Below are 144179 nucleotides of genomic sequence, written 5' to 3'. Positions count from 1 at the left end.
AATTTCAGAGCATTCTGATGTACGGTTTTAAAATTAAGGCCTTAAACCAGGCTATATTGACACTTTTTCAGGCTCGTAAAGGCATAATCTTCTTCTTTTTCAGGCTACTCTAAATAGGAATCCTGACGTTATTCCAGCGTAATTCCAAGTCTGGAAGAGACATCACCTATCCAGTGTGTACCTCAGGTAATTTCAGAGCATTCTGATGTACAATTTAAAATAAAGGCCTTAAACCCAAGGCTATATTGACACTTTTTCAGGCTCGTAAAGGCATAATCTTCTCTTTTTCAGGCTACTCTAAATAGGAATCCTGACGTTATTCCAGCGTAATTCCAAGTCTGAAAGAGACAACACCTATCCAGTGTGTCCCTCAGGTAATTTCAGAGCATTCTGATGTACAATTTTAAAATTAAGGCCTTAAAACCAAGGTTATATTAACACTTTTTCAGGCTAGTAAAGGCATATTCTTCTCTTTTTCAGACTACTCTAAATAGGAATCCTGACGTTATTCCAGCATCATTCCGAGTCTGGAGGAGACATCACCTATCCAGTGTGTGTCTCACATAGTTTCATTCCATTCTGATGTACGGTTTCAAAATTAAGGCCTTAAAACCAAGGCTATATTGACACTTTTTCAGGCTAGTAAAGGCATATTCTTCTCTTTTTCAGACTACTCTAAATAGGAATCCTGACGTTATTCCATTTTCATTCCGAGTCTGGAGGAGACATCACCTATCCAGTGTGTGTCTCACATAGTTTCATTGCATTCTGATGTACGGTTTCAAAATTAAGGCCTTAAAACCAAGGCTATATTGAAACTTTTTCAGGCTCGTAAAGGCATATTCTTCTCTTTTTCAGGCTACTCTAAAAAGGAATCCTGACAATATTCCAGCTTCATTCCAAGTCTGGAGGAGACATCACCTATCCAGTGTGTCCCTCAGGTAATTTCAAAGCATTCTGATGTACGGTTTCAAGATAAAGGCCTTAAACCCAAGGTTATATTGACACTTTTTCAGGCTAGTAAAGGCATAATCTTCTCTTTTTCAGGCTACTCTAAATAGGAATCCTGACGTTATTTCAGCGTAATTCCAAGTCTGGAAGAGACAGCACCTATCCAGTGTGTCCCTCAGGTAATTTCAGAGCATTCTGATGTACGGTTTCAAGATAAAGGCCTTAAACCCAAGGCTATATTGACACTTTTTCAGGCTCGTAAAGGCATAATCTTCTCTTTTTCAGGCTACTCTAAATAGGAATCCTGATGTTATTCCAGCGTAATTCAAAGTCTGGAGGAGACATCACCTATCCAGTGTGTCCCTCAGGTAATTTCAGAGCATTCTGATGTACAATTTTAAAATTAAGGCCTTAAAACCAAGGCTATATTGACACTCTTTCATGCTAGTAAAGGCATATTCTTCTCTTTTTCAGACTACTCTAAATAGGAATCCTGACGTTATTCCAGCGTAATTCCAAGTCTGAAAGAGACAACACCTATCCAGTGTGTCACTCAGGTAATTTCAGAGCATTCTGATGTACGGTTTCAAAATTAAGGCCTTAAAACCAAGGCTATACTGACACTTTTTCAGGCTATTAAAGGCATATTCTTCTCTTTTTCAGGCTACTCTAAAAAGGAATCCTGACGTTATTCCAGCTTCATTCCAAGTCTGGAGGAGACCTCTACCACCTAGTGTGTCTCTCACATAATTTCAGAGCATTCTGATGTACGGTTTTAAAATTAAGGCCTTAAACCCAAGGCTATATTGACACTTTTTCAGGCTCGTAAAGGCATAATCTTCTCTTTTTCAGGCTACTCTAAATAGGAATCCTGTCGTTATTCCAGCGTAATTCCAAGTCTGGAAGAGAGACATCACCTAGCCAGTGTGTACGTCAGGTAATTTCAGAGCATTCTGATGTACAATTTAAAATTAAGGCCTAAAACCCAAGGCTATATTGACACTTTTTCAGGCTCGTAAAGGCATAATCTTCTCTTTTTCAGGCTACTCTAAATAGGAATCCTGACGTTATTCCAGCGTAATTCCAAGTCTGGAAGAGACATCACCTATCCAGTGTGTACCTCAGGTAATTTCAGAGCATTCTGGTGTACAATTTTAAAATTAAGGCCTTAAACCCAAGGCTATATTGACACTTTTTCAGGTCGTAAAGCATAATCTTCTCTTTTTCAGGCTACTCTAAATAGGAATCCTGACGTTATTCCAGCTTCATTCCAAGTCTGGAGGAGACATCACCTATCCAGTGTGTCTCTCACATAATTTCAGAGCATTCTGATGTACGGTTTTAAAATTAAGGCCTTAAACCCAAGGCTATATTGACACTTTTTCAGGCTCGTAAAGGCATAATCTTCTCTTTTTCAGGCTACTCTAAATAGGAATCCTGACGTTATTCCAGCGTAATTCCAAGTCTGGAAGAGACATCACCTAGCCAGTGTGTACGTCAGGTAATTTCAGAGCATTCTGATGTACAATTTTAAAATTAAGGCCTTAAACCCAAGGCTATATTGACACTTTTTCAGGCTCGTAAAGGCATAATCTTCTCTTTTTCAGGCTACTCTAAATAGGGATCCTGACGTTATTCCAGCTTCATTCCAAGTCTGGAAGAGACATCACCTATCCAGTGTGTACCTCAGGTAATTTCAGAGCATTCTGATGAACAATTTTAAAATTAAGGCCTTAAACCCAAGGCTATATTGACACTTTTTCAGGCTCGTAAAGGCATAATCTTCTCTTTTTCAGGCTACTCTAAATCGGAATCCTGACGTTATTCCAGCGTAATTCCAAGTCTGGAGGAGACATCACCTATCCAGTGTGTCCCTCAGGTAATTTCAGAGCATTCTGATGTACGGTTTCAAAATTAAGGCCTTAAAACCAAGGCTATACTGACACTTTTTCAGGCTATTAAAGGCATATTCTTCTCTTTTTCAGGCTACTCTAAAAAGGAATCCTGACGTTATTCCAGCTTCATTCCAAGTCTGGAGGAGACATCACCTATCCAGTGTGTCCCTCAGGTAATTTCAGAGCATTCTAATGTACTATTTTAAAATTAAGGCCTTAAAACCAAGGCTATATTGACACTCTTTCATGCTAGTAAAGGCATATTCTTCTCTTTTTCAGACTACTCTAAATAGGAATCCTGACGTTATTCAAGCTTCATTCCGAGTCTGGAGGAGACATCACCTATCCAGTGTGTGTCTCACATAGTTTCATTGCATTCTGATGTACGGTTTCAAAATTAAGGCCTTAAAACCAAGGCTATATTGAAACTTTTTCAGGCTCGTAAAGGCATATTCTTCTCTTTTTCAGGCTACTCTAAAAAGGAATCCTGACGTTATTCCAGCGTAATTCCAAGTCTGGAAGAGACATCACCTATCCAGTGTGTACCTCAGGTAATTTCAGAGCATTCTGGTGTACAATTTTAAAATTAAGGCCTTAAACCCAAGGCTATATTGACACTTTTTCAGGCTCGTAAAGGCATAATCTTCTCTTTTTCAGGCTACTCTAAATAGGGATCCTGACGTTATTCCAGCTTCATTCCAAGTCTGGAAGAGACATCACCTATCCAGTGTGTACCTCAGGTAATTTCAGAGCATTCTGATGAACAATTTTAAAATTAAGGCCTTAAACCCAAGGCTATATTGACACTTTTTCAGGCTCGTAAAGGCATAATCTTCTCTTTTTCAGGCTACTCTAAATCGGAATCCTGACGTTATTCCAGCGTAATTCCAAGTCTGGAAGAGACATCACCTATCCAGTGTGTACCTCAGGTAATTTCAGAGCATTCTGATGTACACTTTTAACATTAAGGCCTTAATTCCAAGGCTATATTGACACTTTTTCAGGCTCGTAAAGGCATAATCTTCTCTTTTTCAGGCTACTCTAAATAGGAATCCTGACGTTATTCCAGCGTAATTCCAAGTTTGAAAGAGACAACACCTATCCAGTGTGTCCCTCAGGTAATTTCAGAGCATTCTGATGTACGGTTTCAAAATTAAGGCCTTAAAACCAAGGCTATACTGACACTTTTTCAGGCTATTAAAGGCATATTCTTCTCTTTTTCAGGCTACTCTAAAAAGGAATCCTGACGTTATTCCAGCTTCATTCCAAGTCTGGAGGAGACATCACCTATCCAGTGTGTCCCTCAGGTAATTTCAGAGCATTCTAATGTACTATTTTAAAATTAAGGCCTTAAAACCAAGGCTATATTGACACTCTTTCATGCTAGTAAAGGCATATTCTTCTCTTTTTCAGACTACTCTAAATAGGAATCCTGACGTTATTCAAGCTCATTCCGAGTCTGGAGGAGACATCACCTATCCAGTGTGTGTCTCACATAGTTTCATTGCATTCTGATGTACGGTTTCAAAATTAAGGCCTTAAAACCAAGGCTATATTGAAACTTTTTCAGGCTCGTAAAGGCATATTCTTCTCTTTTTCAGGCTACTCTAAAAAGGAATCCTGACGTTATTCCAGCGTAATTCCAAGTCTGGAAGAGACATCACCTATCCAGTGTGTACCTCAGGTAATTTCAGAGCATTCTGGTGTACAATTTTAAAATTAAGGCCTTAAACCCAAGGCTATATTGACACTTTTTCAGGCTCGTAAAGGCATAATCTTCTCTTTTTCAGGCTACTCTAAATAGGAATCCTGACGTTATTCCAGCGTAATTCCAAGTCTGAAAGAGACAACACCTATCCAGTGTGTCCCTCAGGTAATTTCAGAGCATTCTGGTGTACAATTTTAAAATTAAGGCCTTAAACCCAAGGCTATATTGACACTTTTTCAGGCTCGTAAAGGCATAATCTTCTCTTTTTCAGGCTACTCTAAATAGGAATCCTGACGTTATTCCAGCTTCATTCCAAGTCTGGAGGAGACATCACCTATCCAGTGTGTCTCTCACATAATTTCAGAGCATTCTGATGTACGGTTTTAAAATTAAGGCCTTAAACCCAAGGCTATATTGACACTTTTTCAGGCTCGTAAAGGCATAATCTTCTCTTTTTCAGGCTACTCTAAATAGGAATCCTGTCGTTATTCCAGCGTAATTCCAAGTCTGGAAGAGACATCACCTAGCCAGTGTGTACGTCAGGTAATTTCAGAGCATTCTGATGTACAATTTTAAAATTAAGGCCTTAAACCCAAGGCTATATTGACACTTTTTCAGGCTCGTAAAGGCATAATCTTCTCTTTTTCAGGCTACTCTAAATCGGAATCCTGACGTTATTCCAGCGTAATTCCAAGTCTGGAAGAGACATCACCTATCCAGTGTGAACCTCAGGTAATTTCAGAGCATTCTGATGTACACTTTTAAAATTAAGGCCTTAATTCCAAGGCTATATTGACACTTTTTCAGGCTCGTAAAGGCATAATCTTCTCTTTTTCAGGCTACTCTAAATAGGAATCCTGACGTTATTCCAGCGTAATTCCAAGTTTGAAAGAGACAACACCTATCCAGTGTGTCCCTCAGGTAATTTCAGAGCATTCTGATGTACGGTTTCAAAATTAAGGCCTTAATACCAAGGCTATACTGACACTTTTTCAGGCTAGTAAAGGCATATTCTTCTCTTTTTCAGACTACTCTAAATAGGAATCCTGACGTTATTCCAGCTTCATTCCGAGTCTGGAGGAGACATCACCTATCCAGTGTGTGTCTCACATAGTTTCATTGCATTCTGATGTACGGTTTCAAAATTAAGGCCTTAAAACCAAGGCTATATTGAAACTTTTTCAGGCTCGTAAAGGCATATTCTTCTCTTTTTCAGGCTACTCTAAAAAGGAATCCTGACGTTATTCCAGCGTAATTCCAAGTCTGGAAGAGACATCACCTATCCAGTGTGTACCTCAGGTAATTTCAGAGCATTCTGGTGTACAATTTTAAAATTAAGGCCTTAAACCCAAGGCTAAATTGACACTTTTTCAGGCTCGTAAAGGCATAATCTTCTCTTTTTCAGGCTACTCTAAATAGGAATCCTGACGTTATTCCAGCTTCATTCCAAGTCTGGAGGAGACATCACCTATCCAGTGTGTCTCTCACATAATTTCAGAGCATTCTGATGTACGGTTTTAAAATTAAGGCCTTAAACCCAAGGCTATATTGACACTTTTTCAGGCTCGTAAAGGCATAATCTTCTCTTTTTCAGGCTACTCTAAATAGGAATCCTGACGTTATTCCAGCTTCATTCCAAGTCTGGAAGAGACATCACCTATCCAGTGTGTACCTCAGGTAATTTCAGAGCATTCTGATGAACAATTTTAAAATTAAGGCCTTAAAACCAAGGCTATATTGACACTTTTTCAGGCTCGTAAAGGCATAATCTTCTCTTTTTCAGGCTACTCTAAATCGGAATCCTGACGTTATTCCAGCGTAATTCCAAGTCTGGAGGAGACATCACCTATCCAGTGTGTCTCTCAGGTAATTTTAGAGCATTCTGATTTACAGTTTTAAAATTAAGGCCTTAAAGCCAAGGCTATATTGACACTTTTTCAGGCTAGTAAAGGCATATTCTTCTCTTTTTCAGGCCACTCTTAATTGGAATCCTGATGTTTTTCCAGCTTAATTGCGGGGACAACATCTATCCAGTGTTTCTCTCATGAAATTTCAGAGCATTCTGATGCACGGTTTTAAAATTAAGGCCTTAAACCCAAGGCTATATTGACACTTTTTCAGGCTCGTAAAGGCATATTCTTCTCTTTTTCAGGCTACTCTAAAAAGGAATCCTGACGTTATTCCAGCTTCATTCCAAGTCTGGAGGAGACATCACCTATCCAGTGTGTCTCTCAGGTAATTTTAGAGCATTCTGATTTACGGTTTAAAAATTAAGGCCTTAAAGCCAAGGTTATATTAACACTTTTCAGGCTAGTAAAGGCATATTTTTCTCTTTTTCAGAAGGCACATTTTTCTCTTATTCAGGGTACTCTAAAAAAGAATCCTGATGTTATGCCAGCTTCATTCCAAGACAGGTGGGGACAACACCTATCCAGTGTTTCTCTCAGGTAATTTCAGAGCATTCTGATGCACGGTTTTAAAATTAAGGCCTTAAAACCAAGGCTATATTGAATTTTTTTTAGGCTTTTAAAGCCGTATTTAACTCTCCTTCATGCCACTCTAAAATGGATTCCTACTGTTATGCCAGGTTCATTACAACTGTTGGTTAGAAACTACATATCCATTGGGTCACTCAGGTAATTTGGGCCCATTCTGATGTAGGATTTTAAAATTAAAGCCTAGAATGTCTAAGAGATGGTATAGATTAAATCTTTTTCAGGCTGTTAAAGGCATATTTTTCTCTTTTTCAGGCCACTCTAAAAAGGAAACCCGACGTTTTTCCAGCTTCATTCCAGGTCTGAGGGAGACATGACCTATACAGTCTGTCTCTCAGGTAATTTCAGAACATTCTGATGTACAGTTTTAAAATTAAGGGCTTAAAAGTAGAGCTATATTGACGTTTTTTTAGGCTGTTAAAGCCATATTTAAATCTCCTTCATGCCACTCTAAAATGGATTCCTACTGTTATGCCAGGTTCATTCCAACTGTGGGTTAGAAACTACATATCCATTGGGTCACTCAGGTAATTTGGGCCCATTCTGATGTAGGATTTTAAAATTAAAGCCTAGAATGTCTAAGAGATGGTATAGTTTCAATCTTTTTCAGGCTGTTAAAGGTATGTTTTTCTCTTTTTCAGGCCACTCTAAAAAGGAATCCTGACGTTTTTCCAGCTTCATTCTAAGTGTGAGGGAGACATCACATATACAGTGTGTCTCTCAGGTAATTTCAGAGCATTCTGATGTACGGTTTTAAAATTAAGGGCTTAAACGTAGAGCTATATTGAGGTTTTTTGAGGCTGTTAAAGCCATGTCTAACTCTCCTTCATGCCACTCTAAAATGGATTCCTACTGTTATGCCAGGTTCATTCCAACTGTGGGTTAGAAAGTACATATCCATTGGGTCACTAAGGTAATTTGGGCCCATTTTGATGTAGGATTTTAAAATTAAAGCCTAGAATGTCTAAGAGATGGTATAGTTTAAATCTTTTTCAGGCTGTTAAAGGCATGTTTTTCTTTTTTTCAGGCCACTCTAAAAAGGAAACCTGACATTATTCCTGCTTCATTCCAAGTCTGAAGGAGACATCTTCTATACAGTGTGTCTCTCAGGTAATTTCAGAACATTATGATGTACGGTTTTAAAATTAAGGTTTTAAAAGTAAAGCTATATTGAATTGTTTTTAGGCTTTTAAAGCCGTATTTAACTCTCCTTCATGCCACTCTAAAATGGATTCCTACTGTTATGCCAGGTTCATTCCAACTGTGGGTTAGACAATACATATCCATTGGGTCTCCCAGGTAATTTGGGCCCATTCTGATGTAGGATTTTAAAATTAAAGCCTAGAATATCTAAGAGATGGTATAGATTAAATCTTTTTTAGGCTGTTAAAGGCATATTTTCTCTTTTTCTGGCCACTCTAAAAAGGAAACCCGACGTTTTTCCAGCTTCATTCCAATTGTGAGGGAGACATCACATATACAGTGTGTCTCTCAGGTAATTTCAGTGCATTCTGATCTACGGTTTTAAAATTAAGGGCTTAAAAGTAGAGCTATATTGAATTGTTTTTAGGCTGTTAAAGCCGTATTTAACTCTCCTTCATGCCACTCTAAAATGGATTCCTACAGTTATGCCAGGTTCATTCCAACTGTTGTTTAGAAACTACATATCCATTGGGTCACTCAGGTAATTTGGGCCCATTCTGATGTAGGATTTTAAAATTAAAGCCTAGAATGTCTAAGAGAAGGTATAGTTTAAATCTTTTTCAGGCTGTTAAAGGCTTATTTTTCTCTTTTTCAGGCCACTCTAAAAAGGAAACCTGACGTTATTCCAGCTTCATTCCGAGTCTGAGGGAGGAATCACCTATACAGTGTGTCTCTCGGGTAATTTCAAAGCATTCTGATTTACGGTTTTAAAATTAAGGGCTTAAACGTAGAGCTATATTGAGGTTTTTTGAGGCTGTTAAAGCCATATCTAACTCTCCTTCATGCCACTCTAAAATGGATTCCTACTGTTATGCCAGGTTCATTCCAACTGTTGTTTAGAAACTACATATCCATTGGGTCACTCAGGTAATTTGGGCCCATTCTGATGTAGGATTTTAAAATTAAAGCCTAGAATGTCTAAGAGATGGTATAGATTAAATCTTTTTCAGGCTGTTAAAGGCATATTTTTCTCTTTTTCAGGCCACTCTAAAAAGGAAACCTGACGTTATTCCAGCTTCATTCCAAGTCTGAGGGAGACATGACCTATACAGTGTGTCTCTCAGGTAATTTCAGAACATTATGATGTACGGTTTTAAAATTAAGGTTTTAAAAGTAAAGCTATATTGAATTGTTTTTAGGCTTTTAAAGCCGTATTTAACTCTCCTTCATGCCACTCTAAAATGGATTCCTACTGTTATGCCAGGTTCATTCCAACTGTGGGTTAGACAATACATATCCATTGGGTCTCCCAGGTAATTTGGGCCCATTCTGATGTAGGATTTTAAAATTAAAGCCTAGAATATCTAAGAGATGGTATAGATTAAATCTTTTTCAGGCTGTTAAAGGCATATTTTTCTCTTTTTCAGGCCACTCTAAAAAGGAATCCTGACGTTATTCCAGCTTCATTCCGAGTCTGAGGGAGGAATCACCTATACAGTGTGTCTCTCGGGTAATTTCAGAGCATTCTGATTTACGGTTTTAAAATTAAGGGCTTAAACGTAGAGCTATATTGAGGTTTTTTGAGGCTGTTAAAGCCATATCTAACTCTCCTTCATGCCACTCTAAAATGGATTCCTACTGTTATGCCAGGTTCATTCCAACTGTTGTTTAGAAACTACATATCCATTGGGTCACTCAGGTAATTTGGGCCCATTCTGATGTAGGATTTTAAAATTAAAGCCTAGAATGTCTAAGAGAAGGTATAGTTTAAATCTTTTTCAGGCTGTTAAAGGCTTATTTTTCTCTTTTTCAGGCCACTCTAAAAAGGAAACCTGACGTTATTCCAGCTTCATTCCGAGTCTGAGGGAGGAATCACCTATACAGTGTGTCTCTCGGGTAATTTCAAAGCATTCTGATTTACGGTTTTAAAATTAAGGGCTTAAACGTAGAGCTATATTGAGGTTTTTTGAGGCTGTTAAAGCCATATCTAACTCTCCTTCATGCCACTCTAAAATGGATTCCTACTGTTATGCCAGGTTCATTCCAACTGTTGTTTAGAAACTACATATCCATTGGGTCACTCAGGTAATTTGGGCCCATTCTGATGTAGGATTTAAAATTAAAGCCTAGAATGTCTAAGAGATGGTATAGATTAAATCTTTTCAGGCTGTTAAAGGCATATTTTTCTCTTTTTCAGGCCACTCTAAAAAGGAAACCTGACGTTATTCCAGCTTCATTCCAAGTCTGAGGGAGACATGACCTATACAGTGTGTCTCTCAGGTAATTTCAGAACATTATGATGTACGGTTTTAAATTAAGGTTTTAAAAGTAAAGCTATATTGAATTGTTTTTAGGCTTTTAAAGCCGTATTTAACTCTCCTTCATGCCACTCTAAAATGGATTCCTACTGTTATGCCAGGTTCATTCCAACTGTGGGTTAGACAATACATATCCATTGGGTCTCCCAGGTAATTTGGGCCCATTCTGATGTAGGATTTTAAAATTAAAGCCTAGAATATCTAAGAGATGGTATAGATTAAATCTTTTTCAGGCTGTTAAAGGCATATTTTTCTCTTTTTCAGGCCACTCTAAAAAGGAATCCTGACGTTATTCCAGCTTCATTCCAAGTCTGAGGGAGACATCACATATACTGTGTGTCTCTCAGGCAATTTCAGAGAATTCTGATTTACAGTTTTAAAATTAAGGGCTTAAAAGTAGAGCTATATTGACGTTTTTTTAGGCTGTTAAAGACATTTAACTCTCCTTCATGCCACTCTAAAATGGATTCCTGACGTTATTCCAGGTACTCTAAAAAGGAATCCTGACGTTATTCCAGCTCCATTCCAAGTCTGAGGGAGACATCACATATACTCTGTGTCTCGCAGGTAATTTCAGAGCATTCTGATGTACAGTTTTAAAATTAAGGGCTTAAAAGTAGAGCTATGTTGATGTTTTTTTAGGCCGTTAAAGACGTATTTAACTCTCCTTCATGCCACTCTAAAATGGATTCCTACTGTTATGCCAGGTTCATTCCAACTGTGGGTTAGAAACTACATATCCATTGGGTCACTCAGGTAATTTTGGCCCATTCTGATGTAGGATTTTAAAATTAAAGCCTAGAATGTCTAAGAGATGGTATGCATTAAATCTTTTTCAGGCTGTTAAAGGCATATTTTTCTCTTTTTCAGGCCACTCTAAAAAGGAAACCCGACGTTTTTCCAGCTTCATTCCAATTGTGAGGGAGACATCACATATACAGTGTGTCTCTCAGGTAATTTCAGAGCATTCTGATGTACAGTTTTAAAATTAAGGGCTTAAAAGTAGAGCTATATTGACGTTTTTTGAGGCTTTGTAAAGCCATATTTAAATCTCCTTCATGCCACTCTAAAATGGATTCCTACTGTTATGCCAGGTTCATTCCAACTGTTGTTTAGAAACTACATATCCATTGGGTCACTCAGGTAATTTGGGCCCATTCTGATGTAGGATTTTAAAATTAAAGCCTAGAATGTCTAAGAGATGGTATAGATTAAATCTTTTTCAGGCTGTTAAAGGCATATTTTTCTCTTTTTCAGGCCACTCTAAAAAGGAAACCCGAAGTTTTTCCAGCTTCATTCCAATTGTGAGGGAGACATCACATATACAGTGTGTCTCTCAGGTAATTTCAGAGCATTCTGATGTACAGTTTTAAAATTAAGGGCTTAAAAGTAGAGCTATATTGACGTTTTTTGAGGCTTTGTAAAGCCATATTTAAATCTCCTTCATGCCACTCTAAAATGGATTCCTACTGTTATGCCAGGTTCATTCCAACTGTTGTTTAGAAACTACATATCCATTGGGTCACTCAGGTAATTTGGGCCCATTCTGATGTAGGATTTTAAAATTAAAGCCTAGAATGTCTAAGAGATGGTATAGATTAAATCTTTTTCAGGCTGTTAAAGGCATATTTTTCTCTTTTTCAGGCCACTCTAAAAAGGAAACCCGAAGTTTTTCCAGCTTCATTCCAATTGTGAGGGAGACATCACATATACAGTGTGTCTCTCAGGTAATTTCAGTGCATTATGATGTACGGTTTTAAAATTAAGGGCTTAAAAGTAGAGCTATATTGAATTGTTTTTAGGCTGTTAAAGCCGTATTTAACTCTCCTTCATGCCACTCTAAAATGGATTCCTACAGTTATGCCAGGTTCATTCCAACTGTTGTTTAGAAACTACATATCCATGGGGTCACTCAGGTAATTTGGGCCCATTCTGATGTAGGATTTTAAAATTAAAGCCTAGAATGTCTAAGAGATGGTATAGTTTAAATCTTTTTCAGGCTGTTAAAGGCTTATTTTTCTCTTTTTCAGGCCACTCTAAAAAGGAAACCTGACGTTATTCCAGCTTCATTCCGAGTCTGAGGGAGGAATCACCTATACAGTGTGTCTCTCGGGTAATTTCAGAGCATTCTGATTTACGGTTTTAAAATTAAGGGCTTAAACGTAGAGCTATATTGAGGTTTTTTGAGGCTGTTAAAGCCATATCTAACTCTCCTTCATGCCACTCTAAAATGGATTCCTACTGTTATGCCAGGTTCATTCCAACTGTGGGTTAGAAAGTACATATCCATTGGGCCACTAAGGTAATTTGGGCCCATTTTGATGTAGGATTTTAAAATTAAAGCCTAGAATGTCTAAGAGATGGTATAGTTTAAATCTTTTTCAGGCTGTTAAAGGCATGTTTGTCTTTTTTTCAGGCCACTCTAAAAAGGAAACCTGACATTATTCCTGCTTCATTCCAAGTCTGAAGGAGACATCTTCTATACAGTGTGTCTCTCAGGTAATTTCAGAGCATTCTGATATACGGTTTTAAAATTAAGAGCTTACAAGTAGAGCTATATTGACGTTTTTTTAGGCTGTTAAAGACATATTTAACTCTCCTTCATGCCACTCTAAAATGGATTCCTACTGTTATGCCAGGTTCATTCCAACTGTGGGTTAGAAAGTACATATCCATTGGGACACTAAGGTAATTTGGGCCCATTTTGATGTAGGATTTTAAAATTAAAGCCTAGAATGTCTAAGAGATGGTATAGTTTAAATCTTTTTCAGGCTGTTAAAGGTATGTTTTTCTCTTTTTCAGGCCACTCCAAAAAGGAATCCTGACGTTTTTCCAGCTTTATTCTAAGTGTAAGGGAGACATCACATATACAGTGTGTCTCTCAGGTAATTTCAGAGCATTCTGATGTACGGTTTTAAAATTAAGGGCTTAAACGTAGAGCTATATTGAGGTTTTTTGAGGCTGTTAAAGCCATATCTAACTCTCCTTCATGCCACTCTAAAATGGATTCCTACTGTTATGCCAGGTTCATTCCAACTGTGGGTTAGAAAGTACATATCCATTGGGTCACTCAGGTAATTTGGGCCCATTCTGATGTAGGATTTTAAAATTAAAGCCTAGAATGTCTAAGAGATGGTATAGTTTAAATCTTTTTCAGGCTGTTAAAGGCATATTTTTCTCTTTTTCAGGCCACTCTAAAAAGGAAACCTGACGTTATTCCAGCTTCATTCCAAGTCTGAGGGAGACATGACCTATACGTGTGGGCTCTCAGGTAATTTCAGAACATTATGGTTTAAAATTTTTTTAAAAAAAAGGGTTTTAAAAATAAAGCTATATTTTAATTGGGGGTTTTGGCTTTTAAAGCCGTATTTTTTCCCCCTTATGCCACCTAAAATGGATTCCTTTCTGGTTTTTGCCAGGTTCATCCCAAATGTGGGTTTGACAATACCTTTTCCATTTTGGGGGGCCCCAGGTAATTTGGGCCCTTTGATGTAAAGGGTTTTAAAATTTTTAAGCCTGAAATCTAAAAATGGGATAGTTTAAAATTTTTTCAGGCTGTTAAAGGCCTTTTTCCCCTTTTTCGGGCACTCTAAAAAGGAAACCCAAATTTTTTTTTGCTTTCAAATTTTTTTTCCCAAATTTTGGGGGGACACACCTATACAGTGTGTCCTCAGGTAATTTCAGTTTATTTTGATCCCACGGTTTTTAAAAATTTAAGGGGTTAAACGTAAGCATTTGAATTTTTTTTAGGCTGTTTTAAAAACCCCCTATTTTAAATCTCCTTCAGCCCCCTTAAAAAGGGTTTCCCACAGTTTCCAGGTTCATCCAACTGTTTTTTTAGAAAACCCCAAAATATCCCTTGGGTCACCAAAGGTTTAATTTTTTGGGGGATTTGGGTGTAGGATTTTAAAAATTTAAAAACCCAGAATGTCTAAGAGTGGTTTTAGGGTTTTAAAAGTTTTTTAGGCTGTTTTAAAATTTCTTTTTTCTTTTTCAGGCCACCTAAAAAGGAATCCGACTTTTTTCCCGCTTCATTTTGAGTCTGGGGGGAGGAAAACCCCCATACAGTGTGGGCCCCCTCGGGTAATTTCAGATCATTAATATGTACGGTTTTATAATTAAGGGCTTAAAAGTAGAGCTACATTGAAGTTTTTGAGAATGTTAAAGCCATATTTAACTCTCCTTCATGCCACTCTAAAATGGATTCCTACTGTTATGCTAGGTTCATTCCAACTTTGCGTTAGAAACTAAATATCCATTGGGTCACTCAGGTAATTTGGGCCTATTCTGATGTAGGATTTTAAAATTAAAGTCCATAATGTCTAAGAGATGGTATAGTTTAAATCTTTTTGAGGCTGTTAAAGCCATATTTAACTCTCCTTCTTGCCACTCTAAAATGGATTCCTGCTGTTATGCCAGGTTCATTTCAACTGTGGGTTAGAAACTACATATCCATTGGGTCACTCAGGTAATTTGGGCCCATTTTGATGTAGGATTTTAAAATAAAGCCTAGAATGTCTAAGAGATGGTATAGTTTAAATCTTTTTCAGGCTGTTAAAGGCATATTTTTCTCTTTTTCAGGCCACTCTAAAAAGGAATCCTGACGTTATTCCAGCTTCATTCTGAGTCTGAGGGAGGAATCACCTATACAGTGTGTCTCTCGGGTAATTTCAGATCATTACTATGTACGGTTTTATAATTAAGGGCTTAAAAGTAGAGCTACATTGAAGTTTTTTGAGAATGTTAAAGCCATATTTAACTCTCCTTCATGCCACTCTAAAATGGATTCCTACTGTTATGCTAGGTTCATTCCAACTTTGCGTTAGAAACTAAATATCCATTGGGTCACTCAGGTAATTTGGGCCTATTCTGATGTAGGATTTTAATATTAAAGTCTAGAATGTCTAAGAGATGGTATAGTTTAAATCTTTTTGAGGCTGTTAAAGCCATATTTATCTCTCCTTCATGCCACTCTAAAATGGATTCCTACTGTTATGCCAGGTTCATTTCAACTGTGGGTTAGAAACTACATATCCATTGGGTCACTCAGGTAATTTGGGCCCATTTTGATGTAGGATTTTAAAATTAAAGCCAAGAATGTCTAAGAGATGGTATAGTTTAAATCTTTTTCAGGCTGTTAAAGGCATATTTTTCTCTTTTTCAGGCCACTCTAAAAAGGAATCCTGACGTTATTCCAGCTTCATTCCGAGTCTGAGGGAGGAATCACCTATACAGTGTGTCTCTCGGGTAATTTCAGATCATTACGATGTACGGTTTTAAAATTAAGGGCTTAAAAGTAGAGCTATATTGAAATGTTTTCAGGCTGGTGTAAAACAAACTCCTGTTAAGGCACCCTTATTCCAATCCTGGGTGAGACATCACACATCCAATGTATCTCTCAGGTAATATCGGAGCATTCTGTTGTAGGATTTTAAAATTAAGGGCTTAAAAGTAAAGCTATAATGACACTTTGTCAGGCTGTTGAAACCATATTTTACACTTTTTCAGGCTATTCTAAAAAGGAATACTACTCTTAAGAAATCTTAATTCTAAGTCTGGCCGAGACAACACATATCCAGTGTGTCACTCAGGTAATATTGGACCATTCTGATACAGAATTATGGAAATTAAAGGCCTAAATGTCTAATTAAAGTTATATTTGAAATCTTTTACAGTCTGTTAAAGCAGTATTTTACTCTCTTTCAGGCTACTGTAAAACGGAATCCTCCTGTTAAACCAGCTTTATTCCAAGTCTGGGTGAGACACCATCCATCCGGTGTGTCTCTCAGGTAATTTCAAAACATTCTTATGCACTGTTTTAAAATTAAGGGCTTAAAAGTAAAGCTATATTGCCGTTTGTTCACGCTGTTAAAGGCACATTTAACTCTCCTTCATGCCTCTCTAAAATGGATTCCTACTGTTAAGCCAGGTTCATTCCAAATGTGGGTTAGACACTACATATCCATTGGGTTACGCAGGTAATTTAGAACCATTCTGATGTAGGATTTTAAAATTAAAGCCTAGAATGTCTAATAAATGGTATAATTTAAATCTTTTTCAGTCAGTTAAAGTCACATATTTATCTTTTTCAGGCTACTCTTAAAAGGAATCCTGTCGTTATGCCAGCTTCACTCCAAGACTGGGGAAGACATCAACTGTCCAGTGTGTCTCTCATTTAAAAACAGAATATTCTGATGTACGGTTTTAAAATTAAGGGCCTAAAAGTAGAGCTATATTGATGTTTTTTCAGGCTGTTAAAGGCATATTTAACTCTCCTTCCTGCAAATCTAAAATGGACTCCTACTGTTAGGCCAGGTTCATTCCAACTCTGGGTTAGACACTACATATCCATTGGGTCACTCAGTTAATTTAGGACCATTCTGATGTATGACTTTAAAATTAAAGCCTCTAATGTCTTATAAGTGGTATATTTTAAATCTTTTTCAGGCTGTTAAAGGCATATTTTTCTCTGAATCAGGCTACTCTAAAAGGAATCCTGACATTATGCCAGCTTCATCCCAAGTCTGGGGGAGACATCACCTATCCATTTTGTCTCTCAGGTAATTCAAAGCATTCTTATGTATCCATCCATCTTCATCCGCTTATCCGGTATCGGGTCGCGGGGGCAGCAGCTCCAGTAGGGGACCCCAAACTTCCCTTTCCCGAGCCACATCAACCAGCTCCGACCGGGGGATCCCGAGGCATTCCCAGGCCAGGTTGGAGATATAATCTCTCCACCTAGTCCTGGGTCTTCCCCGAGGCCTCCTCCCAGCTGGACGTGCCTGGAACACCTCCCTAGGGAGGCGCCCAGGAGGCATCCTTACCAGATGCCCGAACCACCTCAACTGGCTCCTTTCGACGCAAAGGAGCAGCGGCTCTACTCCGAGCTCCTCTCGGATGACTGAGCTTCTCACCCTATCTCTAAGGGAGACGCAAGCCACCCTCCTGAGGAAACCCATTTCGTCCGCTTGTACCCTGGATCTCGTTCTTTCGGTCATGACCCAGCCTTCATGACCATAGGTGAGGGTAGGAACGAAAATTGCCCGGTAGATCGAGAGCTTTGCCTTCTGGCTCAGCTCTCTTTTCGTCACAACGGTGCGATAAACGGAATGTAATACCGCACCGGCTGCTCCGATTCTCCGACCAATCTCACGCTCCATGGTCCCCTCACTCGTGAACAAGACCCCAAGGTACTTAAACTCATTCACTTGGGGTAAGGACTCACTCCCCACCCGAAGAAAGCACTCCATCGGTTTCCTGCTGAGAACCATGGCCTCAGATTTAGAGGTGCTGATCCTCATCCCAGCCGCTTCACACTCGGCTGCGAACCGATCCAGTGAGTGCTGAAGGTCACTGACCGAAGATGCCATCAGGACCACATCATCCGCAAAAAGCAGCGATGAGATCCCGAGCCCACCGAACTGCAACCCCTCCCCGCCCCGACTACGCCTCGATATCCTGTCCATAAATATTACAAACAGGATTGGTGACAAAGCGCAGCCCTGGCGTAGGCCAACCCTCACCTGGAACGAGTCTGACTTACTGCCGAGAACCCGGACACAGCTCTCGCTTTGGTCATACAGAGATTGGATGGCCCTAAGAAGGGACCCCTCACCCCATATTCCCGCAGCACCTCCCACAATTTCTCCCGGGGGACCCGGTCATACGCCTTCTCCAGATCCACAAAACACATGTAGACTGGTTGGGCATACTCCCAGGCCCCCTCCAAGATCCTTGCGAGAGTAAAGATTGATCCGTTGTTCCACGACCAGGACGGAATCCGCATTGTTCCTCTTCAATCCGAGGTTCAACTATCGGCCAAACCCTCCTTTCCAGCACCTTGGAGTAGACTTTACCAGGGAGGCTGAGAAGTGTGATACCCCTGTAATTGGCACACACCCTCTGGTCCCCTTTGTGAAGAGGGGAAACCACCACCCGGTCTGCCATCCTTAGGCACTGTCCCAGACTTCCACGCAATGTTGAAGAGGCGTGTAAAACCAAGACAGCCCTCCACACCCAGAGCCTTCAGCATTCTGGACGGATTCATCAATCCCTGGGGCTTTGCCGCTGTGGAGTTGTTGACTACCTCAGCGACTTCCACCAGGGAAATTGACGACAATCCCCCATCATCCTCCAGCTCTGCCTCCACCAAAGAGGGCGTGTCAGCTGGATTTAGGAGTTCCTCAAAGTGCTCCTACCCACCCTATTACCTCCTCAGTTGAGGTCAACAAGGTCCCACCCTTACTGTATACAGCTTGGATGATTCCTCGCTTCCCTCTCCTGAGGTGGTGAACGGTTTTCCAGAAGCACCTTGGTGCCGACCGAAAGTCCTTCTCCATATCTTCTCCGAACTTCTCCCACACCCGCTGCTTTGCCTCTGTCACAGCAGAGGCTGCAGCCCTTCGGGCCCGTCGGTACCCTGCAACTGCCTCCGGATTCTTATTCTTATGTATGATTCTTAAATTAAGTGCTTAAAAGTAAAGCTAAATTGACGTTTTTTTCAGGCTTTTAAAGGCACATTTTACTCTTTTTCAGGCAACTTAAAGAAGGAATCCTGCTGTTAAGCCAGCTTCATTCTAAGTTTTACTGAGACAAGGCTACTCTAAAATGGTACCCTACGTTTAAGCCAGCTTCATTCCAAGTCTGGATGAGACATCACATATCCAGTGCGTCACTCAGGTGATATCGAAACATTCTGAAGTAGGATTTTGAAATTAAGGGCTTAAAGGTAAAGCTTTGTTGTAATTTTTTCAGGCTGTTAAAGCTTAATTTTACTCTTTTTCAGGCTACTCTAAAATGGAATCCTCCTGTTAAGCCAGCTTCATTCTAAGTTTTGCCAAGACACCACATATCCAGTGTGTCACTCAGGTAATATAAAGACCATTCTGATGTAGAATTTTAAAATTAAAGGCTTAAATGTCTAATTAAAGCCATATTTGAAATCTTTAACAGGCTGGTAAAGCCATATTTTACTCTTTTTGAGGCTACTGTAAAACAGAATCCTCCTGTTAAGCTAGCCTTATTCCAAGTCCGGGTGAGACATCCCACATCCAGTTTGTCTCTCAGGTAATATTGGAGTATTCTGTTGTAGGATTTTAAAATTAAGGGCTTAAAAGTAAAGCTATATTGACATTTTTTCTGGCTGTTGAAACCATATTTTACACTTTTTTAGGCTACTCTAAAAAGGAATCCTACTCTTAAACCAGCTTAATTCTAAGTCTGTCCAAAACAACACATATCCAGTGTGTCATTTAGGTAATATTGGACCATTCTGACATAGGATTATGGAAATTAAAGGCCTAAATGTCTAATTAAAGCTATATTTGAAATCTTTTACAGGCTGTTAAAGCATTATTTTACTCTCTTTCAGGCTACTCTAAAATGGAATCCTCCTGTTAAGCCAGCTTCATTCTAAGTTTTGCCAAGACAACACATATCCAGTGTGTCACTCAGGTAATATAAGGACCATTCTGATGTAGGATTTTAAAATTAAAGGCATAAATGTCTAATTAAAGCCATATTTGAAATCTTTAACAGGCTGGTTAAGCCATATTTTACTCTTTTTCAGGCTACTGTAAAACGGGATCCTCCTGTTAAGCTGGCTTCATTTCAAGTCTGTCTGAGACATCACCTATCCAGTATGTATCTCAAGTAATATTGGAGCATTCTAATGAAGGATTTTAAAATTAAAGGCTTAAATGTTTAATTAAAGCTATATTTTAAATATTTTAAAGGCTGTTAAGCCAATTTTTACTCTCTTTCAGGCTGATGTAAAACAAACTCCTCATGTTAAGCCAGTCTTATCCCAAGTCTGGGTGACATTTCACATATCCAGTGTGTCTCTCAGGTAATATCGGAGCATTCTGATGTAGGATTTTAAAATTATGGGCTTTAAAGTAAAGCTATATTGACATTTTTTCAGGCTGTTAAAACCATGTTTAACTCTTTTTAGGCTACTCTAAAAAGGAATCCCACTGTTAAGCCAGCTTCATTCTAATTCTGCCCGAGACAAAATATATCCAGTGTGTCACTCAGGTAATATTGGACATTTCTGATCTAGGATTTTAAAATTAAAGGCTTAAATGTCTAAGTAAAGCCATATTTGAAATCTTTAACAGGCTGGTAAAGCAGTATTTTACTCTTTTTCAGGTTACTGCAAAACGGAATCCTCCTGTTAAGCCAGCTTCATTCCAAGTCTGGGTGAGACATCACATATCCAGTGTTTAACTCAGGTAATATCGGACCGTTCTGATGTAGGATTATAAAATTAAAGGCTTGAATGTCTAATTACAGCTAAATTTAAAATCTTTTTTCAGGCTTTAAAAGCCATATTTTACTCATATTTTACTCTTTTGTAGGATTTTAAAATTAAGGGCTTAAATGTTTATTTATCCATCCAACCATCTTCATCCGCTTATCCGGTATTGGGTCGTGGGGGCAGCAGCTCCAGCAGACGACCCCAACTTGCCTTTCCCGAGCCACATCAACCAGCTCCGTCTGGGGGATCCCGAGGCATTCCCAGGCCAGGTTGGAGATACAATCCCTCCACCTAGTCTTGGGTCTTCCCCGGGGCCTCCTCCCAGCTGGACGTGCCTGGAACACCTCCCTAGGGAGGCGCCCCGGTTGAATGAGCTTCTCACCCTAGCTCTAAGGGGGCCAACTTCCTGAGGAAATTCATTTTGGCCGCTTGTACCCTGGATCTTGTTCTTTTGGTCATAACCCAACCTTCATGACCATAGGTGAGGGTAGGTAGCGATAAATAGAATGTAATACCGCACTTGCTGTTCCAATGCTCCGACCAATTTCACGCTCCATAGTTCCCTTACTCGTGAACAAGACCGCAAGGTACTTAAACTCCTTCACTTGGGGTAAGGACTCACTCCCTACCTGAAGAAAGCACTCCATCGGTTTCCTGCTGAGAACCATGGCCTCAGATTTAGAGGTGCTGATCCTCATCCCAGCCGCTTCACACTCGGCTGCTAACCGATCCAGTGAGTGCTGAAGGTCACAGACCGATGATGCCATCAGGACCACATCATCTGCAAAAAGTAGCGATGAGATCCTGAGCCCACCGAACTGCAACCCCTCCCCACCCCGACTACGCCTCGATATCCTGTCCACAAATATTACAAACAGGATTGGTGACAAAGCGCAGCCCTGGCGGAGGCCAACCCTCACCTGGAACGAGTCCGACTTACTGCCTAGAACCCGGACACAACTCTCGCTTTGATCATACAGAGATTGGATGGCACCCCATACTCCCGGAGCACCTTCCACAGTTTCTCCTGGGGGACCCGGTCATACGTCTTCTCCAGATCCACAAAACACATAGACTGGTTGGCCATACTCCCAGGCCCCCTCCAAGAGCCTTGCAAGAGTGAAGATTTGATCCGTTGTTCCACGACCATGATGAAATCTGCATTGTTCCTCTTCAGTCCAAGGTTCGACTATCGGCCGAACCCTCCTTTCCAGCACCTTGGAGTAGACTTTACCAGGGAGGCTGAGAAGTGTGATACCCCTGTAATTGGCACACACCCTCTGGTCCCCCTTTTTGAAGAAACCACCACCCCAGACTTCCACGCAATGTTAAAGAGGCGTGTCAACCAAGACAGCCCCTCCACACCCAGAGCTTTAAGCCAGGGGTCTTCAACAGGGGGTCCGCGACCCCTAGGGGGTCCGCGGAGGTACTGCATGGGGGTCGCGAAAGTTTTGGTTGATTAGACTTTTTTTTATATTCCCCCCCCCCGCAATTTTTTCCACTAATTGAAATTTCTTTAAATACACATTAACATGAATTCAACACACTGTAGTAAACAGATAAATGGAGGCAGAAGATGTCTTTCAGTCATCAATGCATGAATATATGAACCTGTGTATTATTTGAGTATCTTAGTATTGAATGCACAATAACAAGGTACATTTACACATGGCACTATAGGACCAGTTTGATTTAACAACATTTTATACAATATATATAATTAGGGGGTCCCCGCTCCATCTCGCCATCAGTTTGGGGGTCCTTGGCCTGGAAAACGTTAAAGACCCCTGCTTTAAGCATTTCTGGATGGATCTCATCAGTCCCTGGGACTTTCCCGCTGTGGAGTTGTTCAATTACCTCAGCGACCTCCACCAGGGAGATTGACGACAATCCCCCATCATCCTCCAGCTCTGCATCTACCACAGAGGGCGTGTAAGCTGGATTTAGGAGTTCCCCAAAGTGCTCCTTCCACCGCCCTATTACCTCCTCAGTTGAGGTCAACAACGTCCCATCCTTACTGTACACAGCTTGGATGATTCTTCGCTTCCCCGTGATCCGTTGACAGCTCCCCCCCTCTCTTCACCCGAGTGTCCAAAACAGATGGCCTCAGATCAGATGAAACATAACATATCCAGTGTGTCTCTAAAGTAATTTTGGAGCATTCTGATGTAAGATTTTAAAATTAAAGGCTTAAATGTCTAATTACAGCTATTTTTAAAATCTTTTTTCAGGCTTTAAAAGCCATATTTTACTCTTTTTCAGGCTACTGTTAAACGCATTCCTCCTGTTAAGCCAGCTTTATTTCAAGTCTGTGTGAGACATCACGTATCCAGTGTGTCTCTTGGGTAATATCGGAGCATTCTGATGTAGGATTTTGAAATTAAGGGCTTAAAAGTAAAGCTTTATTGACAATTTTCAGGCTGTTAAAGCTATATTTTACTCTATTTGAGGCTACTCTAAAATGGAATCCTACTTTTAAACCAGCTTCTTTCCAAGTCTGGGTGAGACATCACATATCCAGTGGGTCTCTCAAGTAATATCGGAGCATTCTGATGTAGGATTTTAAAATCAGAGTCTTAAATGTCTAATTAAAGCTATTTTTGAAATCTTTTTTCAGGCTGTTAAAGCCATATTTTATTCTTTTTCAGGCTACTGTAAACGGATTCCTCCTGTTAAGCCAGCTTCGTTTTTGTTTACTTTATTTTCATGCTCTCCATGTGTTTTTATTTTTTAGCACTTACCTGTTTTATCATGTAGCACTTTGGGATTTGTGTAAATATAAAGTGCATTACAAATTAAATGTATTATTATTATAATCTTTATACAGCAAAGCTATATGAAGTCACACATTTACAAGTGTTGTGGTTTCACAATCCCTAGAGAACAGGGGCCTGTTGCACGAAAGTAGAATAAAGATATCCAGGATAAGTGAAAAAGCGCAGCTTGACTTAGTGAGATCTGCTCAACGCGGCTTAATCGGTTGCACGTTTGCCGAGCCAGGATGAACAGGTGAAGCTATGTCAAGCCAGGTGTAGATAGCTGGGATAAGTGCACGTTCACGGCTTTCTCAAATATCAATCACAGATTTACTGATGCAGAATTGAGAAGACGCATGTGCCACATGTTTCACCCAATGAGCAGCAGCAGCTTCTAATGGAAGGTAACGAGGAGGGGAAGAATATGCAAAAAGGGAATTACGGCTCTTATCAAATGGAGAGAAACAGCCCAACATAGCGGACCCGATTGAATGTGTGGGTGTAAAAATATAGCCTTTGCCTTAAAAGTGAGCAGAGGGAACTAATGTTCCTCAGGAAATGGACCCTAAGGAATTTAGGCTTAATTTCAAACCCTTATTCACAACGTGTTTTACAACCACGCACAAATCTCTATAAGCTATGTCCAATTCTGTGTACAATTAATGTTCATACAGAACAATCAGAAAGGGACAACAACTAGAAAAATAAGTAAGTGACTTCAATACACGCTGTGAGCATAGGTAAAACAATATTCATGTTTTTTTAGTCTTCTGGCAAGTGACCGCACCAAAATAAAAAGATTAAAAGCATTGTGGTGTTCCCGGTGTGATGAATGTAAACTACACTATATACATATAAAGGCCACATTATCGGTCCAGGGATGTGAGACTAATTGAGAAGGTAATGAAACCAATGTAAGCTATAATAAAAAACATTAGGCCTACTTATTAAGGAGTAACACAAACTAGCCTTTATTAGAGATGGCGAGCAACAAGAAAATGAAATCATGAATGTAATGGTCTCTGACCAGTCTGCCATTCTTATCATCTGGAAACGTTGCTACATTAATATCGTCACACTTAATCTTGGGAGCGCGTCCTGCATAAACCTGAAGCTGCACAGACCACGGACGCTGCGCTGCTCATCTCTACTTTTACAGAGAGAGCGGACGCTGATGCGCTGCACAGGTCTGCCGGCAGGCAGCGGCCACTGGGCAGCGGCCGCACGCCAGACAGCCTCGACACACTACCGTACCACCGGAAAAAAAAGTCCCACTTCGCATCTGGATGCCAGTGCAACCTTTTCTAACCATCTAAACAACTGTTGTCGGGTTTAAATCCAACTCGCGACAACAATAGTGACAAAGTAGGCTAATGCATGTTAATAAAAATAAATCAGAACACATGCAGAAGACAACGGAATAACTGCTAAACACGTTTATTTCGGATCAGACTGATTTAACACGAGACTCCAGGGTTAATCTTAGCCTGGCTGTTAGCCTGCTCTGCACCAGGCTAGCCGCAAAGAATAAATCTCCATGGTTACTTGGCTGGGTTTAATTCAATCTGGTTTTGTTCAATCGAGTCAAAGCTAAATTCATCCAGGATAACTTGAATATCCCGGCTTAATCCCTTATCCTAGTTTCGTGCAACAGGCCCCAGCTCAGGTTCTAACCAGGACTAACCAGGCGTAACCAGGACTAACCAAGCCCAGAGCCTCTTACACACGAAATGACGACACCATGTGACTGTTACACATTTAGTGACCCATGCTGAAGTAGGAATTATACTCTTCTTTTTTCAGCCATATCAGTGTGAAAGCAGCTCCTCAATGTGATCCCCAACAAAAAACCCGAAGACACGTAACCCTCACAACCCTTCCCAAAATTTTAAAAACAGATATTTTAAAAAATGAGCTTCCTTTTTTTTACGCGATATCCAAAGAGGGGCCCCATGAGAAAAAACTTGGGGTAAAAATAAAACATACAACAAAACTATAAAATCCCGGGTTATATATTATTATAATTTTAAAATACCCTTAATTACATTTCAAAAGCTCTGTGTTTTATTAAAAATATTTAAAACCCAAAAATAGTGGAAGAAAAGGCTTTCCCGCCCCGTTAAACCAAAATTTCGTAATGAAAATCCCTCTTTTGCATCAGTTACATTCAGGTTTTTTGCCCCGGGGTTTTTTTTTGTTGGGTTTAAAAAATAAAAGCAAGATAAGTAAAATGACCAAAAAAAAATACAAATGAATTACCTGTGCCAAAAGGGCCATTGTTTTTAGCAAATAACACAGCATGAGGCCACAGTTCTTCCTCACAAAAACTAGAAAGGAATTCCCCGGGTAGCTTATCACATTGCAATGGGATGGGGCCCATAGTTTAACACATTTTAATTTTTGTATGCCAAATGTTTCCCTTTTTTTGCAACTTTCTTTAAATTTCCTAACCCTCCTAAACCCTTTGGGTTTAAAATGTAACAAGCAAACTGTCCACTTGAGAGAAAAATCCGCCGACGGGGAATTTTTTACAGTGTGGGATGTTTTGGCAAATTGTGTCCATTTTTTACAGCTATTTATGACCGTATAGTTTCACGGTAATTTATAAAAAATTTAATTTTAAACCACGGTAACAGAGGGACAAAACCCTGGCTAGGAAAACCGGGACACTTTTAAAAAATGATGATTTCCCAAAAGGAGTTTCATAACGGCGTCCCCAAGTTTTTTTTAATCTCAATACATTGTCACGTTTGAGTTTTTTTCCTGTTTCTGTTTTCGGGTCGAAAGATAGACGTGGACCCCTTGGGGGGGGACAGGGGGAGGACGGGTTTTCGGAGGGGCCGTTTTTTCCCCTTTTTCCGGCAGGATGTCACAGCCGGGGGTTTTGGGAGGCAAAATTGTAAGAAATTTGGTTTGAAGGGGCTCCCCCAATAGGATAACGGGTTCTTGGGGAAGAGTTTTCTATGTAGGATCCCAAACCCCGGGCACCGAAAAAGTTAAAAAAAAACAGGTTTTTTATCACTGAAAAAAAAAAAATTTTTAAAAAAATTTAAATAATGGTTTCCAAATTAAAACTTAGGCATAAAAAATTTCTAAAATAAAAATTTAAAAAAGGGGGGCTCTAAAAAGGGGTTATCGGCTTCACAAAACCTCTTAAACCTAAATTTTTTTTTTTTTTTTAAAACCGAAGGGCCCTCCTTGATCACGGAGAACTGAGTGGAGGGGGGGTGGAGGTGAAGCACGATACTCATGTGGTGCCCTGACAAAATTTGTTCTTTTTTTAAAACCCCCCAGGGGGGAAACACAAAAATTATGCAAAATTTTTTTAATGTAAAAGGGTATTCCCATTTAGGGGTTTTTTCTATTAAAAAACCCCGGGGAATTGCTAGGTGGGATAGCTTTTTTTCCGCACAGCCCCAGGGGTATTAAATTTGCTGTTTTTCCTTCTTTTAAAACTTTTGGAACCTTGGTGTGGTTGTAGACCCTCCCCACAGGTTTCGTTTTTAATGTTTTTGGTCCCGATAATCCACAGTGCCTCTGCAGGTCCAGCTGGAAAAATTTGGTGCAGAAAAAAGCGGGAAAAAAAAATTAAAAAACCCGTTAGGGATTCTATCCAGCAAAACCTAAAATGTGAACTGCAATTCCCTAGGTGCCCCTTAAGAAAGGGCAAGGGAAGCTGTAATAAAAAAACCAACCTAAAATTTTTTCAGTTTTTCCCGGATGTGCAGAGCTTCTGCCCCCTCCCCCGTAAAGAAAATGAATCCCCGGGGGGGAAAAGAGAAGAAAACATTTTGGCAGTTACAACAAGGTAAATTTAATTTAGAGTATAAATTTGGTTTTTTCCAGCATAATTCAAAAGTGCCCCTCATTTACATTACCTGAAAGATGTGATATTTGACATTGCTGATTTCAATGCACGTGTTTTCTCCGCAAGGTCTGTTTGCTAGTAGAGATTTAAACCTTGACAGAAAGAAAACGAGGAAACAAAAACTGAAAGGATAAGCGTTGGTGTAACCCAAACTTTGGTGTTTCTTTCACACTCTGTGAATGGTAATACATCTTAATAATATACAGTAGCTTAAAGCAAATAGTTTTAATAAGTTTTCTCTGAGGACATTATGTCAACAACATATTTGAGTGATGTGTCATTGATGATCGGTTATCATTAATGTAACATTACAATCTATAATGGATCAGAAGGAAGAAATGTACAGTTCTGATGTCAGATCTCAACAGCATGTCAAATGTTGTCATTGCTGTATGTATAAATATTAGAATATACTGAATTTACACAATTCAGAGAGTTCATGGAGTCACCATATAATGTATAGCAGAATGCAATGTTTAAGTATTTAAAATGACTATAGATACATATTACTGTACTGTGCATTTCAAAGCATTTAAATGGTAAAGTGAGTGTACCTGCTGGAAGCTGTGAAGAGCAGGACTTTGTGGGCGTAAAAAGGCTTCCCTTCCACCAAAAAGGTCACATCTGACATCTCTTTATTGTTCAGGAAGTGAGGATCTGAAAATGTTAGAACATTTTGATGTTTTTCTGATTATCAAAAAAATATATATCACACACATGGGATGTGCCTATTACAACATTTTTCCCCATGTTAGACAGTGTGTGGGAAAGTATTTTTCTGTAATGAAAAACTGTCAAAAAACTAAATATAATTTGGTGTGTCCCCTGCAGTAACTCTGAGGACCCCTAGGGGCCCTGGACCCCCTGTTGAAGATCTCTATTCTAGAAACATTTCAGCTACTTTTTTTCTATTCCAGTCTTTGAACACTAGATGGTGTTATGTACAGTTGGCATTTTACCGCATTGTGCATTTCCATGTATGTAACAGCTGACTGAAAGTGCTGGGTGCTTGTGCTGCCATAATGCTGTATTTAAATTGTTTTTTAGATATTGCATTGACAATAATTAAATAGACCGGCCCTCACCCAGTCGTGCCGTCTGCTTCCTTTTGATCTCTGCCAGTTTGGGGATTGGGTAAGGACCATAACACTGTGTGAAGATCGCAGCCAGCTGCTGGCTAATCACCTCATTCTGACAAAACACAGACAAGAGGAACAAAACATCAGAGTTTAAGGAGAGCTGCTTGGGCAGGCAGTGCTCAGCCAACATCCAAGAGTTCATGTTACGTAATAACTCAGGTACTTATTTTAGGGCTCCTCTCCTACACAAACATTCCCTACACAATTATCAGTGAGCGGTTTAACTTCTGCAGCCTTGTATCTGTGTAAGCCTTGCATTTTCGTGGCTATCTCACACCTTTGAAAGGAGATCAGATAAATATCAGGGTTATTTCTTACACCCTCAGTCCTTCAGAGATTACTGTAATGGTAAACACCATGACAGGCCGAGCTACTGTAGGAGTGTGAGAAAGAGAGAGACAGGAGAGTGAGATCCTCTTAAGTTTACACCTAATGTTCCTCTAGAGTGTGTGTGCGGTGCTAAAACTCAGGGAGAAGGAGGGGGCAGCGCCATTCACCTGCAGCAGCCGTGCGCGACGCTACAAGCCCCACTTGTGCTGTCAGGATGCTTGTTCTTACTGAAGCATGACGCCAACAAACAGCCAACTTGGACAAATGTGCATTTCTGCAATTTCCCCCACATTCACTCGCTAGACACAATGTGTGAAAACATGAGATAGATAGATAGCTTAAACTTAACTGTTTAAGTACAGTAAATTGTTGAAGGTAAGGTTCAGTGGGCTGAGGACAGCAGACAATAAAAGATGAGCGGCCCCTTCCCCTGATGTCTCAGGCCCTCATAGTGGAGCACACAGTGCCAGGGGTCCCTGAGGCCCTCATAGAGATGGGGGTCATTGTTTCCACCATGCATCATCAAAGACAGAGACAAGGACTGACACTGCAGCAATCCTCTGAAGGCTAGGATGGGCGTGTGTGCGTGTGTGCGTGTTTGTGTGTGTGTGTGTGTGCGCATGCACGATATGTGTGTGTTTGAGAGAGACAGAGAAATACTGTTGGCATCAAATTGCACATGTATACTAGTCTGCAGTTCTGCTTGTGTATTTGATTATAAAAGTGTGAGTGTGAGTGTGTGTGTGTGTGTATTTGTGTGTGCACACACTGCAGTATTTTTTGTGATTTCGGCAATGACAGCACAACTCAGCACGCTGGCAGGGCAGTACAGTACTACGTAAAGGCTAGGAAGGCAAAACAAACAGAAGTGACAGACAGGACTATGATGTGATGTTTTAAATCTAATATGGCCTACCATGAAGATCATGAGCTTAAGTAATGAGACAGGGTCCTGATCTAATGAGCAGCAACAGAGAGGAGCAAGGAGGCCTGTCATAAGTCATTATCATCTTAAGTTATTGATACTGATTAGGCCTCTTGCTCTTTCAAATTCTGGGAAGCTGATGACTACATGAGAATCATACAAAAAGAGAGGAGATCAGTGAGCAGAGCAGATATGTTTGAAAGCCTTGGCGGAACAATGACATATTGTATATAAAGTGGCACCTCACACAACTGAATCCACAGGGCTTTAACAGGGGACACAGACAGTCCAGTACCTTGCTGGCTCTAAGGATCTGGAACATGAGAGGCAGGCCAAGCGTGATGAGCTCCTCGGTGTACTCCTCTTCCTCGATGCAGCTGAACTCTTTCAGAAGACCCTGGATCAGAGGTCGGCGGTGCTGATGGAAACATGTGCGCAAAGACTCCATCCAAGTGTGCAAAGTCCATGGAACCCCTGGGAAATCATTACACAGATATACACGCATGAATCATTTAATACACACATGCATACACAGAATGTACACATGTTACATACAGAATGTGATTCTGTAGAACATGCATAGGCATGTTTTAGAGAGTGTTCACAGAAACTAACCGAGGCTCCGTATATCTATGGTGATGTCCACGTGCCCATGTTCTGCACTGTGGTACATGGCTTCTTTCAGGGCTTTAAGTTTGGCCTTCCCAGTTCGGATCAAGTCAATCTGAGACGGACTTCTACATTCCAGCTCCGAACCCTCTGCCAAAATCTCTTCCAGGGATAAGACGTCCCCTTTCCCTTTCTCTGTATGGGACAGCAGCTTCCGAAACACATTTCTAGAAAACAAAATCACAAAAAACAAAAAAAATGAAATTTGATTGTTGGGTACATATTAAAGGCTCTATTTAATTGCTTGTTATTGCATGAGTCTCCCAGCCACTATCAACACATGTGGCAAACAGGTGCATTTGGATTATTATACATATTAATAAGGAAAAGTGATATGACTGTCACTGAGTTCTGATAGACCATGGCAATCTGAAAGTAATTGTTTCACAGCTTTAATTGCTATTGCTGCATATAGCTCAGTTTTAATTAACAAGTAAGGTTTGATAAAAAAAAGCTTAGTGCACATAAACAAAAGAAATCCTAAATCCTTAGGGTGAAAGTTTAGAATTTTATGCAAATAGGCACATATACGTATACATACAGACAAACATATATATATATATATATATATATATATATATATATATATATATATATATTTGAAAGGCTTACAAAGAATTGTTGGTTTGTAGGCAACACATTCTATTTTAATTGGTGTTAAACAGGTTTAAGGGACTTGGGAATGGTCTTCCATTGCACCAAAATAAAAAATAAAAACACCTATTAGGTTCAGATTATGTTTTTTTATTTCTATAGTGCAATTATAGACACATTTTCAATTAGTTTGGTCCTGAAGGTGGACCAACTTGAACATATCTCATTAGGAAAGCTGTTGTCACCATATCTGTGTCCTTTTGTAAAAATCGGATAAAAGGTCAGTGAATGACCCAATGTAGCTGGTGTATATTTGCCAAATAGAGTTAGATACAATGGTGTCATGTACCAGGTGTGGTGGAAAATGCCCAACAAACAAAAAATCATAGGGAAATATTAGACAATGCCTCGTTTTACAGCAGCATTTAAAATAAACTCATCATAAATGGTAAGACGTTTAAAGGAAAGAGCAATGCAATTTGTCACTCATTTTAGGGAAAACATGCACAGTATTATTGGCACACTTTCAATTAATTACAAAGAAATGCTAGCATAACATAGAGTCTTTTAGTAAGTACAAAGAAGGTCAGCATACCATGCAAAGGCTCTGTAAAATGTATTACCAAAAAATACTCTGCATACATGCTTATGAATCATTAACACAAGAAGAAAACTAACATGTTGAACTGTTTTACCTGCAACACACTGAATGTGAATAAGACTTAGGTTAAGGAAGTTAATGAAAATGGTGAAATATTGTTGTCAAAGTGCTGTAATGTGCAGCCCATTGAGACCCAACTGTATTTTATGAAGTCTTAATTTTCATACATTCAAGATGGTTGTGTTTAGTCTCAATGTTGTGTCATCTCAAACAAAAAGTTTAGAAAACACACAATAAGTGCAATTAGTCCAACAGTATTTAACATCTATCTTGAATCTAACAGTTCAACAGATTCAAAATCATGGACATTCTCTGTTGAGATTGTGTTACTCAGTTCAAACAGAGCGTACTTGTGTATCCTTTGTTTATTCACTTCGGAGGGTGTAATCATGATGGAACATGAACGTGTGTGTTTGTAGGTGTGTGTGTGTGTGTGTGTGTGTGTGTGTGTGTGTAACTCACCTGTGTCCGTGAGCTGCTGCCAGACTGTAGGAGTTCATGTCTCCCTGCGGCGCGGTGGAGATGCCATTGCGATACATGGTTCCCACCATTGGGTCCGCCCCCCGCTCCAGCAGCAAACTCACTAGCTCAAAGTTACCTGTGCACACACACACACACACATGCACACACACAAACACACACAATAGGATTAAGGCAGAAAAATGAGGGTGATGCAAAAATTCAATCATCATTCTGCATGCATGTCTATATTTGTCTTTATTTTTCCAGCCCCCAGGATAAAAATGCCACTGAAGTCATAACTCAGCCCATGATCATGTTAATAGTCAGGTGATATTATCAGCTGGTTATAGATGGCCAGCTGGTGTTGTCAGCTTCCTATAACACAGTTGGACAGGAGGCAGAGGATGGGAGTCACGCTGTGTCTCTGTATACCTGCTGCAGAAGCCAGCTGCAACGGGGTCTCTGTGTAGTTCTCCATCCCGTCCTGCAGGGACCCCTCCACATTTGCTTTGGCATCCAGCAGCAGCTGCAGGGGTCGGGTGGGGACACGGAGGGGCACGATGGGATAGAGAGAGAGAGAGACAGGGAGAGACAGAGAGAGGGTGAGGAGAAGCGAAAGAGTCGGTTGGCTAGTGAAGTCAGCCTAGAATTCAGCTTCTCTCATCTCTTTACTGTTTCATGCAACAAAATCTGTATAGGGAATAGTTAATATTTAACTTTTACACTGCTTGTACAGCTAACTTTTACTTTCACAAATCCTTTAAACTTTAGATTCAAATTAAATTTTTTATGTTTACATAATTTTAAGGAAAAGATCTGGGAAATACACTTCACACATTTGCTTGCAGAGAGTTGGATGAAAAGACTGATACTCCCTGAAAAATGTATATAAGCCTTTTACCCAAATTGTCAAGTTAATATTTTGATGTTTGCGGATATTTTTAAATGCAAATGCAGCAGTAATAACTATGAGCCAAATTTGACAGTAGGTTAAATAGACTCACAAATCAGTTTATCATACATACATGTAGCATGTCATTTTGTTTATATTGTATTTATAATGATCTTGTTGTGTAACACTGCTCATACACTGGCTGAAAGACTGACAGATTTATCTGGGGAACAATTTGTAACTGAGAGAATAACCTATAGGTCACTGAATCTCATAACTTTATGTCATCTAACACAATGAACATCTAAAATTAAAGTTCCAATATGTAATATTATTGTCTGTAATAAATTCAATCAAAAATGCACCCAATGCTAAGTTGAAAAACTATCTTTTCTGACAACAATGCTAATGCCAGTATTTTCCGTGATGGAATTTCTGTGTAGTTATCAACTGCCCAGTTTGACGGCCAAGCCGGGTTGCCAGATGTACTGTAAAAACGTAACGCTGTAACGTTAGAACAGCCATGAAAGCAGCTAACAAACGAACAGGCCATCTGAACGACCCTAAAAAAGTTTCTAACAGTAGTGTGACAGGAGACGTTACAAACCCCGGATAAACATTGGAGCTATATTTAAAAGATGAAGACTGCTTAGCGTCCAAAAGGACGCAGAGTTGGCAAATTGAAGATCGTCTGATTTACGCCCCGCTGCGTCGAGGCGTAAACCTCTGTACATGTGCGCCCGCTCTACCCAGTGAGCTAACCCGGCTACACCTACAGTAACTATTTTAAACACTAACTGTCAGTATTACATATTGCACCTTTAATATCTTGTAAAATTGAGTTGGAAATTATGACATATTTAATTGCAATGCACTTAATGGTTTTAATCAACATTTAATCTTATTAACTTTATTCTTTTTTTAAGCTGATGTTCTGAGAGATAAAATTGTGGCGTCACATGGCTTTAACATTTTCCATTACAATTGAATGATTTCAAACGGATCATTTAGAGGACACACTGAATTAGTTAGAGACGGGTTCGATAACAATTAGACCGCTGTGTTTCCACTTTCCACTTGCTAAATGCTTCATGATCCATTTGTTCAAAAATGGAAAACGTCAGGAGGCGATGTTTGACACAATTGTTTAGACCTAAAGGTTGACTGGATAAACACCCTCTTTAAAGATACAAAACACAATGTGTACATCACACAAACAGCATCAAATGAAAAAAAGAGAGACAGGAGAACACTCGTAATGGAGAACCATTATCATCATCACCACCAAGAAGCTTTGATGACAAAAATGACAATGACAACCAACCATGAGTTGAAGCACAACAAGAGGCCATGATGAGAGAATCACAGGTGAGAGAGGATGTCACTACCTGCACCACAGGCACATGTCCGTGTAACACCGCGAAAGTGAGGGGCGTCGCCTGCCGCATTTCGGGAAAGACTGAGGGGTGCTTGTGCACTGAGTTTGGCACCTGGGGAAGGGACACAGGTAGGTGGGTTGGGTAGGTAGGAGTGAGAAGGGTGAGGGAGAGAGATAACGAAGCCATTAAAACTACTACATGGCCTAAGGAGCACAAGACAATCAGCTGCAGGGAGGAGAGGGAGGGAAGGAAGCTCTACAGGAGAAACTAGAGTAATTAACCAGGAACCCTGGGGCTGCACAGGGCATCCTGTCACTTTGTTTGCCTTCTAATGAACACCATGGATTGATCTGTCTAGTTAGGACGTATCCTAATGGTTCGTCTGTGATCTTTTTTTTTTTCTGACAGGGATCTGACCTGACCTCTCTAAGGCTCATCTCTCTGGTCAGGCTGCAATGAATAACTAAGCCCAATGAAAGCGTGACATACATAAAACACATGACCAAAGCACAAAAGCACATCATCTCCTCAGGCTGCTTTGGTAACAAGGGGGCTTGCTGGCTGGCAGGCAGGAGAGAGACATGCAGGTACAGGTACTGGGAGGCCAACTGAAGTTTGGGTGAAATGGTTTAATAAGACTGATGTTCTGCAGAACTCCACACTAATGTTTGTCAATGAATGAAACTAAAAAGTGTATTTTGTGTTTTTTAAGAATATAGGCAGTATTTTGCTAATGCAATAACGTTTGAGGGGGATAACACACCAACCCGACGGCCGACCTTTTGACAGAAACATTTTTTGGTCAACTCAACTTGGAGTTGACCAAAAAAGTGCCTCGGAACACACACTAGCAATGCCAACTGCCGACGGCAGCTGATTGGACGAACGTGTCCCGTGGGTTTGGGTTTTCCTGAAATTCAAAGCCAGACTGTCATGGCGGCTTGTTCAGAATACAATCTCATATTTTACTAAAAATAGTTCACCGAAACGTGATTCTGGTAACATTTTAAGGGAGAAATAGGCCGTGCACTTGCTGAATCTGTCTTCATTTCAGAGCGACAAAGGTCACTTTAAAAGATTTTTCTCCGTTTTTGAGAGACTCTAGTCACGCTCATCCCACTCGTCATTTCCTTGTTAGCACTCCACCAATCAGATTGGTCATTTGAGTCCGACTAACGGCAGTGCCCGCCTTCCGACCTAGCATGTCATGTCGGCCAAAATGAAAGCCGCCGGCCCCTCTGATGGACAACGGCTTGGAACACACCAAACAGACTCGAGTCACTGACCTCGCCAGACTGTCTGACGGACGATTATCTGGTTGGTGTGTCAGGGCCTTAACCTGCTAAGTATGCTGTACGTACGTCGCTGTGTTTTGTAAAGTCGTTATTCAAAGATAGATTCCCCTTTCCTTTGAGCTTGGTACCCTAAAACTTCATTGCTGTACCCCAGCAACCATAAGTACTCCTGCCTGCATTCTGGGAACATAACCCCTATATCTTATGTTCTTCAATAACCCCTCCATCTGAGTTCAGGTTTCTACAGAATATCATATGTTGTTAACACCATTTTCCCAAATTAATCTTTTAATATTGTACCCTGTAGATACCCTGTATTTACAAAAACATTAATATGTATTTCTCCTCCTCCTAGTCTACTCCGTTGTTCCATCTTGTTTTCTTCCACAATTTAGTACCAGTAGGAACACGTCAGCATTTTGTTGGTACCTGATTTATACAACAAAATTACATTGTTAATAGCCGGCTGAATTATAAAGTGTTACCTATGACTCTAACTTTGAGAGGATTTAAATAACATGAATCATTTTAAAGCTGCCCAGCTGGTGAAAGGAACATCAGAGCCTAACAAAGATTGTCTTTAACTTTTCAAATTCTAACCGGGTTCAAAACCAGATGCATAAAAAGAATATGAAAGTGGGTGTTTTTATTTCAGAGAGTGTTTTATGCTTTGGCCAGGGGTCATGAATGCAGTGGACTGCAAATAAAACTCTGGCACAATGGCGGATGGGACATGCTGTTGGTGCCTAATGAAGACCAGAATCATGAGGCTTTAACTGAACTATCACTCTGAAGTCTGCACAGAGTCAAAAAAAAAGGACGCTATCTCAGTTCTCTGCAGGCTCTGTGACGAATTCAGTTTGCATTAAGTCAGGCAATCTTTATAACTTTTTTTCCCTGACAGAGAAATAATGACTCAGCAACATACATCTGAGTCATGTTTTACACTTGAAATTCTCAAATGCAAGTGAGTTTCGTTGCACGTGTAATTTTTTTAATCTGTTTGCAAGCTGCTACATATCCTGGGATGTGGCGGAGCAGTCAGTGCCTCATGAGCTCCAGCTCTTATACATTTAGCACCACAACACATGGGAGAGGACAAAGAAGGGGACATGAGAGACAACATGATTGGTTTTATCCAATTCAACACCACACACATAGTTTAGGGTACTTAAAGCAAAAAAATTATTTTAACCCTTGTGTTGTCTTCCCGTCAAAATTGAAAATGAACACTTTTGTTGACGCGATGTAGGAAAACGGGTCCATTTGACCAGAGGGCAACATGAGGCTTAAGACTAACATATGTAACACTGTTTATACTGAAGAACACAGAAGTTGTAAGGTCACCCCTCCTTAAAATACTCAATGCCGATGTCTCCCATTAATGTGTAATATTAAATTTTTTATTTTTTTTAATTTAAGCTATTTCTATTGAACTGACAAGAGCAATGTGTCCTTCTATCTGCCCTTTGTGATGCCCCGTGTTACTTAACCCTCATGTTGTCCTCGGCTCAAATTTGAGTAGTTTTCAGTTTTTATCACAAAAAAATGGGCCTGAAAATGCCAACGTTAGAAATATCAAATAACTTTAAAAAAACTTCAAATATAAGAACTCACAACATTGAAAAAGTGACAAAAATGTCGGAAAAAAACTACCTTTTTTTCCATGGTCGACGGGAAGACAACACAAGGGTTAACAATAATCCTGCCTTCGTTTGACTTTGATCTTGCCAATGTGTAAACCAGAATAACAGCGAAAACTTAATCAGCACTGACCTCACTGTTAATAAAAGCTCCCGCATCCAGCAGCATCTGTACCATGGCCTCGTCTCCACGGACACAGGCGTACATCAGCGGGGTCATCCCCTAGCACAGGCACAGAGAACAAGGGCAGACGTTAATGAGACACTTCTTCATTTTATTAAATCATCATAATCAAATAGCATAATCAAATCCCAGATTATGCCACTTAGTTATTTAGTTATCAAAAACACTGCATCTTTCAGCGAACTTTCAGAGGCTGTAGTGGGTAATTAGTTACAAAACAGGATGCAGGCTCTAGAGGATTTTTTTTCTTGGCAACTATTACGTGTTTCCCAAATGATGTACATAGTTGTAGGCATTTCCTTATCAAATGCCTAAAAAAATAGTGTAAATAGCTGAAATAAAATCTCCACAGGGCACAAGGCCCCCCGACCCCCCTAGGTTTGGGCTTAGCCCTGAATACAACATCTGGCTCCGCATCTGGTTCTATATATGTTTTTCTCTAAACTATTACAAAGTAGAACAAAGCAAGCGTGTATCCTTGACAGTTCCACTCCTGGCGCCTTGAGTCTAATGAGAGTAATATTCTGGAATTGATCCTTTAAATACCATATGAATCAATATTGTCTCTGGGCAAAAACGTACAGTACACACTAGACTGGGATATTTGAAAGTTGGGTAACACCTTACAATAAGGTACACAAACAAGTGGGTAGTTAATGATTAATGAATGTGCATTCGGAATGCTTAACTAATCATTTGTTAATGATTAACCACCACTCAGTACCAGTGCTTAACTAATCATTTGTTACTCATTCATTTAACAGTAACTACCAGTCTGTTTAACAGTAACTAATAACTAGTGCTTGAATCACAGTCAATCAGTAACTACTCATTAACTAACCATTTGGTCATCATTTGGTCCTCATTTGTTAATCATTGACTACCTACTTTTGCTGTACCTTATTGCCAGGTGTTACTGTAAGTTTCTGCTGAGATCAGCCCCAAACTAAAGTTGATTTTCTCATTACACTTGTAGTATTCCCCTGATGATTTACTGTACTGGAGCTGGTAGTTGTAAAATAATGCAGAGGAAGGCTGCGGGAAAACAATATGTCAGAATAAGGATTGATAGTCATAACATAAGTCTGAAAATCTTGTGGTTCCACTGGCTGGATAAATGCGTGTGTGTGTGTGTGTGTGTGTGTGTTTTCATTATTTAAAACATTTCTTGTGTTTCTAACCTGCTCACTCAAGCTGTTGATACCATCGGGCCCCAGCAGGTTGACAGCTTGCTTCACCAGGTCTGTGCGTCCACAGCTGAGCATACGGAAGCCCAGGTCCTGCAGGAACTTTGCTTCAGTAGAGGCGGCGTCCAGTTTCCTCGAGGCACAGAAGCAATCATCCGTTCTGAAGGGCGAAGCACACAAAGTGATTCAGAGTGCAAGCTTAATGTTTTGACTCATCATAGTTCCCCTGAACACTGGGACAACCTTATTCTTTTTAACACTACAGGGAGGATGCTCATATTATTGATGTGTGAGTTTGCGTGCAAGTTAAGATATGTGCCTGCTGGTGCTTTTTATGTGCACATGAAGAGGCTGAGCACCACGCTCTGTAGCCCACAGGCAAGCACATAGCCTACAGTCGTACCGGAGCTGACGCGGCTCACAGTCCACTCCGGGCAGCAGCAGCCGGGCAGCCTGCCGAACATCATCGCTGTCCACAGAGAAGCTGCGTCGGTGTTCGGTGTGAACCACAGACACGCGCACCCACTCCATCAGAGGCGGCAGAACCATGAACGGCCTGTAGGGGGAGATAGAGGCACATGTTCTGGCCACCAGAGACTCGCACTGAACTTCAGTCACACTCAGTAGCCTACTTCAGTGTGCCCAGGCACTTCCAAGGAAAACCCACCTAAAACAGAATTTGCATATGTTATTTTAGAGTTCTTGCCAGCTCTTGTGGATGCTTGAGAACAGGATGATCTCTGTCAAGAAGATGAAATCAAAGACCAAAAAACTAGTGTGACACAGAGAGACACTTTGATATCAGAAAACCTACACTGAGCAAGATCATAGATTATAGACCACAACCATCAAAAATAGAGTAGTGTTATAATACTCGGCTGAAGCCCAAATCTATAATGTAAACCTAAATAATGCATTGCAATATATGTGCGATATAATTTCTATATGACTTAAAATGCATTGCAATGTTATAGCATTCACAAGGCCTTACATGTATTGTCACAATACAGGGAATGTAATTGCTCTGCTTCTAATGTGTTTTGCTCATGATCATAATGATGCCCACCATAGGGCTTAGACAGACAGGCAGGAAATGACCATCATGCAGTTGATCCTGACACTAGAGCCGACGGTGAACAGCTGGTCGCACAAAGAAAACACAATTACAGTCTCATTGAGAGAAAATCTCTTAAGCGAGAAGGAAGCCCAGACCAATTGTTGTTGGAATAACTCTTTTCCCTGTCTACCTCTCCGCCTCCACTCATCTTGCGTCAGTGTGATTTACATAGTATGTATCGTTCTAATCGTATAAACCAGACTTCAGACTTAACAATCAGTTTGGTTTCTTTGACACAGTTTGCTTGAATGCTGTTGAAGAGAAGCTGCTCGTGTGTTTTGCATGAGCTATCATATCTAGGCTGTGTATGTGATGAAACTTGAGATCGTCCGCCGGTATTTAATGTCCAGCACATCACTTTACAAAGGATGTCTTGATGCTTGGACTGTCTTTGACACATGATCGGCCCACATATGTCACTCAGTGTTAATTATTTACTCATCAATGCTACTCCCACTTGATGAGAGGGCATTTTAAGGGTTGTTTGATCGGCTAAGAAAATGCAAAACACTTTTGTGTTACTTGCTTCAAAGGAGACTGACCTAACAGCCCACCTGACGTCATTGGCTCCACAGAATTCATTTAAGCTGCACACAAGGCCTAATCAAGAGGCAAGGGACGTAGAATGGCAATGCATTCCCTCACAAGGACACATTAGAAACACTGAACAAGCTTTTCAAGGTCTTGCTCCTTCCAGTATATTCCAATTCCACATCCCTAATGTTGCCTCTGGCAATGTGCTTAAATGTGACTAAAACGAACCTACATTCATGTGATTTTCATTACTGATAGAAATAGGGATTTGAGAGAAAGCAGACGTGAGACCTGGGACACACATTAACTGACAACTTGGTCCACTGCAGGCAAAAAAGTCCGGAGCCCCAGCTAGAGAAAGGAATGCTCTAGCTAAACTGCAAGCACATTTGCCACCTCTGCCGCATGCTGACAGGGGTTTCCACCAAACTGCAGGAAACAGCTTGAGGTATACGGTCAACAGTGGAACTTGATGAGGTAAAAAAAAGTAAGGAAAAGTAATAGCTCATAAAAAGTGTTTCATGAGTAGAAATTGTAAAGATTGTGAGTGCTGTTCTGTGCTTTCCTGACATGTGGGGGAAACTACAAAGTGTTCAAAAAACTACATGATGAAGAATCAGGGGAATTAACAGCATGGAAACTTTGCCTTAGCTTTATGTCATTCATGCATAAGTCACCAACATGGTCCCACAGCTGCCGGCTGATTATGTCCCATTATGTCAGTGGCGGAAATTATCTTTCTGCAGCGCTGCTCAGGTCAGCCAGAGGGCTCACTCAAATAGCCAATAAGATACCAATTCTCTTGTGTAAAACCATACTTCCTTTTCCAGAGTAAAAAGATCTGGTGGGCCATTTCAGGGGTGAGCCCAGAGAGCCAGACATATAATAAAAGTCTGCAAAAGTGTACAGTTACAGCAGAATTATCTCTGCGCTTCTCTAGAGAAAGAGCATTACCACAAACTGGGGAGAACTACAGGGAGTTTCCTCACTGTGGTGTCATGGCGTTGTTTTATTATGTCCCAGCAGACATCAGAGGTGCAATAATGGCACTGTCCCACAGTAAAAAAGGAGATGAAGGGGTCTGATGGATGAATCCATACCAGATTATTCTATTACTTTGCATTGTTTTAAAAAACCTCCCGGCTCAAAAATGCCTCTAGATGATGCAACTGATATTTTACAGCTAAAAAAATTATTTTTACAACTGCACTGTGCATTATTACCTCTTTATTAGATGTTCCTGTTACATTTCACCTCGATTTGATTGTGAAAAGTTTTATATTTCAGTCAGTTACTACACAGTTAGTTGAGATTTTTTTGTGATTCACTCAATGTTTCATTCCTTTTGATTTTACTATATATTATGTTATGGTTTACTGTTGTTACTTTTGTAAAGCACTTTGGATACGTGCTGGTTGCTGTATAGTGCTACATGAAGAAATGTTAAGGAAAAATTAAGGAATTTGTGCAGTCTAATATTACTTTCAGCGTTTCATTCTCAGCGACCGTAGAGTCAAATGCAAGGGTGTGAAGGCTTGAGTAATTGTGTTTTTTTTTTCAACAAGACCGACAAGGCATTAGACTCAACACTAGGGCTGCATGATATTAGGAAAATTTCTATTTGCAATTATTTTGACTGATATTGCAATTGCGGTACGATTCATGATATGGGAGGGAATGATCATTATTGTATCATTATTCTCATTTTCATTGAAAAAAACATATATATGCGATTAATTGTGCAGCCCTACTCAACACTTGTCCTTACAGCTTGGCACTTTATGTTTTTAGAAAACACTGTAACAGTAAGTAGGACTATTTTCAGGCTTGGATTCAGTGTTGAGGAATTTGGAGCCCCTCCTCTTTATATTTTATCTACATGTTTGCTTCTCACCTCTCTGTTTGCAAGGTAACCTTGGAGGGCTCAACATTGGGGTTCTCCCACTCCATCTGAGGACAGTGCATGAAGTAACACAGCGTGTAGATCGCTTCAGGCGCCCAGTGGATCACGCTGCTCTTCTGGTGGATCGGCGTGCCATTGTTGTGGTTCTTCATATACATCGGCTGTAGGTGGTGCATGGCCCGGGACACCAGGTCACCTGACACACACACACACACACACACACGGAAATACAAAAGGAACATGAGCAATGAGAAACAACTTTATGTGCAGGCATGATGTTGAAAAGTCAGGAACATTTGGAGCCCACTGCCTTTAAAAGAATCACCCTAATTCCTTCCAGCCCCCTTAGAGCTCGCTCTGTCAGGGGAAATTGAGAATTTCCCTGCACCCCAGTCAGGAAAAAGACAGTGTTCATGCAAGTCCTGTCTGTGCAGCTCAAGGGGGAGAGCAAGAGAATAAGCATGCTCAGGACTGCACTGTGTGGAGAATGAATATTTATGGTCAAACTTTAGCTACTCCAAGCTTTTTCCTCTGTATAATTCGTCAGTGCTTTAAGGTCATTCAGTTGGGCTTAAACAATCCAAGCTTGAGAGGACTCTGCTAATTAAATGTCCAGGCAGGTTTAAAAGAAAGTTAACAGTTCTTGGAAAAGCATGTTGTAGCCCCTTTTTATACTTAAGGGACAAAATTGATCTGAGCAGCAAACTCAGTTACAGGTAGAGCTGGGCGATATGGAGAAAATCAAATATTACGATATTTTTGATAAAATACCTCAATATATATATACCTTAATACTGCAAGGATTTTGTAGTGTTGACTATTGGTGCTTTCACAAAATATTTACACAGTGAGGTTTTTGACAAATAAAATAATAGAACAATAATAATAGAACAGTTACAACAGTCTAGTAAGTTCAGAAAATTACATAATTTTACAGTAATGCAGCAGTTAAAACTAGAAAAAGACACCACAGACATCCAAATTCAATGACAATATCTAGTCTCATATCACGATATCAATATAATATCGATTTATTGCCCAGCTCTAGTTACAGGTAATCAAAAATCAAGAAATTAATTTCAAGTTTCCCTCAGAGCCAAACAGATAGTCAAGAACCTTAGTTATTGAGTCAAAGAGTATGAGCACGCTGTGTTATTAAAGCCTGGACTCAAATCCCATTTCACTGACTGCTTGTCGCTTCTCCTTCCTGTCTAGACCCACTGCACTATGAGAAAATGTAATGAAATTCTAAAGTGGGGTAGATACAAAAAAACAACACTTGTATTGTTCGGGTCAATTTGATACTATTCAAGGCGAAAAAGTAATAGAGCACGATGGCACTTGGTTACCCGTTCTAAATGAACTATACTGTATGTGTTCATATACAATACACTGCAGGAACAAACAGTCATTTCAGTGGACAAAAGGGTTTGTTTAGCATCAAAATTACTCTATTTGGCGCCTGCCAAGATTCCATTAAGCCTTGACAATGTGAGAGGCGAGTGTGAAAATGAATGAGGGAAGAGCATTCAAGCAAAAAAAACAGTCAATCTCCCAACTGTCCTATGGGAACAGTGGAGCTGTGCTGATAGAGAAATGTGCCGGACAACATCTACTGATGCAATGAAATATCAACACTGGAATAATTGTACCTCTCCAAACTTTAAGCTAAGTATCTCGGTATCTGTTACTCCCCCTGCGTCTTCCTCTTAATTGTACCAATGGGAATACAGATAAGCTTGTAACAGTGCCCTCTAAAGCTTGGTAAGGGGAGCTGAGGTGGGCAGCAACAGCCAGTTCTCATGTCTTATTTATGCTGGCCTGTGACATTTCCTATGCTTGCAGAGGAAGCTGCCATGGCTGAGCAGGGAGATTATTTCTAACACAGAGAGAGTGCAACAGTAGCGAAGAAGCAGCAGCTTAACACATGAAGCGATATAACCGCCGCTTTTTCAGCAGGTGTACCCAGAAATAAAAATAAGGGTTAACTCCTTGTTTTCAGTGACCATGTATCAGCACTGAGACGTGAGCAGTCTTTCTGTCTTGCCAAGAAACAGAGGGAGGACGGACGGAAGTACAGCAGTTTAATAAGCTAAAACGTCAATAGCCTTTTCATTATAAGAGAAGAGCCTTTAATCAATAGCTCATCCTGGGTAATTAATTCTTTATGCTAACAAGAAGAGGAGACGTAGAGGACGCACACAGCAGATCCTGCTCCTCAGGTTTGTCAGTGATTACCTTTAAGCAGCGGGGCAATGCTTTCCTTGTTTTCAAAGCTTTAAAATCCCCTTGGAAAGGTCTCCAGCATATAAAGGCCGTGCTTTGATTTAAGAGGGATTTTTATGAGAGTTGACACCTTTAAGGTCCGTAGCCAACAATGCAGCACCCACATAACAACCAAACTGCTCATTACTTAAGAGACTTGTGAAGGCTGTTTAATGGTGAGAGAGAAAGTATACTCTTCGGAAATGTAGAGATTAACTCTAATTTCTGACGGAGCAATTATATTCAAGCCTTTATGAATATGTAGTAACCAGCTTTCCTTAGGGTATTGATGAATGGGTGCTTGCTGCACACTGCACCTGCTGCCATCATCACTGTTTTCTGTTTGAATTATTTGCTGCTATGCAGCCGTGATTACATTTAACGGTCGCCCGTGGCAATCCTGACGCAACAAGATGCTTAGCTGTTCTTCTGCTATTAGTTGTGTCCATTCCAAAGCAGCCAGAGCTTTTAGCCACCAACTAAAACCCATTTCAGATTACAAGGGGGGCACAAACACTGTCTTTGTGGAGCTGTTCCATCTGAATCAAACACAGTTAATGAGAAAAGACTCACTGAGATAGAAAAAAAGACAGGAGCAGCAACAGTTGGAAATCTCACTAAGATGGTATTTTTTCTAGCCCGGATGCCAGTAAACCTGTTTGAGACGTGATTTACTCGTATCTTTAACCCAAGTCTTTATAGTGACTCATTAATCGCGAGCCTCTAGTATCATTGACTTGGATCAGTTGAGTCCTACTAAAATTCAATCTAAAATGATAACAGGGCCACGATATGACAATATCCAAAATCTAAGACGATATCTAGTCTCATATCACAATATTGATATAATAATTGATATAATATCAATGTATTGCCCAGCTTTAGTTACAAGTAATCCAAGTGACTCGCACAACTCGGATCAATTTAGAGAGTAACTCAGACTAACCCAAATCCTTAAAAGGAATCAAGTATGCCAGCCCTAGATGTCAGCCGAATTTAGCCCCGCCCACAACATGTGAGGTTTGGGAAGTTCGGTCTGGACTTGATCCGTTGTGGAGCAACTATGTTACAACCAATTCGGACCAATCAGGTCGTCAGGGTAGGCTTTAAACACTCTATATTGTTTCTGTTTAGCGTATGTATATATAAGTGTGTATATATTGTTGGTTGTTTTGTATGTGGAAGTGCATTGGGAGCAACGATGTTCCAAAGTAAAATTCCTCGTATGTGCCCTCATACCTGGCAAACACAGCTGATTCTGCTTCTGATTCTGATGGACAGATGATCAACATACGTCACATACTCCGTTGCTCTGATTGGTTGAAGGTCTATTCAACTGAGTTCAAAGGTATTTTCTTTCCTGGTTTGGTTGAAACACGTCCCATAACCACAGCCCAATGGAGCAGTATCAGACTCATAGTCTGTTTAAAATCTGAATATGACGACGTCAGACTATATTTCCTCATCATCTCTACTTTAACTTTCAGAATGTCTTCACATGATGTGGACTGAGGAGTCACACATTATAATCTGTGATAGGGACAAACACACACCGTCCCTGCAGTAATCAGGGTAGGCTGGTTTGTCTAGTAGTCTGGTGATAGCTCTCACTCTCAGGTCTCTGGAATCTTTATTATCTTTATTAGAAGAGAAATGGTATGTATGATTGGGAGTGAGGACGGGAGATGTGATGCACATCCTTGTCATGTTGATTCCACACATCCTTATTGATTACAGACTAGGCCTGCATGAGTTGGGGAAAAAATCACGATTCTCTGCCACGAAATGTGATGTTTTTTGCACACGAACATGAACCATGAAAAAACAAAACAAATTGGCAGTACCAAATATAGTTTTTTGGCACCTATAGCACGTTGGGCATCACCACAAGCCTGTAAACATAAAGGCTTCACTGAAGAAAGTATACATTATTATTATAAGAGAAGGGAGAGCATTGCAACGCTATTTTATACAGTCTGTTTAAAACTCACAGAAGAAAGTAGTAGCGTTTGAGATGCAGTCGGCCTGTAAAATTAAATGAGACTCCAAAGTCATTAAAAATATGTATTTAAAAAGAAAAAATTATATCGTGAACAGGGTGAATTGAGATCGCGATTTTACTACGATTAATAACGCAGACCTGTTACAGACATTGTAATGCTCCTCATTGATTGCATGTGGCTTTTGTTACCCCTTTTGGTAACTCTGGCAAATTTCATGTTTTAACCTCAGTTGATTCCATTTAACGTCAAGGTTTAATGACATGATGCCACCTTTGAGCCCATAAATCAAAACCACTGAGCAAAACCTATTTTAACCCATGCAACACTACATGGAACAGCGTTCCATTGTTCAATTTGCAAAAAGATTCTTCATTTGCGATCAAATTTTATATCGCAAAACATTGCTCTATAAGTCAACATACAGAAAAGAACACTACACATATTGAAAAAGGCACAGGGCACTTCCTTGCATTTGCTAAAAGATTCTTATACTTTTAGTAGATACCCATCTGTAGTATTCAAAGTAGAAGGACTATCTTCAGCCCAATATATAGATATTGTATATATTATATATAAAGCCATTAGCACCCTCTTACACGCAACAAAATGATATTTGAAAGTTATTACTGGTATTGACAGTACTGATGGCTAAAGCAGCATCTTTAGTCTTGCTTCCATCATACTAGACTCGAGAATAAAGCAAAAAATATTAAAAAGGTTCAGATGAGGTGAAAAGAGAAAGAAAGATCAAAATTCCTCACCAGCTGTAGAAGCCTTTTATTTTTTCCTGTGGTAAAATGTGCTCTGTGCTCCGAGCCCTATAATAATGAATAATGATATTCCAGTGCTTTTAAAAACAGCATTAATAACTAATAATGTATGATAAAGAACCTACTGTGGAATGTAAGGGGTAATTACTATATAATTACTATATAATAATTGTTGGGTCTTTGTCAATTATAAAAGTGTGGTCTACCCCTACTCTATCCGTAAAGTGTCTTGAGATAACTTGTTATGATTTGATACTATCAATAAAATTGATTTGAATTGGTCTAGCAAGGCTCAGTAGGCTTTTACTTAGTTGAGGTCTGTTTTTGTTTTCTATGCAGAGCAATATTTGTTAGCGTCATCTGACAACTCCAACAGCTTGCTGCATGGTCAGGCTGCCAGAGTCACAGCGGAGGATTTCAAGATAAATACCTTGCAGCAGAAAGTTTTACTGACCTCGGAAAGGTTATGGATGTGAAATTATGGGGGGGATTTAGGCTCTTGAAAACCTTGAAACATTGAATTATGGAATCTGACCTCTACTGTTTTATGGAAGTTATGTTTTCTTCTACCTGTTTAACATTCTGGGAAATGTACCTTCTTGCCTACAATAAGTTGGGAAGATTGATACTATTCTCATGTCTGATATTTATATTGACCTTCTCATCTAACTCTCGCCAAGAAAGAGATTATTTCCCAAAATGTCAAACAGGAGGGAGGTCCAGCTCATGGTGCTGCCGGTGGTTGTATGGTTTGATGCCAATGGACACATCAACCTGCACGGAGAAGTCACTTTGTGGTTGGGATGTTTGCCAGCTGTATGGATTTACATATGGAATAAGCCTATGGCCCCTAATTTTAACAATATAATGATATGTCATGGAGCTTCAGAGAATGTCGGACCAAGATGGCAGCACACACGTAAGTTCAGGGATTTATTATAATGAAATTCAACAAATAAAAAGGTGTCCTGGAACAGCAGGCAAAATCTAAAAACAGGAACAGGCAGAAACATCAGGAACACCGAGACCAACCGGGTAGCCGACACACAGACACTCCAATACACACTCCATCCATTAATCCAACTAGAGACAAAGACAGAACAGAGGCTAAATACACAGGGTGAGGAACAAAATAAGGAACAGGTGACACTAGGCTGGGAAAACAATCACAAGGGCGGGAAAACCAAAGACAGGAAGTAATACTAGACAAGACTAGACAGATTTCAAAATAAAACAGGGAACAAAACCGTGACACAATTTCATCACGGAAAAAAAGGTCAGTTCACCGGGCACATGGTTCAAAAGGGTTTTACTTAGTATCTTTATTAATTCATAGGTGTATTTTGGGTGTAACATGCCATAAACCAATCAGAGTGTCATCTCCCATTCCCTTTAAAAGCCAGGTGCGTTTGTACCTCGGCGCATTGCTAATATGATGGACCGTAATATTTTTATTTGTAATCTTTTGCATGTCTGTGTGCTGTCGCATTTCCCTGTGTGTAACAAGCATTGTGTGGACAACAAGCCTAGATGCAATTTACTAATGCACTGTTAAAATAACAATGAAATGCTGCACCATTGACTTAAGACTGGGTGTTTGTGGGTCAAAGGAGCAATCACTTCCAATTGCCTCAAGATAGCAATACTCCAATAGTTCACCTGAGCAAAAACACTTGCGTTGGGCTTAGCGCCACGCGGCGCAAGGTGCAAGATAAGCGCCCTATCTGTATTTTGCATCCTCCACCCATCACACCTTTAAGAGTAGATTTGGCTGAGTTCCATACATACAGATACACAAACAACGCTGTGTGGAACATACTAGTGACTGAGTGATGATGACACACCAAGGGTCCCAATCATTGCACTAGTTTCATGACTGTCATTTCACATATGCTAATTTGGCCTTTTGCAGAAGAGAAAATGAGAAATTACAAAGAGGTCTATCAGTAGCAAACCTCTAAAATCCAGTCTAAATGCCAGCTCTACAGACGGTATGTTGCTGCAAAGGAGCGGCCAATGTTATTTTATTCCATGAAATGTATTTTCGAATATTAAACTCATGTTTTTTTCTTTCTTCTAGTTTATTTTATTCATTTGTATTTACATTATTATAAATACTAGAGAGCAAGAGATATAAGAGAGCCACCATGTCGCTCTCTTTCAGATACACTTTATGACAAGCCGCTCTCCTGCTTTTTTCAATTGTTATTTTATTTTTGGTTTGAGCAGCGTCTATTTGCAAATCCCATAGTTATTTACAGAATTCCCCTCCAGAGTCCAGAGCTGATGACATTACCGCCGGACTATGCTCCTCTATTATCCATCGGCCGCTCTGTTGTCTCAGAGTGTGTTTGCGGAGTCAACATAACAGAATAAGTCCTTGCTTGACCTCATCAATACAACATGAACAGAGGGTAAACACTGTGGAGAATTAGCTTGCTGTTTATTCTGATGATAAATGTTTACACAAGATATACAGAAATTGTTTTGCCAGCCTTGTCTTGACATCCCGATGCCATGACAACAGAAACTGACTCTACGACCCTTTCGCCATTGTTTGTCTTGGGGATTTTTTGTGTCAAAAATATTTTTCATGCACATTAGGAGATCCTTTGTTGTGTGTCAGAGGACACTGCAGCGCTCTGATGCATTTTCTGGAATGAGTTTGCTGCAGAATTGCACGCAACCAAGAAGCAAAACTTGATGCTATGATTATATCTAAAGAGTAAACACAAAGTTGTCAGTGGTTTGCAGCACAGCTTGTCACTCCAGATATGCTGAGGCCACATGGAAGTCTGTCAGCAAGTTTCCTCCAAAACAAAGGTGGAAACTTTAATGAAAGCCTTGTGCTGAACTTTGCTTTGTCGAATTGTTGTGTATAATAACTCATTTTGTGTGTAACGACAAGAGGGTAAAACATAATCAGTGTGTCCTTTTGCAAATAATGCAGGAAACCTCTTATTACATTAATCTGACTCCTAAAGCCTATGTAAATCACATTGTACTGTATAAATGTATTTAGAAAGCATCCAGATGCCCATTATTCCTTGCATAATGAGTCCATTGTGAGTGTGTAGACAATTAACTTTTGGACTGCTTGTCAAACTTATAAGCTTGAAAAAATGCTCTGGTTCATTAGAGTTGTTCCCGCTGACAGATTTACATTCACTTAAATATGCACATATGCCTGGACAGCAGAATTATGATACAGAAGTTTACTGTTAGAGCGGGATAATATTTGTGCCTTATTAAAATGTTATTGGTATCAGCCAATGTCATCCAACTCAAGTGTGAGGAGGAGCAGTTTACCAGAGCTACACACCCTCAATAAAACTTGCATCAAAATGTCTTGTAATGAAGGAATTCATACTTTTTAATTAGACCTATCAAAATCTAGGGTGCCTGGATAGCTCAGTTGGTAAAGTGGGTACCTATATTTAGAGGTTTACTACTTAAGGCAGTGGCTGTGGGTTTGACTCCGACCTGTGACCCTTTGCTGCATGTCACCCCCCCCCCCCTCTCTCCCTTTTCATTTCTTCAGCTGTGCTGTCAAATAAAGGCCTAAAAATGCCCCCAAAAAATAAAATAAAATAAAAAGGACAGTAACCAGCCATGCTAGCAGCTCTGTTAGGCTGTACTGAGTCATATGCAAGGGTTAGCATGCTAACTATCTTAGTTAATGTCCGCATGCTAACATGTAGCTCTAAGCACAAAGTGAAGCTGAGGCTGAGCTGATGGGACGTCATTAGCTTTGCAGGTATTTGGTTATAAACCAAAATATTGGACAAATGCAAATTTTGGCCAGATGATTGGGCTATAAATTAAGAGTTGGGGGGGCGAGTCACAAAAGTTATCAAGAATGTCCACACAAAATGTTCTTTTCCATCTAGTAGATGTTGAATTATTTTACCAGATAAGTAAAACATTTAGCCTGCTAGTGGCACTACAGTGGCACACTGACGTCATTAGGATTTATCTTCTGAACCATGTGAAGGTGTGTACAATATACTGCTGAGGTATTTTAAGTCTAAAAGGTGTAGGCCAATAGCCCAACATAGTTAGCCCTTAAGCCATGCTTCTATCATGGCTAAAAAGCACTACCGCTTTTCCCACTGGGGGATCAATAAACCCAAAAAACAATTTTATTTTCAACACAAAGTAATTGAATACCAGCTCACAACAACAGGTGTCAACTATGTAAGCAATAAACCACAGCTGATAGCTTTCAGTCATATTGATCACAATGCACACGCAGTTTTCAAGTGGTGGATACCTTGAACTTACGTGCTCTTTTTCAGCAGTGTCACAGTCACACAAACACGGTAGATAAAACAAAGTGAACAATACCCTTATGTGACATTTTTCAACCATGGACATTAATAAGCCTGGTTAAAAAGCCTGAGTTTACTTCCTTAAAGGGAGTTTTTCATCGCCACTGTCACATCATGCTTGCTCTTGGGGGAATAACTAGAACTGTTGGGGCTTTGTAAATTATAGAGTATGGTCTAAACCTAATCTGTTAAATATCTTGAGATAACCTTTGTTATGATTTGATACTATAAATAAAATTGAATTGAAGTGAATTAATATGCAGCTATAACAGCATCCACTCGTCTGGGAAGGCTTCCTCTGTATTGTGGAACCTAGATATGGGGCTTTGTTCCAATCAGCCACAAGAGAATGTACATTGCAGACCTTTTTCACAGAAGATATTATGACTTGTCACAGTCGGATAAGCGCAGGTGTGAATAATTAATGATGTCTGAATTCCAATTAGCTGTTTCAGTTTCATGGTCCTGCTATTGTGCATGCCGGCTCCATGTCATGACTCACGTTGACACTTGAATATAACAGAGCCATTGTTAATGGTGTAAGTAACACCTGTGCTTTGAAGAAGCCTATTAATAAGTTTGGGTACTGGTGTTGGGTGATCGGCAGTCGGGGCTTAAGTTCAGCCCATTGGTGCATGATGAGTATAAGATCGGGGCTCTGTACAGGAAAGTTCCTTCACACCAAACTTGGCTAACCATTTTTCTATGTACATCTGTAATGCACATGGGCATTGTCAACTTGAAACAGGAAATCGTCCTAAAAACTGTTGCCACAAAGTTGGACGCACAGCATTGTCTTAATGATCTCACTGATGTCCACTCAGGCAGTTAATTGCATTGCTCAAGGGCACATTGACGATAGAGCGTATTGAAGGAGGGGTCAATGTGGTCGTTCATATCTCCATCACACACACACGCACACACACACACACACACACATGACTCACTGAGTTCAGAGACGCTGCCCACTCGTGTAGCCAGTAAACACTGCTCAATTGAGCGCAGCTCAGACTGACTGTAGGCGTTGCCCTCTCCGCTCTTCCCCGCTCGCTGCTGCTGCTGTTGGTCCCTGTGAAGAGTCAGGCCCTCAGGTAGGCTGAGCACACCTAAAAAGGGGGGGGGGGGAGAGAAAGAGAGATAGGGGGGAGGGGGGCCATTACATTAATGTCATGGTAGCGCATAAGGCTACAGTCTGAAAGTGACAATTTGACTGATTTTTATATTTGCAAAATATGCAGTTAGCGTTAACTAAAGTAGTATTTTTCTTACAGGACAAAGGGGGCATACAAAACACAGTTCACTTTTTTAAATGTTAATTTAATGTTAATGTTTTTTCGTTATGTGTAATCTTAATTGTATTTGTGTAAAAAGTGAGAAAAAATTGGAGGCCACTATTGTAGTAATTAGGCCTTCTACTTGCACCTGTCAGAGAATTCTCCCAAAAGTGATAATGTGTAATATTCCAAGTGCATTTTCAATAGTCATACCTCTGTGTGCTAGTTAGTCTTCCTTGCTCTGAGGGTGACAAGGCATACTGCTCTCTATTTCCCTTTGCTGACAATTTCTTATTCCTCTGCACCTTCGTGCGACACCCTTCTTATCGTTTGCAGGGTGTCAACTTATAAAATGGCTGAAAGCAGCGACCCTTTAATCACTATGGAAAAGTAGCTTTGGATTTAATGGCTCCTTACTCATAATATGCTGCTAATTTAAAGCACATGCTGCTTGCGGCGACGGTGACATTCTATCATTTTGTGGGAGCACACAGTTGCTTTTAGGGCGATAAAGACAGAAGTTAAAAAATGCAAGAGACTGTTGGAAAATTAGTAAGGGTGGGTGGGGAGAGGGTTCGGGGAAGGTTTATGTATTCTTTCTTTCAAATGTGTCATGGAAAGTGACAGTGATAGCTTTTGGTAGCTGCTAAACATAATGTATCACTTTGTTATGTTTGCCATAATTCTCTTTCTGATGGGCAGGGAAAAAAAGATCAAAACCAATGCAGCAGAACCAGTGATATTGTCTTTTTAACTCCACAAATCATCCCCCTTGTTAAAACCTGGCACCTTTATTACCCACAATACAACTAGACCTTCAACCTGAATTATGGAGAGGATTTGGCTGTGATGCCAGACGGATGCAGGGGCTGTGGCTCAGTGGTAGGGTGGTTACCTGCCACTTGGATGGTTGGTGGTTCAATCCCTGGACCTACAGTCCCATATCACAGTGTCCTTGGGCAAGACACTGAACCCTGAATGCTGTACTTCGGAGTGTGTGAATGGTTCCTGTACTATGTATAAGTGCTTTGAGTAGTTGTTAAGACAAAAAAAAGCAGCGTTCCAGTTTGAGTTGGAGTACCACTATCTGTACATTACATCAACTTAAAGGTGCACCATGGTTTCAGCCCAATTTCGTTTTTTGTCTTAAATTGTAGGCATCTCTCCTTGATCTGCTAGCTGCCTGCCCCCTGAATACACTGTGAAAAAAGCCCCGTCTTGGGAGACAACACACAAGTCAAAAACCTCAAATAAGTGCTAGGGGCACAGGCTGTGCACCAAAATACAACAAACCATGTTCATACAGATACAACTCACGCTACTCAATCAACTCTGCTCACTGCCCCCCATATGTGCATGAGCACTAACCCCACCCCCTCCCCCAACCATCTGGTGATTGGCTGGAACGTGGTTTGTTCTATTTTGGTGCCTTTTGTCATGATGCCATCATGGCAGCCGCTTCCTCTTCCTGTTTGTGTGCGTTTTTTGTTTTCCTGGTTGTGTTCCCTCATGTTTCTCCCTCCTGCTTTGCCTGTGTGTTGTGGGCGTGGCTTATTTTGCATATTATTTTTGTCATTCCTTAATCGCCATAAACTAAAGACACAGATTCACTGCACCCACCACTCACCACTGGACACAACACCCTCTTGCCTGTTGCACTATTAACTGTATTTAATGTATTTCCTGTGTGTCACGTCTGCTTTTGGGTCCAACCTCGAGTGCCATTGCATAACACTTACTGTTTGTCATAATGTTTGATGTTTTTGACCCTTGTGTTGTCTCCCAAGAACAAGCTTTTTCACAGTGTTTTCAGGGGCAGGTAGCTAGCGGATCAAGGAGTGAGGCTTACGATTTGAGACAAAAATTAAATTGCACTAAAACCATGTAGGAACTCATAGTGCACCTTAAATCCACACTTCCTTAAATGTGACTTTGGAAGGCTCTGATTAAACTCTACTTTTGAGCTTGCTATTCTAGCATTATACAAGTTATAAAAACCGTTGTGGTAAATACATCTGGAAAAATTTCTTGGTAATAGGTCGCAGTTATTCAACTTATAAACTTAGAGAGCAAGTGCTTGCAGAGCAGCAGCTGCTGTGGCTCCATCTCATCTGCATATTTGTTACTTTGTTGTACTGACAACCCGCACAACTGGAACAAAGAACAGGAGACAGCGCCATCTGTTGCACCAGTGTCAGGTGTCTTACACAACTACAGTTTTCAGCCAGAGCACACACGCCAACAAAATCAAATATGAAGAAAAGTAAATTTCTCTTTGCTTCTACAAGGATTACTCTGAAATGCCTACTTTATTGCTTTTATTGCTCAGATTTTTCCCACTTTGGCGAGCAGTTGTGCACACTCCAGGAAATCCATCTTAAACCATTTAAAGCAGCAGGAGCTACCCTGGCACCTTCCTCACACCCCCTTTCTTCTCAAACTATTATATATAGTAAATACCCTACTCAGAGCATGACCACAACACTCATGACCCACCTCTTTTGATGTGCAACTAAATGCCCCCAGGTGGGATTAGGCTCAACATTGCACTACAGATGCCATTATTTTCAGGAGAATGAAAACAGTCTCTTTCACTATAGTCTATATCCACGGCATTCCACTTCTGGGATTTCTCCGTTGCCATCGGAAATTCCGCTGGATTTCACTCTTTTGTCTGTAACCTTCCTATGAACCTTTTCCGGTTTATAATTGTATTTTGATGTTGTACCATGATGTACCACATGATGTACCATGATGTACCAGAATAAGTTTACAGGGTTTCATTTTCAAAAAACACCATATTTTTGTTGTACTGCCCATTGATGCAGATCCTGTTTTCACTCTGTGTGTTTAGGTCTCTGTTTTAGCTCCAGAGTGAGACATCTCACTTCTATACTATCTCTGTTGGGAGTTGCACATGCACAGTAGCTAGGTAAGATCTCATCAGCTAGATGACTCTTTTTCCATCTTTGGTCAGTTCAAGGCAGGATTAGCAGGGAGACTTCTTCTTGTGGAATACCTGCAGAACAGGGACACGAAGTAGTTCTTTTGGAGATTATGGTGAACAGGTGGGTGTTGTAGCAGTGTTTTGCCATTGAGAACGAGCTAGCATGCTAGCGCTAGCATGTGCTATTGTTGGCCACCTTGTCTCAGCTAGTGACGTAGTAAGTTGTGCAGATTTTGAATAGCTCACTCGGAGACTGAAGGCAGAGGACATTCAGAAACCTGATCTCACTCAAAACAGCATGATTAGTTTTTTTCTGAGTTTCTATGTGTGTGGAAGCACCAGAGACACAAAATAACACCCCAAATCCCAGAAAAAAAGTGATTTTTTTTCATAATATGGGCACTTTAAAGAAATGCCAATAAACCGGAGCAGACTTTATATCCCATTCAGGAACGTTGTGGGGACTAGTTCCTCTGCAGCACTGTGGAGGAAGATCTGGCAAAGCAAGACTTTCACTTTAACACTGTTATCAATGCTGTTTAATGTATTTGTTTTTCTCGATTTCACTGTTTGTTGCTGTAGTAGCAATTACAGTGGCTTGAGAAAGTTTACACACCCATGCTAAAGTTGATTAAAAAGAGGAATAAAATGTTTTATTTATTTTTGAAGGCCAGTTATATCATTGATCCAGGATACTATGCATCCTGATAAAGTTCCCTTAGCCTTTGGAATTAAAATACACCCCCCCCCCACATCATTACATACCCTTCACCATACCTAGAGATAGGCAAACTTTCCATAAGATCTTCTCTCAATGCAAATCAAACCAGCTATTAAGCTAAATGAAATAAAACCATGCCAATCTCTATGTATGGTGAAGGGTATGTGATGACATGGAGCTATTTTAATTCCAAAGGCCAAGAGAACTTTATAAGGATGCATAGTATCCTGGATCCATGACATAACTGGTCTATAAAAATAAAAATGTACAATTCCCAAAATCCTCTTTTTAATCAACTTTAGCATGGGTGTGTAAACTTTCTCAAGCCACTGTATACAGGGCTGCCAGCATGTATTGCAGGGCTGCGTGAGTAGACTCTGGACCGAATACTGACTCTGAAAAACATGAACAAAAACACCTTACTGTTACACTTAAGTTATCCTTAACCTCAATTCAAGGAAATTAAAGGACCAGCTGACAGTGAAGTGCAGAATGCTTTCAGGATGGACTGAGGCAAGGTGACTCATTGGCTCCCTGCTTGTTAATGCAAGGCACTGTCTACCCTCAGGGAGGAACTGATGGAGCTCTTACATGCCACTGACTGTAGCGGCTCTCTCCATGCGTGCGCTTGCGGGATGATAGTCACTATGTTCCTCGTGATTGTCACTGCACCACAAATCTCCCTGGACATGTCAGGTCCTCGGGTCTCAAACTACAGAATAACTACTTTAGTGGCCATGATCGTAATGATATAACAGTTGGTTGTTGTTTTAGGATGTATAGTAGCGAGAGATTATATAAGGCACCTGCCACTCTTTACGTGCACCAGTGGTGTCTGCCATATGGCCGCTACATAGCCTCAATGATGCTCCAGGCACAACACTGTCACTAGAGAAGAAGTAATGTGTGCAAGACTTCCCATTAAGATGTCACTGAATGCACCTTAGTCATATTCTGTGATAGGGAGCCTCCACAGAAGGGTTTCAGTGCTTGGTCAAACACATATTCCACATTCACTGCCAGAAACAAAGCTTGTTAATAAAATTTCAATGCATTTCAGTTACTACATAAAGTATTTTTGCTGGATATCTAAAGGAATAGCTTCGGGAACACTAATAAGTGTATTTTCCAAAATGTGGAACTTTTGCTTCAATTAAATTCCTGGCAGGGAGTGGAACATGAGTTCCAATGTTATCCTTTTCACTTTATGTTAAGACTTTTCCATGCATGTTTTTAATGAATGAAATCCTGTGCAAAAATTGCTTAAAGCTGTAGTGCGTAGTTTCTGCCACCTCCATAAGTAATTCTAAGTAATTACAACAACACTGTCAGAGTGTCCACATGATACAAGCCTTTCATGACCGCTCTTTGACACTAATGCTGTAAATAATTAACATAATTCTCTATTTTAATTCTATTTATTTTTTTCTCTGGATCCGTCTGTCAAAGGGCAGACTACTGTAGTTAGGATCAACTGTGACTTGTCTCAGGGTTGACTAGAGCAGTGGGACAGGAACTCTGACCTTGATGCTGCTCCTACCCTGCACTTAAATCTATTTTGAAATGGGGACACACGAAGAAGTGCACTTCCCTAAACATGCTGCAGCTCTACGGGAACACTGGCTTTGGTTTTCACAGACAGATAAGATACAGAGACAGTAGATCTGGCAAAACAAAAATGTACTGTACAAAGAGGTACACTAAAGCAGTACTTGACTGTAGTATTAGAAAAGTAGACAGCGTAAGCAGTTGTAAGACAAATATAGACAGCATGATGCAAACACAGTTATAGAGATTGCTAGAAAGCATCAGCTAAAGACAGTTTTTAGCGCAGCATTATGGCTCTAAAGGGTTAATCATGTTGTTACTGTACATGGATCTCAGCAGTGCTGCCCCACTCTGTTCTGCCAGGCCAGATGGCTACCATATGTATACCGTGCGAATGATCATAGCAAGATGGAAACAGAGTAGTGACGTGTGTTAAGATGTGTTAGAATGCCTCTCCTCTAAATGACTGCTTTATTTATTCTGAATAATCGTCACCGTGTGTGCACTTGTAGGAATAGAAGTGTGAATATGGATCTGTTTTGTTTTGAAGGAGTGTTGTTATGCCAGAATTCGCAGTAAATCTCCAGAGGTATGGTCTCCATTTGGGCTCTCAGGTGACCACAGTATGGTCTGATGTAGCCACAAGTCTTTAATGGGTTATGTACTGGGCCCTGTGCCAGTCATATAAAGGAGGACTCAACAATCATGAAAAAATGCTTGTAAAATTGCAAATGTCTGTTAAAATTAGAAAAATGGAAAAGGGACAGGGCATGTGAACACTGCATGGACACACACAAACGCTAATACATAGTCAAGTTAATAGCGAGCCAGATTGCATACAAGTCTGATGTGCGGGCAGACACACAGATAATTGTTAGTAATTAAAAACTCTAAATCCCAGGCACTTCATGTCTAGTTGAAGTAGTATGTGCTCTACAGAGAGAACAATGTGTTCAGCTAATTCCAAACTGAATGTTTCCTCTTGCTGAACAATCGCATCCCAGATACAGTCTGTTGAAGATCCTCTTGCTGTCCCTAATGCAGGATTGAAAAAGCTCTTGAGCTCTGTGTCACTCTGAAAGAAAAAAAAAGCCTCCTGATGTGTTCTTACACAAGTATGAGTAACATGCCAAAGGAAATACATTCAGACAGAATGTTTTGGTATCTCTGTGTTCAGATCATCAGTAGGAAGAGCCCGAAGTATGCATATCAAAGCTCTTCTTTTGAATATTGCAAAGATGAAAATTATACTGTTATCGTCCTTTACTGACACGCCTCCTGATAGCAGAAGTCAGAGGTTGGGCTCAGATACCGAACAATGTGTCTTGGAACTTCACACGCATTTCATGTGTGAAGGACGAAAATTGTTCACGCACAAAAAGGATGAGCTACAAATACACACGGAACTCCTGTTTTATGATTTTCACAAAAGCCTGGCTGAACACATTCATCAATAGCAGCTAGCAGCTAGCTCTAGCAGCTAACCCGACAAAAACAAGAAAGGGTAGGTGAATTAAAACAAGGTCTGACTTGAAAACGCATCTTGATATTACGTAAGGGCTCTGTTCATGTTGTGCAGACATTTTAATTGCATTGTGTGTCTGTTAAGAGGCACAAAGGCTCTCTAAAACTTGCCCCATTAATTGCGTTTTAGCTCAGTGGAAGCTTGTACACGTAACTTCCGCTGCTCCGTGTTGCCTGCACCGATTCAGGTCGGAGTTTTTTCAATGGAAAGTACTCGCATATTTATAGCAATCAAGATTAACATAAAAATTGGCCGGAATTATCCTTTAAGTACAATTTTGTTAAGGGGGTATCTATTTAATTAGTGAAATAGATTCTTAAAGCTGCATTATTAATATTCCATTAACTGAATGCTACTTGCCCATCATCAAACATACAAAATGAGTGCATTGCTAGTGAACACAGTGGAGCATTTAGCAACAACCGGGGACAGATATTACCCTCTGGAGTTGACAGAGAGCAAAAAACGATTGTGAAATAGAGTAAATATTGGACTTAAAATCATAAAGTGGACAAAACCGCTCTTAAATTTGTGTTCAAAGGCCTGTCACTCTGTTTGGGAATCACAGCAGTTTCCAATTTGTGTTTGATTATTGGATTTGCTTTTGTTTACAGTTTAATCACAGATATGATGCAGAATTAATAAGATAGCCGCCATTAGCTAATGCTAAAAGAAAGTAAAGCTAATAGACAGATGGGCAACAAAGAGACGAGAGGTCACTGAATCAGTGCAAGCTGCTTCAGACGTGAATAAGAAGAAAAAAAAACATACTCTCAAACACACACAAGGGAGGACTTGTGACGGGTGACCGACGCACAACAAGGGCACAACTACAATTACGCAATCTTCTCCAGTCAGAGGAATACCAGCCTTCCCGCAGGCTGTGTGTTATTCCACCCCGAGGTAGCAGCTCTTTCGCTATTATTTCTCTCTTTTCATCTCATTTCTTCTGTCGAGGGTAATAAGTCTGTGTGTAATATCCATGAGTCAAACGCCTCCCGCAGGATGCTTTCCAGACAATACTGGCAATCAGCAGCAGCAGGGAAAGATCTGAAGTCACTGAGCCGTAATCTCTCCGCTCACTCTGCACTAACTCTCTACCATCTTTTGGGAAAGTCTTAAAAAGCTGTGCTATGGTATTTTCTTCCTTACAATTACCTCATATCATTTGATATGGGAAGGCATGGGAAAAAAAGTGGGTTTTTTGTGTTTCTTTGTCGCATGACAGTGAAATCAAGGATGGAGACGCTGTCGATTGTGATGAAAAATATAAAAAAGCCTCTGAACTTTTGACAAACAGATGCAGCAAAATGCAACAACGTTGCAGAAGTAATGGCTCATTTAGCACTGAGGGCACCGGAGTAATTAAAGGATACGACTAATGTCATCAAATGAGATTTGCTGCATGGGGATGTTTTCCTTGAGGTCATTTTAAAGGGATGACATCACATGGAGCTGCTTATGAACACTGAGAGCTCTCAAGTGAAGACGCTCCCTCGGACATGAATCCTCAGCGCCATGAGTATGAGGCAATGTGGAAAATAGAAAAGGCAGTAAATCCTTAAGGAAGCAAAGGTACAGTCACTGCCTGAGTGCAATGTGTGCACGTTTTAACGTTTGTTTGCGTCTGTGTGTGTCTTTATGTCTGTGACAAACCCTCTATTAATGGTGTTTACCAATATTTCTACAGTAGCTTATGTGTAATGATTTCTGCACTGCACATTATTCTAACTGTTCAGAGTCCTGCTGCAGCAGCTACACTTCCCATTTTTGGCATTTGCATTGATACTTGAGTAAGTGACCAAGTGTCAAAAAGAAAATGTCGCTTTTAAAAGCAAAAGAAAAGAACAAGACCTTTGCAATTAAGGAAGAGCAAAATATTCTGGGCAAAACATCCCACACAAAGTTCTGGACGTAAGGAGTGATGACAAATGATGGATCCAGCGGAGGATGCATAGCGTGAAAATGTCTTTCTGCTCTCAGATAACTCTGGTGATATTCTATTTTCCCTTATTTTCAAGAAATCCCTCAAGAAGACCAAAACTATGAAATGTAGGGCTGCACGATATGAGGAAATGATCTAATTGCGATCATTTTGACTGATATTGCGATATGATTCAAGATATTTGAGGTTATGATGGCATTTTCATTGAAAAATATTAAAATCTAAAAATTGAAATTTATTTATAGTGTAATTTTCTGTACAAAACAAAGTCTGTAGGATACAATTTGTAGGCTGGGATGTCTTTGCAGCGCCACAGTACTTCATTCAGAATATTTTGACATAGATTTTGCCTTTAACAAAAGCGAAAAAGTTACGTGAAGCAGAGTGAAATTTGCGCTTGCAACATTTCTTGCAAAAGTCGGGATTTATTAAGAATGTCAATGCGTAAAAATGTGCCCAGTACTCCGCATCCTTTTGACCATGCGTGTGATGGTGCATAACGCTCCCCGGACTTTGTAGTGACCTCCGATGATAACACAAAATATCACATGGATAAAATACTCTGGATGCAGAGCGCATAGCCTGCATCCCAAACACCTGCGCCACTTAACCCATGTGTGGCCTTGTTCATATTTTTGTTACACAGCCAATGTTCCCGGGTCTGGTGGACCCGCCACATTATTAGGCTTTTAAATCAATACAGACATAACAATTTATGTAAAAATAGTTAACAGAAATTTACTTTAGCTCAAATACCAATGATATATACATCATTTATGGTTCATATTTGCCATTTACCTATGTGAGATCACATTTATGATCAGATGATCAGTTTCGTTTTTTTGTGAAAACAAGGAAATTAAATTCTAAAAAACTAAAAAAAAATGATGGACAAGATTTGTGATCATTATTGGTGTTATTTCTTAGAACTTACTAAGAACAGGTGAAAGTGCTAGAAATGTAACAATTGTGTAACTCTGTGTGGTAATAATAGCTTAATAGCAGGTGCAGAAAGACAACAGTCCCGCACACAGACACGCACACTCAGACACGCACACATACTGTACAGACGCACAGACACACACAGCAGGCAGAGTTAGGGTGAGGACACAGTTAAGTTTCATAGCACCTACAATTATATTATGGGGGGGGGGTGTACCGTGTGCAGTCATTAAAAATGAGTTACTTTTTATGTTCTTCACAGAAAATGAGCTGAGGACAATGAGTTTGAGTTAAGGGAAATTATAAATAGCATAATATTTCTTGTAGCAAACATTGAAAAGGGGTCCCACGGTTCCCGATGACATGTGTACAGTACTGCAACCAATCAACAGCATGGCAGATTTGGCACTGCTCGAAGATTTAGCAAGAGCACCTCGATCTCACAATCTCTGAATCGTGTTTTTTTTCCCCCATTTTTCCGTTTCCTGATTGGTCATCGATGGTTCCTTTACAAGGCTGGAATATTCATTGACTGATTGATCTGGACCTTATTAGGACAAATATGGGACGGCCTTGGGAGGAGCATGAGGCGCGTACACGACCGCATAAGGTAACGCACGTCCGTATTTACAACCAGAAGAGTCTGTGCTGATTTATAAAACCGCATGGTTTTATAAATCAGACTGTTGTTTTTGCGTTTAAAAACTAAATTTTTAAACGCAAAAACAACAGAGAGTTTTAACGCCTTTAACACTCACTACAGCAACAAATGAGTATTTAAACTCATCTGAAAAATGCAATATATGCACTGTTTGCTAAAACTATTTACAGTCATTTGCTAAAAACTACAGTGCCCACCTGTTTAACCCTTGTGTTGTCTTCCCGTTAACTATGAACTTGTCCTTCCACGTCAAAATTCTGAAGTTTTTGACGCTTTTTCTGATTTAATTGTCACTTTTTCCATGCTTTTGGTGCTTCTTTTTTTTTTAAACCCGAGCTGGTTTAATAATAGGTTTTACACTTATTCTTGGAATTCATTTACAACAAACCTTATTTATATCAGATTATACGTAAGTTTTTAGTTAAAAACGGAGACATTATTAATTATTTTGACTAACAGTTAAGATCTCAGGATGTTGAGTGGATCTCAGATGGGTATATGTCAAAGTTTAGTCTGTATACTGTTTTGAAACCATTTTTTGAAACCAAAAAAAAGAATTCAAACGCTCGCAATTCAATAAAACACCCGAAAAATTCAATAAAAATAATCATTAATTTTACCTGAAGAATGTATGGAATCATCTATGTTATTTTTGGGTAATTTGGTTGAAAGAAATCCATATTTCAGATATAGAACACTTTGAAACGGACAACACAAGGGTTAAGGAAATCACTAAACCTTTATTTAAAATATGAAGCTATTAATTTGTGTCCCTTTTACAATGTACAGTATGTCTTCAGTAGTACCAAATGGGTGACTAAAAGCATTAAGAGACATACTAATACATTGGTTTTGGTCCTTTCAGGGGCTCTGTCGATGGTAAGAAATATATATAGACTAACACCATCCTGGTCATGCTTTAGGTCCATCTATGTTTCATTCCAGTGGCTCCTGTGGTGCACAATAACCACTCACACAGACCTACAGTACTATAAAAATAGAACTTTTCTGTTTTCCCAACAGGCCACTTCCTCATCTACAACTGTTTGTTATTCTTTTTCCTCCTTTGAGCTTATTATGTTGCAAAGGGTACACACACACACACACATTCACGCCTATACTGTAGGCCACTCTAAACCTTATTTTAGTATTGACACCTGACTGCCAGCCACAAAATGTATCCCCACCTTCCGCCTGCTCCTCCCTCCTCCCAGGAGTCTCAGGTCTGCAAACAGGCGGAAATGATCTGATAACTGCTGCCATCCCGGCAAACAGGCCAGCCCCACGGCGTCTTGTGCGTCACTATGGAGTCACGTCGAGCGCATGCCCTATTCTCTCGTTTCTCATTTGCTTTCTAAATGCGGGTTTGTTGTATTCACAGTGGGCAGCAGACGATACAGTTATCAGTCGCCTGCATGATAACACCATGCACAGTGTAGAGCTATGAAGCTGCCTGTTCATATGAGGATAAAAACACAATGTCACAGTGTTGTGTGAGTTTGTAAATCTAGTTGCGTGTTTTTCTTACACCTGTATGTTTGACTTTATCTAGGGTTCATGCTTTTGCAAGCCTTTTTTTTTAACAAAAACAGTAGATAAAGTAAAACAGAGTCTTTGACAGTGAAAAAAACAGCACTATTTCCCCTAATATTGTTTATTATTAACATCAAAGAATGGCTTGAGAGGTTCATCCGACTTTTGTTTCCGAATGTTGATTTATTACTCTTCCCTGAGATATTTCAGTATGGGAGACCAACAATTTATGAGGCATGGAGCCCCAAATTGCCCCGTAATTGTTTAACTCACCTAGCGTAATCTATCATTCTGACTTTGCAAAGTGGCTGCCTGTAGCACAGACACTGACTGGAAGTGGGCCATGCCTGGCAGAGAGTGATGAGGCCTGGGGCTGTGTGCCGCCTCCCCCCTCTGGGGGATGACCCTCACTGTTCGGGGCCGCTGTTAGCAAATATCCCTGTCACTTTGATAATGTGAGAACACTTGTATTGGAAATGCGATCATGACTCAAATTTAAACAATGCTCAAAAGCTCAGGGGAAGAGCCCTGGTTCACCTCAACTGTACTGCTTATTATTAAAAAAAAGGGGGGTAATTTGACAGAAAACAATGCCTTCTTTGTTAAGTTCTGAAAATGAGCGTTTGCTCTCATTGGCCAAGCTGTAAGTGAGCAATTTGGAATATCACTCACTAAATCAGTCATGCATGCTCATCTTTCAAAAAAAGCAAAACATGTCCTCTTACACATACTCTTCTAACCAGTAAAATTCAAGAGGCAGAAACTACCTCATGCATCACAAACAGAACTTAGCAAAAAGAGGTGCAACATACGAGATTTCAAACAAGGATGTGTTCCCAAAGCAGGATTGTTATTGCAGGTTAAAAATGTCCCAGCCCTTGCCAACAGTACATCCTTTAATGGAACACACAGACTGAGCCAAAGCAAATATTGAAAGTATCGTATTTTGGGGGCCTGCCCTGCACCAACCGAGTCCAGTCAGCTGCAGGCTGCAGGTAGGCTCGGTCGTCCTCCAACTCCTCCGGGCTCTCCCCCACAGGCACACTGGCTTTGCTTTGAGAAGCTCAAAGGGCGGAGGAGGCTGGCTGGCAGGGAGCAGCCGCTCAAAATCCAAACACACAGGCATGGAGCTGAAATGGAACAGTTTCCCTCTTTTCCTCTGTTTGAGTTGTGAGAGTCATTCACACTGCACACCAGGAATATTAGTGCAAAAAGGGAGTCATTGTTGAAACGGGCAAGTTCAGTGTTCAACTCTCTGCTCAGTTCCTGAGGTGGGGTTCACTACAAAGTTTAAAACAGCAAAACATGGATACTGTAGGCTTTCAAAGACACAAATTGTGCTCTTACTTCAGAGATTTCTGACCTCAAACTCATGGTTTTCTCTCAAAATTAAAAAAGTATGTTGAGAAAATCTTCAGAACGACTTAATCCCCCAGCACGATAAATCATGGAACTAGCACTTCTCTCTTCATTATATTTATCCACTTCTTCCCTCAGTGATTACTCATCTTTACCATCAAAATGCAATCTTTGCTGCTATACCCCTCCAACCAGCATAGCCACATTTCCCACAAGTCCCCTGTGAGTGTTGTATCCCATAACCAATGAACGGGATGTTCAGTCTATCAACATCAGGCTTCTCATGCGCAACTCATTAGTGGTAATTAATGGTGGGCAAGTCATAGTGGACCCCAGGCACTATGGAGTTCAAACCGAACCCGGGCCAGCCCCACCCTGACCAGTCCAGGCAGGCACAAGTTGTTTTTCTGCTTGGTTGGCTGGGGCACTTCATCTAAGCACCTAATGCACTTGGCTGCATAAGCAGAGCTGGAAATTAGCCAACCAGGGAAAGCTTTGATTTTTTTTTTTTATTATTAAAGACTGACTTTTTAAAAAGTGAAATCAAATCTTCTGTATATGTTTGAGGGTTTTTCCATGGAGAATAATGGTCTAACTTTGACGTGAAGCAGGCTTTGGGATGTTTTGTATGACTGCTCTCGTGAGATTCAGTGAAGTGTCCACATGCATTAACACCTCAACTGTATCAACAGAAAGTACTCTGCACTGCACATTAATAACAATATCATTTATCCATCTCAAGGTGCTTTGGAGAAACTCTGAATGAAGATCCCAAAGGGGGTGTTGTGTTGACTTGTTTTGCCTCAATTCCTGCAGCCTCAGCGAGGCATTAATGTGAGTCAAGTACAGAGAGTTTCAGTAAAAATGTGCACAATCGTGCCAATGGCCAGCATTATTGAATGCATGACTGGCTGACTGTTATTGCACAGAAACTCTTATTAGGCTTTTAATTGCACTGGGTGCGAAAATGACATGAGAATTCTTCCAATGAGTCCTGTGTCTTGTTCCGCAAAATGAAAGCAGTAACACCCAGAGGCCTGTCATAGTTTAATATCATCCTGTCAACAGTGTTGTGGTTAAAAGGTCTCCACACTGGTATTACTGTAATAAGCTTTTTATATTTGCTCAAACTGCCATCCATTCTTCATTTACTTCTTGTTGTTGCTCTGCTTGCAAGTAATGATTTATGTAATTGATTTTCTGTTTGCGTCACTTAGGGCCCTTAAGCCTCTAAGAGCAGTCTACTTCTGTTTTCACAATAGACACTCTCATATGCATTATATAATGCTGACTTGGCTGCCAGGGGTATTACAGCCAAGGTCTTGATGGAGCGTTTGAGTATGAATAGAGGGCCTACGCCTCAAACTGAAGTCTGCCTGCAAGAGTTTTCTAAAACGCTCAGCTGCCTGTTCCAATCAGAGAGGAGATCAAAGTTAGAGGTCTGGCTTGGCCATTAAACTGGTGGTCTTTGTCACTGCCCGATGTAAGTAGAGTGCAGCTGTGAGTTGCGCATGCTCAGATTTAAACGGTTTACGGCCTAACGGGTCATACTGAAATTTGTGAAATCCATGAAATAATAAACTTTTCTCATTACAAACAATAACAGAATAGGGAATCATTTTAAAAACATTGTAGCTATCTATGATTGTTTGATTGCTAACGTTAGCTCAAAACGACATTCAAGTGACAGCCTTTGTTTTGTTTGATTGCTAGCTTGTAGCTATGCTAGCAGTCATTTCAAAAACGTTTTAGCTCTCTATGACTGTTTGGTTGCTAGTGTTAGCTCAAAATGCCATTCAAGTGACAGCCTTTGTTGTGTTTGATTGCTAGCTTGTAGCTAAGTTAGCAGTCATTTCAAAAACAGTTTAGCTCTCTATGACTGTTTCATTGCTAGTGTTAGCTCAAAATGCCATTCAAGTGACAGCCTTTGTTGTGTTTGACTGCCAACGTTAGCTCAAAACAACATTAAACTGACAGCCTTTGTTGCGTTTTATTGCTAACGTTAGCACAAATGCCATTCAACTGACAGCCTTTGTTGTGTTTTATTGCTAACGTTGGCTCAAAACGCCATTCAACTGACAGCCTTTGTTTTACATTACATTACAGAAGTCTCGTTAGCATCTTGTAGGCTACTTGTTGCAAAGTGACGCATGTGGAACTCAAATCTGCACTCTACGGGCAGTGACAGTCTTCCCTGTTTTCTTTTCATTTTCACCAACCATGCCCCCTCTTGGACTGGTCCCATGAGTGAACCTTGTATGCTTGGTATTAGTGCATGTTTGAGAGTAGAGCGTGCTGTGAAGATAAAGTGCCTCAGAGCTTGTGAGCTGAAGCACAGATGTGTTTTCTGATTTCCTCTAGATCAGCCTGCACACAAGGTCGCTAATCGTCCTTTGACTCTGTTCACATAAGAGGATTTGAAAGTGTGGTAGTAGTCTATATGAATCACTTTATGCCACGTCACATTAGCTACCTTTATGTTATCACCGCAGGGTTGCACGGCCCTCTCACTACTCCCTGCCATGTCAAAGTGACAGATGAATGACAGTGACATAGCCATTGAATTTGTCAGGGGCCATCAACCAGATGTTTCCACCATATACTATATGGACGGCATCAAATCATATCAGCTATTTAAAAAGGCATGGGTCTTTTATTCTGAGCGTGAGTTGCCGCAACTTTCACAAAGCAACCAACAGTGGTGAGCTGGAACCAAAGCCTTGAAATGATCTGACAGTGTGATCAGATGGCCACGGGAAAGCTGAAAAAAAAGTATCTGGAGGTTGAGTATTTCATAATAAAATATAAAAAATGACTTATCTATAAAGGCCTCTGTTTAGCATTCATGCCTTGCAGGTGACTAACCAAATTTAGCCAACATGGAACACATTTAGGCCAACTGTTAAGACTGTTCTATCAATTAATCAGGGGATTGTAGGATTTCAGCTTGAAGTGCAAAACAAATCAGTTTTCATTGTGTCCATTACACCTGATAACAACCTTTGTATTAGTAACTGTGCCCTCCATAACCATTAAGTGACTTCAACCCACTCACATAAATTCCGATTTTTGTGCTATTAAGGTAAAAGTCTTCCTACATACTGCTGCTCTGCTACATTTCTTCAACCACTTATTTTTCTTTCTATTTCTTCTCATTCTTTTTTTTCATCCTGAACTTTAGCAGGGACCCATCGAGCCCAAATTGATTGATGTGAAAACAAAACACAGAAGACACAGGGGAAAATGTGTCTTCAACAGCATGGGGTCTAAATTAGAGTGCAGATCGGGCCGCATTTTTCTGTCCGGCCCACGTCCTACAGAGCAGTAACCAACCCCGACCCAAGCCCGACAGGCATTAAGATTTTTATGTCCGAGCCCGACCCGAGCCCACAGTTCAAATCTAATTTATTTCTCATACTAACAACATTAGTAAGTTTGTCTGTGTGGAAAGCCCCCATTTATTAAGCAACTGTAGGAAGGCATTCGGAAATGTCAACAGATAAGTGCATCAGCGCACATGTTAATAAGCTGTTTATTGTTATTGTTTTTTGCTGTTATTGAAAAATGCTGCTACTGTAACAACAAAATTTCCCTGTCGTGGGATGAATAAAGTATAATCTAATCTAATTAATTTAAAATGTTCAATGTGTCAACCTTTCCTGATTGCTTGGTTTCCGACCGTGGTGGTCAGGAAACCAGTGGATGACTCGTTACCTCCAGGGCCCACGTTCTAAAATGAATAAAGTCAGGGTTAAAATCCCATTTCTGGTGAGCAAATGAACGAACTTGGCTTCAGTCTAGGATTTATTTCGGACACTGCACGCACTGTGTACAAAACGTAAACTTATTCCACCAACTCCGCTCCGGTCGCATCTACACGTCTGCTTCTTCTTTCTTTCTTTATCTCTCTTTCTGCCCACTTTCCACACACACAGACCCATACGCATTGAGCTCTCTTAAAGAAGCCGCAGCACAATTTTACAAAAATTGCCTTATCGCGCTGATGTGACCGAGCCCAACCCCAACCTAAACATCATTTCTGAATATCTGTCCAAACCCGTTGGGTCATGTTGGGTCCTGTTGGGTCACGTTGGGTCCCATTGGGTCCCATTGGGTCATGTTGTGTCACATTGGGTCCTTTTGGGTCACGTTGGGCTCGGTTCGGTTCTCCATCCTCTAGTCTAAATCCAGTGATAGAGCTGCCTTGAAAACAAACAACAAAATTGCATTGACTGCTGCAGACGGACATTTTGACAAATATCACACTGCAATTTCTCAAAGTTTAGAGTCCCAGCTTTGAGGGCATTATGGGAGCTGCTGTTTGGCAGCCATCTTGGTTTGAATGTCTTGGTAGCAGTGACAAACTGTCTATAAACACACACAAAAGTCAAGGAGCTATCTTATTGATAGAGGTTCTTTATGGGAATAGCACACACCTTTAAAAAGGCATTGAATGTTAGGCCTGCTGCTCCTAGGTAGCTTCTCTGTCTCTCCTCTCCCCCTCTCCTCTGTCTGTCTCTAATTACAGGAGTTTAGTCTGGTGTGTGGGAGTCAGGGTTCCAGCTGCAGCTCATCTACCACAATCAACCTCTGCTTCAAATACCCGATCATTCCTCCACTCTGTGTCAATTGAACACTTACACTTTTTATGATGGGAAAACCTCAAACTGGACATTGCAGTCTTTGTGAATAAATGGAGACAGTAGAGCATGTCCTGATATCGTGCAGGAAATTCATTCGAGAAATAGGGGTCATGTTTGCGGGATTACGTAAATTACGTAAAAGATGTTCTTGAAAGTGGGGTTTCCATAACTGGACGGAATTGTATATTTGCATTTTGAAGGGCAGTGGTCTACTTAGAAAATTATAGTTAAATTAAACAAATAGATGACGATTAATTATCAGTAGGAGGCAGTAATGCAGCGAATAGGACGCCAACTGCCGTAAAACCCTAAAGAAGAAGAAGAACACTCTGTGTCAGATCAAAATCAAGACATTCACCGTTAGTCTCGCTCATGACCAAACTTGCTACCTGTTTGCTACTTATGTGCAGTGTTGGGGAGTAACGGAATGCATGTACCGGTGTTACGTATTCAGAATACAAATTATGAGTAACTGTATTCTATGAATTAAATAGGTGATATTTTAAATGCAGTTACATTGTTGAAATCAATGAATTACATGACGATACTTTCACTGCTTCACAACTTTTTTACTATCTAAATAAACTACTCCAACTCCATGCATTTCCCAGAAGCCTCAATATGAAAACAAAAAAATTAGCTTTTTGCGTGATGTAGGTAGAGATGGGCACAACAGAGCCAGGGCAAGAATGCGTTTCTATTTTGGAAATTCAAACAGCATTTCACATTAAAGAAAAGGGAGAAATAAATATAACTGTGCAGTGCAAGGGTAGTCATCTTCTGTAGTTTTACTGGTCCCAATGGTATTTTATAGTTGTATCAGGTAGCTACCTGATTAATCGAAGTGCAACTTTACATTCTCCTATGTGCTGATTTACTAGCCCCAGAGCCGTTGAAAGACTGACTAGCCCCGTTTGACATGCTAAAATTAGCTTGTTTTAGCAAGACTGCGGTTAGATTTTTGTAGTAGGCTAGGCAGTTCGGGACTACATATACAAAAATCTATCTGCTTGTTCGTGTTCACATTCAGCTAGTTGGAACAGAAGAACACACCAGAATAGGCATGTTTATTAAGCAGTATTTGATGGCCGCATTCCTACAAAAAATGCAATTCAATGTAGAAGTAATCTACGTATTCATAATACGTTATTCAGATTCAGTAATGTAAAACATTACATTACAAATGACATTTTTGGGCATGTATTCTCTATTCTGTGACAAAATATAGTTTGAAAGTATCCTTCCTAACATTGCTTATGTGTTTGCCTGTCCCGATCCGCTTTTCCCTGTGATTCAGTTTCTTTTGGAACCTGACTCCTGCCATCCACCAGACCAGACATCCACCACTGGACCTCACCACTAGCTTGTTCACCAGACAACTCTGACGGTACCACTCCTAATTGGAACCCCTCAGAACTGTTTGCCTCTCTGAAAACCTGGACTTGCTTTTCCCCTCTCTGGAAACCTGGACTTACTTTTTTCCCTCTCTGGAAACCTGGACTGTACTTGGACCTGTTAACTTTCACTATGGCTCTGTGTGGCTGTCTGCTGTTGGGTTTGGCTCCTGTTTCCAACATAGCATTGAGTTGTTGGATGAAAGGATCTATACCTCCCCCCAAGGGGAAAGGGGAAAGCTAGCCTTGCTCTGTCTTAAGGTAACTTTCTGAAATCTTGTTGTCAGGGCAAGGTTACCAGGCAACCAGAAAAGACTCAGGAACTTTAGTGGTGCTGATTGTCAGGATGTGTTGCCTTTGGACGGAGCCAGGCTATCTTTTCCTCTTATTTCCAGCCTTGATACAATGCTAAGCTAACAGGCTGCTGGCTATAGCTCAATTGAGCATATTGATACAGCATTTTAGTTACCTAGTCCTATTTAAATGGCAGTTAGGTACAGTAGCCTTCATGGATGGACAAAGATGGCGAAAGGCAGAGAATCCGATGTGCTACCTTCTTACACTAACCCCCAAAATCCCAATAAAAAGACATAGTGGAGATATATTGGGAGAAAATGGGTAAAAAAATCATTTGTTAGCTCACAGAAAGAAAAATATTAGTTTTCGTAATGAAAGTGAAAAGAGGCAGTGAATTAGGTACCCATGGAAACGGGAATCTGTTTGTGGAAAGAGCTGCAAGTCCTGGAGAAAATTGTTCCTTAAAGTCAGATTCTGTGTTATGGCAGAGAAAGTTGTGTATTCTGAAGATCTCACAGTGTGATGGGAGAATGCAGCAGAAGAGGCGTATGAAAGGAAAATGCTTAGGTGTACTGATTTGGCAGCAGTGCTTAAAAGCTTGGGTGGAAGTTCAATGGCAACAGCTTGTTGCAAAGTCAACCTAAACAGCAGTCAAGAACTTAGAAACTCCTGAGTGGAGGTCAAAGCAGATGTGTGTGAGGCAGCAGCAGGGGACTTTGTTGCTGGAGGAAAAAAGCCACTAGATCAAGATCATTCTATCGCTTCCTGCAGGTGTTTCTGGCTCTGGAGCTGTGGAGTCTGGATCTGTGGTTGGAGTCACCTGCTGCCTCCATGTTCCTGCTTGACACCCTCTGCTACAATTCTCCATGTCTCTCTTGTCTCTTCTCTGTCTGTCTGTATGTCTGTCTGACTCTCTTTCTCTCACCCCCAACCGGTCGAGGCAGATGACCGCCCACCCTGAGCCGTGGTTCTGCTCGAGGTTTCTGCCTCTTAAAAGTTTTTCCTTGCCTCAGTGGCCTAGTGCTTGCTCTTGGTGGGAATTGTTGGGTTTCTGTAAATAACATCACAGAGTATGGTCTAGACCTGCTCTTCAATGAAAAGCGCAATGAGATAACTGTTGTTTTGATTTAGCGGTATATAAATAAAATTGAATTAAATTCAATCAACTTCACTTCACATATTATAGAGCAGGCTTGTTTATGCACTGTTTGCATGGAAAATATGTAGTACAGTATGTTTTCTAATAAGACATGTCAGGTAGTAAGCATTGGATTGCTTGTTGCTTGCAGAATGGAGCACTTGGAGAGGATCTACCTGAGAAACGTGCCCACTCAAAACTGGGGTTCCTCAGGGGTCAGTCCTGGGTCCCCTCCTTTTCTCTCTGTACACCAACTCTCTCGGGTCTGTCATTCACTCACACTGCTTTTCTTATCGCAGTCTGAAACTCAAGTAGCAGCATGTATCTCAGCCTGTCTGACTGACATTTCTTAATGGATCCCCACACACCATCTGAAGCTCAACCTTGACAAGACTGAGCTCCTTTTCCTTCCAGGGAAGCACTTTCCTACTCAAGACCTGACTATAACAATTGAAAACTCTGTTGTAGCCCCCACCCAGACTGCTAGAAACCTGTGTGTTACACGTGGCGACCAACTCTCCTTCACTTCCAACATTTCTGCAACTACCCGATCAGGTAGATGCATGCTATATAACGTCAGAAGGATATGTCCTCTTCTAACGCATAAGGCGGTTCTGGTTCAAGCTTCAGTCATCTCACGTCTAGACTACCTGCATGTGCCATCCGGCCCCTGCAGCTCATTCAGAACACAGCAGCTCGACTTGTCTTCAACCTCCCCGAGTTCTCTCTCACTACACCCCTACTCCGCTCTCTTCGCTGGTTACCAATTGCTGCCTGCATCCGCTTCAAGACACTAGTACCTGCATACAGAGCCACAAATGGATCAGCCCCAGCTTACATCCAGGACATGGTCAACCCCCATACCCCAACCCTGTAACCCTCTGTATCAGCCAACCTGCTAATATCTAATACAGAAAACTGATTTGTTTATGTGTTGCAGATGAAATAAAAGCCAGCCTAGAGTGAATTATCTGGTAATGTGGACAGTAGGAATAATGGTACATGTTCTACCTAGGCAGCTGGTAAATTATGCTTTCTGTTGGGTGGTTTATGATTAGAACCTCTTCTCCTTTATTCTTTTACATCTGAATCCTGCATTTTATGAATACTAACAAAGATTTATGGCACAAGTGAAGGGATCACTACAACCTGCGCTTTTGGTAAATACAACATTATCGCCCAACCATCGTGTAGTGCTTGCCTGATTTCTTTTTTTTTTTTTTTTTTTTTTGGCCAGTGACTAATACCTCAGCTCATCAAAAACAAAGAGCTGTTATTTGTGAGAATTAATTCATTTATTGATAGTTTCTTTCCATCCTCTTTTTTCCACCCACTTCCTATAAAAAAACTGATTATGCTGCCATACAATGATGACACACAGGCACACAGCATTACAAAGATAACAAATGAAAACCTATTTATTTACAGCATACAGTCCCATTTCAGACAAGAAGGAGCACCAGAATTAAAGGTGACTGTTCAAATGCATTGCTGGTGGAAGTTTCCTTGCCACCGTATTGCCTTTTTTAATAAAAATCAAATACATGTGATGTAAATGTTGACTTACTTTACTTGAAACATTGAGTCTTTTTGCCCGGAATTCTCCTTTTAAGTAAGATAACAAAGTATTTGTACTTTGTTACTTGACACCTCTGAATGCTTGGACAGGGACAAACGTTTGTTTAAATTATAAATAACACAAGTCATATTTAAAAAATGGCATACATGCTCATTAATTCTTTAATTCTTAAGCTAAAACTTAAGATTTTAAAATTAATTTCCGTGCACATTAAAAGGCTTATAAGTTATATTCAGCATGTAATGAGAATGGAGTTGCCTGACATTAGGATGTACACTTTCAACTATTATAAAGAAACTGCATTGTAATGATAAGTCTTTCTCTCTCATACCACTCTTATATAGCTCCGGTCATCACTATTTAAGATTTATAGCGTCCTGCAAATGGTCTATTAATGCTTTCGGTAATCAAGGAGAAAAACTTTGAGCCACTTTGTTTTTAATTAACTTTCGATTTTGGTGAAATACAACAAGCCTACACCGGAAACAAATCTTCGCGAGGAAAAGATACTACAACAAAATCCACAAGAAATACACTGGTAATCGTCCAGCTTTGTGACTGAAATGGCAAAAAAGCAGTGGTGATGTGCAAGGATGTCTGACTACATCTCTCTGATTGCTGTGTGGCTCAATTGATCAACAAAGTTCAGTTAGATGGAGTGAGACTTGAATTTGTACCTTAAATTAATGAGACAACAATATGCCAGTGTCTGGTCTTCAAAGCCTATGTTTTAATTACCTGTATATTGTGAGTGTCTTGTGAGTTAAAGAGAAGTCAGTGAATTAATTAAAGGCTGATGGTTTATTAAATGTGTCAAGAAGGAAGAGGAGCTTCAGTGGGGCACCACCATCAGCTCGTGAATGGAAAGGAAGTCAGTGAAAAATAGCAGCTTGTGCCACACCGGTGCCACTCGGCCCCTGCAGGGAATGAATATTTGCCAAAGAATCTCTTATTTGCCAATGACTGGCAAGCCATTCATAGCCTCCCTGACGGGGGTTTGGGGTATTGGCAATCCATGTATTTACTCTAGGTCAAAACATAAGTAAATCACTGATAAACTCAACATGAAACTGTTAAACAGGGGAGATGAGGGGATTTTTCGTTGCCTTATCTGTCACATGCAAGAAAACACCCTGGGTCCATAAATAACACTCATCATCTCATCAGACATGGCAACCTCGTGAATGACAGGTAATTCGACACGGCAGAAGTCGTCTCTGCACCAGACGGCAACCGAGCTCCGTGAGGGGTTTCATGTGTGTGAGCGTGCACACATGCACAAATAAAAAAAAAAAAGAGGTCTGTGTGTGTTTTTCTTTCTTGTAGCCCTGGTGTAACTCCAGTTGTGAATAATTCACTCTGACTGGATAAAAGTGACTCTATGGTTCAAAGATATCCAGTGCTGCTAACTATTATATTGTGCATACCGTTGGTATTTACACTTCAAACATTTACATACACTTTTTGTATATGCTTAACCCACATATATCGTCATATCCTTTGGGGTTGGGCGAGCATGGCATAAAAGTCTTGGCAGGGTCAGAGGTTTACCTCACATATAAAACATGTAAGGGACTGTGGAAACATTGGAGGGGGAGAGGGGGTCAGCGAAGGGTGAGGGTCATGGATTTTGTTTTCTTTTCGCTGAAGGGAGAGTAGTGAGTAGGTATATTCCTTGGAGAGAAGGGTATTTCAACTTTTTCTCCTTCTAGATTCATACAAAGATGGTATCTGTTTTGATATTTACCACTGCTCTTTGAAACAGCTTGGAAGAAACGTGACTCAGGCATCATTACAACTGATTTTAAGGGACAGCAAAACATTAGATCTAATACATATTAGGCAATAATAACATCTGATCTAATTATATTCTCATCAGGAACCACAATGCTGCCGGCTGTGCTCCATTCACACATTCTGTGGCTCTAATAACTGCTGACTTAGCAGCTCTTTATCTAAAAATGCTTGGAGTGGCTTGTATATTCACCATATATTGTTATGTTGTCATGTGTGCCATACATGTATTATTTAGACAAAAATTAGAGGGAACGGTATGTTATTTTAGTGCTTAGTAATGTCTTTCCCTTCTTTCCCCTCCCCAATAATTTTGGTAAAGTCCCTTAATTAATTTGAATTTAAACATAAAAAACAAATGACACCATATTAGTACGGTGCATGGCCTGCTGGAGATCAGACAATGTGCTGAATGTTAATGTGGTGCACTTACAAATTCAGGTCAGAATAATTAGAATAATAGAATAATTTAGAATACAAGTAAGTTTTTTTTTTTTTTTTTTTTTTTTCCTTTTGGCAAAAAAAGTGTGTAACACGAGAGCATCATACTCTCTGCTTACTCTAGACAATGACTCATAGTTCCTTTCAGAGAAACCAGGAGAGACCTGGATGACCAAAAGACAGATGTACAATGTGAGAGAAAAGAAAGACAAAGACGAGTGTTAAGTTGGGTGTAGCAGAAGTGTGGAGAAGAAATAAAAAATAGAAAATCAATTAAAAAAAAGGGAGACAGTGATGGACAGTCAATAGACTTGAGTGGACCTAGAGACAACACGGCTAGCAACTGACTGTCCCTTCCCCTGTCCTCAAATATTACGGAGATACAACGTACACAGATGCAAAAAATCATCTCTTGCAGTGTCGCGTGAGCCCAGATAGAGACAAAAATACAATCTGAAGGTTGGAGTGCAGAAGCTGATGCCCTTTGGTGGAAAATGTGATAGTATGTCTGCCTTTGGGCTGCAAAAGCAGGACAGAACAGCCTGCAGGAGCATGTGAAACACAATCGTTCCCCGTCAGCTCCAGGTCAGCAACTTTTACAGCACCAAAAATAGGCCTTTGTTGTCGACCCCTGTAATCAGTGTTGAAAAAGCGCCGCTACATTACACTTCATCTCAATTTGTCTCCAATTTAGCATCGCTTATGTTTAGCGACTAGCGGCGAGACGCAGCTAAAATAAGGACACATGCACAATAGAAGGCTTAAAAAAAGTGCTCGGATAACATTGCAACTTGCTGTTGTCCTATGGAAACAAACAACCACGGCTGAGCACACATCCTGAGGGTGTTGATACCAGAAAAGCCGCGATGACATCAATAGCTGGAGGCTGTCCTAGCCACTGGCCCGCAGCCATCCAGTTAAGGGCTCCAAGATGAAAAGCTCCACCCACCCTAATGTTGCCTCGAGGAACTGTAGCTGCGGCCTCAACCGGAGGGCTGACAGACCGCTGGCTCACTCATTCAGAACATTGCACTGCTTAACCAGAAACGTCCATAGACTTAACAGTTGCACATGAAACTGTCAGATGAGAGAGGGAGAGCGAGGGCAGCAGAGTAAATTGTTGGATTGACTTAACACGAGTGGGAAGCAATAAAGCTCTCCACCACAAAAACTAATGACTACAGCATGCTGACTGCGGGGCGCAGTGCTCCCACTGTCCCTCCCTCTTGTTTTCTTCCTGTCCCTCTTTCTGCAAAGACCTTGAGAAAAACCTCATCTCCCGTCCCAAAAAAATTGGACAAAGTTGTTATGTCATGCATGTAACAATGAAAACAATTTTGAAATTGATCCAACCTTTACAGATGTCACTATATCAATGTCCTTGGCCAAAGACAACAGAATGACGCCAATGCAGTTTTACCATCTACTGTGGTTAATGAATAGGTTTGACCTTTCTCTGACTATGCACGTTTCATCTGTGAAATTAATGGTTCGTCTAAGCTCCCCAGCACGGAGAATGACATCTGACACTGGCCATTCCACCTGCAAGGATGCACGCACCGTGTGCAGACTGGTTAAGACAAAAAGCAATAATGTTGTCAGAGCAAGAGGAATACAGCAAACGACCAGAGGGGAGAAGGAACAGGTTCAAAGGGTTACGGAGCGACTGTCTTTGTAGGTGTGTAGGGTTTCTGACCCGCAGGTGTCCAAGGCTGTAAAAAGCAGCTCTTAATCAAACATAAAAGGGAAAATGTCCTGCAGGCTTGAGCTGTGGAAGAGGGACGGGTGATGCAGTATTTAGTGTTTTAAACACGTGGACGCTTTCAACATCTCTGTTTAAAATCCTACTTCATCACTATTTCATTATCAGGTGTGCTTTGCATAATAAGTTAAAAAAGCTTTTTTGCATTCTATGTGGTGTGATTGTAAAATTAGTGATACATACTGTCTGTATATATGGGCAGTTTGCATTATATAATGTTCATGTTCAAACAGAGCTGGCATTAATTAAGAGGGAAACTGCACAAAAAACACAAAATTAAAGTATGTTTTCCCAATAATACCATGAACATTTGCAACATACAAGTATCGTGCTCACAATCTTCGTCAAGCTTGGTGTAAAGATGAATTAACTTCAAAAGGTAAAGAAAGCAGAAACGAGTAGCCCTTCAGCTACTGGCCGCTACATCAAAGAGACTGTCTAAAGATAATGCACAATCTGTCCAATCAGAAACGAGGAGGCCTATTCTCTGCGCTGGATAACTCTACATGTACAGTACAATGTACAGTAAATTGGGTTTAGTACAATCCAGCACCTTGCCATACATTGCACAACATAATCGATACTAATGTATTGTATGACCGGGCGCTTTTATTGTACAGTGAATAATCAATACGCTTTATACCTTAATATCATTTAACAGTTTTACATGTTATCATATACTGGTAAATTCATGATATGACGTTATCATGACACACCTGATGTCTGTTGGCTAACAAAATAAAGCAAAATATATTTTTTTTCAAAAAAACAACATGAATTGGGGAATATCTTTTGGAAATGTATTTCGCACTGTATTAAAATACAGCTCAATTCAACGAATATCAAAGATATTTCGGGAAGTTTAGGCCTTCTTCCTTTCTTTCCAAGAGTTAGATGAAAAGATTGATACCACTCTCCGCACAGGCATGAGTGTTGATCTTCTTATCTAACTCTCGGGAAGAAAGTGAATAAGGATGTCCCAAAATGTCAGACTCTTCCTGCAATTAAGGATATAAGGATACATTTTTTAAGGATATTTTTCAAATAGGCAGAAAACCTTCCTTATCTCTCTCACCTTTTGACTGTTCCCCATTTTATATCTATGATAACACTGGCAACAAGCAAACAAGACGCGCAGTCAACCCAAAACATAACTGCACAGCAATATAACGATATACTTCGATAAACTTATGTGCAATGACTCCTGTGTCAGCGAGGTGTTAAGTCCGCCCTGTGCCAGATTTGAGTTCATCCATTGCTTAGTTGTCATATTTGGATTGTATTATATTGTACAGTGTTTATGTTATTGTGTGTTTTGAGAGGCACATGGCCTGCATGTGACCATTTTGCAGATCCTCACACAGCTGAACACGCACAGAACGATCCCTCATCGATCTCACGCTGGCTGATCAAACACCGCTGTGTTTGCCATTTTAATGGTTGGATGCTTGACACTATTGATCAGGGATTGACTTCTTTTTTCATGTATCCCAATTTGTTTTGGCCGGCCTCCAGCTGTTTAAAGAAGATGACACAATTGCAGGAGAGGCACAGCGAGCCATTAGCCATCTGGATGGTGTGCAGCAGCCTCAAGAAGCGTGGATCTCGCTTTACTGTAGAGGCATGTGTCTCCCATAAATCCCCCCTTTTGTCTTTTTTCCTTCAACTCTTCGTGCAATAATGTATTCCCAACCAAACTGTTTTTTATCCTAAACGGTTCCTTGATGCTTTGAGCCAAATTATTCCCTTGTGGGACACGAACAAGAAGGAGACTGTCGTGTGAGTAACGATTTCAGAGTTTGAACAAACAGCCAATATTTTAGGGTTTATGTTTTTTGTATTCTTACATCGGTGCTGTTTTGTGCTAGCAGAGTTCAATCAAAAGCAGGATCAGACGGAGGTTGTGGGCAAAGACGACACAGCAGAGAGTGTAATGAGTGCACACAGGGTGAAGGATCAGAGACACAGTATGACATATTAATCTCCTTCCCCCCAGGGAACCTGACACCCGCAGAATACAACAGGTACGAGAGGAAATTCAGTTTGCAGTTGTCAGCACAGGGTTTGGTGCCTGAGCTCTGATTACAGAACTTTCTATTTCAATGTCTACCTTTATTTTCATACTGTGTTCAAGCTATGCAAACAGTATAATCACTCACATGATCAGCCTAGACCTGCAGTAAAGGCATGCACACAGTACAATTGTTATTGTAGCAGCATCAATCTGTTAACATTTGGCCTATAGCCTCGTCATTTAAGGAATAGAATTAGGTTAGTTTATTGTAGCATGGACGCAGGAAAAACTAGCAAATCTAGATCTTTCTAAAATACAAAATTAACCTTCTTTTTTCTTCATATATAAATAAATTGGGCAAGATACATTATGCAAACAAGACAGCTGTTGCCTGTAGATAACCTTTTGGAAGAAAACCAAAAATGTCAAACTATTCCTTTAATACACATGCATGAGACTGACTTTAATGGGCTCCACTTACTGTAGGAAAGAAAGTTAATAAGTGTATTTCCAAAAAAAAAAAAAAAAAGAAAACCTTTCCAATATTTTGTTTTGTATGTGATTGTTCAGAAAGAAGACCACACATTTGTCTTTCAGTTCTCGTCTAAAACAACATTTGCCTGCCATCACCAAATTGAATGTTGTCATCGGTAACGTGTGCTCGGGGGGGGGGGCTTCTTGCATGTAGCTCGGGGAATGTTGTTCTCATAACAGGCCTTTATTCATATGGCTCTCTGCCACCTTTCCTTCATTACACTAGGGGCCTCCAAACCCCAAAACCAATGTGACCACAACCCAAGCATGTGGGTCCCTTCTGTTCAGTATGCTGCCTCATCCAAATAGGTCCGGCGAGTCGCTATGTGCTGTGACGTCATGTCATTACCAAAACTGCCTGTGAACATGTGAACTCCATGCAAGTTTTACACAGAGATGAGCCATTAGGTGAGTGTGTTGCTATTTTTGCAAGGACAGTAATGACTAATTAAGAGTTAATTTCATTAACACTGATCAGATAATGTGATGTGACACACATGGTGTAAACATGAGGATGCTATAAAGCTCCTTTCCTCTTAAACTGCATCAACAGTGATGTAACTTCAGTGAATTGGGCCCGCAGAGATGAGCTGTTATACATTGTTAAAGAGCCATCAATATGGGGTGTAGAGTCATCCACTACAAAATCAAAAAGCACATTCAATGAGTTTGTACATCCACATACAACTCTCATAGCTTGGCTATCATTTCCAGTGAATCCAAAAAAAGCACTACAGCACACAGCCAGGGTTTAAAAATGGACTTCTTCACTGTGTGTTTTGTTTAAAGTCCCCATTTTCAATATATTGTTGCTGTATGTTGAATTTTTGTCTTACACAATGACTGATTTTCACCACTGATCTCCAGCTTTCTTGGTTTACAGTGTAGCGTAGGTGTTAGACCACACTCAAACAAGACACTTCACAATTTCTGTCACAGCAGCTCCAGCATAACGGCGAGGAAAGCTCAACAACATCGAGCATGAGATCCAGCCACATTATGTAGTATCCAGGCGTAGAGAAAATGGATTTTCAAAGTAAAGCTATCTTCCGTAATGATGCTTAAATTCCACTGAGGCTCTGCAGAGTGAATCCAAGAGAAAAAATAGATCTTCAATTTTCCATTAGATGAAATGTGTGCTTATGCTGTATATCATATGATTTGAGAGACAAACTGCACCGAGATCCCTCTAATTTGACAAGCAATGTCTCTCTGAATTACAAAAAATGCTGCAGCAGCCTTTGAGAAAATAAGAAAGAAAATATAATACATATTGTTAGGGGGAATGAAATTACATATAAAAAAGGTAATGGAGCCTGACGAATGCCTCTGACTTGTTTCATTAATCAACTCTGCTGACAGTTTGCAGGAGTTCACTACTTTGTCTCAGAAACAGGAGTAAAAGCCAAATAAACACAGGGTGTTGGTCTTTACATTCATCTTACAATTTATCACAACAGCTATGACTATTCTCCTGAGACAAGAAGAGGTGAAAAGTCTCAGTCTCATTCTGTAAGCAGCAACTTATAGTAAACATGTCCCATATATTTAATGAATGCCAAGCCTGAGGTATGCAAATGAGGGTTGTGGATAAATGGATTTTTAACTTGCAACAGAAGGGTTTTTTATCCGACGCTGCACTTTTTTTTAAAAGAATCATTTTAAACCGTTAGCTTCTCTATGTGACGACTTGTCATGAAACTAATCACATTCCACTTACTTGAGCTGCTTTTCAAATGTCAACATTTCTGCTGGGGAAAAAAACTACAAACTTGGAAATTTGACTTTGTCAGCTGGAGGAAACTGAATGATTCATCTGTCCCGGGTCCCTGAACAGATCAAAATCATCCTTGCTTAGTTCTCATTTTTCTGTTGCTGACAATCGGGCCTTGAGAGGCGTTCCACTTGTGATAAGTCGGACATGATTTATTTGCTGGCGTCTGCATAGCAAAGAGGGGACATTTAAAAATCCCCGCACTCAGATTTCACAGCTCATGGTTGCCCAACTTTGATTATACATAAAGTGACCCTCTCTGTCAACCATCAATCTCCACACATTCACTCCTAACCCTCGCAATGTCTGCCCTAAATAAAAATTTGGGTACATGCAATTCTGTTATCCCTCGAATCAGAAATCCAATATGTCTTTTGATGGAAATAGATTGGATGGGCCAGGTCAGCTCTCATCCTGCCAGAATGAATATGCAAATGACTTATATACAGTATGTTTTGAATCTCAAGTAGTAATCCTTGTCCATGGAGAAAATCAAATCCAACAGCCTCTTTAAACACCCAACCCAACAGATCACCTTGGCTCGCCTAAGTACACTCACCTAAAGGATTATTAGGAACACCTGTTCAATTTCTCACTAATGAAATTGTCGCCTGGTCTGATGAGTCTCATTTTCTGTTGAGACATTCAGATGGTAGAGTCAGAATATGGTGTAAACAGAATGAGAACATGGATCCATCAGTCCTTGTTACCACTGTGCAGGCTGGTGGTGGTGGTGTAATGGTGTGGGGGATGTTTTCTTGGCACACTTTAGGCCCCTTAGTGCCAATTGGGCATCGTTTAAATGCCAAGGCCTACTTGAGCATTGTTTCTGACCATGTCCATCCCTTTATGGCCACCATGTACCCATCCTCTGATGGCTACTTCCAGCAGGATAATGCACCATGTCACAAAGCTCAAATAATTTCAAATTGGTTTCTTGAACATGACAATGAGTTCAGTGTACTAAAATGGCCGCCACAGTCACCAGATCTCAACCCAATAAAGCCTCTTTGGGATGTGGTGGAAAGGGAGCTTCGTGCCCTGGATGTGCATCCCACAAATCTCCATCAACTGAAAGATGCTATCCTATCAATATGGGCCAACATTTCTAAAGAATGCTTTCAGCACCTTGTTGAGTCAATGCCACGTAGAATGAAGGTAGTTTTGAAGGCAAAAAGGGTCAAACACAGTATTAGTATGGTGTTCCTAATAATACTTTAGGTGAGTGTATATACTCTAACATTAGAGCAGCAGTGAGAATGTGTTTCTTGAAGACAACGTGCCGTGCACTGACCCGTATCATTCAGCCAGGAATCAGACCCAACATGATAGACTGGAAGACATTTCACATCCCAACTCAGGATAGATGACATGTATTTGTGCGTCCACATAAGTAAATATATAATGTCCCTCTCTTTCTTTCTCTTCTAACTGTTTAACCTTCAAGAGGTGACACAAGGAATCCAGTTAGCCTCTTATCAGGCTGAATCTGACCTCATTATTTCATCCATTAAAGCTGAAATCCGTCTGAAAATCAATGCTTTAGTTTATTATCATCTGAACTGCGCAAGAGCGACAGAGAGGAAGAGAAGAGTGCACTGGCTCTGATGCTCTGGATGAAGTGTTGAATCTTTGTCTGTATGGATTTAGTCATTTCCTGAGGCTCCCTTTGTTACTCAACCCCCCCACCTCCCAAGATCCCCTCAGCTGCAGTGGCTGAAACTGTGATGTCTACGTGATAATGTTTTAGCCCCCACAGGGCGCAACACTTGGGTCAACATCAGTCGTCTGTCCCGAGGAGCCCTTTCTCTGCCTTTGTTATTGTTATCAAACAGCCAGAAGTGGCGTGAGAGGGCAAAGGGCAGGGTCTCTATCTCCACGCCCCTCCAACCCGCCTTTTACAGACGATTCTGGCTTTTAACATCCCCCAGCAGAGAGCTGCAGTCAGAATGCATCATCAGTCAGGACCAAAGAGGCACATCGACATGGGGCTTAAAGAAGAGTAGGAAAAGTTTTGTGAAGGCCATTAGGTTTATCTCCTTTCTGTGAAGTTATGATCTAAGACAAGGGCGTCAAACTCAATGTCACGAAGGGCCACACTGGAAAATGGGAATCACGTCAAGGGCCAGACATGTTTAGTTTACTGACATGCTTTTATTTCATGGAAAAAGTAAAATATTGTTGACTGTAATATCGCATGTCTCATATAACAATTTCAGTTGTAGTCATAATCAATATTTTATCATGATCTACTGCACTGTTCAATCCCTGCACTGTTCACTTTTTCACTTGTTCACTTTTGCACTATCATCATTGCACACAGTCTTCCAAAGTATCTCACCTTACCATGGCCACTGCATTTCTATGAGTGATTTTCAATTTTTAATTTTACAGTATATGGTACAGTATGAGTGATATATGTGTTTGTTGTGGTATGATTGCCTAAAATTTCCTTAGGGATGAATAAAGTATCTATCTATCTATCTATCTATCTATCTATAACCTTCTCAATCTAAAAAAGTTCCTTTGCCATTATAGAGTTTAGCAAATCAAGCAAAACAATGATTACATTTTTAAAAGCTGCTACCACACAGCCAACTCATAACAACTTGATGTACAGCCTAAAAATGAAAACTCTCTTTTGGTTCTGTGGACATTTCTGAGTCTCAAAGTCTGCAAATCTGCGAATTTCTGCTGAAAACAGTTTCCTGTCTTTTTGGTTTGGCGCGCAACTAGGTGGGTGAAAATGTATTGTAAACCTAAATTCATATTTGGGCCGGATCTAAATTTGCAAGGGGCTGGGTTCGACCCACGGGACTCGAGTTTGACAAGTGATTTAAGGCCTTCATGATATGATCAGCTGGAGCTGTGCTCACCACGAGCACAGTGCCCAGGCTAAGTATGGTGTAGGTAGGTGAAAATCTCACTGTATGCCACAGGTATATCAAGGTGGGAATGAGTTTTTCATCCATCACAGGTTGCCTTCAGGTAACGTCACTCGCAGATATCATTGAATAGTCAACAAAAAAAGTCAAAATCGAAAATGTTTGAAGTTTGAGCACAACCTTTAATCGCCTTCCTTTGAACATTATTGACCTAGTTCACAACTTTCAGGTTTGTTCTTGGCTCTTTTCTGCTACCTGGGGCTCGTTTGTGATGTAAACTGATGTAAACGCTACACTTTTCCTCTCAGCCCCAACGTGTGGTGAGCACAGTTCACTGCTGGTCATGGTGGAAGATCCTATACTCTAGTAAAAGTAGCAATACCACATTTCAAAATATACTCCTGCATGTACAATACCGTCCAGCATTCAAAATGTCACTAAAAGTTGGAGACGTGTTAGGAAAAATGTATTAAAATGTACTTAACAATCAATAATAATATCAATAATAATACAATAACATATCCAACTACTTTTAATGTTAGGTATTTCCCTCTGTAACAGTGCATTATATTTTGTAAGATGATATATTTTATAAGAAAAATGTTTGACTGTAAAGTAATTAGTAACTATAGCTGCCAAATCAATGTGACTGAAAACAGGTACAATATGAAGTACAATATTTTCTCGGAAATATTCTGTGTAGTAGAAGTATTAAAGGCAGGATTTATTACTGTGTCCAATATAGACTTTTTTATACATTATTGTTTGCAATGGTCTTTACCCACCCCAACAGCAAAAAATGACTTACAGGCTCTAAAAAAGTAGCAAAAGACTATGATATGTAGCTGCCGTAGTCCTTTAAAATTGCCCACCAATCACTTGCGGCTCTTAGACGGAGCTCCGAGGAGATGCAACTTTCAAATATAGCTTAACATAAAAACGGACAATGTTACAGTGAAGTACAAATTTGCAGTACTTGAGTAAATGTACTTTGCGCCACTGGCAGAGGGCCCTAATGATCTTGCATCATGAATATTTGATTACAAAGCTAAAAAAACTCATCTTTGCATCAAACTCATCACAGCAAAAAGCTAAAACCACATCTATTGGCAGACTTGCATTTCCAACTCTCTTCTTCTGACTAACCCTCCATCTCGAGGGGCGGGACGGAGCATGCATTTAAAAATCTCACTGCACGCAATTGGATAACGATGACCAATCACAAAAACACACAGGGTGACGTATCCAGAGCCCCATACGCTTAGCTGCCAGTAGAGCTGACTGGTAAATTAACTGTTGTCATCTATTTAGCTTGTCTCTGGCCACGCCTACATCAGATACTCAGATGTGATTGGTGTAGCTCGGCTACAAGAGTATAGTTAATGAGCAGCATTACTCGATGCCAGAGTAACTCAATGAGCAAATTCAAATTGTGCTCTTGCGAGAAGTCTGGATTTCCAAGGTAGCATCTCCTGCCTTCCTCTCCGAACTGCTGTCATCCATCTTTTCAAGTGCTGGGATGCACAGACACTGTGGCAGCTCTGCGTTTAGGTGTTGCTTGGTTCGAGCCACTGACAGGCAAGCAAACAGACCAAATTAGATGGATGCAGCTTCCCTCTCCAGCTGAAGCCACCCTAATAGTTCACTTCAGATCTCAGCTCTCTCATCTGTCACACACACTCACACAGAAACAAAATGGTCCGTCTCTTGTTTTCGAGCTCTCAATCCCAATGTTTTCCTGTTGTTTTCACACCCTGCCTTCTATCTGCTTCTCTTCTCTCCTCCGCCTCTCTCTCTAATTAACTCTATCTGCGTGATTGCACACCGCGCATGCTCAAACACCAAATACGCTCTGTGGGAGTGCAGCAAAGGTTAAATTCATCATTTCATTCACTGTGTAAGTTCTGCAGGTGTGCAAAAGGTTACAATAGAAGAAATCGCTTTTTCAATCAGACATCATCGCCCCCGAGACAATCAATGATATATATCCTGGTTGAAGAACGAGATGAATTCGACATTTTCAGAGGTGGGACTTTTTGTGCTTCATTTATTTAATTTCACCACTCTCTGGTGGTATTTGGTATGGAAGGTTAATGATCATATTGGGACACTGGGAGGATTTGACAAGTGTACCTCAGAGATTAAGCAGGTTTTTCCTGCATAGAGGAATTGTTGGCACCCTCCAAATAGGTTTTAGCTAGCCCCAAAGGAAATCACCTGCAGCAAAATTATAAGAATTGAGAATAAATATAGCAATATTTCCCAGAAGAAAACAGATACCGAATGACATTTCCAAGAAAGATTTTATTCAGTTTCTTTGGCAAAACTAAAAACCAATGCCTTAAAAAATGTTTTTTAATGGAATAAAGTACTGTATATTCATGCAATGCATAGAATTCATGAGAATTTCTTGCTTCATGTATTTTTCAGTGGGTTTGGAAATGAATTGAAAGTGAACAGCCCTTCCTCCCAGCATCCTGTAAATCATCCTCCCAGTGCTCCTTTGTGGATCAGAACCGTGTAGCCGAGCTGATGCAACATCATACCTGTCTCACCAGCAGTGTGTCATCCACTCAACTCCTCTCTGTCCTGTGAGTCCGAGTCTCAATTGGATTAAAAATATACAAGAAGAAGAAGAGAGCTCTGAACATCTGTCTGTCCAAAAAGAGACAGAACTAAAAGAATAGTCAGTGCATAATGACAAGGCTGAGTCATGTATGATGGCCCTTGATCAGACAATCAAACAACCAATTTTATTGGTCACATGAAAATCGTATAAGGTACAATTTTAGTGAAAATGCAATCCCATCAGCTCCTTCAACTTGTGCATGACTCATCATAATGCCGAATGTGTAGAATGACCACTAATGTAATCGCAGTTGTGTGTTTCCCATAAATTTGCTTTGTTTATTAAAAATACAGTGGCAAGTTCACTGCATACAAACATAGCTTTTGAATTTCAGTGTGTCTCCCCTAAAATGCACTGTGTATCCATTCGACCTGAGAACATGCTGAATGTGGTTCTTAGGCATTTTTAGCCAAGCTAGCACCGTGGCCCTTGGTATGACGATGGCGTCAGTGGGTTCTGTCTTCCATTGGTTGGTCCAGCTCGAAATATCTCAACAACTATTGCATCGATAGCCATGAAGTTTTGTACAGACATGTATAATCCCCGGATGATGAATCCTACTGAATATAGTGATCCCCTGCCTTTTCTTCAAGGCTGTAGTCCTCGAGTCTGGTCTTGGACTCGAGTCTGGTCTTTAGACAGTTTTTCTATGGTCTCGGACTTGTCTCTGACTTGCTGGTATTTGACTCGGACTTGTCTCGGTCTCGGCCAACGGTCTTGCTAAATATGGCTTTTGGTCTCGACTGACTCCATGTGCCTTTATTACGTTTATTTTATGTCTTTTCTACACTACATCTGGAGTGAAGGTATATTGTCCTTTAGTTGCTCAAATGCTCAGTACTAGTACCTGTAGTAGGATCAGGTCTGCCGCTGCTATGAGTTATCACCATATGCCATTCTGGTTTCTTTAGATTAGATCATAGGATATCAAGGGAAATTGCAATATTTACAGATCCTGGGTGTTGTGACACTGGTTTTTCTTTTATATCAACAAATAACCCAAAAGTATTGTCTTGATAATGTTATGCATTAGACCTCTTTTTCTGTCCTGAACTCTGTCTCAACTCGGACTAGAACCTCTTTAGACTTTGGACTCGACTAGTGCTGGTCTTGGACTTGTCTTGGACTCAACAAAGGTGGTCTTGACTAAAGCCCTGCTTTTCCTCTACTGCCACCAGAAGGTTGACCTTTGTGGTTGAGTGAAATATCTTGACAATTATTGAATGGATTGCTAAAGCCCCTACACGATACATTCTAGCGCCACCAGCAGATCAGAAGTTGTCACTCCATCAATCAGCTCAACATCTTCAACTTGGATTGACACAAAAGATAGCACAGATATCCATGGTGCCCAGAGGATGTATACTAATGCCTTTGGTGAAACCCATACTTTAACCATTCGCAAATCCCCGCAACTACTAAAGAGGTGGTTGTTGAGTACTTTGCCAGATGTTTAAACTTTCTGTTTGTCTGCCTGTGGACATATTTTGTAACTGCAATAGCATCGCCACCATGCAAGATGCATTGCATAACATTACTTTACATTGTCAAGCGTGTTGTCGCACACAGAAAACACCTCCTCACTAACTGCTTGTCCCCAGAACACACTGTAAAAAACGTCTCTGTAGACAGCGCGGGGTCTGGAAACAGCAACAAAAACAAACTGTGCCCACCTGCGTACACAAACAGTGTTCCAGCCAATAACCGACAAGAAGGATTTTGGGGGTGGAGGTTTAGTGCACGGAAGCATAGAAGGGAGGGAGAGGGGATGGGATGAGGAGGAAGGAGGGGCAAGCTAGTCTTGTTTTGTTTGAAAATACTTTGAACGTTCAAGAAGAAGTAACGTCACCCAACATTGCTTAGAGCACCTTTAAGTGCTTTCAACCCTGTAGGTGCAAACTCCAGACAACAAGTAGTAAGTGCAAGTGCATTACCTTTAAATGAGCAAAACTACAAAGAGACATGTGGAAGTGCAGTTTCAAGACTTAGATTTTTTTCTTTCCGAAGTGTAGTCTGAAGAGATGTGTTTTTAGCCTTCGTCGGAAGATGCATGACTGCATGCAGCAGTACATTAGAAGTCCTGTCCTCACAGTGCAACTACTGGGTTTCACACAACACTAACTCAGGAGATTTCTGAATGTAAGCTTACCAGTGGCTAACAAAAGCAAGTCAGCTAAGAAGACAAATTGCCCCAATTTAAATATAAAATATTCTTTGCAGTTAAGACAACTATGATGACATTTGGTAGATGTGGTTTAAAGGGTAAGTTTAAAAAAGTGTATACTAAAAGTGTAACTTTTACCACTCTTTTTCCTCAGCCTTCGGTGAATCCAATTGTCAGAAATATTTTGAAAAGACATGCTTCATCTGTAATCATCACATAAGCAAGTTAGTTAATGATCTCCTTTAAAGACCTAAAGTAAAAATGGGGCAAAGTGAGTTTAGCAGAGCATACTGTATGTGCCAAATAAATATAATTTCCCCATAACATAGTTTGAGCAGTGATTAATACAATATGCAGTACTCTTTATTACATTAAATATTTGTCTTTAGCTATAAGGTACGATACGTTGCCATACTATGGCTGCCATAACAAAATATACAGTCATATGTCTGAATGTTTTTCAGGGCAGAAGTTACAGTCGTGGCTTGCATCTGTCTTTTCACAGCGTGGTAGTTATTCTCACAGTCTCTGGTCCACTTTAAGAATGAAATGGGTAAAAAGCAGGAACCAGCATATGTTAGTAATAAAACAAATGTCATGAACAAAATAGACATATACCTTATCCTGTAGTAATCTTTACCATATGCCGCTAGTTCAGCCGGGGGTTGAGCAAACTCAGTTGGAGTCAAGGATCAAGAAGATGTCCAACATTCAGCTGTACAGAGTTTGAGTAAAAGCTGTTCAGCATGATATGTGGACCTAGTATTGAAGATGTTGATTGATACTCAAGCAAAGAGTTGTAGTCTGGCACATTTTTCATTGACTTTCCCTCAAATCCCCCACGCTACGCCCTGCTCACTCCGCAGTACAAACTACAGTTACATATTATAGTTTGATCTAGAGATCCGTCGTGGTTCAGACACATGTGGTTGTCTGCAGTGGGGGCCCTCCATGTCTAGATTGACAGAACTTATAGAGCGCCGCCTGACATGTAGCATGGGACAAGGTTACCTCAAGCTGGCATTTTCTCTCCATCAAGGCGGGGGCAGAATGTGGATTCATTTCATCTGCATTGAACACAAAAGCTGGGCTGAAAGGAGAGGAGAAAATTAAGAAGCAGGAATGAGAAACAAGAAAGAAAGGAAAAGACAGAGAAGGGGTGAGGAGAGACGAGTAGAAGGCATCCAGTTCAAATCACCTGGCTTAATTCTTAAGGTCACGAGCTGTGATTGAGGCAATTGCACAATGGAAAATTGAAAAAAGGAATGGCGTATTCACTTTTCTCAAACAGTATAAATGCACTAACACACACTATCCAAAGGTCAGTGCTCTGAGCTCTCATGGGAGGTAATGGGATACCAGTCCATTGGAACAGAATCATCAGCAGGTTCAACGCCTCCGAGAATGCTACTAAGCCGCAGTATGTGCACTTACTCGTGTCGTTTCATTGTTCACAAGCAAGCCAATACATTTAAAGCTATAGTGTGCAACTATATCATTTTAATGAACATCCGTTACATTCAAACCAAATACATGCCAAATGAGCTGATACAAAGCTAATTAAGCTTATTAGCTCCAGAAAACTCTCTCTTTATTTCTAAGTATGGCTATGCTAAGCTTCTCCACGACTTTGGCTTAGGTGATAATTACCTCGTCTGAAGAGTCCATCATGCAACTGCGTAGCAGAGGGGTGGGGGTGTAGGCTTGAGTCATGTGGATGCGCCAACAGTTTTGTTGTCATTACTTAAAAATTCCTCACTATAAAAACTAAGCACTATAGCTTTAAAGACAACAATTAAAATGGAAAGTTCAACCTAAAACACAGGAAACCTTTATGTGACTATGAAACAAAATGTTGCATTTAGTCTTTTTAGACTCATTATATTAAAATCCATAGTCAAGGCTGTAGCCATTGATATAGAACAACTATATCTATGGCTGTAGCTACCATTGAGGATACTGAGCTGATGTCCTCAGTATTTTGTTTATGGTAATTTGAGGGGTTTACATGTTCATGTAAGTAAGTATTTGATTCCAGTATTTTTAGACTTAATATAGTACATCATCTTTAAGGAGAATTCCGAGTGATTTTAAGACACTGTTGGTTGTAAATTTGGAGAATTTAGAATCTACATTTCACAGCCAGGATGCTGAAACGTGCTTTTAGCCTCTTAACATCTTCAAAATGTCCTTAAAAGTGCTTACCCATGTGAACGGATTCCTTCTGAGTGAACACAGTGAATATGACCGCAGCAGCTCTCTTTAGTTCCAGCAAGACTTAGGGACTTAGGGAAAAAAAACTCTATGGATAAACAGGATTCACATGGATGACATTTTATGATTCAAAACGGCAAATTTCACAGAAAGGTGACAAGTTTGCAGGTATGTAATAATTTGATTAATAATAATTTGCTGTATCTCTCTTCTGTGTTTGTAGACGGTCCCTAAGCACACTGCCGTAAACAGAGCTGAATTGGCACAACTTTTATGCCTTTCTGTCAAATCTACAGCAGTAAGATTCACTGTGTTCACTCAGAAGGAATCACTTCACATGGGTAGACACTTGTAATGAAATTTTGATCATGTTAAGAGGCTACATGCACGTTTAAAACTTGCCCTGTTTAAGTCTGTTGGGTGCTAACTCTAGCAGGAGGATAACACGGTGTAGGCAAGACCGATTGGTTTGGTTTTTCTCTCTACTGACAGCACCCCAAATCTACAAACAACAGAGCTACGTGTTGAAATCGACTGAAATTCTCCTTTAAAGGTCCGTCTTTAGTTGTTCATTATCAAAGTCTGTTTTGCCAGTTCACCAACTTGTCCTTTTAATGAATATTTACCACCACCACCCATTCCAAGTATCCTATTGGCTTGAAATTTTACATTTGCATTTGCATAAACTGGGTTAGACCCTCCATATTCATGTGCCATCTTAAAATACATTAGCTGGTAACGGACATACAGGATATAGTGCTCTGCTCTGACCACCGGAGGTAAAGCTGGATGAAGACGTGGATGACATCTTGGCTTTCTAAAGCGTGAAGGCCACTATAGCTGTAATACATACTTTAAACTGCATGGCGCGAGAGAGTTGATTGCAATATATGATCTTAACGATGGATGGATGAAATTCCCACACATTGGACCTTTAATAAATGCAAAATGGGAGCTACATTAACAATATCTTCTACAGAAAAGTGTACTTACATTTCACTTGTTGGACTCTCAATATTGATACTGATTTCAGTATTTCTAAAGCTCTGTTTAACGTGAATACTCATTTCTCCTCAACAGACCAGAATGCATTGCACCCACAAGACCAGTTCTAATAAAAGGATGCAACTCTTGAGTCTTCCTCAGCTAGAAAAACTTGCTTTCTCGGCCCTGCTGTCATTATCTGCTGCACATGAATAGAACAAGTTCAGGCACATCCACAGGATTGTGGAAATGCATTCTGGAAAATGTGGGAAAACTAATTCTTATCTACTGTAGATGAGGCAGACTGAGTGTAAGTGGGTATGTTCAGATTGATATTGTCTAACTGTCAAAAAATAAAAGTATCTCAGATTTTAGAGGTGACTCAGCTTGTAAATGATTAACTAATGACACAAGAGACAGCAGCAGTGAACAGCGCACAGCAGCGTGTAATGTATATCCATATATTCAAGGATAATTACGTCCTGCAGGGAAAGTATATGTTTTATTCCCTGGGAACGCGAGCATGGGTGTTTATTTCTGTCGCATGAACTATATTTGCTCTGTGTTTATCCGGCTGTTGGCTCTGTACTCCTCATGTGCAGAGGAAAAACGCATAAGGTGGTTTGTTAAAGGCAAATAACAAAAGCCCATCAAAATCAGTTCACACTTTGCAATTTTCATTACAGTGCAATATTTAAGACTTAATCACTTAATCTCATTACTGTGCAATATTTAATACTCAGGACTTGTGATATACCAAATTATATTTTTGCATAATGTGTATACAAACCCTTTATCTTTCTTACTATTTTATATATGTACTGTATATAGTTGCTCAGGAACTGTGCACCATGTTCACTCTCTCTTTTTTCTTCTTCTTCTGCACTACTTACATTTTAATTTTTTATATTTTTGACACTGTAAAGGGGTTGCTTCAATCTCGTTGCACAGGTACTGCACTTGTGTATAATGACAATGAAGGCTTTCTATTCTATTCTTTACTATTCTATTCTACTCCCACTGCATACTGTACTGCAGCCATGGATTAGCTTGACTGCAGGAGAGTTGAACATTGGCAGCTTAGAGGTTATGTAGGAGCAGATTTTCTTCATCTTAACAAATCTTTTGCCAAAGGTTTAGGAAAGCCAAGGATTCAGTTGTTTTTTTTACACCTGCCTTATTAAGTTTGGTTGAAATGAACACTATTGTGTTCACCCCCATGGTGCGGTTGGTTTGGGCAGGTGTGATAACAGCAATCCCACTCAGGTGAGTATGGAAACAAACTCTGCAGCTTGTGTTGAAAACGTGATCCGACCGCGGTCTGACTCAACTGCCAGGTGTGCTGTGCAAGTTTGAGCTAAACGGCGGATGTAATCAGGTGTTGTTTTTTTTGCAATCTCAGTGCACAAAACATGCAAAATGTAGCAATCTTTCTATCATAATAATAGACTGCGGTCAAGCTTGCCATCAGTCGCATCTTTGTGGTCAAATAAGCCGCTGCTAAAGTTGGAGCGAAGCCTGGGAGTGCAGATGGATGATAATTTAAAGTAAATAAGCTGGTTTGACCATGGCGATATGAGAAATATGCATTATTCCACAACACAGAATCTTCATACTTATACATACTTTAGACTTGTGCATTTTGGTTCACTTGGATTTTTCTCAGTGTGAAACTAAACCGAACCAAGTTCACAAACTCATCAATGGAATTGGGCCAGAGAAAACAACCTATAAGGATGAAAACACACTCAGAGACAAAATACAAGTGGTGATTTGAAAAGGAATAGGTCAACATCTTGGGAAATTTGTGGTTCTCTTTCTTGTTAAGAGTAAAATGAGAAGATTCCTCTCTCATGTTGGTCTGTTACATAGAGTTAGCTTACCTTAACCCTCCTGTTGTCTTTGGGGTAAATTTGACCCCTTTCCAAAAAAGTTTCTATATCAGAAATTTGGGCTAAAAAGTAACGTAAATGGTTCCCAACAACGCTTCTCACAAGTTAAATAAATAATCAGTTCATTACTTTCATTGAATTTGGCTGTTTTGTCAATTTCATAGCATTTGGAGAAAAAACAATTGGTAAAAGAGAGAAAAATGTCAATAAAAGTGACTGAAATGTGAACAATTGTCAAATAAAGTGACAAAAATGTTAAAAAAGTGACAAATGTAAAAAAAAAAAAAAAAGCTTTAAAAATATGGGGAAAAAGCCACGAAAATGTCAAAAGGCTCAGCAAAAGTCGACTAACGTTGAAAAAGTGACAAAACAATTGTTGTAAAGCCACAAAAGTGCCAAACAAGACGACCATAACCTTGATAAAAAAGGTTTTCATTTTAAGTTTCCAGGTCGGTGGGAAGACAACACAAGGGTTAACATAAAAAAAAAGAAATGGGGAAAAGTAGCAAAATCCATCTATCAGTACCTCTCAAACTCATGGATTGTCATATGTTGTATCTTGTTGTTGTGTCCTGGAGTCTCCTCTCGTTGCTCTGCAACCTCACAGTATCACAAGTATCCAGAAAGTCACACAACCTACCTTTGATGTTTGACATTTTTACTTTGTTCAGATTAAATAAATAGCATAGTGAGCTTTAGTGAGGTGAGGGGCCAGAAAAATAATGGTTCAAAAACCCTATGAGTGAGTTTTAATCAGTTATTGTTGAAAACAAGGAGCTTTCTCAGAGATACATTTGAAAAAAAAAAAAAAAAATTCTACGCTATTTATTTCCACACGCCACATTTCATTTACATGTGTTGCAGCTGCAGCATCCAGCATCCAACATCAACATAATACGAATGTAGCACAATATGGATGTGAAAGCAGTTATAAATAGCCCATGTGACAATAAAAGTTGTTTGGTTAAAATCAATAAACAATCGTGATAATTAATCGTGATCTCAATGCGGATCAAAATAATCGTGGTTATTGTTTTGGCCATAATCGTGCAGCCCTACTGCCACTTGAATGGTGTTTTGAGCTAACGTTAGCGATCAAACAATCATAGATAGCTAAAACGTTTTTTTTAATAATTCCCATATTCTGTTATTGTTTGTAATGAGAAAAGTTTCATGGATTTCACAACTTTATAGTATGTCATAAACCGTTTAAATCTGAGCATGCGCAACTAACATCTGCACTCGACCAGAGCGGTCTGACTCGACTCTCATCAGGTACGATGAGTTATGCCGTAAACCGTTGACATCTGAGCATGCGCGACTCCAATCTGCACTCGCCTCACATTGGGCAGTGGCACTCCTGCTTCCCTAAAGTCACTGGTGTGGCAACATTTGGTGAGTTATTTAAAGAAACAATGAACGCTAGAGCTTGTGGCCTCCAATGGGACTTTATGGTGCATCCAAGTACTCCAAGTAAACTCATGGTGCCTTCACGTGCCCCTCCTAAACTCACTGTGCATTCAGGGGCACCTCGTAATGATGTTGCCTTTCACATAAAGGAATGATCCCAGTCACTTCCACACAGTGAGGCAAACAGCTTATTAATTAAACACTGATATCAGATCGTACTCTGTACTGGTTGACACTCCGTGCCCAGGTATCGTGACAAAAAAAAGCTGTATCGGTGGATACCTAATTTCTGTGTTATGTAAATATCTTGGAATTTGGTTCACGGTTTGCCAACTGTGAATCCAGAAGCATCTTGACATGAGCTGACATGCAGCTTTCTCTATCAGACCAGATCACTTTTCTAATGGTGACAAGAGTTGCTCACAACAAAAAGGTAATACATCTAAAAGCTTCTTTACCATCATCTTCTTTATAATTTCCAGCCAGACTGGCTGTTATTTAAAGAGGATAATTTCCCTCTACACAACAACAGAGTGCAGTAGATACTGATGCTCCACCTAACTAATCCACTTGCTGGTATTTGTTTGCCTCTTCCTGCTATAATAAGAAGGAGGCATTGCTTGTGTGGGTCTCATCTGTCACCCACAGCTTTTCTTATGGATTTTCCTGTTTTGATCCTTGCCATCTGTGCCTCTTTCTCTCCCTCTGCTTCCTTCTGCAATCTTCCAAAGTCAACATCATGAACAATTCATTTTTAGCCACGGCTTCACTGGATTTGGCTCCATGGCGCAGAATAATATTTAACTTATTCTAGTTTAGCATTGGTATATTCTCATTGTCTACCTAAGTGAGCTAATACAGAATTACTAGCTGTGAATTGGGAAAACATACTGAAAGTCATCCCGGAAAGATTTAGTCCAGAGGGAAAACATCCATCTTCACCAAAGACGGAAATAAAACAGCTGAAGCTCCTTCGATAATGTCACCCAGAAATAAAATAAAAAACTGAATCTTTTTCAGAAAATAGGAATCTAAAAAGTGATTTTAAAGTGCACTTTTTGGGTTGACATTGCCAGGGCTATATTTGGTGTAAAAGGTCAAGCATGAAAATTGGAAAAATCCACTAAATTAGTCCTCGCTGCAGCTGCTCCAGCATTGTTTTTCTCAGATGACATGACAGAACGGTGCTTTGTTTTTTAACCTTGACGCAATCTCCACAAATATGTATCACACAGGCACAGATTACAACATTCTGTTAGAAATGTGGTTCAATTTCACCTTCTCTGCATTCAATAACCACTGAAAGGATACTAAATAGTAGAATACAATTGTTTTTTTCCAGTTGTCTGTTCATTGTGTACAATGGCTGGTCCCATTCATATATAGCGGCGGATTTATACTGAGCCAGTCCATCACTTACATGTTTGAACACAGCAATGAGTAACATTGTGCAACTGAAACTTTTTAATCCATCCCCAGTGGTGCATGGGAAAAGAAACCGGTTAGAGAAAAAAAAAAAAAATAAGACACTCCATCTTTTGCAGACACTGCCAGCTTGGTGCAGAATTAACTGTATTCTATCGCCTGGCTCCTCTTAATCAACTGAAGTAAACTCGGCTGGAGCTCCCCCCCCTCGCTGTACCAGATTCCATCAGCATTCTTCATTCCCCTCCTAAACGATTAATACCAGATCTGAACCTGGGCCATGTGTGACTCTGTGTGTATGAATCTGTCTGTGTATGTTGCTGTCTTATATGCCTAATGTTTGCTGGTGTGTAAGGGTTTCCCTAGCACAGATATGTTACATCTCACTCCCAGACATCATGGGGAATGGTCTCCACCGGCACAGAGTGGTACCGCTGCAGACCGCAGTCATTCCTGTCTGCCTCCCTTCCCCACAGCATATGTGCACCAGGCACCGACCTCGTACTACAATAGGGTACAAAAGACCTGTGAATGGAATGAGACCTGCACTCCCTCACCCCTGTAAAGCGCTAAACCAAAACAGCACAAAGCTACCCAGTAGAACGGTAAAGTGTCCCTGTTCTAATGGCATACACATCATATTTCCTCAACACGTGCATCAGTTCTGGTTTTCACACATGGTGCTTGCATCTGTAAGTCTGTATCTGTAACCCAAAAGTAGGGTACACATAAGGCTTTAAAAGGAAAACCCCACATCTGTTACAGTCCAATGATTTCCAGGGAATATGCTAGATTGCTGTGATTTACTATTTTTGTGCACACCCACTTAAACCAAATTTGCATGTTGTTGCATGTTGTTGATTTTCCAGATTTCCTAGAGTGCCTTTTGACAAGCCTCAAAGAGGTGTGTTCTTTGTGCTGAAAGGTGTGTTTTCCAGGCAAGAAAAGTGAGAGTGAGGAGAGGACAATGCCACAGAGCAGCATGCCCAGTTGTTCAAATTACCTCAAATTACCCCTCAGCAGGGTTATATTTTAGATGCAACAACTCAAGATGTGGCTGCACTGAGTTTCTTCTGAGGCTGCCATTGGTTGAGATATATATCTGACACTTCCATCATGGATTGCACTTTGAATGATTATTGAATGTCAATGCTTAATGGTAAGTCTTCAAAGAAACCCTTGCCCCTTTTACCACGTGTTTAGACAAGAGACAGATGAAAGCATATTGACAAAAAATATAAAATATGTTGCACATCAATTATAGCTTTTGCCATTTTCCATCACAGATCCCCACAACTAAATCACCATTAGATTATTTTAAACAGTATTACAGGAAAAGTGAAATACATTTTAAATTAAATAAACACAAAACATATTTAGTAAAAATCATGTTTTTTTAAACTTGGGTTACTTGATTTATTTGTGTGCTTTTTGCAAATGTGTTAGCAAACAGTTGCCTAATCCCCCATTCTGCAGAAACGGAGCAATATTAGCATTTATTTGGAGGTGCGTTACTGGCAACCTGACAAAAAAACTACAATATTTGCTCACCTATCTTCTTAATCTGCACACACTAACCACACCAAGATGACACAGAGCTGGTTTAAAATCGGCAAAGTATCCCTTTAGCTGCTACATTCTCAACTCATGTATGTTCATAAGCTTGGGAATATGTGCGTCGAGTGGGTTTATCAGAGCTGTATTGTTAAAACGATCCTGATGAGAGCAGTTAGTGACCCAAAAGAGTAAATCCATGGACCAATAAACCAAAACAATGAGCTATAAGACACTTACATGCTCCATAGAGCTGATCGGAACTGCAGTTTGTAGGGACAAGTCACTCTGGGTTACTACGAGAGAACTCTTTTCACGTTGCACATCTATTCAAAAAATCTAATTAAAAATATTGATTAGCAGCTTTCAAAATGTCATGTTTACCCACCAGTTTAAGGCGACCTGGAAGAGATCCAGAAATGGTCCGCTGGGCTAAACTATAATTTCTTTTGCCCCAAAAATGTTCTGTCAACCAAGTCAACTGTAGCTGCACTGTGCATGTAAATAAGGAAAAAAACACCACCATTAAACAAAATGGGCCAGGACTTGCAAGCTACATTACCTACACTTATTTTAAATGACTTTAGGGTGAAATTATCCTTAAGATCTATCAACCCAACCTGCTCTGCCTGAACTTGAAAGTCATCTCACACCTCGAAAATCGTCCTCAGCACTGGGTATCGTGTTCCACTAGACATTTTCTGTGACATGCACATCACAGAAATCAAAGAATCAGTGTTTTTGGGCCTAGTGGGAGCCATAAGAAATATCCCACCATATAGAGCAGTTTCCTGGTCTGGCAGAATACCACAGCCGGAGAAGGGAAACCCAACACCCACCTGCAAATAAAACTGGCTCAGACATGGTGAGAGGAGCCCCTGACATCTTACTGTATGTGTGCGAGTGAGTACATGTGTTTTAGGCTTATGTGTGGGAGGCCTGCCATATGCTATATATGCCAATGCAGAGCCGTGAAGAGCAGTAGGTGTATAGCAGACATTACAGCAGGGGATATACAGTAGATTGGGATATTATAGATACTGTGTTGAGGCAACCAAGAACAAGCTTTTTCTCCCTTGTTCGTATAAATTATTACATTACAAAGAAATACATCATGCATAACAATGTAAAACACAGTATATACAGTACTTACACCTAAAACTACAGAGCCTTTTATTATTGTTTAAATGCTTTCTATTATTGATCATTACTCTTGAGTGTATAAAGAAATAGTCTGACACTTTGGGTGTGCACTTGTTCCCATTCTTGTTGAGAGTTAGATCAGATGATTGATACCACTCCCAAATATGTGCGGTGAATGTATGGTTACAGCCAGAAGCCCATTCGCCTTGCTTAGCATTAGCAGAGTAATTATTGGCTAGAAGCAGTAACTGGTATTACCGTCACCATGCTGTTAGGCATTGGGGAAGTTACTCCTCTTGGGCAAGAAATGATCAAGGTGTGCCAAAAATCTCCACGGTGCATCTACAAGAAAGGATCAGGCACGTAAGTGTTTATGTACCTTAATAGTTATACTTTCTCTTTATTTAAGATTATTTTTGGGGCATTTTAGACTGCAGGTTGGAGTCGAACCTGTGGCCGCTGCATCAAGGAGTGAACCTCTACATATGGGCGTGCGTTCTACCAGGTGAGCTACCTAGGTGCCCCTTTAGTTATACTTTTGTACGAATTAAACAAATAAGATAAGTTAATTAGTGAACTTTAGAGTTACTGGTTGGTGGATGTTGTTACATTATTTTGGACAGAGCAAGATCAGCCATTTTCAGGCTTAATGCTAAGCTAAGCTAATTGGGTGCATGTTAGGGCTTTATAATTTAAGATATTAGATGTTAGAGTGGTATAAAAAAGAGTTAACTTGCAGCTATAAAGCCTTACCAAGATTTCAAATGATTGCTTTGACCTTTTGTGGAAAAGAGAAAGCCCGCCAAATGATTCCGCTCATTACTAGGGGTCCTGATAGAAGCTGAAAAGTTAATAAAATAATTCACCCAATGAAGTAACCACCTTATTGACTTTGTGACAGCACAAATAAGGTGGAAGATGCAATAAAGATATTCATAAAGGCCTCCTGACAAAGCTGGGTCACCAGCGTTAGCATAATATTGAAAAATCACCTCTATTGCTTCCATTTGGCAGACAGAGACTGAGAGAATGGATGGAGCGATATGGAGCTTCAATTTGGCAAGCCGAAGCTCGGATAAGGTCATCCCACCCTCGGATTGACTGGCTGTTTGGTTTTACTGTGAAGACAGGGATTGATGCGTCTGGGCTTTGGCCTTATCTGTCACTGCAGAGAGGGTGTCTTGAGGTTAAGAGGTCCTGTATTGTCACAATAAGAAATGTGATGGAAATCTTACACAATATGGAACTTCCTATTTTAACTGAACCAATCATCCTATCTTTCCCTAGTCTTGCATTGCCAGACCTTCCTCCACGGCACTGCAGAGGGGGGTCTGGCTAGTCCACACACCAATCCAGGATGGGAAAAACACAAGAAAAGCGTGCTGGTTTATTGGCATTTCTTTAAACCAATCACAATCATCTTGGGTGGGGCCAAGAACCAGACAGAGCGATGGTGCCCCTGCAAAAAAGCTTCAGGAAGGACCTTGTTTTGGTGGAACATGTGTACGTTAAAGGTTGTTTTAGTTGTGCAACAGAAAACTCAGATTGGACAGATCAGTCAGAACAGAACAGTCTAGTTAACCACAGTCCTGATATATCGACAGATATATCGATAATCGACCGGATTTTAAAATTTCAACACAAAAAAGCGGAAAGGTAAAGGACATCAGGCCAAAAAGGACATTTGGTATCTGCTCCCGAGGGCTGGGAACTTCCGCAGTCAGTGAAAATACACACATTGACTTTGATGGAAACCTATTGGATCCGCTGACGTTCCGCACCTGGTGGAAATTAGGAGTAGAATGCCCCAACAGGTGCACACATCCACTGTCCATCAGTGTTAAACCTGCCTAAAACTAAGTAGATTTATAACCGTATGTGTCTGTTGAACATCTGAAGACTTAAAGCTGCATAATTTATAACTTTTTTCCACTTGGGATCTACAGAAACAAGCTGTAAACACTGACATGGCTAATGTGTTAGCATAAAGTTGCCTAGCAGATGCGGAGCAGTACTCATTTTGGAGTCGTGTTTCTGGCCACCGGGCAAATATATTTTCAATTTTTACTCTCTTTTCAGCTCTGTTTTGGTCTCCTCCAACTCCTTAGGGAATTATTTGTCACTCTAGCTCACTACCTGATAGGACATAGCTATAGTCGCTAGAGATATAACAGTATGAAAATGTAACCTCACGGTTATAGTGACCAAAATGATCCAGTTTTTCGGTATTATCGCAGTATTTTTAAAAGTGTGTTCAATGCCTTTAGCGGCGGCTTTTTTCCTGCACGTTCTGCAGACAGGATAACTATCTTTAATCAGCTGTCCTTCAGCGTTCTGATAATAACCAAATGTTCTGAGCGCTGTAATTTCCTCCTTCCGCCATGAATCCAACTTCAAGAAATGCACTTTGGAGGGTATGCAGTGTGCCTACAAGGCAAATTCAGGAGACTCGGACAAAGCTGGGAAGGACTGAACACAAAGTTTTCAAACTGGGGTAATCCAAGGTGATAATCATGATATTTTAAATGCAAACGCTAATTTGATATTGTCAACATTTTTATAATGGTTTACTGTTATTACACTGGTAATCATTACATCCCTAACAGTACCTAAGCATTTGATACTGGGCAGGTAGTGGACAGTCAAAGAGCATTGAGCGTAAACCAAAGCTACAAGTTGTGTGCAAGAAAACCAAAACAATAAGTCAAATTACTCTATATGACTATATAGCTCTACTCCCATTACACATAGTCATTTGATGCATTGCTATGATAAAGATAAAGCTTTTAGCTGCATTCAAGTTCATTTTCATTCCAGTAATTACTACCTTATGCACAATACTGAACAACATCATTGACTTCATGCACTCTGTCACTTTTCTAGCCTTGGGCATTACATCACTATTCCACACGCTCCAGACGTTTTTCTTGCATCCTATTCCCCGATCCAATGCACCAGTGAACACTCCACCTCTCTTCTACAGTGGGAGCCTTGCTGCATGCCAAGTGTCCTGAGTGTGCGGAGGGACTGAATATTTGCATTCTACAGTGTACAGTATATGCTCATACTGTAAATGTTGATGTCATATTGAGGGCTTGGAGCCACGGGGGTGGGGGCAAATATGAGTAGTATTGCTGTCTCTTTGAACTTTATGTGACTGTTTTTTTTTTTTTACTATATGTCACTTTATATGATGTTACCTCTACAAATGAATGCACATTTATGCGAGTCGGATGCTGACTGTGCAGCTGGTGTAAGCAAACAGTATTGGAAAGGGTAAACAAGCTGTATGTTCAACAAAAATGTTTCACTGTGCCTATGAAACAAAGAGATAAAGCGAAATAAAGTGCTCTTCTCATGGTGCCAGCCTTCTGTTGGTGATTCATCAATACAGAGTATCTCCAGGTTTCTTTCGCTATGCGCCTGTCTCTCTTTTTTCCTCTCGCTCACTCTATAACTCAGTTTTATTCACATCACTCTGCATAATGCATGATAGCACATAGGTCCCCCAAGGCCTTTCATTACGTAAACCTGTTGCAAGAGGAGCCACAGCAGCACTTTTACGACATCCATCAAAACAGGGGCAAGCATGTGTTAGAGTGGTTTGTGATGTATTGCTGTATAAGTGGCAGTGAATACTGCCTGAATACAGTTATACTTTCTTTCAAAGCACACACCAAGTATTTCTAAAAACTTGCAAAGCCAATGGACGGAATCAGCATATGTATACAGGAATGAAAGACCCCCTTCCATTCTGGGTGAAAGGAATAAATCACAGGGCGTTATTGTAGGAAAACCAACAGGGAGAGCCCCTTTCACTGAAAGCTATCAAAGTGAGTCATTAAGCCTGGGGATACCAGGCCCTGCTTCGTCATTTAGTGCATTAACTAAAAAACACCACATAGTGTTAGAAGATTATTAGAGAATAACGTTAACACTGCACAGAAGACAGAGGAGGCAAGCTGGCCTTAAGAGGACCACTCTCCCCCATCCTGATCTACTCAGTCAGTCATCACTTGCCTGCAGCTTCTGCAGATCACTGAGAATAGGAAGCTCCATTTCAGCTGCAGAAATCTTCTTTCACTGACGTATTTGACTTTAGGATTACAGCTCCTCAACGAGAGAGAGAGAGAGAGATAGATAGATTGATTGATAGATAGATAGATAGATAGATAGATAGATATATATATATATATATATATATATATAGAGAGAGAGAGAGAGAGAGAGAGAGAGAGAGAGAGAGAGACTGTGGCATAACCTTTTCATATCAGAGATCTGACAGATAGTGAATCAGATAGACCTCTCTTTAAATAAGTCCTGGTAGTCATTTATGGTCCAGGTGAGACTTGTTTGGATTAGTATCCCCTATAAATTGTTACATATCAGTATATGGATGTTTGGAGTAAATCTAATGGAGAAGCATGTATCTGTTATACTGATGTAAATTTACCGTGAGATGAGAGGGGGGACTTTTTAAACTTTACGCACAGGGATTTAAAAGCTGTGGAAAGGGTATGAAGTGGAGAAGGACCCTGTTGCATGGACTTACAGTATTCCCAACTCACCGCTTGCATTCTTCCCACAGATCAGGTGTTGCCAGGGCTGCAGAGAGCCCCATATCTCGGAGTCAGTGTTCACGGCCTGGTCCAGGGTCTCCACAGTGAACTTGGGAATCCCGTTATCCCGCTCCAGCAGCGCGCTGCGCAGCACCCGCGCGTACACCTCGCGGAAGAGGCTCTCCATGCACGCAGCCAGGTAGATCGCAGCGTGCTCGTGGATCCTGACCGCAACCCTGCTGTCGACCATCCACTTGAAGAACTTCCCCACGTTGAAGATGAGTCCGCAGCGCACCGACTTGCCGCGGCCGAACTTGTCCTCCTCCGTGCTCATGTTGTACAGGGACAAGGCACTGAGGGCCGCGCTGATGCAGCTCATCGAGACGCTCCACGACAGAACCATCTTTATGGCACTTTGGATCTCGTATTTGGTGCATTTGGCGTAGCGCAAACTCAGGCGCTGCGACTCCTTTGCGACCCTGACCAGGGCCCGGCTGACCAGCACCGAGAGCCTGAGCAGAACGTCCTGCGAGGGGGTCGGCAGGGTCATCTCCTCGTCCCTGTTCAGCGCGCTCGCCACTTCCCCGAGGCTCCACGGCACATCCTCAAGCTCGGGCAGTTTAGCGCACTGCCCGGTGCTCTCCAGGATCTCGGCGTCTTCGACCAGGACCGTGTTAACAGTGTCCAGACTGTTGTGTCGACTGTGCATCGAGTCGGTTAAATGCCAGTGAGTCCCCCCATGTGCCTCTGAGCAGCACAGCGACGCACTGGAAGATCGGAAGGAGTCGGCGGCTCCACCATAACCCGAGTCGAGCGTCAAATCCTCCAGGGTCCTCGCCACTGACTTGCTACTCCTTGCCATAACTGCACTTCATACTGTAAAAGAGGGCTTGGGAAGGTGGAATGAAATATTCAAGTTCTTATACACGCGTCTTGCACGAGCTCTTCTCACAAATGATGATTCTGTTTTTTTGGGAAAGGTCGTCCAAGGGTGTCGTATAAAGTTAAAGAGTAGTATCTCACTCCAGTGCATCGGCAGACACACAGTGCTGTACCAGCGCAGTGCCTGACAGAAGGAGGCGGGGCCGGGGAGACCCAAGAACAGCTGTCAGCCAATGGACTCTCGGGATGAAGCACAAAGAGTTTTAATTGGACCGCTTGAGAGGATCAATACAAAATCTATGATATGGCCCATGAAAAGGCTTATATATAATTTAAAAAAAATGTAAACAGTGAGCACAATGCTTGTGTAATTGTACATGGCCTACATTGGTGAAGTTTCTCACAACTTTGGAATTGCATAAATGCAGAAATCCTGTCATGTAAAAGTAGCCTAGAATGTAGAATTGCATTAAATAATAAATCATATAATATATATTACAGTAGCCTAGAATGAGCTGCTTTTAAACACATTATGTTTAGGGGACAGATCCTCCAGAGGATTAGGCTTTTCAGGTATTTTCTGAGGACCAATGTCTGAAGGTAACATGACTCAAGACCATTAATAATAGATCGCATGCATAATGTATCCTTCTTCGTTCCTCTGGAGGGGAACTCGCTGAAAAGATCGGAACTACTTCCAAGGTCATTTGCTGGCAGGGTCATTTTGTTGTTTTCCCCCCAGAAACCCATGTATAAGGTCTGGCTCTGTGGAATCTCCATAAACCCCAGTCCACCTTAAATGAATGCCATGGTGATTGCATGTACAAGCACAATTTTAAAGATGGTATAGCAATATTTGCAAGGTATCTGGTTTCAGTTAAATGTACTGGAAGTAACTGCAGTCATAACTGTAATACTGACAAAACCAGTTCAGTGCAAATGAGTGTAAATTGTCTAGGGGGTGGAAATAATCTTAGTTTACACCATGAAGTGGAGATTTCTCCCTGATTTGGGGGACTCTGGCTGCTTTACAGCTGAGCTGCAGTGAGGCTGTATAGCTTCTGCATTTGAAATCCGGTTGGATGGTTCTCTGGAGCAACAGTGAACTCTGGTGTTGTGCAGACAAACTTCAGTTTATTTGTCAGGAGCAAAGTGGACAACAAATTAATCTATTCTTTACTGGGGATAGATGTCTATCACAGAAATAATCTGACACGTCACAGTAGGAAACATGTGTTAATAATAAAAAAGAACGATAAATTCAATTTCAGTTTCAGGGTTTCAAGGTTATCATGGTTTACAGCACAAAGCCATTTATTATATAATGTAATTAGCAACACCTGGGCTTTTCCTGCTATTACAAGTCAACATGTTAAAGGTCCCATGGCTTGAAAATTTGACTTCATGAGGTCTTTATTTTAACATTAATATGAGTTCAGCCTGCCTAGGGCCCCCAAGTGGCTAGAAATGATGATAGATGTAAACCGAGCCCTGGGTATCCTGCTCTGCCTTTGACAAAATTAAAGCTCAGATGGGCCGATCTGGAATCTTGTCCCTTATGAGGTCATAAGGGGCAAGGTTACTTCCCCTTTCTCTGCTTTGACCGCCCAGAGAATTTGGCTCGCCCTTAAAAGAGAGACATCATGGCTTTCAAACGAGCAAGGTCAAGGCCACACCCCCAGCCTCAACTTTGCCCCCCCCCCTCCTCAAAAGCTAATGACTCAGAAATGGCGCTTACTAAGAAAAGATCATTGGCACTGGATCTAGTGGCTGTAATTCTGCACCAAGGCTAAATTTTGGGAGAGAGACTTCAGATATGGTATTAGGGGACCACCAAGGTCTACATAAAAGAGACTTGAGATACAGTATTAGGGGACCAGTAAGGTCTATATAAAAGAGACTTCAAATACAGTATTAGGGGACCACTAAGGTCTGTAAAAAAGAGACTTCAGATACAGTATTAGGGGACCACTAAGGTCTTTATAAAAGAGACTTCAGATACAGTATTGGGGGACCACTAAGGTCTATATAAAAGAGACTCCAGATACAGTATTGGGGGACCACTAAGGCCTACATAAAAGAGACTTCAGATACAGTATTAGGGACCACTAAGGTCTATGTAAAAGAGACTTCAGATACAGTATTAGGGGACCACTAAGGTCTATATAAAAGAGACTTCAGATACAGTATTGGGGGACCACTAAGGTCTTTATAAAAGAGACTTCAGATACAGTATTAGGGGACCACTAAGGTCTTTATAAAAGAGACTTCAGATACAGTATTGGGGGACCACTAAGGTCTTTTTAAAAGCATCCAAAGAACTCCATGTCATGGGACCTTTAAACAGTACTGTTAATTCAAGCATGTGATGCATGTGACGTCCATTACATACACACGAAAAAACACACTGTTTAGACTCTGAAAGGACAACAAGGAAAAGGAGAAGCAAAACATAAATGTGAAAGAAAAACATGTTTTTCCAAAAGCAGCTTGTGGAGATTTTAAATCTTTAAGTAGGTTCTCTCTCTGCTCTGAATGTAAATGTGTAAAGAGAATACTCTCCTCACACAGTATTGGAAGGTCTACTGAAAGGTCTGCACAGCACAGAAGGCAGCAGGATTTCACAAACTGCCATGAGACTGGGCTGACACCACGCAACCGTAATCGATCTCTGATCACGAATAAGGCTTCCCATTGAAAGACATTATTTCAAAATCCGTAATCAGCACACAAAGTAACAACATTAACATGTTATTGGACAATAGGTGGAAGGGAAGTCTGTTTTTTTAAAGGGCTAATATTATTCTTTTTGGGAATTTTTCATTACCTTTATTGTGTTATATATGTTTTTTTGTGCATGTTACAGGTTAACAAAAAGGAAAAGCCCAAAGTCCCCCCCCCCAAACACTGTTCACCATCGGCTCCAAACACCTCTGTTGTAGTCCAGCCTTTACTCCAGAGACAAATGTGCGTCACTTTGTAACACACATGATTATGCTCGCCTAGCTGCTAGCACGCCCTCATACTCTGCTTCTGACTGGTTAGTAGTCCTTACCTAGGTACAGTGCATGTGCAACTCCCAACAAAGATGGGACAGAAGTTAGATGCCTCACTCTGTAGCTAAAACAGAGAGCTCAACACACAGGGTGAAAAGAGGAGCTGCAGCAATGTGTAGTACGGCAAAAATATGGTGTTTTAAAAAAAATTAAACCATGTAAACCTATCCTGGTACAATTATGATCTTGAAGATGAACATAATATGCACATTAACTATCATTATTTAAATGAAAAAAACTACATAAAAAAGAGAGAGACGGGGCTTTATAACAGTCATGAATTCTTTCTCCAGGTTCAGAGACAGACCAATGTATTAATCATGTTGATTTGTCTAAGTAACCTCATTAATTGCTCTATGACAGCTCTTTCCTTGAAGGGACAAAAGGCTGATGTTGGGCACTAAAGAAGTTTGGAGAATCAATTCTTGTCAAATGAACGTAGCTAAATTGGGTTATAAAACTCACATTGAAGGACTTTTATAGTTCTAAAGGATAATTAAATATCACAGCTTCACGCTCCATGTCAATGTTAGGTGCAAATTAGCCTTTCCGGCCGAGGGACTGCTTTCATCCAACTTGATTTAGAAGGAGCAGCATGCCCAAGGGAGCTGAACTCAGAATGAAGTATTTAAAAAGAAATATGATTTTGTGCCAAAAGCCTTTTTCTACTTACATCTCGCAGGAGCTCGAGCATGGTAGACATCAGAGTGGCTACCTGCTAAACATCAGCATGTCATTGTGAGCAAGTTGGTATGCTGATATTCTTAAAATTTAGCTTTAAAAGTATGCTGTACAGCCACACTGTGCTGCTAGCATGACTGTAGACTCCTGTTTTAAGATTACATAATATTCTGCTGCACGTAATTCATAATACATTCATAATAATTCATACATGGCTAACCACACACACAATCTTATACAGTAATACTGTAATGCTAATGGTTTCGTCATTCAATTTAGGACTGACTGTTGGACGGTATATACAAACTGTGACTGCAAAGAAAATCTATTTTAAGAAAGACAACTCATTACTCTTCAAAGTTAGGAAACACAAATGAATGGAAAATTAATGAATGAAAATAGGGGGAAATGTTATGTGATGAATAGGATTCCGAGGCCTTTCAAGAAAAGCCTGGTTAGGTATGCCATCTAGTGTCCATTTGCAAAGCCACATGCAATTGAATAAGTAACTCAACGCAGCCTATTTCAAAAAGTAGTTCATGGTGAATCTGGCAACCAAGTCCTTTGCCATGAACACTCGAAATAAATAGAACTTACTAGAATTCTATGAGGAGAGTGTGAACTATGCATTAAATGGGCTTTTAGAAAAAGTAAAGAGGTCAAGAAATGTAGAGTGTATATTATTGAGAAGTTAGGAGAAGGTGGGGAATTGAAAATGCAGACATTTTGCAGATCTACTGTAGTGTTGTGATCCATCACCCCTCCTATCTTCTATCATGAGATGGCACTTTGATTATGTGTTGGAAAGTCAGGGTGTTTTCCATTACATGTAATTTAGTTGACACTTTTATCCAAAGTGACTTACAATTGCTATATATGTCAGCTGTTGCACGCCTCTGGCGCAACTAGGGGTTAAGTGGGAATCAAACTCAGGGACATATTGGTTGGTGTATTGCAGTGGGAATCAAACTCGCATCTCCCAAACAAAAGGCATGTGGCATATGCACCGCGCCATCACTACCCCATTCATGGGTATGTCCCAAGAAACAGTGTGCTGTGGGTTCATCTCCTATAATTTACTCTGGAAGTGTCCAGTAATTTGGCCAGTAGTGGTTTCTGATGCCGCTGAAAAGACACTACAGACTTTACTGCCTTGCTATTAACTGTTAGACCTTGTTTTCTGAATCACTGAACAGGCTGTTTCAAGCCAAGCTGATCTGTTTTCTCACTGATCTATTCTAGATGAACAGAAACGATCATGTGCAACATTGCTTTGAGCAAGTTAGAAGCCTACCGGTAGACTTACTTACTGTAACTGTAGATATATTGTATAGCTCCCCAGGCATTTGTCTGTGGATGTAATCTTTGATGACATCCTGCTTTAGGGTGATACAGTGTGTTCCTTTCATTTCAGCACAGACCGTTCCTCTTTCCTTTTACAGTGGTATTTTTGTATATATAAAACAGAAGGAATAGATTAGACCATTTTCACAAAAATATTTGTATTAGCTCACCCGTTTAGAATATTTTTCAAACATTTTGATTAGCCTAATTTCACTGAGTGTAGTTAAAATCAAGTAGAGATAAATGTGGGTAAAATGGTACAATGATGTTTAAAGGTTAAGTCCAGTACTTTAGAAGTCACTTTCACTGTCCTGCTTAGCTTTTGTTTTCTTCATTAGCAAAAATGTATCATATGCAATGAACAGCAGGAGGCGTAGGCTATTTTTATCTCTAGAGAGTCCAGAGACAAATCATGAAACAGCAACCCCTGGGATTGTACTGGTCTGGACAAGAAAATAGACCAATGAACCTTGTTTCTCTAAATCCAACTTATGGAATTTATAAATGTTTTAGGTTATCTTTGCTCTGAAACAGTTACAGCCAGAGCCGTCTCTCTAAACGGCTCTGGTTAGGCTACAGTGTGTGCATTATGTCCCTGTACAATACATTGAGTAGGCCTACATAGCATATATACTGTATAATGGCTTGAGAAACTTTATACACCCATGCTAAAGTTGATTAAAAAGAAGAATAAAAAAACATCTTTTAGAAATTGATTTTAATGCCTCAATTCAAAATATTTCGGAAAATCCAACCTTTAAGGACACCAATTTTCTTTGTGACTAAATATTGTATTGTAAATAAATAAATATTCTTCCTTAAAATACAGGGGGCATAAGTATAAATTACAAACTTTTATGTTAAATTCCCATAGAGGCAGGCACTTTTATTTTTAAAGGCCAGTTATTTCATGGATCTAGGATACTATGCATCCTGATAAAGTTCCCGTGGCCTTTGGAATTGAAATACCCCCCATCATCACATACCCTTTGCCATACATAAAGATAGGCATGGTTTTATTTCAGTTAGCTTAATAGCTGGTTTGATTTGCATTGAGAGATGGTCTTATGGAAAGTACCCCATGCTAATCGTACGTATGGTGAAGGAATTTTATTTCCAAAGGCCAAGGGAACTTTATCAGTGTGCATAGTATCCTGATCCATGAAATAACTGGCCTTTAAAAATCTGCCTGCTTCTATGGGAATTTAACATAGGGGTGTGTATACTTATACCCCCTGTATTTTAAGGAAGAACATACATATATATATATATATATATATATATATATATATATATATATATATATATATATACCTCTAATGTCTGCAGTGAGTCTCTGACAGACCATAATACTATATATGCAGTATACTGTATATAAAAATATAAGCCCATTATGAAAACGTGACAGAGAAACCATTGCACAACGGTTGGTTTTGGCCAATCACAGCGCTCCATTCCTCCCTCTGGGTGGAGGTGTGTCTTGCTCGTGCGTGTCAGACGTGTTTACCACATAGCTATACATCTATGTAGTTTACCAGGCGTTACAATTTACATACAATATGTAACATGTTAGTGAGGTTAGGTGTGCGTTAACTTTGTGTAGGCTATCGTTACATGTGGTTGAAACAAACCGGAAATATGCTGTGAGACAGTAGCTTGTGTTACCAAGGCTACCACGCTTCATTTACAACAATTTATACGTCCTTGCTGGCCTCCCCGGTACGTATTTTGTTAAATGTGTTTACTTCATCGCTGGTGGCATACCAACCAAGACAAGAATTGTGCCGTTTTTCTCGCGTAGACCTGCTGTGGGTACCTGGCTGCTGTCACACATGCCGCCGCTGGTTAGAAGACTCAACTCCGTGGATACATTTATGGAGCCATGTTTATCCACCGACCACGTTAAAAGCCTCTTCGTTCTTGGTGTGAATGGACATATTTGACTATTTTGTTAACAGAACAACGTCAGAGGGCTTCTGTCTGTTGTTTTTAAGAACCTCCTGGCATTTTTCTAACCTCCGCTGGGGATAATAAGGAAGACAGGCGACATGGTGGTCAACACCATCCACTGGTTTAGGAAGGGACTGCGGCTGCACCACAACCCGTCTCTACGGGACTCTATCCCGGATGCGGACACCCTGCGCTGTGTTTACATCTGGTTAGCAGGGTCCTCCAATGTGGGCATCAACAGATGGAGGTAACTTAAGAATTTAACTATTATTAGTAATTATTATGATTATTAACCACCTCAGTGCCTGTCCAAATGTGCTATATTTTTGCAGGGTATCTGCTACCCAGCTAATAATTTTTGGTTCCCACTTTCTGGGAACGTTAGTTTTTGGTTACATTGAACGTTCTCAGAACGTTACTCTAACGTTCCCGTAACGGTGCAACCTGTAGCTAACATTCCCCTAACGTTGCAACCTTTAGCTAACGGTCCCCTAACGTTATCCTAACGTTGCAACCTTTAGAGAACGTTCTCCTAACGTTATCCTAACGTTGCAGCCTTTAGAGAACGTTCCCCTAACGTTATCCTAACGTTGCAACCTTTAGAGAACGTTCCCATAACGTTCTTTTTTCTCTTTTGACCATGATACCAATTGTATTATTAGGCTACTTTAAACTGTCTGGGCATTAACTGGAATTAATGAACAGGCAAACTTGATGGGATTTAAAACTTTAGTATACAATATAAAAAAATTACAAAAATATATATAGAAAATAATCAGAATCAGTTTTATTGGCAATATAGACACATAATAGTGCAAATGTAGTGTGCAAGATACACATTGGAATGATCAAGTGTAGGCTACTGTGTTTGTGTGTGTTTTGCTTAAAAGTACAATATGCTACATTATTGTTGTATATTTCCTAAATAGCCTACTGTAATATAAAAAGGGTGAAACTGATGTGAAACATGTCACATCTTTTAAATCACGTTTCCTATGTTAATGATGACAACAGAACATGGTACAGTAACATCAAAACATTAAATATCAATCATATTTGCCCTGGTCCTTCCCATGAGAAACTTGATCATTGTAACTTGTAGTTTCAAGTGATGGAAATTAAACTGAGTGCAACAAATGTCTATGTAACAATGAGTTACACTTCATTCAAAATGGACCAGCTGTGTCCTGTCTTTCTGTGTGGAGCTGTACTTCCCAACCACGGTCCAAATCCATACACAGGTGAAGTGAACCTACACATGTAGGTGTGGTGGTGAGTGTCAATGGTTGTCTGTCTATGTTATAGAATATACTTCTTTTACTATATTTTTAACTTTGTATCATTTAATTCTGGCCCACTGTGTTTTTTAAGTTTTGTCTACGTTGTCTGGCTTCGGCCACCATCCCTATTAAACACTAACACTTAATTTGGATGTCACCACATTGCAGTTAGCCAGCACTGACACTCACCCAGAACCACACTTTTCAAAATGAGCCCTTTGAATGCAGGTTTTTGGTTGGCCCCACTCCAATTAAAGAGTCTCACCAGCACCATGTTCATTTCTCTTTTCAGGACCGGCACCCTAAAAAAAAAAAAATAGTTCCCCTTTAACATTCAGTACATCAACATTTTAAAACAAAACATCAAATGGGGCACCAAGTATGATCATGTCAACAATGAATCACATAGGCTAACACAAAACGCAAAGTCAGAAATCAGGTGAAAAAGCTTCCTAAGTGGTAATCAGTGGCATAAGTAACGAGCCACAACAATCTCTAAAAATTACACTTCATCTATCGCAACACAACTATTAAGCCTAATGTAAATGTTTACTTCACCTAGAAAATTCTCAAAAGGGAACCCAGATATCATATCAATACATCCATGTCTCTTAACATCATCGCTCAAAGGAACAAGGCCATGCAAATTGTACACCAGAAAGCCCACTCACCATAAAGTCTGCCAAAATGTTCAACAAATGACACAAGTAGTGTCTTTGCACAGTCACATATCCCTATAGATTATATCTACTTGCGTACCGCAGTTCCCACAAACGATTTTTACTATTCTTCACTATTTTTCTCCACAGAGTAACGCACAGCAAGTTTTCACAGAGTACATAAAGAGAAGTGCAAACAGAGCAATGTTTACTAATGGGCTGGTCCCTGAAATTAACCTGTAATCAAATCTAAATAGTTTAACAAACCTTTCAATAGACATTCAGACTGTAGTTAATCATTTTTCTTTATTTGGAAAGAAGTGTAACTGCTTGAATTGCCGCACATGCTAAGCAACAGTCTGAAGCACTGACCCTTGCTAAAGCAAGAGTTGTATATCCTAGCATCTTAATCTTTAATCTTAACGTATCTCCCATATAAATCCAATATCCATGTGACACACACACCTTTGTTATCCAGGAGTGGTGGTGTAAAACCCCAAGTATTTCTTTTAGATCATCTGATCTGCATCTATAATCAGTGGCCTCATGATTGCATATAGCGTAACCGTGGTCTCTGGTGGGAGATCCTCTCAGCTGGATAATCCATTCATTGATCCGTCTGTTTGGTTCCAGGTTTTTGTTGCAGTGCTTAGAGGACTTGGAAACCAGCCTGCGCAAACTCAACTCCCGCTTGTTTGTCATCAGAGGCCAGCCTACAGAAATCTTCCCTCGGATGTTTAAGGTGTGAGCAAGGGAATAGAATAGCAGTATTATACTTAACTTTGCTATGAAATAAACTAACTTTTTAAATACATTTAACACAATGTTAAATCTCATTTAACAGTGGCTGGAAAAAAAAAAACAAGATTTTGATATTTTAGTTATTTGTTCACACATCATCATCAAAAATTATAATAGACTCAACATAGACACATACCACAAAATACAGACGTTCCCAGTAAATATAGAACACTTAAATATTCAACAATCATATGTGATATGCAATATTTCCTGCAGACCATTCTTTAAGATGGAGACAGAATGCGACAATTCCATCATTTGCAGAGGCACGCTATGGCCTGCTTCCTCACCAGGGGGGACCTCTGGGTCAGCTGGGAGGAAGGCATGAAGGTAAGACAAGAGAAAACAGGCATTGAGTAGCTAAGTACATAAGGTGCACACTTTCCATCTTTTGCTACAATTTATCATGTCATTACAAAGAAGCGTAAAAAGTTAAAAGAAGAAGTTACCCAGCTGGTTTCTCGCCATGATCCAAATGACCACCATGCATTGTCTCAACTGTCCACTGTCTGTGTCTCGAACAGGTGTTTGAAGAGTTGCTTATAGATGCGGACTGGAGTGTAAATGCTGGCAGCTGGATGTGGTTTTCTTGCAATTCCTTTTTCAAGCAGTTTTTCCACTGCTACTGCCCTGTGGGATTTGGACAACGCACAGACCCCAACGGGGACTACATACGGTCAGCCAGTACTTTCATCTGAATCACATGAATATAAAAGCCCTGGCCTTTCAAATACAATCATGACAAACAAGGATATAGTTTAATAAACAGTGCCAATATTAATTGAAAAACTGAGCTTTCACCGTCAGTATAAATGTTGTATATAGTATAGTAGTATAGTATAGCATAATGTTACTGCTAACTTCAAACTCAACGCCACATGCTCTCTTTCTTTTGTCGCACACTCATTCATTTTACGCACACAACCTACACACCTACGAGTTATTCCTTAAAGGAGTTCGCTACTTGAAGAAAACATTTTTGTTTTAAAAAAAGCTTTAAAAACTTATTTAAAAAAACCTGCCCTAATACAGCATCTCCGTATCACTTAAATAGAAAACGGAGCGTCTGTACCTCCTTACCATACCTACGGGTTTTCCTGGTATTCCTTAATACCTTAATACCACCCAAGCCTAACATGTTCCACCCATCTTTTATCCTCAACGCCCGTCTTCATTCTTTTCTTCCTCTGCTCCCAGGCGTTATTTACCCATATTGAGGGGCTTTCCAGCCAAATACATCTATGATCCTTGGAATGCCCCAGGGGAAGACCAGAAGGCAGCCAAGTGTATCATAGGAGTCCACTACCCCGGGCCCACGGTGAACCATACTGAGGCCAGCCGCATCAACATAGAGCAAAAAGCAAATTTACAGAGGACTGGGTAGGGACATGACCCAGATATCGATTACCTCAAACTCGCACTCTCATGCCATCATTTTTATGTCTTTCTAAATATTTGGAATGCTACCTTTTATTTATGGCGTAACATTTTTAGCCCTGCTTTTTTTGTAGCAACTATACAAGCACCAGAAATGGCCGGCACATGTAGAAACACTTTGATAAGCCCAGAAGTAATGAACCAATGTTTCTTTATCATGTTGTGTTTTGGGTCATTTAAAATGCTTTGGTCCCTTTGCAGGCCTGCTGGTAACAGTACCGGCCAATCCCACAAACAGTGCATGTAGCTCTCTTCACAACAACACAGACACAGGTTGGTTCTTTGAAACGGGCATTTATTGCTTTGCTGTTCTGTCCTTAATGCATCCACGTCACGCCGTGAGAACCATATATGAATGAACATAGTAAGCGCGTCAAATAAATTGTACATTACCAAAGAAGAAAAAAGTACAAATTGCGCTTGACATAGAAACTTTAAAAAAAACGGGTCAAATTTGACCTAAGGACAACATGAGGGTTAACTTATAAATGTGGGATTTCTTTTACCATTTAATTATGAAAATAATCAATAAAATGTTTTAGTCTGAATAGATGAAAGAATCAATAAAATGTTTAAGTCTCAATAGATGTGACTGTGATTTTGGAATTGGCGGGTAACGCTGTTAATCTACCTGCCACGAGAATTGCATGATTCAGACGCGTAACTATCGGTAAGCAATGCATGCTGTGATGTTATTTCACTATAAAGTCGCTGAAAGTTGCTGCTGTTTCAATCCTGTTGGCTCGCTGCAGTGGGCCGGGCTGCTGCTCCGTTCCCCCTGCGACTGATGCGCACACACACATAAACACAAACAAACACACACGGTGGATGCAGAGGATACCACAAATGAGATGTAGAGGATGACTTAAATTGAGGACAGATACATTACAGATACCGTATGAATGTGCCCCAGCCCAGGACAGGAAATTATGTCTTTACGCTGGATTATTATGCTGGTGTATCAAGGCGGGCCTCCCCTGCTACAGCACGTGATGACGATGCAATGTCCACAGGTGGGCTACCGTGAATAGGACAGGATAGGATCACAGGATAGGAGACACAGCCATTCTGTTTTTTCACCTTTGAAAACCAAAAACAAACAGGTAAAAAGGGACTGTGGCAGGTTGTCACAAAAGTTCTGAAAAAGCCTCTGGTAACGTAACTACCTTGTTTCGAAGTGAACAGATCTAGTGTGTGTTTGTTTTTTTAATCAAGTGTAGTGCCACTGACTTGTAGCTACATCACACCGTGCTCTTTGCACTAGGATGAGCTTCTACAACCCTGGCAAGCTCGCTTCTTGGTAGAAGTCCCTTGAATTCTCTGCCATACCTCTGGAGTCTAGCAACAGATCTAACTGCTGTGGACCAGTCAGAAAAAACAATGAAGCGATTTGCTATTGAGTTGACTTCTTTAGTCTTAGGCATGAACATGGGCTTTGCAAAGCTCAGGGTCGGTACCTTAGAGCTTAGAGCTAGACTCTTTCAGCTGAAATGCACTCAGTCCTTTTGAAGCGTAGTCGGCTGGATTGTCATCTGCAGTGTGATCTGCAAAATCAGATCCAAGGACTTGTATCATGTCCAATGGATTGTTCTCTTTGACTTGAGTTTGGCGCACACAGTGTACTTCTTTCAGCTCACCGGATGCATGTCACTTATCGCACTATGATTCTGCGACTTGTTACTATTGCGTTGCCGTAGTCACTTGCTGCGTTCGAGCAGCCGACAATGCTCTAGCCGAGATCAGTTTGCTGTGCACATTGAAGATTTTCTTCACCATACAGGATCTCTCTTGGAAAAAGGGCTTGATGATAGTTTTATAGCCTCAGCAGACCTACTTCACAGTCCAGTGGTGCTGGAATCTTGTCTGCAAATTGCTTCATATGAGGCCATTATTTGGATTGTCCAATCTGTCCGATCTGTCTGCACTGTGTGTGAAAAGTGGTGGTAATGAAAGTAATAACTTCATAGGTAAATTCACGTCACTGTTAAATGTATTGCAGTGTTTTCATATCCAATTAATCAAACAAAATGTGAATTGATGCCAAGTGAATTTGAAATAATCTGTTGACGCGTGTTCTGTACTTCACGTTTTAACACAGAAAGAGGACACTCCACGCAGAAGCCGTGAATAGGCTTCAACCCTGGAGAACAAGCAAATAGTGGGAAAAAGGCGGAATATCAAGGGTCCCTCCGGCAGCCTGGATCAGATGGATAGCAGTCTCTCCTGCAGTGCTGTCAGCTGACACACAGGAACATGAAACTAACAATACATAACATGCATGGTCTCAAGATAAGAGACATCACACATCTCAGGAATTTAGAGGAAACCTGTAAAATTCAGAGCGTAATGAAACAAAAGTTGTGAGCCAATTATTGTCTTCCTCTACATTATGTCACTGTAAATTCTTGAAACCACTAATCATAATTACCCTATTTTCCCCTCAACAGCCACATCAGTCAGACCAGGTGATCATTTGGGTGAAACTGTGTCATTCAGCCGATTATTAAATCAGCCAAATGTTTATCAAGGCATCAGTTCTCGTAGATAGTGAGCTAAACATTTTGCTAATGCATAGGCTTCAGTATTTCAAATCTCAAACTCTGGTTCCGATCTGAGTGATAGGATCTTATGACACAATCCAGAGACTGTGGAAGATTGGTTGTCTACAGCTGAAACCCTCAACCACTGTGGCACACTGACATATGATGACCTGGATAACATACTGTTGTATTTTTTCTTAAAAACAATCATCCAAATATTGCATATTTTATATTTTAAGTCACACTGTCAGGATTTCTTTTCAAATATTTAGTACATAACATTCTGATGTGCAGTAGTAATTAATATTAGAAGCAAGACTATCAGGTTTGATAATGAAGCAGGCCTCACAAATGTCGTCATACATTAAATACATATTTGTTTTTATTTCCAACTTTTGTACATTTGGTTCTGTGGTTTCACAACTCCTATTTTAAATAATGTGTTACCAAAACTCAAAAAGTTCTAAGGGCTGTACCACAAAGCGAGATTAGTGGGTAAATGAGGTATTTTGAGTCTAAAGCCGGGGTTTTCCTTGTCACAAAGGTCTCTCTTTAAATCTGGCTAGATCCCCAGGGTAACTTATGATGCATGGCTAACCTGGTTCGGACCAGTTTTGGATTCAAATTTTGGCTTGAATTTGGCTAAAAAAGCTCTTTCACTGATCAACTCCTTTGGAAACAGCAGCACCGTACAGTCAATATTCAGTCTATGAGCGATTCAGTTTCTCAGAGGTAATACGTTATGAATACAAACTTGTTGATCTGTAATTTTAAATTATGACACTGAAAGCAACTGTGCATCAAAGTGTGCATTTTTCTGGAACCTATATCAGTTATGCAGAAAATCTGAGCAAGAACAGCGTTCCATTTTATTTGTAAGATTGATGTTGCTCTCACTGTTTGTAGTGTTCTCTGGTCACTTGCCCCTGCTGGTTTGAAAAGAGGCTTCTATAAATCATACAATAATAGTTTATATTATAATAATACCATTATTAACTAAGATTTTAACTTGCATATGAAATGTGGTAGTATTCCTTCAAATCACAATAACTATACCCCTTTTTATGTTTATATGCCTGGTCCTGATTTGGTGAATTCCATTTTACATAGTTATCATATTGCAGCTAATAAATGTAAATGTGCTGTATTTATATAGCGCTTTTCCAGTCTTAACAACTGCTCAAAGCGCTTTTACATCCACAGGATACATTCACCATTCACACACATTCACACACTGTGGCCGGGGCTGCCGTACAAGGTGCCACCTGCTCATCAGATAAACATTCATACACATTCACACTCCGATGCGCAGCACCGGGGGCAACTTGGGGTTCAGTGTCTTGCCCAAGGACACTTCGACAATGACGGATCGAACCACCAACCTTCCGATTGGCAGGCAACCGCTCTACCACTGAGCCACAGCCGCTCAATAGAAGACCATACACATAAGAAAAATGTATTAGTTTAATTTTATTTCACCTTTTATTTTTACAGCTACAGAAAGTTTCAGAACTGTAGAATCAGCAGATGTTACAGTAGAAATAAACAGTCAGCATTAAGTGTGCATTGAATGGTAAAAATAAATATATAAACACTTATAAACAAGGATTATTTTCTTCCAGCATTACTCTCTCGCCTGTTGACATATTGTTTGAATGCTGTGCTTTTAAGGGATTTGCAAAAAGAAAACTTGAACTCATGATCCCTCATGCAGCTTGTCCAGATGATATACACCTATCCACATGTAAACTACCTTTTTATAGGTTTTTTCTCGATTGTTTGTGAGATTGTTGGTGTTTAAAAAGCCTTTTGAGTGACTGTGACGGAAGGCTGTTAAACAATAAAACATGAGAAAGTCCAGGAGGTCGTACTACTCTTCACTGGCATTGTATATGAACTTTGAGCTAATAAATTTGAGATAGTGTGTTGAATATTACATCATTTTCCATAGGTTCCAAGTTAATTTTTAGGTAAAGCCTTAATCTATTTTAAGGCTTATCTGTTAATTACCAACATTGTTTGTATTCAATCCTTTCATTAACAATATACATAACATTCCACCCAGCCTTTAAAGGTTGTAAAAAGTGAGATTTCCATGTCTTTTTTTAGTACAAAGCCAGGTGACATGCTACATAAATACCGTGAATGTTTCAAAACGCTCAGTCCACAGAGAAAAATCCACAGCCCGTATTTAGAAACGAGCCGTCAGGTCTTTGGTACCATTGGGATTTCACACTTATAGGAAGGGCTGCTGCCAATCGTTGTGATTCCCCGACTGCAATGACAGAGTGGCAGATGTGGCCGACCCGTTGACAACCATTCAGAGCAGCAGACTGGGCTTTTTTTTGGGAGGGGGACCTTAAGAAGCAGGTGCTAAAACAAAGCGTTTCAGACAGAGGGTGAATACAGGTATATTCAGAAAAAAAATATAAGAAAAATAATGTGTTTTTTGAACATTAAACACATGAGGGCGTGTTCTAATAGAAACGCAAAATGCTAGTTTGAACCTGAAAATGAGCATAATATGGACCTTTAATAATTTAGACGGATCTGGTTGTATAACATATGTTTCTCCCTCCTGCAGCCTTTGTACATGCACATTAGGATCTACAGTACGGACGTGTCCAATAGCAGCTTCCGCCCGGTGGGCGGTGATAGTTGAGTTCAAGCCGCAATATGTTGTTCCCAGACCCGATGCGTTGCAGATCCCGATCCTGACGGAATAGTTTGACTGCGTGTCGGAGATGGACGATCGGGACCAGGTGCAGAAGAAGCCTGTTCGCATCATAGCAGCGGTCTGCAACGACATGGGGATCGGCAAAGACGGGCAGCTGCCCTGGAATTTACCGTAAGTATGAAACCATTTGTGATGACGTCACTTGACGCGATCTGCTGTAAACCCTCCTGTTGATCCCTTTAAAAAATGTCTATATCTGACATATGGGTTTCTTTTTAACCAAATTACCACAAAAAAAGGGATTGGATTCCATACAACGCTCTTTGCAAATACAATTGATCACTTTCATTCCTCTGATCTTAAATATTAATCCAAATAATTCATAATTGCTGCTTTTTTAACACAAATATTAGGTACAATTCCATAAAAATGAGGGTTATTGACCATGAATTCTAAAAAGTAGTGTAAAACTAGTGGTCGTAGGGTGGTGTTAGTGAAAAAAAAATGTCTGATAAAGGGACAAAAAATGTCAAATTGTTGTCTTTTTTTTGACCCAGGAGGACAACACAAGGGTTAAGACATGTAAACATGTCTGTCAACACAGACCTGTGTCTTGTGACCTGTGTGTGTTACAGTGGAGCAAGTAGTACTGCTGTTAGTGTAAAGTACTTGTGGAGCCTCATGGGGAGCGTGTACAATATAGTAAAATATATTGAAAACAATGTGTTTAAAAGTGTTATGTAACTATACATACAAGCAGCAGTATGTTTTTGCTGTCTGATTTTTTTTTATTTGTGACTCTTACAGATCTGAGTTCCAGTACTTTCTGAACACTGTCAAAAGGGTATCAAGACCAGGTATTCCTTAACATCAATATTTTATTATGACCACCTCATAGGGCTGGGTTTTTAATGCTGGAGCCAAAAGACCACCTGCATTTTAGAACTTATTCCAAAATTTAACATCTTTACTTTGGTAAATATTAAGAAGCAAAAACCGGACATTCCAGTTCATCCTTAAACAAGAGCCAGTTGAGGTGGTTTGGGCCCCCTGGGGGCCTCCCTAGGGAGGTGTTCCAGGCACATCCAGGTGGGAGGAGGCCTTAGCGAAGACCCAGGACTAGTTGGAGGGATTATATCTCCCACCTGCTCCTGGGAACGTCTCGGGATCCCCCAGTCAGAGCTGGTTTATGTGGCTCCGGAAAGGGAACTTTGGGGTCCTCTACTGGAGCTGCTGCCCCCGCGACCCGATACCGGATAAGCGGATGGAGATGGATGTAATATGTATCCATGTTCTCCCCTACTTGACAGTTTCCCCCCTTTGGTATGGGCGCAATTTATTTGGTAGTCGAAACTTTCCAGGTTTTGAAACCCAGTCCTGCAATATGTGCCACAAGACGTGAGGGCTGCAAAAGTTGAGATGTGGATTTTATTGTTAAATATTTTATTATTTATTTCAGGAAAGATGAACCTGATGGTCTGGGGCAAACTGTGCTGGTACTCCCTCCCAAAAACTATGTTACCAATGGCCAATATTCTGCATGTGGTGCTGAGCACGACACTGGAGTGAGTGCTGTCTCACACACAAACACCTGGATCAGATAGATATAAGAACATTGTGTAACAGGGAATAAGTTATAAGATGGAAGATGTAGATGTTATGACCATAGTCCAGGTTATGGATGAGTGTATGTATTATGTATGTATCAACAAGGGAAGGGAGATGGTTTATCCATTCAGAAACTAATTCTAGGTTTCCATAGTCAGTCCTTCTCCTCAGGCTAAGAGGGCATTTCTCCTCTCACAGCACAGTTCCAGATCACGCCCACTTCCTGTGTCAAGACTTTGAGAGTGCGGTCCGCCTGGCGGCACAGCCCCCCCTCGCTGACCTAGTTGAGACCATCTGGATTGTCGGTGGGACGCAGGTCTACAAGGTAAACCAGTCTGAGTATGTCATTGAAGATATGGCCGAGAGCACGGCTGGATTGACCAGTTAGGGCCCTGCACCTTTAGGATTTGTGTTTGTACATGGAGTTGGCTTCCCAGCATTAACAGCATTCCCAGCATTCCCAAAATTTTAAGCTCCACTCAACTTCAAATCAGTCAGCTCAGTCAGAATAATTAAACAGTTTTTCAAGGGTGTGTGTGGCCTTTATGAGACCATGTGATCCTGGTTGATTTCACTTTTAAAAAGATCTCACACCAGCAGGGTTGGTAAACAGGAAACTGTGAAAATATGCTGTGCCAAGTGGAGCCACAAATATTCAAAGTTGTCTTGTGCAGCTTAGATTCCTTTCTTCCTATGGCAGTGGTTTTTCTTTCACAATAAAAGCTCATTTATAAGTCATATTGGGCAGAATTGCATACACACGGAAAGCCAGGTTGTTAAAGCTTTAATGTTTAACTTTTTTTAAATTAATGAACCATAGGCCGAGTTTGACATTCGAGCCAAAAAACAACTCATTGTTGCTGCTCAGACCTGGCCTACCACTGGGGAAACAGCACGAGCACATGTGGACAAAACAAGCATCCTGAATAAAGCAATGTTGCAAATTAAATTAAATTGTAACAATTTAACAATTGGCCCTTATGAAATCCAATCGCAGCACGGCTGTCTTGGAACAAAAGACAGACGGTGGCGGAATAATTATTCCACTCAGTTTTGAAGCAATGCAATTACCCGTTTCAGCCACGGGGGTGGGGGGGCATTGCTTCCCGACCCCCCCTGCAAACTCTGCGTATGTAATCATGCGTCCGTAACATTCAAGCCATTGCCAATGTAGTCGATACGACCTTTGCGTGCAGAGAATCAAGATAATTACCTCTGCTGAAGAGTCCATCATGTTTGATCAATCCTCTGTGTCCTTCTTGGCTACTAGCAACTGCATGGACGAGGGGTGGGGGTGGTGCGTGATCACGTAAGGCTTGTACATGTGGACGCGCTGCCAGTTTTGTTGCCATTACTTAGAATTCCTCATTGGGGAGACAGAAGCTACGCACTATAGCTTTAAAACTGTTAATGTACTCTATATCCTTGAAGTTCCACTATCGGGATTGCTCCGGTACCGCAAGAAATTCCGCCAGATGCATGTATTTTCTGTTTCCTTCCGCTTTCTTTTTTTTTTGTGAACTTTATTTGTAGATTTACATAGAAGAAACAACATAGATACAACATATTGCCAACCCATCCCAACCCAACCACCAAGGGTCAAACAACAACAAAGAGGAAAAAAAAACAATTCAAATAAATAAAAGAGAAAAAGAGGTGGGTACACAAAATATAGTTACGCACAGTTCTTGAACCTCACTTCACACTGCTCAGACTGGGAACATTATGCAGCATCATACCACACATCATGTGAGGGCTACATTTTCAACAAATTCTATAAAGGGGGCCTAGGTTTTAGCGTATCTATCCCGTAAATTTTTCCGATTATATCTCAACTTCTCTAATGGCATCGCAAAGAGTACTTCTTTGACCCAGTGTCTAAACGAGGGAGGTTTCACAGAATTCTCTTCCGCTTTCTTTTTGTTGGAATCTTAAACTCGGTGGATTAATAAGAACTATTGTTGCCTGCTTCTAAGATCTCGGCTGGGTAAATTGAGACAGCTAGCTAGACTATCTGTCTAATCTGAGTTTTCTCTTTCAAGATTTTGCAGCGGCTCTGTGCGTATCTTAGCATCGCCCATGATGACTCTGATTGGTTTAAAGAAATGCCATTAAACCAGAGCATGTTTTCCTCCCATCCCCAAATGCAATGTAGAGTAGCCAGACCCTCCTTCATCGTGCTTTGGAGGAGGGTCTGGCAAAGCGAGAATGCTGTTAATGTGACGACAAGTTGTGTTTCTGTGCTTCTTGTTAATCATCAGGATGCGCTGAAGCACCCGTGGTGTGACTTGGTTTACCTGACAGACGTCATGGCAGACTTCGACTGTGACGTCTTCTTCCCCGAGTTTGACAGAGGACTCTTCAGAGAACAAGAAGGGTATGTGTTGATCTCATTCTCAGACCATTAGCGTGCACGTCGTCCGGACCTGGAGGCTGCAGGCCCCAAGTCTGAACCTGGCGGTGTTGACAGGTCAACGGTAAGCAGTTAAAAAAGAAGGATTTTTACATGCAAAGTTGTTTTTAAAAACTTAAGTAAGTGATTTTGTGACTTTGAATAGTAGCCCATATTACTACATGATGTTTGCTGATCCCTACCTTGCTTTTGGTATTGTCTTTTTTTCTGTCATTAGAGGCAATACATTACTGATTGTTATTGAAAAAGCCTGAGTATTTTTACCTGCTCTATGTCAGGATGTTTTCTTCCACAATAAAAGCTAATTTATTGTACTACTATTGTTTATATTATTCTATATAATATTGTATTTGACGTGATTTTGTCCTCACAAAACAATTTTCCTTTTGTGTCCAAACAAGATTTCCTGATGTACCGAGTGGAATTCAAGAGGAGAACGGCATTAAGTACAAGTTCCAAGTGTTCAAGAAAGAAATTGGTGATGCGGTGTGGACGGCTAATAGAGAAAATCAATAGATTGTCAGAAAACACTCAAATATATATACCTCATTCCTTGAAAACCTTTCAAGATTTATTGCCATGTTACCTTCTGGTCAGACAGTAGAAACATGCTGCCAAACCCACAGTGCGTCACTATATTTCTAAAAATCCAAGTATTGGTAACACTCTTTGTTATATAGTACTTTTATACTCTTTTATACTCTTTGTAATGGATGAAAAACTCGAAACGCAGACACTTTAACAGCAGTCTAGTTTGTCTATGCAAGTCTTTGTGTGTATTCACCCATCTTACATCACTGCTGCTTGGTACATTATTTACAATCTGTTCTGATATAAAATCTGCCACCCGCTGCTGTCACCTTGTCAGCGTTCCCATCTCGTCCTCCTCCTCAGATGCATTGCAGCTGCACAGAGAATATGCTTGTCAGTGAGTCAGTCGGCTGTCACTGTTGACGACAGCTCGTGGTCTGGGTACCACAACAGATCTGGTCCCCTCTAAGCTAATGGCAGATGCCAGTTTAGAAAGCAACAAATGAATTGTCCTACTATCAATCCTATAAGGACTGTCTTGTCATTCCGAAGGATAAGGGGACATTAATCAGCTTGTATTTTGTTGATTACAACTGAAAATACCTTTATTTTGAAGTTTTTCTGTGCAGTTTTTTGGTGGATAAGGGGGACATTAATCAGCTTGTATTTTGTTGATTACAACTGAAAATACCTTTATTTTGAAGTTTTTCTGTGCAGTTTTTTGGTGGATAAGGGGGACATTAATCAGCTTGTATTTTGTTGATTACAACTGAAAATACCTTTATTTTGAAGTTTTTACTGTGCAGTTTTTTGGTGGATAAGGGGGACATTAATCAGCTTGTATTTTGTTGATTACAACTGAAAATACCTTTTATTTTGAAGTTTTTACTGTGCAGTTTTTTGGTGTATTTCTGAGGTTTTTCATGAAAATAAATCACCGGTAATTGTTTAATTGAGAAACAACTGACAATTTGTGAATCTTGTTGGGTTTTTTTAATAAAAAGATCCTTATTTATCTTTTCAGGCTTGTTAAAGGACCTTGCAGAAAGTGAGTCTGTATGTCACTGTTTTAAATTGATTTAGCACCCAGGCTTTTAATGATGACATTGTTGTTCGAATATGAGTGATAGTGGGTTTATGTATTTACCTGTAAGTGTCTCTGTCTATTTGAAACCGTGCGGCTGCCACTTGCCAGGACATTCTTGTAAAAGAGATTTTTAATCGCGAAGAGTTTTTTTCATCATGGTTAAATAAAGGTTTGAATGAATGAAAAATCTGGTTTTATGTCATACGTTCTGCCACTAGATGGAGGCATATCAACAGAAAACGTTATGCTGCTTGGTACACACACACACACACACACACACACACACACACACACACACACACACACACACACACACACACACACACACAGTCACAGTGACTTTACTATGGAATAAATCAAGTTATATACAACAGTAGCAGTAAACAGTAAATGTAAAGAGATATATAACAAGAAGTAGATGTGCAAGGAGATCAGGGATTTTTAACAAAATAAATAATTTTACTTTAAAGGTCCCATGGCATTAACATTTCCCTTTATGAGGTTTTGTAACATTGACATGAGTCCCCCCAGCCTGCCTATGGCCCCCCAGTGGCTGGAAATGGCGATAGGTGTAAACCGAGCCCTGGGTATCCTGCTCAGCCTGAGAATGAGAATGAAAGCTTAGATGGGCCGATGTGGAATCCTGCCCCTTGTGATGTCATAAGGAGAAAGGTTTCCTCCCCTTTCTCTGCTTTGCCCGCCCAGAGAATTTATCTCACCCATGAGAGAGAGACATCATGGCTTCCAGCCTCCATCTTGCCCCAAAAGAGACTTCAGATACAGTATTAGGGGACCACTAAGGTCTATATAAAAGAGACTTCAGATACAATATTAGGGGACCACTAAGGTCTTTATAAAAGAGATTTCAGATACAGTATTAGGGGACCACTAAGGTCTATATAAAAGAGACTTTAGATACAGTATTAGGGACCACTAAGGTCTATATAAAAGAGACTTCAGATACAGTATTAGGGGACCACTAAGGTCTATATAAAAGAGACTTCAGATACAGTATTAGGGGACCACTAAGGTCTATATAAAAGAGATTTCAGATACAGTATTAGGGGACCACTAAGGTCTATATAAAAGAGACTTCAGATACAGTATTAGGGGACCACTAAGGTCTATATAAAAGAGACTTCAGATACAGCATTGGGGACCACTAGGGTCTGTATAAAAGCATCCAAAGAGCACCATGTCATGGGACCTTTAAACCCCTTTGTCAGTACTTAGTACTTTGATTAACATGCTGGAATCTTCTGGAAACTCTCAGAATAAGTTATGTTAACGGTTCAAGTGAAAAACACCTTTGTCTTTCTTCAGCTTCACCTTTTGTGGTTCAAGTGGTTCAAGTTTCTTGAGTTTTCTGGGTGTTTCCCATCACCACCCTGTTTTCCTTCAGATCAGATCTCAATCTGCTTAAAGTCTTCTGAGAACTAGACCAACAACTTTCACGTTCATCAGTGAAAAAGTGAACATAGAATTACTGACAGTGAGCCAACATGAACAATACCAGGGCTAAATGGAATTCAGCCATCGTTAATTGTATTGGTTAGTACTAAATCTAAAGAGGAACAGTATTCTGAGTCTGTCTGTCTGAGGAAAAGCGTTGCTTTAACCCTTTACCCAAAATGACATGACTGATTTCACACAACACTCTTTGGCAAGTACAAATCTCTACTTTCATTATTTTTGGGGCGTCTTATTCAATTTTTTGCATTTAAAAAACGCTTGTTTGGTTTTGAAAAGTATTTGGGAAAAATTGACATTTCCAATCTTGGATTACCCAAAAATCTATTCTATTAATTTTAGTCCCAAAAAATTTCCCTTTTTTGCTTTTTTTTTAACCAAACCTTTTCATTTTTTTTATATTTTGGGGTTTTTTGACCAAAACCCAAAATTAAAACTTAGTGTTACGTATTTTTGAAAACCTCAAAAAAAGTAAAACTTGAAAAAAAAGCTTTATAAGTTTTTAAAAAAGGTACATAAAAATCCATTTTTGTAATTTCCCTTTGGGTGAATTTATCCCGGGAATTTTAAAAACCCTAAAATGTAATAAAGGGTTTTAAAAAAAAAAGAATTGTACTTTTGTTTACATTTTGTTCTTTATTACAAATGCTATTTTTTATGTTGAAGTCAAAGGTCAAATGACCAGAGTTTAGCGAAGGCCACACCTGTTGCATCGTGGGTAAAAAGGTATACAGAGAGAGCCAACATGGCTGCAGAGGAGAAATGTACGGGCTCAAACTAAGATGTTGCACGATCCGAGAGGCGCACACGGTAATTGTGCTTTTGTATTTCAGCCTGGTTATATTTAATATTTGTAAATTCTTTGCATTTCTTGCCCTTTCTGTACTGTTGTGACGCTAACATTGTGGGGCCCGTCTAGTTAAGGAAGCGTGTTTAAGAGACTGAAAAATGACTGAAAGGAGAATATTTGTGACGGTTTGCAGGTAAATAAGGAACAAAATGCAGGTTGGCATGAGCAGGCAGGATGGATTTATTAAAAAACAATATACAAGAAAACACAAAGTCCAAACATCCAAGAGAAAATCCCCAAAAAATCAAAAATCCACAGGGTTCTGGGGGGGGGCATTTCGACAGGGAAACTGACAAGAGACAAGGGAAGCACAGACATTAAATACACAAGGTAATGAGAGGGCAGGGGAGCAGGCGGAAAACATCAGGTAATCACATCGAGGGAAGACACAGGAAGTAAAACTAAAGACAGGACAAGACAAAAAGCAGACTTCAAAATAAAACAGAAAACAGAACATGCACAGACTCAGGGGAACACAGGACAGGACAAAAAAAAAAAAGAAGAAAAAAAAAAGAATCTAAAGCAAAAACCCCAAAGCACAACAATTTTTGACTCATTGTATTTCATGTGTTTATTTTCTTTGTAGTTTTCACGGTGTCTATGATGGAAATGTAGAAACACATGTTCAAAGGACATCTGTATGATGTGTGGCCGTATTCAATTGAACCAGTGGAATTACAAATAGGATTATAAAATATGGCATGAACTGGATGGAGTAACAGTGATATGATCCCAACAGACTGCAGCTCACCACCAGCAAAAATACCACTAGTGACAGATGAGCGTGTTTCAAAGTTAGGGTTAGTCATAGTGAATCTCAAATGCAATGTTTAAACATGATCTAGTCCCATTAAATGAATTTAAGGCCATGTTAAAATGCCATGGAATTCAAAAATGCAACTGCCACATGCGACCTGTTCCTTTCCTCTATGTGTGATTTTGACTCTGTTGTTTTTCTATTTTTATTTAAATTGTGTGTCTTTAAAACGTGCTGTCTTGGCCAGGTCTCCCTCGGAAAAGAGATTTCAATCTCAAGGGACTTCCTTGTTAAATAAAGGTTAAATAAAAATTTAAAAAAAAACTAGAACTTTGTTGAGGCTATCGTCCCAAGGTCCCAAGTCCAGGCATTGAGTCTCTTTGGCTGGTGTTTATCCAAGGAAAAGAAACAAAATGGAATATTTCGGTAGCAAGGAAAAGAAAAAGAAAAAATTCCCCTACATTAGCTTTTTTTTAAAGAATCTAAATAGAAATCTAACTCCCATTGACTTTGGATAAGGAATATTTACTGCAGCAGTGGTCGTGCAAGCTGTGGCGTTAGCTGGAAATCATAGCTTTTATTGCAGGTGTCATCTGTTTCTGGTGAGATATGACCCATAAAAGCAATTTGTTAAGCGCGGCTAATATCAACCCCTGTCATGTTTGAAATGAAAAAGGACAATTTAGACTCTCTCTTATTAACCCCCCTGGCTTGTCTGTGTAATTCAAAAACACAGCGCGTGTTGTTACAGCAACAGAGGACAAGAGGACAGTGGGTAAGAACATAGAGGTGACTTTATATGAGTCACCTTTATTACCCACCGTCCTCTTTGCATTCATACATCGGGGGAATTATCTCCTCTGTCTCACCTCGAATACATCCTGATCAACTCCTCCTATGCATGGCTTAGCACAACTGAAAGAGCATGCAAAATGATGGATTTACAAAAAAAATGCCACTGACGTCTGTGTAAAATTAGAAACCTTTTCTGTGCATCAGCTGCGGTGCATTCGAGGTACTCGCGTAGCCCCTTCAGGGGTTCCATGTTTGGTCAAAAAAAAAAAAAAAACTTGAGTCAAGCATCCATCTGTCGAGCTCCAATTCATTACCAGATGCACTCACTTTCGCATAATATGCCCAGTGGCTATAGCCATGACTACGGAGCCATGCCGAGTGATGCAGTGGGGCTGATGGGCAGTGGAAGTTGTCCTCCTCCTCCTCCTCCTCCTCTTCCTCCTCTTCCTCCCTCCGGACACATGAGTCCTCTCTCTCTTTGTTGTAACCCCCATCGTCCACATTAGGATCCTCGAGGCATAAAGTCATGGCTTCATTAGCTGTGGAGCTCTCTCCCATTAAAGGCACTCTGACGCATGTTTCAAGGGCTTTTGCTGGCTTTGAAACATTAAGACACATTCTTTTTCTTTTTTTTAAGATTATTTGTTGGGCATTTTTAGGCCTTTATTTGACAAGACAGCTGAAGACATGTAAGGGAGAGACGGGGGGGGTATTTTAGAATGCCCTATCTTGGATAGACAATGCTCAGGCAGTTTGCGTATTGATTTTACGGCCTACACTAAAATAAATGAGGGCATTAACCGAAAAGTCTTTTTTACCTCCAAATGACACACAGACAGGATAACCTTATCGATAGAACCAAGCATAATGGAAAATCTATTTTGCATAAATGAACTCAATGCAGAGTGCGTTCAAATAAACCACTTCCAAATCAAAGCAACTTCATTTCCCTTTTCATTTTTATCCCATCCCATTTGAATTCATTTGAAATTATAATGATGTTTCAGTGGTGAAATGGCATATAAAACAGTGTGTCTCCATCTGTAAAGTAACAATACAAATCCGAGACACAGTTAGATTTCCCCCCCCCCCCCAAGGGCAACAGTTGTGCTGCCAAGAACATTGTGTGAAAATGAGACACTTGCACAGGCTGTTAATAAAAATGCTTTAAAAAGCCTTGTTTGTCTTCACTTCCACTCGGTAGTTCATTTGATATTTGAAGTCAGCACGTCTGTCATTACCCAGTTATGTCATGCAGCGTTTTATGTGAAGTTATTGTAATGAGGTAACTTGTGAATAAGCAGTGATAAATTAGTTATTTTGGCTTGCATTTGTCTGAATTTTTTATATCAGTCTTGGAAGTCGTTCCCATAACCATCCTCATGTCTTACATCATGATTTCACACCTGCAGTAAAAGTGTACTGCTTTTTATGAAATTTTATGAAATGCTTGAAATGAGTGCGCCCTTAAGACCCTTTAACCTTTTTGTTGTCTTCCCATCAACACTTTTGTTTTTTTGTGTTTTTATTGATTTTTTAAAACTTTTTCTTACATTTTTGTTCCTTTTTTCCAACACTTTTGACGCTTTTTTTTCAATGTTTGTCACTTTTGACATTTTCAACACCACGTAACACTAACTGATTAACTTTAGTTATTTGGGAATTTATGGTCAATAAACCTCATTTATAGGAATAAATAGGAACTACTGTTTGAGTTAAAAAAGCAGAAATTAGGAATTATTTAGACTAGTATTAAAAGGAATGGATGTTGTTGGATAATCACAGATATAGGAATAAATAGGAACTAATGTTTGAGTTAAAAAAGCAGAAATTAGGAATTATTTAGACTAGTATTAAAAGGAATGGATGTTGATGGATAATCACAGACCGGAATATGTCAACTTTTACTCAATACTATTTCAAAACCACTTCAATTGTTTTTTTAAAATGCTATAAAACTGAATAAGACACCCCAAAATTAATGAAAGTAGAGATTTGTACTTGTCAAAGAGCGTTGTGTGGAATCAATCATGTTATTTTGGGTATTTAAAAAGAACATGGATTTGAAAATGGCTCAATTTGACAAATATAGATATAAATAATCACACGAACAATGCACTTTTACACAGCTTTAATTCCATTGCATTGCTGTCAGTCATCGCCTATTAGAGGGGCGACAGGGTTAAAAAGTGGTCTCTCTCTACGTAGCTGTAGTTTTCCATAGCTCATCTCAAAGTCCTTCTTAGTGCCACATAGGACCTCCAGACTACCGGTCCTTACGTCATAACCGTGCACACTCAGTCGCTGAATGCGATACTTCACTATCTGCGTGGTCAGCTCCAAAACGCCTGGAGTCTCTATGATTTGAGACATGCTGAGCCCGGCCTGGAGGAGGCTCTCAAAGCGCTCAGCCAGGATGTCGTCAGGGTAGTAGAGCAGAGCCGGGCAGTTTAGGATCATGTCCCGCAGCTGTGCCTCTGAGCAGCCCATGGTCTCCTGGGAGAACGCCAGGGTGCGCCGCATGCTGTCCGGGTTCAGCTCGGTGACATAACCCCTGAGTTTGGAGAGGAGGCGGAGGAGCTGGGCCGTGCTGAAGCCCCTGTCTCTCAGGAACAACAGGTTCTCCCTCAGCACCTCGGGAGGCTTAAGGAGAACAAACGGGTTCTGGCTTAGAAGCTTCTGAAGCCAGGTCTTCATGTTGGCCTCCTCACCCCCAAGCTCCTGGTAGGCCTGCTGGAGGGTGCGCACCATCACCTCGTTCTGCTCCACCTGTCGGCTGAAGCTCTGGGGAGCGCTGGCCATCAGCTTACTGATGATTCGCTTGTTGAGGTTTAGGCTCCGGAAGTAAGCGATGTTCTTCTGCTGGTTGTCATGGTGGCTGGACGAGGTGAAGAAGGACGCTGGGAATTTCTCAATGATACCGACCAGCTCTTTGTCTTTTGGGCACACGGACATCCACAGCTTCCTCTGAGCCTGCAGCTCCTCTGGGGGACAGAGGATCGCCTCGGGGTGACCTGCTAGGATCCGGGCAATGATGGAGCCCGAGGCCCCCATGTCCTTTAGCATGTCAGCTACCTCCTTCGTATAGGCTGGGCTCCGATGCAGGACCCAGCCCTTAAGTTGCCGGACCTTCTGGAGGTCCACAGAGAGATAATAGAGGGCCTCCACGGTCTGCTGGTTCTCTGCTGGGCTCAGCGTTGCACATGGTCTTAGGTGTAACGGTAGAGCCCTGGCACGTTGGCACCGCAGGCACAGGGATGTTGCAATCAAGCGCAACATTGTAGTTCTGAAGCGGATCACCTAAAGGAGCCAGAGAAGAAGTTACTTCAGTGGGCGACAACTAGGGATGCAACTTCAGAGTCAGAATCAGACAATCAGAATTAAACAATTGTTTTCATAGTCCATTAATCTGTTGATTATTTTCTCAATTAATCGATTAGTTGTGTATAAAATGTCAGAAAATGGTGAAAATGTGGATCAGTGTTTCCCTCAGCCCAGGACGATGTTCTCAAACGTCTCGTTTTGTCCACAACTCAAAGATATTCAGTGTACTGTCACAGAGGAGAGAAGAAACTAGAAAATATTCACATTTAACAAGCTTTAATCAAATAAGTTTTTTACTTTTGTCTTTAAAAAATGACTCAAAGCGATTAATCGACAAGCAGGCAGCTTTCTTAACTTCTTACTGAAGACATTAGCTCCTGAAATAGCAGAGGAAGCTAGAAAATGACTTGATGGTTGAGCGGAGGGCTGCAGTGATGCACTAATTTATTAACTTTAATCAAACAATATCCTCGTGACATTATGCACAGCCAGGGGATATTTCTGGAGCCACTGAGTCACACAGACAGGAAAGGTATGTATGTAAACACACTCATGCTACTTATATGAACTCCCAGTTTTGACAGAATGATGTACGGTGTATACAAAAATGTATCTTCATTAAGGTTGCAAAGGAATATTCAAGTTGGAAATTTCCATGGGAATTAACCATTGTGTTGTCCTCCCGGGTCAAAAGATTTCCTTTTTAGTTTTCACTAACACCACCTGACTACCACTAGTTTTACACTACTTTTTGGAATTCATGGTCAATAACCCTCATTTATGTAGAATTGTACCTAATATTGGAGTTAAAAAGCAGAAATTATGAATTATTTTGACTAATAGTTAAGATCAGAGGAACGTACAGATGAGTTCAGTCAGGAATGAAAGTGATCATCCGGATTTGCAAAGAGCGTTGAATGGAATCCAATCCATTTTTGTGGTAATTTGGTTAAAAAGAAACCCATATTTCAGATATAGACATTTTTTAAAGGGGTCAAATTTGGCCCGAGGACAACAGGAGGGTCAACTAGAAAGAACTGTCCTGTTGGCTCAGACAGTGCAGCAGTATGGGCAGAAGATGTGATGGAGAATGGGTGCATGCAGAGGGTTGTAATTGTACTAAATTACTATTTAATGGGATACCGGAAAATTTATCTGTAAGTGTCAGGAAAGAATGCCGCCCAATTGTGCAAAACGTCCAACTATCTAAACCCAATCTTCATTGTGCAACCTTTGGATTCTTACCTGTATTATTGTTTTTCATGCAAAGTGATAACATCTCTTAAAATCACTTTGTAATTGAATCCCCCTGCTTTGACACAGAGGACACCCAGTTGTTTACTTTTTATGCTATTTGGGGTTATCGCCTCACATCACAGACTGCCTTTATACAGTATGCGCCTACCTACTTCCAGAAAAATAGGTTTTTTGATTGTTGCGAGCAAAAATCCTTGATTATGCGGCACGTTTTCTTAAAAAATGCGATGGAATGTGCGGGATATTTATGCAATTTTGCAAAAACCGCGGTTTGATGGAAAAAGAGACAATATTGTCTTGTTGCGTAATTGCGTCACTTCATAACGTTCCCATGGCAACAAGGGGAAATGCCTGCTCTTGTGTGACGTAAACGCAACATTTTTCAAAATTCTGCTAAGATATATGTGACTTTTTTTGCAACACAAATGCGGGGATTATGAAATCATGCAAACCCCGCATTATTTTTGCGCGGAAATCGGGAATTTATGCTGCGGCGTATTTGGAAAAAAACAAATGCGGCCCCCGCATAAATATGCGGACTTTGGCTGATTATGCATTGAATTATGCGATGGCATAATCACGTTTTACTGGAGGGACTGCTCAATTGTGCAAAAATCCAACTTTCCGACCGCGATCTTTATGCATTTTCCATCAGGAAAACTTTTGGATTTTTTCCTCTATTATTGTTTTTTTTATGCAAAGTGATAACATCTCTTAAAATCACTCTGTAATGCAATCTCCCTGCTTCGACACAGGCACCCAGTTGTTTACTTGTTATGCTATTTGGGGTTATGCCTCACATCACAGGCTGCCTCTATAACAGGATTCTTAACAGAAGATAACTGTTATTGTGACTTATTCTGCACAGCTGGTGCCAGATGTGTCAGGGGGAAAAGCGTGAGCTAACTCTAAACACCAGCCACACTCCATGTTATTGTCACTCTGAGCAGAGTGTGTACATTTTCCGCATAGCGAAATAACAGCAGTATGCGTCAACGATTTCAAAATAAAAGTCCGCTTAAATACTTCATATTTGATTTCGAAGCACGGACCGTAAGAAGCATTCTAGGTTTAAGATTGAGGTTGCATAACGTTACCTGCTAGATGAGACAAGAGCATCACGGGACATCATGTTCATCTCGTGACTTAACATGATAAACGGCCTATCAGCTGCGGTTTGACAGAGGTGTGGAAATATGTGAAGATATTAAAGCTAGAAGTCTATATAGCTAACCATTTGTGTTAGAGCATGAGTACCTTCAGCACGTAGAAAGCTTTAGCAGCGGTCAGAGGATGTGACGTTTTGTTATGAAAAGGTTTCTTCTTCTAGTGTTATTTAATGTATTTTAACCCACAGCGTCACATAGAGACGAGTACGGGTACCGGAGACCTGCGCAACTGAGACCTGGTTATTTCTAACGTGACCCTGAAATAACTTAGATTTTTCTTTAGAAGAAAAAAGTACATGAGATGTTCAAGCAGAATGTAGAAAATGGTAATTTGATTGTATGCTCCCAATGCCCTATTTCATTCCTCTTTTCGACGCTCTGCTCTTTTATTGCAGTCCATATGTCCAGTAAATATTGTTATTTGGCAAAGGTCTGGATCTCAAACAGCAGTTGGTGTGCCTCCAAACCCTGCAGCATACGGGGCCCTGATGAGCGTAATCAGTGCAGAGCTGAATTGGGCTGCACACACGGAGAGTTTCCTCGCAGTTGGTGCTTAATCACGATGCTTGATCACCAGCTTTGCAAGCTGTTCCCTCGGTAGCACGTTAGCTGCTGCTGCTGCTGAGTGGGTAGCTGGGTTCATTATAGTTTATGTACTACTGGTAAACAGATGACGTGCCTCAAAGGAAAACAGGTTGCTTCTCTCTTCTTTTTTTTAATGCCCAATATGTTGAGGGCGACCGTGAGGCCTGAGCGCAGGCTCAGCCCCAGTTTAGCCTCCCTTCCTCTCCCTGGAAGTCCATTAGTTTACCAAGGGCATGGGAAAAAAAAAAATCAGCATTTCTTTTTCAAAGTATTGAAACACTTCGAAAGAAAAATGGCAGACAGGAGTGTGCTAGATGTCAGAGTGCACTGACAGTTAGCCTGTTAGTTAGTCAGATTGCGTCCAAACACAAAGAGAGACAAAGATTAGATTTTGCACGTGTTTTCATGGTCTTTTTGCTTTTTGTTTTTTATATATAGTGGAAGCAGGGACTTAAAACAACACGCGGGCCTGCAGAGTAAACAGTGTCAGTCAGATCTTTTTCCATTTGCAGTCAACCTGTTAAACGCTTCACTCGCTTGTATCAAGGGGTTGAGCGAAGTCACGCAATCTGTATCAACCCTCGCATGCTGCAATGCTTCCGTTGTTTTTTCCAGGAACTTAAGGAAGCAAAATCCCCGAGCAGCCGTCACTGGGTAACGCAAAATTGAACCAGACTGAACCAAAAGACGTGACAAATGCATTTACACCACCAGGATGCAGAATCCAAGGCCCCTGATCTGTTTTGGGACGTAATCCAATTTCTGTCAAGCACCTTTTGATAAAATATGTTGCTGTGTAGGGTGTGTAATTTGTTAAGACCTGAGACATGTTGCCACATACAGTACTTACCGTGACTTTGTTGTGTTCATTAACACTCAAATGAAGCAAAGTAACCGGGTTATAGTACAGTACAGTCAGCCAACAATGGCAGCAACAGATGACAAAACGGAGGGTTTCACATTTGTTTTATTTAACCTTTATTTATTCAGGGGCGCCTCACTTTGAGGCAGACTCTGTTTTGCAGGAACACCCTGATCCCGTTCACACAGTTACAGTCGTTCTATAATATTCATGTATTATTATTCATATTATTCATTTTCTATGTTTTTGTGTCAAATGACTTCATTCAATTCATTTGTGTATGTGTCCTCCCTGAAAGCAGAGTCGACAGCTGTCTGTTGACACTACAATATAGTCCTGCATTAAAAATTAAAATGCATTAAAGGTAAAGATCTATTCATCTCAGCTGGACTTGTAGGCCTTATATGGTTGGCAAGATTCATTTCTAATAAAACATCAGATTTTATAAACTACGTGTGTTTAGTGTGCAGGAATCCTAATGTGTAAAGTAACTAGTAACTAAATGAACTAGTAACTAAAGCTGTCAGATGAATGTAGCAGAGTGCCCTGTAGTCTGAGAGACACAGATGTCCAGAGTTCATGGATAAGGGTGGAGAGCTGGGACATTTTCTTACTGTACGTAACCAAATGACAGCAGGTTGTCTTTGGCAGCTAAGAGACTCTGAGGATGGGGGACAGATGCAGAAAGGACGTAGAAACGGCTCCAACTTGTACCATGGTAGGATTAATTGTTCTGCTCCGATTAGGCGTGTTCCCAAACAAGGTCTCCTCTTGTCTGGGAAAAATAATATGTAACCCTTGTGTTGTCTTCCCGTCAAAATTGAAAACTTTGGGGGGGAAAAAAACTTTTGTTGATGCATTTTATCGATGATTTTAACTTTTTCTTCTGTTTTTGTCCCTTTTTTTCAACATTGTTTACGTTTTCTTTTAAACGTTTGTCACTTTATTTTGAAGTTTTCAACATTACGTAACACTAATTTCTTAACTATTTTTACAATTATTTTTGGAATTTGTGGTCAATAAACCTCATTTATAGAAAATTAAAGCTGATGTTTGTGTTAGAAAAGCAGAAATTAGGAATTATTTGGACTCAAATTAAAGGAGTGGATGTTGATGGATAATCACAGACTGGAATGTGTCAATTTTTACTCAATACTATTTCAAAACCACTTCAGTGTTTTTCTCCAAATGCTATAAAATTAAATGAGACACCCCAAAATGAATGAAAGTAGAGATTTGTACTTGCCAAAGAGCATTGTGTGATATCAATCATGTTATTTTGGGTAATTAAAAAGAACAGTGATATAGGAAAATGGGTCAATTTGACCCGAGGACAACATGAGGGTTGAGCGCGGCAGACACTTTTACTGCTGTTAACTCTGTGAAACTGTTTTCACCATTTATAACTGGCAAAATATAATTAAAAATTCAACAAAGTCTCACTTCGAATTGCCTCCTCTCCTGCTGTACAGAGAACTTCCACAACACACCTCGGTGGTGGTGATGAGGGAGGGACCCGCGGTGCTCTTTCACCCCACCCAGATGTGACCCGGTTTCTCTGGGGACTGGACACAAGCTCTCTTCTCTAACCTCTAGGCCATCCCTGCCTATAGATTAAATGTTGGCACATAGAAATAACCAAAGGCAATGAACTGGAAGAAGGAAGGAGAAGCTCTTCCAAAACTGCCAATTGGCAAGACAAGCAAAATATGTCAGACCCACTTCAGATGCTCAGACACCGGGTGTAGCCTGGTGGCGTTATTAAGGAGTATACTATCACATATTTAGTTCTATTGTCCGCTTACTTCACTATGAACTCATCCATTCATCAAATCAACCTTCGCCCTTTTTCAAACAGGTCTAGACACCTCACAAAACAAACAACATAATTCGTCTGCCTGATAATAAAAAAAAAAAAAAAAAAGCCCAACCCACTTCCTGCACGAGTATGGCATGCATGGGAATTTACATCTGAGAAACTGAAAGGGAAAGCTAGAGAGCCTGGTCAATCAGGAACACACACACACACAGTTATTGTTGAAGCAGACTTGAATAACATTCCCAGACGTGGCCTGTCATCGCTTCATACTACAATCATTGTCCTAATGTCGGCATGGGACTTTACGGGGCTTTTCATTGAGCATGTTTTGGTTAATTGCCCAGTTTGAGTTTTAGCAGTGTGTGTATTTTTCACTTGGTTTCATTTGTAGATGTGTTGCATGTTTTAACTTTAACTTTAATTATTTGCATGAGTTTGCGGATTTGCTGTGTTGTTGTTTTTTCTAATTGTTTGTTGGACCGGGATTACGAGGAGCAGCTGTGATTGGCTGGACCACCCCCCCCCCCCCCCACAGCTAATGACTGGCTACAGGATCTAGTGATGTGCCTGTTAAAGGTGGATGCAAAACAGGTGCAGGGAAAGGCAAAAAAGGAGGGCAAAGGAAAAGAATTCCGGCTGTGACCTGCCGGAGGAGAGTTTTGTTTTAACCCTAATTTTTGCAATTTATGGTCAATAAACCTCCTTTTATGGGACATTATACCTAATGTTTGAGTTACAAAAGCAGAAATTAGGAATCATTTAGACTGAAATTAAAGATATGTGTGTTGATGGATGATCACAGACTGGAATATGTCAAATTTTACTCAATACTACTTCAAAACCTCTTCAAGTGTTTTGTTAAAATGCTATAAAATTTAATAAGATGCCCCAAAATTAATGAAAGTAGAGATTTGTACTTGCCAAAGAGTGTTGTGTGGAATCAATCATGTTATTTTGGGGAATTAAAAAGAACATTGATATAGGAAAAAGGGTCATACTGACCAGTGAACAACATGAGGGTTAAAGTTTTTAAAGGGTTATCTTTTTATTGATGTGCAGAAGTGAAGTAACCAGTTTTATTTTAAAGAAATTACTGAAGAAACCATCCCGTGGAACTTAAGTTTAACAGTGTTAACGCCTCATTTTGCTGGTAAAAAAGGACCTAACACAACCATGTGACACCCACTACGATGTAAAAAAAAAAAAAAAAGAGAATGTGCCTTACATTGTGTACCACAGGTGTGTGGCTGTCCTTGGATGCAACATCAGTATGAAATGTTTTGATTTTTAGAGTAAAATTATGTTAAGTCATGTGCTGTTTATTAGCTGGAGAGACTTTATAGAGACAAGTAACATAACAGCTGTGTCAGGTTGTTTTATAGTTAATCAATGTCAATGTTTAACTTGTGGTGGCATATTAACTCATTGGCTAGAAGATCCGCAAGCAAAATAACTCATTAAAGATGCAGTAGGTCAGATTTATTTGCTGAAACACACCCTGTGTTGGAGTAGAAATACATGAAGCAGGTAATTAAAATTAAAATCTGATTCGTCTGGTTCCACCCTGTTCATTTTCACCAATCAGGGCCGGGGGGGGGGGGGGGGTGTCTAACTAAGTGCCATATCTGCTCAGACACATGCATTCCCATGTGAGGAGAAGGTTTGAGACAGTTTGGGTTTTAGCACACAAAGCGGGGGAGGGACTGAGGAGTTGTTGATGTTCAAATTCTTTAGCTCTTTGGATCTTCATATTCTTACCAAACAAAACAGAGCAGTATAGTATTAACAGATTAAACACCTTCCGACTGTTATGTGATTAAAAACCAGAAAACAGATGCACTCTTAAAACTTCACATGAGATGAATAAAGCAAAAGATATTTATTAGGATACAAAGTACACTATGAGGCCACTGGCAGTAGCACTGATTACCCCAAATGTTTCTATTCCTAAATGTGGTTCGACCTGCGGGCGTTTTTTGATTTTAC

The 144179-nt window shown here is 40.3% G+C and overlaps 4 protein-coding genes across 10 annotated transcripts; 2 read left to right on the top strand and 2 right to left on the bottom strand.

Moving 5' to 3' along the window:
- Window positions 1–27393: 27393 nt before the first annotated feature.
- Window positions 27394–107270, bottom strand: btbd11b (BTB (POZ) domain containing 11b). The gene is made up of 14 exons (XM_032523543.1): window positions 106369–107270; window positions 52623–52781; window positions 42298–42502; window positions 39156–39308; window positions 38747–38912; window positions 37515–37604; window positions 34453–34554; window positions 32605–32698; window positions 32173–32308; window positions 30402–30622; window positions 30082–30260; window positions 28478–28583; window positions 27947–28049; window positions 27394–27484 (listed from the first exon to the last, which is right to left on the bottom strand). Exons 1-14 carry the CDS (start codon window positions 107219–107221, stop codon window positions 27394–27396), a joined length of 2658 nt encoding a protein of 885 aa, XP_032379434.1. The 5' UTR covers window positions 107222–107270.
- A 512-nt stretch (window positions 107271–107782) lies between these two features.
- Window positions 107783–129447, top strand: zgc:153031. 3 transcript variants are annotated; one of them, XM_032523546.1, is made up of 7 exons: window positions 107783–108186; window positions 123734–123837; window positions 124474–124523; window positions 125126–125231; window positions 125473–125599; window positions 127536–127651; window positions 127905–128060. In XM_032523546.1, the coding sequence occupies exons 1-7, from the start codon at window positions 108061–108063 to the stop codon at window positions 127939–127941; spliced, it is 666 nt and encodes a 221-aa protein (XP_032379437.1). In that variant the 5' UTR covers window positions 107783–108060; the 3' UTR covers window positions 127942–128060. The 3 variants fall into 3 exon arrangements, with proteins under 3 accessions (XP_032379437.1, XP_032379436.1, XP_032379438.1); XM_032523545.1 differs by lacking the exon at window positions 127905–128060 and adding an exon at window positions 128089–129447 and having other exon boundaries at window positions 107945–108186; XM_032523547.1 differs by lacking the exons at window positions 107783–108186; window positions 127905–128060 and adding an exon at window positions 128089–129446 and having other exon boundaries at window positions 123585–123837.
- Window positions 113816–121358, top strand: cry1b (cryptochrome circadian regulator 1b). Of its 3 annotated transcripts, XM_032523550.1 has the most exons (7): window positions 113817–114519; window positions 116845–116953; window positions 117229–117342; window positions 117537–117688; window positions 118210–118392; window positions 118651–118722; window positions 120548–121358. In XM_032523550.1, exons 3-6 carry the CDS (start codon window positions 117253–117255, stop codon window positions 118694–118696), a joined length of 471 nt encoding a protein of 156 aa, XP_032379441.1. In that variant the 5' UTR covers window positions 113817–114519; window positions 116845–116953; window positions 117229–117252; the 3' UTR covers window positions 118697–118722; window positions 120548–121358. The 3 variants fall into 3 exon arrangements, with proteins under 3 accessions (XP_032379439.1, XP_032379441.1, XP_032379440.1); XM_032523548.1 differs by lacking the exon at window positions 118651–118722 and having other exon boundaries at window positions 113816–114519; XM_032523549.1 differs by having other exon boundaries at window positions 118651–121358.
- Window positions 129448–135293: 5846 nt separating the features above from the next.
- On the bottom strand, window positions 135294–139158 carry mterf2 (mitochondrial transcription termination factor 2). Of its 3 annotated transcripts, none has more exons than XM_032523876.1 (2): window positions 139016–139158; window positions 135294–136477 (listed from the first exon to the last, which is right to left on the bottom strand). In XM_032523876.1, the coding sequence occupies exon 2, from the start codon at window positions 136454–136456 to the stop codon at window positions 135329–135331; it is 1128 nt and encodes a 375-aa protein (XP_032379767.1). In that variant the 5' UTR covers window positions 136457–136477; window positions 139016–139158; the 3' UTR covers window positions 135294–135328. The 3 variants fall into 3 exon arrangements, with proteins under 3 accessions (XP_032379767.1, XP_032379766.1, XP_032379765.1); XM_032523875.1 differs by having other exon boundaries at window positions 138856–139155; XM_032523874.1 differs by having other exon boundaries at window positions 135294–136479; window positions 139035–139148.
- Window positions 139159–144179: the final 5021 nt, after the last annotated feature.

This window comes from Etheostoma spectabile, chromosome 8 (genome assembly GCF_008692095.1).
Source record: "Etheostoma spectabile isolate EspeVRDwgs_2016 chromosome 8, UIUC_Espe_1.0, whole genome shotgun sequence".
In the NCBI taxonomy this organism is placed as follows: domain Eukaryota; kingdom Metazoa; phylum Chordata; class Actinopteri; order Perciformes; family Percidae; genus Etheostoma; species Etheostoma spectabile.
Note: the sequence above shows the minus strand (reverse complement) of the source record. Positions and strands in the feature narration are given on the sequence as shown.

Excerpts from the sequence above, each read along its gene's own strand:
- zgc:153031 (XM_032523545.1), top strand. The coding sequence starts at position 108,061 with ATGTACAAGCACAATTTTAAAGATGGTATAGCAATATTTGCAAGGTAT. Across the intron at positions 125,232-125,472 it reads GTGCTGAGCACGACACTGGA|CACAGTTCCAGATCACGCCC; the intron begins GTGAGTGCTGTC and ends CTCCTCTCACAG. Across the intron at positions 127,652-128,088 it reads CTCTTCAGAGAACAAGAAGG|ATTTCCTGATGTACCGAGTG; the intron begins GTATGTGTTGAT and ends TGTCCAAACAAG.
- cry1b (XM_032523548.1), top strand. The coding sequence starts at position 117,253 with ATGCGACAATTCCATCATTTGCAGAGGCACGCTATGGCCTGCTTCCTC. Across the intron at positions 117,343-117,536 it reads GCTGGGAGGAAGGCATGAAG|GTGTTTGAAGAGTTGCTTAT; the intron begins GTAAGACAAGAG and ends TGTCTCGAACAG. Across the intron at positions 118,393-120,547 it reads GCAAATTTACAGAGGACTGG|AAAGAGGACACTCCACGCAG; the intron begins GTAGGGACATGA and ends GTTTTAACACAG.
- mterf2 (XM_032523876.1), bottom strand. The coding sequence starts at position 136,456 with ATGTTGCGCTTGATTGCAACATCCCTGTGCCTGCGGTGCCAACGTGCC.
- btbd11b (XM_032523543.1), bottom strand. The coding sequence starts at position 107,221 with ATGGCAAGGAGTAGCAAGTCAGTGGCGAGGACCCTGGAGGATTTGACG. Across the intron at positions 38,913-39,155 it reads TGTGAGCCGCGTCAGCTCCG|AACGGATGATTGCTTCTGTG; the intron begins GTACGACTGTAG and ends TTCGCCCTTCAG. Across the intron at positions 30,623-32,172 it reads GCAGCAGCTCACGGACACAG|AAATGTGTTTCGGAAGCTGC; the intron begins GTGAGTTACACA and ends TTTGTTTTCTAG.